The sequence below is a fragment of the Rissa tridactyla genome, chromosome 6, assembly GCF_028500815.1.
Source record: "Rissa tridactyla isolate bRisTri1 chromosome 6, bRisTri1.patW.cur.20221130, whole genome shotgun sequence".
NCBI classification, from domain to species: Eukaryota; Metazoa; Chordata; class Aves; order Charadriiformes; family Laridae; genus Rissa; species Rissa tridactyla.
Genome location: NC_071471.1, coordinates 40,894,885 through 41,039,063, shown reverse-complemented (window position 1 = coordinate 41,039,063; position 144,179 = coordinate 40,894,885). Strand labels below are relative to the sequence as shown.

At 38.7% G+C, this 144,179-nt stretch overlaps 2 protein-coding genes across 3 annotated transcripts in view; both read left to right on the top strand.

Moving 5' to 3' along the window:
- The window catches only part of LOC128911395 (protein NDNF-like), a 7,995-nt gene extending 4,576 nt beyond the window's left edge, over positions 1–3,419 (top strand). Inside the window, exons 3-4 of the mRNA XM_054206211.1 lie at positions 5–138; positions 1,142–3,419. Of these exons, the coding sequence (XP_054062186.1) occupies positions 5–138; positions 1,142–2,493 (1,486 nt within the window). The 3' untranslated portion in view covers positions 2,494–3,419. The remainder of the gene's footprint in view (positions 1–4; positions 139–1,141) is intronic.
- Positions 3,420–29,367: 25,948 nt separating this feature from the next.
- BICC1 (BicC family RNA binding protein 1) lies at positions 29,368–142,993 on the top strand. Of its 2 annotated transcripts, none has more exons than XM_054205597.1 (21): positions 29,368–29,739; positions 67,411–67,457; positions 85,431–85,500; positions 113,819–113,898; positions 115,086–115,244; positions 116,195–116,248; positions 117,166–117,360; positions 118,321–118,572; positions 122,636–122,767; positions 123,852–124,038; positions 125,366–125,524; positions 125,914–126,110; positions 126,411–126,552; positions 127,658–127,814; positions 129,115–129,280; positions 130,657–130,696; positions 131,377–131,531; positions 133,879–134,032; positions 136,005–136,165; positions 138,418–138,517; positions 140,114–142,993. In XM_054205597.1, the coding sequence occupies exons 1-21, from the start codon at positions 29,538–29,540 to the stop codon at positions 140,242–140,244; spliced, it is 2,940 nt and encodes a 979-aa protein (XP_054061572.1). In that variant the 5' UTR covers positions 29,368–29,537; the 3' UTR covers positions 140,245–142,993. The 2 variants fall into 2 exon arrangements, with proteins under 2 accessions (XP_054061572.1, XP_054061574.1); XM_054205599.1 differs by lacking the exon at positions 29,368–29,739 and adding an exon at positions 106,952–107,160 and having other exon boundaries at positions 67,425–67,457.
- The last annotated feature ends 1,186 nt before the right edge of the window (positions 142,994–144,179 follow it).

The following is a 144,179-nucleotide window of genomic DNA, read 5'->3' as shown; positions in this document are numbered from 1 at the left end:
ACAGGTACTACTTTGTTTTGGAGGAAGGCAGAGCCCTTGCACCTTTCACAATAACAGTGACCCCCTGTGACGTTCCCATCGAATGGAGCATACTTGTGCACAAGGCTTCCGCAAGTTTCCTTGGAAAAGCAGCACGAGGTAAGACCTTCAGTCTGCCTAAGCAGAGACAAAGAAAGCCTAAGTTATTCATCAGGAGTTGTGTTACAGGAAATTCCCCACAAGCTTAAACATCTCATGCTTCCCTCTCCTGTAAATTGCCATTGGCTGAAAAGTACATCCCTGTCTCCATGGGTGAAACATGGAGGCCCATGGGATTTTGCCGTCAACTCAAGTAAATCAAGAATTACATGTGGAAAAAGTCTAAATTTAAGGTTAATACTTGGTAACAACCTGGGTCTTGGGGGCTTCACAAGCACAGATGAGCTTCGTAAGCTGTTTGCACTGGACCAAACTTCCCTCTGCTACTTCAGCTTTTTTTCTGTGGCTTTGGCCACTTGAACCAGTCATTTTGCACCCCACAGGGATGCAGAGAAGATTTAGCCATCTATTTTTCTAGGAATACCCATCTATCATGGCAGTGGGCATTATGCTGTCTTTAGCCTAAGAGGAAATTCCATCCTCTTTCATGACTTTTTCAATTAATTTTTCAAAGTAAAATCTGAAAGCTGCCATTAACAAGTTCTTACCTGTCAGGCAGGTACACCTGACTGAGGAGTTCAAATAATGTTCCTTTGAAGTCATAAATTTTCCCTCTTCAGAGGAGACAATGGCACAACACTAAACCAAAGAAAAGTCCTTTCACAGAAAGTATGAGTCTCCTTGAAGTAAAGTACCCAAAGAGACAGCCATTGGAAGGAGAAAATTGTAGGGACATCAGACACGATACAAGTCAAGCTTTTGCAAGTTGTGGTTTTATAATTACAGTCTTTTTGAAAACAATTCCACAACTGCACTGCTAAAATAAAAGCTACTGAAATTTTATTTTAATAAATTGCCGGTAGCAAAAAGTATTTTTAGGTATAGTTATTGTTTTCAGGAAGAAAATAGGATGTTCCCTGACACATGAACAATAAAACGTATGTGATGTGCTTTATTTCACGTCTGTTAGAGCAAAAGTTACAAGTCTGCTTTTTGCCTGCAGGTGATCATGATACACAAGAGGTCTCAAAATCTCAGAAGGCTTCAAGCATGGTGTCCACCATTTTTAACTACAAGGGAAATTCTGTAGAGACTTACATGGGTATGTCTTCTCATTCTGCCCTTTACATGCTAGAGTTCTTATCCACTGAGCGAGACACACACATTACTGTATACTTAACAACTGACACAACATCCGGGCACCTCTATCCAGAGCTTCCAATGGACCCACGCATAGATGTTATCGGCATTGGGCATACAACAGTGACTCTGACCTGGAAACACAGTCCCTCTGTCTTGCAACATAGGGAAAACATCCAGTACTGTCTTCTAGTGAATGAAAAGCACAACTATAAGAGCTTATGTGCTGCTGAGACAGCAATCAGATCCTCTGGAATGAAACTGCCACCTACATTAGCTTTGTCTCTCTCCCCGTACCTTCTTGAACCGCAACAGGTGATGATATTGTCCAACAGTGAATTGAGCATCATCAACAGAGTGAGCAGTGGGGAAGTCAGGCAGATATGCATGGGTACCAAGAACACTTACACAGTGCCCAATCTCAGTCCCAGCACTCAGTATTACTTTGATGTTTTTGTTGTCAATCTCCTCACAAACGCCAGCGCTGCTTACACCGGCACATTTGCAAGAACCCTGGAAGAACCTGAACCTAAGGTGATGGAGCTGAAAGATGGGAAAGTGATTCAGGTTGTCCTGGATGGGAAAAAACAGAAATTCTACAGTCTGCAGTACCAGGCAAGGCACAAGAAAATACAATTCACCTTTCAGTTGTGTCGTGGCCAAGTACGGGTTCACATAACAAAAAATGGTAAAACAGTGGCATCAGAAAACGTCTCAGGGCTGAGGTATTTCTCACTGAAGGGAAAGCTGCTGGACACATATTTGGTGCAGCTGAGGTCCACAGAAGAGACTAACTCTTCTGTGAAAGTACAGGTGTCCCCCCATTTCCACAAGCCCTTATTCCCTCTTCTTCCAGAGAGCTTAAAAATTAAGTCCTTCAGTAAGCTGAGGACCTGCAACTCTGTCACCATTGCCTGGCTAGGAACGCAAGAGGAGAGCAAGTACTGTGTGTACAAGAAAAAGATTGAAGAAGATCAGGTCTGGATGGAACTGCGGAGTGCGGACAGGTGCTCTGGACCTGAATCCCGGCACAAGTCAGAGAAAGTGCTGTGCAAGTATTTCTATGATATAAATCTCCAGCGAGCCGTCACCACAGAGACCATCAAAGGGTTGGATGCAGGGACACTTTACTTGTTTGATGTTTATCTCTTCGGGCCATCCGGCATCCCTGTCAGATATCACAGCAAAGTTGTGAAAACCAGAAAAAGATGTTGAAGGTTTTTAAAGAAATGTTTTGAAGTGAGTGAAGGACCAAAATCTATGCCAATCTATGCCATAGCCTGTGCAATTTAAAATATGCCGACTCACAAAAAAATTATGGAGGAAACATCCTAGTTGTCTAGATCGTTATGCTTATTTTTGCATCTTCTCTCCTGCATTATCATCTAATTTTTCCCTCAGCTGCCTCACTCAGACATCAAAAACAGACTTGTGAAACAAATCCATGCACGTGGAAATAAACCACCCACAACAGCACCCATAAGAAAGAGATTGGTTACCTAAAATGCTTCTGAAATCCAATACCGCAGTGATTGGAAATGCCTCTCAAGAAGTACACATCATTATTTTAAAGTCCCAGAGAGTTTTCCACTTTGTGTAACTCCATCAGATGACAAGGAACTGAGAGACCCCACAAGTAAAGCTGCTCTTGAGAAACTGAACTTCCCCACTGCTTGAACAGGAATGGAGACAAAAGGAAATTTAAAAAAAAAAAAAAAAAGCAGTGGAACTGGTGTAAAGCTCCACACTTTGAGTAAAGCAGGCTGAAATACATCTTCCCTTATTACCTGCATGTTCACTTGGCTTTTATTTCTATAGAGAAACTGTGCTTGGTTAGAAACAGACAAAATTCAGGCCAGGAACTGGCTCTGGATCCAGCTTTTCTGGGGAGTACACAAATACATCGCTGAGCTGCTAGCCAATGAGGAAAGTAGCAAGTAAGGAAACATTGCTGTGGAAAGGAGGTTTTTATCTCTAGTCTCTGATATCAAGCCCATGTCTATCACTGTGTGACTCCTGAGTGTAATATGCTCACTCTTTACGCCCTTAACCCAGCCTATATCAATGAATGAATTGCTTTAGGAAAAATTAAATGTGGTTTTCCTATTAAATACCATGGAGGGAAAATATTTGTAGTAAAAATCCTGACAAACACTTTTTTTTTGTTGTCTTGTTTCCTTGATTACCTTCTTTAGATGACGAGACACAGTATAAAAAAAACTTGAAAAAATTAAAAGTCTTCATAAAAAAAACCCCTTACGCTCAGTTTCAATTATCATCAGAAAATAGTTTGTACATAACTTATTGGCAGGTCTGGAATTTACATATAAAGAGATACAATAGATTCACTGGCCCAGAGGTTGCCAGGGAAACCTTGCCTGCTGTAACTCCTTTTCCGCTACAATTACACTAAGCAAAGATATAAATGATTAATTCCATTACTGTACATTTCAGAAGTTCGCTTGCAATTCAGGGCCATCAAGGTTCTGGTTTACTCTGAGTAACTACTACCTCCAAGCCCACTTGGAGGCACTTGGTAAGGGCTGAATCAATCCACTGTGCGCACAGAGGACGATATGTTTCCTCCTCCAAAGACCTGCCAGCATTGTGCACCCGGTACGGTGCACGCTAGCCATCAGCAGACTCATTAGTCCCAGAAGAATGGTTCTGGCCTTGCATGGAATCAGCTGCACTATCTGGGCTTTGGCGAGGCTTTCCACTCCTGCAGGCGCTATTCCGGATTGAGCAGTGCCACAGCAGGAGCCGTGTGCTCTGTGACCTCCTCCCCGCACTCTGCGAGCCTGCTGGCTAATTACAGGGGCTGGCAGCTGCGCTGCCTTCTTTCCAAGGCAAGCCTTCTCTTCATTTTGCTCCTGCCAAAAATAGTCTGAGCTCAAAGAGCAACAGAGGTCATCTCTACTTGGAAATCTTAATGTTTTCTTCTGCCTTGCTCCTCAATTTCAGGCATTTATATTCTGGATGAACTTCACTTAGATGCCCTACAAATGACTGTAATAACAACCATAATAATAATAGAGGAGGAACAGGAAGATCTGTTTAACCGCAGATACTATATACTCTTAATCCACTGCCCTTCGCCTGTCAGAGCATTAACCCTTGCTTTTGCCCTCTGTACACAAACGCCACAAAAATGTCACTTGGAAGAGTAAGATACATTGGCACCTTGCCTGATACCAGCGCTTCTACTGAAGAATATCTTTCACAGATATTGGCTTTAGGCTTCTCAGCAAAACCTTGGTTTAGGGCTGTAGCCAAGAGGTCTGAGGAAGGGGGAGGAGGGGAGTCTGGGAGAAGGCAGAAAGAGAGCTGAGCGGTCGGGGGGATACATAAGCAAAGGCTTGATGGAGCACTAAGTTAACTGACAGTTAATCAGAATCTGGAGGGAAGGAAGTGCAGGTTTCAAGGTCAGCAGATATTTCAGGGGGACTTGGAGAAGAGCCAAGAGATTCTCCTCCTCCCAGCTCCTCTTCCCTCCACCTCTCCCTGGCCATTGCCACATGGCTGAGGCAGAAACCAGTGGGGAGCTCTGAAGGCCACAACTTACTGCTCCTGCAGCCCAAGCTGTGACACAAGCAGAGCAGTGGCTACTGCTGCTGCCGGGAGGGCTGATGCTAGTCCCTTGCTCACAGGAGGAGCTGCCACCTACACATACCAGTCCCCCCATCAGCACACAGGAGGGAGAGCTTGGCTGTAGAGAGGAACATGCTGTTCTGTCAAAACCCATTGCCTCTAATATAAGCAGAGCAGGCAACCTGCCCTCCAGGTAGCAGCCCACTTTGCTTACGCGTGCAGCCAGCCATGGTCTGTAACACAGAATATTCCAGGAAATATTCCTCTACGTTGATCTTTCCACTGTGATTCTGCCTGTGTGCACCAGACTGCAAACCTGTGTTCAGTTCACTCATGCCCATACCCTGCTTATGCCGTTGGATGCACTGCTTTTTAAGTTGGGTGTCACTTTGCTGACTGCTGTCCTGGGAGTGAAGTGTCAGAGGTTTATCCACAACAAAACCAGAGGTGCTGCGTTACACCATTGCTGCTCTTCCTACCCCTACCAGCTGCTCACGTGTGCAGCTCCCTGTCTTCAGCACTCACAAGCCCTGCTCTTTCAAAGCTGTTTGGCATCTTTCCATCTTCTCTCTCCCTCCCACTTGACTTGTGCTGGCCTACTGCAGTCTGACCATAAGTATTTCCCAAGCCACATTTACCTCTTTTTTCTTCATATTCTCTGCAGTGTTTCTTGCTGAATTTCTAGGGAAGCTCAGTTCCTTCAGTCCAGCCTGTCCTAAGCTGTCATCAGCTCTTCCCATCTGCTCCCCATCCCCGCTGAGTCTGAGTCACATCGGAAGTGCAGACAGACATCTTCACAGAGAACATTTCAAGAGCAATGTTTTGCTTTTGTGGATCACATAAAGTAAGTCTTCAACATCATTACCGGGCCAAAGTATTTTTCCTGGTGTTCACTAGTGGGTCCCAGCTTTTGTGTGCTTCCAGCTATCGTATCTCAAGCCCTGTCACAGCTGAGATCAAAGCCTGGGGCCATGCATCTCTTCCCAGCATTTTTACAGAATTGCTCCCATTGCTAAGCCATCCTTCCACATGGGAAGTGGTGGTCAGAGGTACCAAAACCAGAAAGGTCAAATAATAAGAGAAAATGGGTTTCATATCGTCGTCTCCTTTCCCTGTCAGCTCAGCCTCACAAATCACCACTTGCATTCTGGAACTGAGGTATAGATATCTGAAACAGTGAAATAATAAAGCACAGGTTTCTAAGTTTGCCATTGTGTATATCCGTAAGCCACAAACCAGTACAGCAAGAGGCTCTTCAGCATCACTTTCCAGTATTTCATACAACTACTATTGCTGGAAACTCTGAAACGTAACTTAAGACAGTAATAATTGCTTGTTTAAGTTCTATGCTTTGAAAGACACTGCTACCTAAAACCAGCGTGGAGGTTTCTGACACTGAGTTCAAGGACTGATGACATTTATGAGTTAATATTTAACTGACATTGAGAATCATCTATTTTGTCATTCCTTTTTCCTTCTGTATTTAACAGCCCATTTATTAATTCCCTGTTACTTTGAGTTTCCTAACAAATGTAAATACTCTCCAAAGTGGACCTGGTAGTCTTTTAGAAATTGTTCCCTATCTGCCCACAAATACATTCAGGGATGCATTCACAGCTTTGAGCAAAATGGTTTGTGGGGTTTTTGTTGTTGTTGTTGTTGTTTGGGTTTGTTTTTTTAATTTCATCTTTGTATCTTTGCATGTTTTTTTCTGGCTAATGCCTTCCCACTTGGAAGACTTGCTTCTAGCTTAAGCAACATGTTAAAAATAGTCTTGCTATTTTGGCCCCAGGTGCTGGACTGAAATCTTGCTCACAAATTGCTTTCAAAGCCAGAAATGATGTATTTGTTTACATGTATACACATCACCCCCACTTTGGGCTTCATTACTATTAGTTGTTGGGTTTTAGCGGGTGGAATTTATGAACCATGGACACTGCAGTTAAAAATCCTGGTCACATGTAGCTTTGCACAAGGCTTAAAATCTGATTTTGAGAATCAAATAATATTAGCACTGACAGCAAGTCCAAACCAGTGACCCCAAAATGCCAAAGGCTTTCAGGTGCTGGGAAAGCAACTGAAGCTCTCTGGCATTTAGAGAAAAATGGATGACTTGGCAGCTGAACACTCATTCAGCAATGTAACAAACCCAAGCAAACCAAAATAGATTTAGGATGAATGTGAACAAAAGATGCATGGCTGCTCATCAGTGTTGCCTCTTCCGCACATGCTGAATTGAGAAATCAACAGTGCAGCAAAGTGCAGACAGGTGAATGAGCTTCTCTTGCAAAACAACAGGTATTTCTCAGGCAAGCCTGTCAAGGAATATTGAGAAACAGCATTGTATAAAACAGGTAAATTTACTAGAAGAGGCAAACAATAAGTATGTCACACTCCTGCGTTGCATTCTTCAGCAAAGAAGCGTGACATAACTCGAGGATGAGCCCAGAGGATGCTGGGCTAACAACTGCTGCTGGCCTGCGCTGCTGGCGCTCCAGCAGCCAACACTGCCAGGAGACGGCTGAGCATCCATCCCAGGCAGCACACGAAAGGCCGCGCTGCTGCCAGGCCCGCCAGCACGAGAGGGCACTGTCAGGCCATATGAGAAGCAGGAAGAGCTCACTTGATAAGGCTTATCAGGAGCAAATATTTTGGCAAATTTAACAAGCCAAGCATCTTGCTGATAAGATTATTAAGGCAGAACAGATACAAGAAAAATCCAAGGAGCTTACGTTTTCTTTTCTTTTAGTCTTTGAAGTGTTCCAAGTTTGGGTTTGGTTTTTTTTTTCGGTTTTGTTTAAAATTAAAGGACATAAAAAGTGACAGCTAAGGAACAAAAAAAGACAGGCACTTACTGGAAGGACTGTAACACCACAGTGTTCCCAGTGCCCCTGAGAGGTTCAAGACTGCTATCACTGAAGGGACCAAAGCTCCTATGAAACAGAGAAATACAGCAGTGCCAAGGACAATCACAGATTTGATGAGGTTGAAGTGGGGAGTTCAAACACGATCTGCCCAGCAAATTGTGATCCCAGGCACCCCCGACAACTCTGTCGCTTCTCCTGTAGTGCCCTTGCCCTGAGGGAGGTTCTCTGGAACATTACTTTCCCATCTCACTGACAATACTTGGCAGCGACCTACCTCCCGTCAGAGCTGGGTGTCCCACCATTACTCTGGGACATGGGCAACATTTCCCAATTTATCAGGGGTTGTTCGTCAGTGATTTTTGGTCACTGATTTTGTGGCCTCTGCAAGAGGCTGAGGATTTGCTTACAGGGACTAAGAGCCATCCCTGGAAAACTGTATACCCTGTCCTATACCACTTTTGCTCTGGGAAAAGTTCTCTGCAATGCTGCTCCTTGACCTCAAACTTACGAAAGCATTTGAACAAGTCCCTGGCTGAGAGGAAAGTAGATTGAGGAGATCCGCACCAGAGCATGCTGTTTCTTTTTGCAGGTAGTGGTATCAGTGACACAGGAGAGGCTCCAAGAAGGTGACCTCAAAGCTCAGTTTAAAAGGCTTGTTTCAGACTCCTATGGTAATTTGCTCTGAAAGCAGAACACAGCAAGACAGGAGACCCTCAGAGGCCAGGGTGGGAGCAGAAGAAAAGCATGAAGAATCTGAAGGTAATGAAGTAAAATTTGAGTTTGTTAGAAGCTTCTAAGGAAAGAAAAGGGCCCAGCCTGGATCCACATTTTGCATCTGGCTCCCATTTTTGTAATTTACCTACTACTCAGGAAGCCTTTTTGCCTGGGCAGGGATTCCTCCAGAATGACATTCATTTTCAGCAGGGCTCTGCAGAAGCCCTAATCGAGGCTGCCAGTGGGATACGTCAGTCCTGGCCCTTCCTGCAGCATTTTCCAGGCAACAGCACCACAGCGATAACTGTGATACCAATCACTTTTTCATTCTCTTTCCAGCAAAAGGAAGATTGTGCTTGATTGAGCTTCACTATTGATTCGTTTCTGTCTCCGAGATTCAGTGCCAGTGTGTACACCCACTAAGCCCTTAGTGTTCCTGTAGCTCGTGACTCACACAACGAGGAGAGCTCAGCATGCAGCATATTGTCTGTACCGAGACTGTGACTCTAAGGAAATGCTCAATCTCTGAGTCTCCTTTAGAGCCTCTGAAAATGCCTACACAGAGCACACTCTTAAGATAATGTGCTGTAAGACCTGGATTTCAAATCTAACAGATCAGCTACATAAAAACCCACAAAACCGAAACAGGAACTTGAAGCAAATAGGCAACACCTAGCTCTTCTGCTTTTCATTTTCTTTTGGGAGGCCTAGGTCAAAACCAGCCTGGCAACACTCAAAGCAGTACGGCATGGCTAAGGTAGTACCATTGTTGAGAAAAACATCCAATTTAAAGATAGAAAGTACCAGTGTAGGCCCCTATACTTTCTGTGGAGGCCTGAGGAGCCTGGCAATGGCTTTAAACAGGTTCAATGCATCTCCACTATGAGCTTAGGGCATGATCTGTCTCTTCTAAGGCCACAGACATAATAACTAGAAAGTCTGTCAGCTATTTGAGTGGTTCTCTCAGTTACAGGGGGTGAAGAAAAGCAACTTTCCCGCCATGTCCCAGTGGAGAGTTTCACAGGTGTACCCCTGAGAAGCACAGCTAGCAACTCGATGGTTTCCCAGGCCTCACCAGTGAGGTAAGGAGGATTCAAGGCCACTGAGGATGAGTGCCATCTGGTTGGAAAATTATTTAAAATCAACACTTCTGATTGCAAATAACTGACAACTTTATGATATACTAAGTACATTTGTAAGATGTAGAAGTGGGAATCTGTATCTTCATTTTCATAAAACCTGTGCTGCAAACAACTGTATATGAATTTGTACAGATATCAAGTCATCCCTGAACAATGTGTGCTCTAGGCACTAGTAAGGAAGGGAGCTGGAGTTCTCTCCACACACTCACAAGGCTCCTTAACAAATCCTTGCTTTCAAACCCCATTGAACTTGTCTTGGAAGAAATTAGCCATGAGCACAGACTGGAAAAACTTGCCAAAAAATGTAACTCAGAAGATGTTTCAGAAATGAAAAAAGTACAAAGGAGACTGAAGAGAGTGGATGGGTCAGAGTTGAGTTTCCCATAATTTCAGGAACTAACAAAGCTACCAAGAACACGCACGGCATTGCTGCCTCTCACTGTTTCCAGAATGCTTGCAATATTGTTATAAAATTAGTCCTGTGGGACGAGCAGAACCATTGCTATTCACTGCAGCTGTGCCAAGGGTTCATCATCTCCTAATGCTTCACCCACTGACCCCCTAAAATTAGGGAGTTAATTCCTTACTTCACCTTTTCCCATTCTTGATACATAAAAAGTAGTTGTATGCATGAGCTACGTGGCTTAGCAGTATCTCGATGTCATGATTGGAGACAGTTTCATGATTTTTAAGCATTTGGAATTGGCAGTACCCACGACTATGGATTGTCAGCTGCATATTCGTGAAGGACCATGAGAGCAGGAACAGTTTGCTTATGATGACAATAGAGAGGCCTCTGGATGCTTTACTGTATACAGTGGAAAGTTTTAATTTGGAAGATCCTTTGCCCTTTTTTCATACAGAAGAATCCCAACCAACGAGGGGATGAATATTTAGCACTACTTTCAGCAACCAGTGCCTTTGAGGACAACAATACACCCACTGAGGATTCCTTTCTTTATCTACAACTCAAAGAAGGAAACACAATTTTATTATTGGGTTGGCCTAAAAAAAATTCTGAAGATTTGTATTCAGGCAGTTAGTTTCATAAGTGGGCCAAAACCTCTGGTTTTGTCATGTGGCACAGTCCTCTGAAAGCCAGATTTCCAAAAGCACGTAGTGCCAATTTCTCAGCTTAGACTGAGAACCCACAAATTGGCTAGGCCATCATAAGTGCTTTGCACATATTATCTCCTATTGGGACAAAATCTTTTAAAAATCTGTCCATAACTCAATGAAACCACAACAGTTACATCTGCAAACAATTTGGCCCATAATATTTTCCTCCCTAGTCTTGCTTATACAAAGGAAAAAAAGCTACTTTTATAGCAACTACTTTATCCATGTTCTTCACATGTACTGATGCTCAACTTTCTGAAATACCTGGGAGAAATAAGGTGGTGTTTTTTCCTCCCAGAATAGAATTTAATTAGCTACAAAAGAAAACGGTAACTTCTAACCCCAAAATACAACTATTCTACAGCTAAAAAGCAGACGGTTTCACTTTGAAATTAAACTTCTCTAAAAGTGATATCAGAACTCCTATTCATGCAAATAGTTTTTGTTTGCAAGGGTAGTTATTCTTGAAGAAAGAAATTGAAGATGGAATTGAAATGTGATTCAGAACATGAAAAAACCCACCGTAAATCTATAGTTCAAAACAGGACATCAGAGAGGAAATCAGCAGCTCACATTGTGTTCTGCACAGTTAGCTCTGACTAGAGTAACTGACAATTACATTATTTAATAACCTTTTGAGAAATTGGCAGCAAACCTAATATTTCAGCTATTTGGATAAAACTGTTCCTCGTCTCTAGGGTGTTGCTGTTTACTTGCCTCAAGTCTATTACTTTCATCTTAACCAGGTATTCAGAAAATGCGTGATAGCAGAATTGATCAGTCAAAACATACTGAACATTCTTTTCCAGAGGATTGAGAAATAATTCCTTTAAGTATTTCTTTTGCAACATCCTTTGGCTACACTGTCCCTCCCACTAGCTTCTTATAAGCATAAAGAATTACATCTATTATTGTCCCACTACAGTTTCTTTCTCTACAGGCTTTAGCAAAACTTTCATACACACTTTTACTTCATTTAGAGCCGGAAGTTACTTTCTCCCCCCATAATAATACAGTTCCCCACGCGATCCCCAAGAAAAGTATGTAAATTGTCACAGCAAGGCACAATGACATCCAATGTTAAAATTGTAAATGTGCTTGTGTCCCACTGCTAACGTGTGTTTAAAGGTAAGCAAATGGAGTATGAAAAATAATGGAAATACCAAATCTTAAGTCCATGAGAGGAAGGAAACTATAAAGAATTACCCACCGCCTTCACACAGGAAGGAGCAGATCTATGTCTCTTAAGGTTTACTTTGGGCAGGTAAAGAGACTGGCTTCCAGGCTATAACTCATCTACAAGAACCTGACCTCCTCCAAGTGTCTCACCAGACTTTGCAGCGTTTCTCGATCTGTTTTGGGTTGCAGCCTCTCTCACTTTGTACCATCCCTCAGCTGCTGCAGAGGGTCCCTTCGCACATCCTCCAGCACACTGTCTGCCCTGCAGAGCGCATTAAATGTAGAGCTACCAACTGTGCAAATATCACAACTGCTCTGAAACACTCAGAGGTTATGAAGATGGTGTAAAATGAGTGGCCTTATTGCCACGCATCCATGCTATGTTCCCCACGTTCAGAGAGGCATCCTTCTGCTTGCTGGAAATCACACAGGACCAGCAAATCACAGCATTGTGGCAAGAATTCAGGAAAAAAAATAAGCTAGACACAAACCTAGGATCCTGTCCTGGTTTCAGTTGGGATAGAGTTAATGTTCTTCCTAGTAGCTGCTGTGGTTTAGATTTAGTATGAGAATAATTTTGATAACACATATTGGTTTAGTGGTTGCTAAGTGATGTTTATATTAAGTCAAGGACTTTTTCAGCCTCCCATAGAAGCTGAGAGGGAGCACAGACAGGAGCAGCTGGCCAAAGGAATATTCCATGGCATAGACGTCATGCTCAGTATATAACTAGTGGGTGTCCAGGGGACAGGAATCTGCAATCACTGCTCAGGACAGGCTGGGTAATTGATCACTGGGTGGTAAGAGCAACCATATTGCATCACTTTATTTTGTATATTCTTTTACTATTATTTTCCCTCTTCCATTGCTTCTATTAAGCTGCCTATCTAAACCCATGAGGTTTTGGGTTCCCCCCCTCCCCTTTTTCCTCCCTCTTCTCCCTACCCTGTCAGGGAATGTGGGGGAAAATTGAGTGAACAGCGGCGGGTCCTAGTTGCTGGCTGGGGTTAAACCACAACAGATCCCTATCTGAATTTTGTATTCCCAATAGAATAAGGGTGAACAGCACACTGTGTTTTTCATTTGGCCTTTTACAGAATTATGGGTTATTTTCAGAATGCAGCTTTGATTTCAGTCCTGGTTGGTTTGGTTCAGGCTCATATCCAAACCGTTTAAAAACCAGTTCAGTTCAAACAGTTAAAGGAAGTAGTATAGGGTTTACTGTACTTTTTCCTTTAACAGTGAAATATTTTGACTGGAATCAATTTGAGTCAGGAGCTATATTTTTTTTATTATACATATATTCAGGCCTCAGCACTGATCCTGACGGACCTAAGTGCAATAATAAATGTGGGTACCCACTCTTTATTCTCACTTTAAAGTAATTGAATAATTTTACCACTAGGTGGCACCAGAGAACATTTTAGCATTAATACGAAGGACCACTGGAACTGAAATCTGGAATAGCCTTAAAGCAGATGTAGCGACTAAATGAAAAAAAAAATAGTCATCTTTGCTATGCATATGAGCACTTTAATTACTTGACTCTAAGTGATAGCTTTACACAGCTTATCAGAATGCAAGTTACAGCTAAAGCCATGATTTCTTTATTAGCAAATCTTTTGTATTCTTAATCACACATGACAATTATTTAATGTGAAATTGCCATACAGTTTGATTTAACTGAGATGAATGGCTTTGTAGTGTTTTATTTGTCTTACTGAAAAGACAAATACGGCTCTGCCCAGGCAATTCCAAATGTAGGCTATTAAAAAAGCCCCTTTCAAGAGTCCCTGTGCATATGTGGTACAATTCCAGCTAGGTCTATGAATAATTTACCAGCTAATAAGCTCTTTTCTGTTTATTAAATAATACTCTTAAGAATAGTAAGGCAGGACGTAAGCAGTAGCCATATGTTTCTTCTCAAATTCCAGCTAGACAAATGACCTGAAAATTGCTGTTGCAAGAACTTCTAAAACATATGGCTAAGTACAGGGAATTTGTTAACTTCTTTTGTCAGATCCAAGAGTTTCCAATTATCAACAAAAGATGGCATACCAACCCAATTACTCCTGATATATTCCAGTCAAGACAGATTCCAAGTAACCATAGCTGTGTGGGCGTATGTGGTTTGAAATAACAGGAATCACTGAAAATTTAGTGTAAATAGAAAAAGAAGTAGACTTTCTACATATCACATCCAGACAAATGCGTCCCAGTGTGCTGAATGTGCTTTCAACAGGAAGCAGGAATTTTTAGGCATTCTACCAATGCTGATTTCAAGCCATCATAAACTATTAGAGGTACGTTTACTTTCCAGCACTACAGAAAACTCCTGCAACAGCTTATTTATTTCATTTGTCAGAGTGGGGAAAAAAGACATGTTTCTTACATAAGATAACAAAAATGTACCAAATCATTTTCAATTTTTTTTTATTTATAAATTGCAGATTGCTTTTTAATGCAATATCCTTGTAATGCTGGATAAACACGAGGCTACAATTAACAGACACAACACTGGCACATTGTTGATACATCTGACTAAGCAACTGAGTCCAGTCCCATGTTCTTACTCGCAGGGGCACTCAGACCCAAACTCTGTAAACACAATGTCTTTTCATACCATGCCTTGCCCAAAGAATCTCTAGACATTATACTTCACAGCAAGTTGGAAAAATAAGGATATATTCACAACAATGAACCAGAATTCATAGAACCGCTAAGGAAAAAAACATGAGGAACACATTTGTAAACTAAACAATATTTCATATTCATACTGTAAAATTTATTACATCATCTTAAAAGCTACATAAACTGTCAAGGATTATTCCCACTGTACTATGTCAGTGTGTAAATCCAGGTCAGTGACAGTATGTTCTTCACTAAGTATTTTTCTGGGTTAATTTTTGTTTTAATCACGCATTCATCTTGCAAGGAAGATGAAGGTCCACAGGTCACTTCGTGCTGCATTTCTATTCGAATTCAGCACGTTGAAAGCCACTGCTTTGGTCCTTTATATTTAGCTTCCAGCTACTGCAACTGTTCTGAGGTTTGAGCCATGGGTGGTAGCAAAACATACTAAATGACAATTATTCATAAGCAAGACAATTACTGAGATGCTTGCCTTTTTATCAGTCACAGCCCTGCAGTCACTTCTCAGGCATCCGCCCCCTTGGGTCAAGTCCTTCAATCCCTACCAGAACAGAATTCACTTACTACCCTACAGACCTCTGGCTTTGCTCTAGTGGGATAATGCCTGACTAAAGGCTGCAGGAATATTCCTAATGGGCCACCTGCTGAGGAAAAAGCCTGACAAATCATGCTACTGGTGAAGCGAGGGGAAAAAGCCCCACAAAGTCTGAGAGCCTCCTCATCTTCCTTAAGATTTCCAGTCATACAAGTTGATCATGAGGGACACTGGTACGTTCCAACCAAAGTAAATAAAATTCATAGAAAATGATCCCCCAACTACTTAGACCAGACTAAACATTAAAATAACTGCATGTTTTTAGGAGTATAGACATGCAGTCTTTTCCTATAGCTCAGTTTTCACTTTCATGAAACTGAAAATCACTAATTTAACTAAACCTTCATTTATTGTATAGACTTTAAGAGTAGTACCTGAGCTATTAGTGTAAAAAACAGACATATTTTTTAAAACACAACTCTGGTCTAATTAATGCGTCGTGAGGAAGAAAAAAAAATAGAGTTGAAGAATCACATTTCGTACCTGCCTAAAGTTATCTTTAACTACAGTAGGAAGATTAAAAAGAACCTAAAGATCATTACAAAATTTCCTACCTCCGTGCTATCTGAGTGTAGATGACTGATGTATTTATCACAAACACAAGATAAAAACTAAACTGTTGTTCCTTATCAGAGCAAATAATATCTGGCACTGTTCTTAGGAATTTCCAATATTAACCCACCTGTAAACCAAAGAAAACATTTTCTCATAGTTCAGGAATCACAACGCCATGGCAGCTCATTTGTAAGACATAGGAATGTTGCTTGTGAAACTAGATCTGGTATGAGCACATGGAGGTTTTTTCAATGATTAGCTATTGTTTTATCAGCTCCATGATGCAAAAACATGAGTTTTCACCAGAATGTTAATGGTATCTAGCCAGCAACGCTTCATCATCGCCAGCAGAATATTAGTAGTCAATAGGTTTTCCTAAGTGTCCTTATACATCTTTTTCCCTACTAAAATGTGGAAAAGTATTCAGAACACTGTGCCATGAATCAAAATACCTACCTCTAAGTCAGCAACAATCCACCTGCCAAAACACTAGTCCCACTGCACAATATGCTTCACTTGTCAAACTTGGGCTTTCAGACTTGCATATAGCCAAACACGTATTTTTATCTCCTCCTTTTTGTACTATTAATTTTGTTAGGGATTGTGCTTTCTCCCTGAAGCACATTGTTTCACATGCCGTAGCTTAAAGTATGTGACTCCATTCCAGCAACACACTTAAGCAGACACATTAATAGAATCACATAAGTAAGCCTATTGATTTTGCTGAACCTATTTGTACACATAAAGCCAGGCTTAAGCACCACAGTGACTGACGGCCTTTCTTTATAATCTTATATGTTGTCTAGAATCATCTAGCTATTTTAATTTCAAGAAATGTACGTGCAATCGATCAGCTTTAGCTATTTCAGAATACTTATGTCCATGTTTTTTGCAGTATTTGCTAAACATTGATACTGTGGTACAACAGAGTGCTTACCCCAGTGATCTGAATCCTGCTCACTCCCCCCTCCTGAGGGACAGATTATTACAGGTGAGACTGTTGACTACTACACTCTCAAGAGGGAGTCAAGAAGCCTGTTCTTCTACATCAATGTTCAGCATCACTCCAGTAAGTGGACATCCACCGATAGATTATTTGTCTGTTGTACTGTATTTCTGGACTGTTTCTACATATAAGTGATTCTGCATCTTTCATCTGCTCTCACCTCAAGACCTACACGCCCTTTGCCACTCCAGCATAATTCAGCTTGTTTCACAAAATGAGTTCAGGAAGGGTACAGATTAGTTAAGTGAGCTTCATTTAGTGCACACAGCATCTGTGCAGAAGCCCTCATATTGCAATATTACATCTCAAATGAGAGCCTCCTATCTCCCTGCTTTCTTACATCACTCTCAAACTGTACTGCTCTTCGCTAACTCCACCAGCTCTTTCTTGCACGTGATGGCTGTATGGAAGGGCACCGCTCTTGTTAGCTGGCGTCACTGCTGCACCTCTTAAGATTAATTTGGTTCAATGTCTCAGCCAGTGGTTTTGACTGATATTAAAAGATTTGTTTATTTTAAATACCCCGACAGTCAGATAAGACACACTCAGTCCATTTTAGTATAAAATGCATAACATTCTTAGAGCAAAATGTGCAAAACTCCCACAACTATTTAAGTTAATAATTAAAAGGCCTTCCCCTAGGGTTAACCAAGTCAAGTTAGCGATTCATCACATTTAAAAGTGCACATACTAGGACAAAAAAAGGAATGGAAGACTGTTTAATTATTTTGCATTTCATCCATGCATAGCTCCATATTATAACTGCATACAGAAGTGCAATATGCATCCAGGGAAGTAAAATATTGCTACGTACTTTGGTAGTTGTGACAAAGTGCAGTAAGCCACATACCTTGAAGCCATCCAAGCCTCTCAGTGCCCCTCAGATTGCAATAGAAGACATACCTGCATATCTGAAACTACTCTGGCGACTGCACCAGCTCAAGCACTATGACATTCACTCAGAACACAGGCAGATTTGTATATGTAAAAATACATTTGCAAAGTTACTTGTACTTTATACCTCCTGTATGGTCCATGGTAACTTGTGATGGGTAGTCCTAGACAATCACTACTCCAAACGATGCCTGAAAAGGTTTCGTTTGGATTAATCCCAATGTTGTTCACAGCTTTGCAGAAAAACTAGACTATAGAAGGCAGCAGTAAGTGGAAAAGACATTTCCAGAGGGCACAAGAAGAAATTAGGTTCTTGTTTCCTACTGTAAATATTTAAGTCGACTGCCTAATTCCATCAGTTTTCTGAGAAAATTATTTTTTAATGTACTCACCTACACCAACTAAGTCCAGAAAGACAATAATCCCAGCAGTCTCCAGTTTAGCATTTTTGGAGAGCAGATCTTTCTCTTCCGCTGCCAGAAAATTGCTCAGCAGAAAAACAATGTTAGTGTGGTCAACCTTACAAAAGATGACTATTTACTTGATACCAGCCGATTGTAACATGTAGCTCCAGGGGAGAGACTAGTTGCTGCCTCCATTAGACAATAAACAGTGCTTTCATGCCAAACCTAACTCTGTCCCCATGCCCCCCATCTATAGTAATCAAAGCATTATGCAGAACAAGAGAAAAGAAGCAGCTCCAGTTACCACAGTAGAAGAGCCATGCAAGACATCAGGGACCATCTTTTTAAAAAAAAAAAAAGCCATGAATCACAGTCCTCAGAAAAAAAGTGAGACATAAAAAGAATACAAGAGTGCAGCAACAAATCCAAAATGAGAAAAAAAGTGGGAAACTGGAAAGATAAAGATGATACTAGAACAAATTATTAGTAAGTGATTTTTGAACAAATAGGGCATAGAGCATGGCCAGATTTGTCAACAATATCATAGCTTCAACTAGCAGATGTAGGGTATATTAACAGTAAAATAAGCCTTTAACAAAATTGCGCATAACATCCTTATAAGTAAACTAGAAAATTGTGGTCTGGACTATGTTTCTAGAATAAGAGCATACAACAGTTTGAAATACAAATTCAGAAAAAATCCTCAGTATATGATTCTATTTTCTTATGTGAAATAGACAGAATTAAGGTGGAAGGTCATCAAACCCAACCAAAGCAGGGCCAATTAGATCAGGTTCCTGACAGCCTTGTCCAGTCAAGTTCTGGTACCTCCAAGGATGGAAATCCCACAGTGTCCCTGTGCAACCTGTTCCAATATCTGCCCACCCTTAAGGTGATCATGTTCTAAGATCTGATCAGGACTTTGTGTGCTAACCTGTGTCCACATCCTGTCATCAACTGACTGCTCCTTTAAAAGAAGAAAAAAGAATGGCTATCAATCAGGCAACGGTGCTGTCTGCAGCCACAGTAACACTGAGATTGTGCTGAGGGCAACACCAACTGTTCCAGAAAAATACTGTTAAATTAATTGTTTGTGTTGGGAAATAAATACTAAGTTACTTAAACTATTTTTCAGATGAATGCTATGTCAACATACAACCTTAGTTTATTACAGTGGAAGCCCAGGTTTAGCTTAACTATTTGTAGCTCATTCATGCAGGAAGATAGCAAGCATTCCTACATAATTAGTCTTGCTAGTAATTGTGTTTAGAGGTTTTTAGTTTTGTTTAAGAGCAATACAAACCTTAACCCAGAAATCATCAAAATACAGGGTATTTTGAAAGTAACATTTTACATTTTAAAAATTATATTATCAGCAAATTGAGTGTCAGTTACTTATTAGGCAAACTAAAAAACATGCTTCACAGTACTGCCAAAGAGTATTTGTTACACTAAGGCCTTTGGATCAAATCTTTATCTGTTACATGTGCAAATTAATTTACTCCAACACGTCTGTGTAAAAATGTCCAAGAGCAAAATGTATTCCTTCATGTCCACTGGAGTTCTTGGCCATTTACAGTCACTAACCTGATAAAACACTATTACAGACTTGTTTTAGGAATGTAATTCAGTCATTTCAGTGCTTCCTGTCTCTGCCTCTGTGGGCTAGTAAACTTGACTTCAACAGTTTGGTTACATTAACCTAGCTTTTCTTGCCATTACTATGATGTTTTTCTTTCTTCTGAGTACTGTGAGTCATTTCCTTCAATCTTTGCTGGTTTGGCTGCAGTCTTTAGGATAGTAGGAACTGCCAATGCTCCTCTTCCACTTCTGGTTTTAATTCCACTGTGTGCTAGAACTATTTCTCTATTACATTGGTTTTATCTAAGGTATTTTTGTTGAAATAATTAGATTTTCACCTGATGTAAAATCATCAAAGTTCAGCTGTCAGCATAGCTTCCTTGAAGCCATACAAGTTTACACTTGTTGAGGGTCCAAGCCCTATGTTCTATTACCATTCTGATAATGCTCTTGCAAATGCCTACCTGTTTCCCATGTGTTTAGAAACATGGCTGTACCACTCCATTCCGCCATTCCTCACTTTAGACTGAAGGAATAAAGGGAAAGAAATCTTTAGCCCTAAACATGTAAAGTCTTCTGATGCATTTTGATGGCTCAGGTAGCCAAGTATGTATTCCTAAGCCTCAGTCAGGGAAAAACACACAACAAGAGAAACAAGAATATCAATACATGAAGACTTTGACCTGAACACAAACAATTTTTTTTTATTATTCATCTGTTCCCCTTACTGGATCACACACAGAACTCAAGCCAACCCTTAATAAATAAATCCAGATGGAGAATACAGGTTTCCTGAAAGACACAGCTCAAGATGGTCCAGAAAAGACCAGACAAAGGTGGTTTGCATCCTCTTTGAGCCTCTTGGGCTCAAGACTGTTACCATTACTGAAACGGTTCTTGTTTATAGCGGACTTTAAAAGACCCCATAAAAGTATAAGATACCAAACGGCATTCCACAGTAAGTATCTGCTCCACTAAAGTGCTACACAGATAAAGAAGAGAAAAAAAGATGACTGCTGAGACTACCTTTGTATAAGGCCAATATACGTACCAATAGGGTACTCTGGCCTGTAGTAACCTTCCCACTAGCACCAACAGGAAAGGTACACATTTCTAGTGCCACAGGAGCCAGCTGTAGCTGCAAAGCCAGGCTTGCTCCTCCTCCTGCCCACCATCCCCAACCATTTAGATTATGGCTGCATGGAAGCTACTCTCTTCCCAGACATGGCCCATGTTTAATATGTGCATTAAAATAAACTAGTTTTACCAAAAATTTAATCACGCAATAGGTCCTTGCCTCGTTAGACCAAACACCCCAAAAAAGGAAGAAGTCTTCACCTCTCTGATTCCTAAATTAGATATTTAAATGATCAAATTATACAGCATATAATAAAGCACAAGATCTGAAAGAGAAGAAAACAGGACTGTTCTCATACGTCATTACAATGCAATTTGTACAGCTTGGCTACTGCTTTAGGCTATATTTAACAACTATATTTAACATTCAGAGAGATATTATGCTGAATTTAAAGCAGTAACTATACAAATGGGGCATAGAAAATATTGAAAAACGTTGTCTCCTAAGAAGCCCAACTGTTCTGAATTGTCATAGCCAAACTAAGCTTCTGTAGTGCAATGCAGAAAAAGAAAAGCATGTAAGAGAAAGATTATTCCAACTTTGAGTTTCCTTGTGCTTATGATGAGGCAGTCTCCCTGCCTCTTACCGAGTACTCACATGTCTTCTCATAAGTTTTTTGCTCTCACGGCCAGTTCTGTGTTAAAGTTCATGGACCTTTTGTCTCCCTTCCTTTACCAGAGGTCATATGTTTATTTTGTCTTTGAAAACAGAACAAGAAGTTTTTCAGGAATCATGCAAAACCAAAGACATCAAAGCTACTAAAAGTATTAGGAGAGGAACGAAACTGAATAAAAACCAAGAGAAGGTCTTTTCAAGAGTAGGTTTTTTCCCCCTGCAGTTGTACAATCTGCTCAATTCAACAAAATATTTTAGATAAAACATGTTAAACACATTATTCAGTTTCCAAAGGGAAAGTAAAAATCCTCATATTTTTGTGGTTTGTTTTGATATGACTTTTCACTTCCTATATTTTGTTCAGCTATTTACACATGCATAAAGTAGACTTGAGCATTACTTTGTCAATAAATCATTGGAAATTCTGAAATAGTAGCATTTGCTACTGGAGGAATATGTGACTACACAGAGTGAAGGGTATTGGAGAAACAGCTGCCAGGAGTTCAGACTGCAGCTCATGAGGGTCTCTTTCTTTTTTCTGATACTCAGAAAGCCATGTCACCTTGCACTACTGAAAAGTCTGCTATAAGACTCAGTAGAGCTCCATTAACACTACCTCTGAAATTCCAGTCACAATTGAACAATTTAAGTTTGCAGTATTGACACTTATCATCCCAGGAGCTGGAGTCCTTTTCAGGAATGGAGGACAGCCAGCTGATAAGGGGCTTTCCTACAACAGCAGAGAAGTTCCTCCAGGGAGCAGCAAGGGCAGGGCTGCTCCACAAGGCAGGACAAGCCAGGAGCATAGGACAACAGTGCCCCACCAATCCAGATGCAATTCCACACTATCTCAACAGAGCAGGAAGAACAGGGTGCTCATAACAAGTCCTACCAACTGTCTCAGGCATGGATCAGCGATGAATCATCAAGACCCATCCAGGGTGCCCAAGCAAGAACAGCAGAAACAAGACAGAAAACTACCTACTTACAACACAGACCCAATGTCCAACCAAGCCACACAAGACAAGAGACTGAGCTCTAGCACAGCTCAAACCAGGAACATGTGCTTGGGGCAGAGCTTAAATGGAGCTCCTGGGCCCATGGGTGGAGAGCGTAGGTGGGGCCCCAGGTGAGGCTGGTCAGGGAAATTAAAGCCTATTAGTGCACTCAGAGCCCTGACAGTGCAGGAGTGTGGCTACTGAGGACTCACAGATGAGTAGTTGTGTGGAATAAAAGCAAGCACGTTTTAATTGCTAAACCTATCTACGTGGGGTTTTTACAGAACAGTGACTCACAAAGCGCAAGAAATTTTTAGTGGTGAAATCAAGTATCAGACTTGTATGAGAAAACAAACAAACAAAAAAATCCTCAAATCACATTTTTCTGTTTGATTTCTGGTAGATAACCAAAGGGTGATCTCAGCAGCCTTTACTACTGAAGTGGAAATGTGTGAATTTTACCAGCCATTTTACACAATATGAAAGCCTTGAGTGACCAAGGGTGTTTGTGCAGAGTAAAGGAGAATTTTCCTTCATTGAGGGACTATTATAATAATTTAGTAAATCTTATTTGCTGATACAAATGGAAGAATAGATTTTAAGAACGCGTCATTGTTAAATGCAGTATTTTAGCCATGCAGGATGCTAAGAAAGTACATTACACGTACAAATAATAACAAAACAAAAATGATCACAATATTATTTATAAAGAAGGATGATCCATTTGGAACTTCACTGCAGAAAACACTTTAACATATCTATAATTTTATTTCTATTAATTTAGGAATATAGAGGAAAACTGCTTAATTATATATTTGACTTTCAGTGAAGGATTAACTCCACTCGGTGGTAAAGTTATGTCAGAAATTATTTTAGATTATTTAGATTTAGGTTCCCTCTTTTAGTAAAGACATTCTTTCCTGCCTGCCACTTTTAACTTATTTGAATGAAATAGGAGGGATGTGAAATACCTAAAAATCATGTATGAAGAGTACAGTGGCAAGAGGAGAGTTTCAGGGCGGGAATCATTTTTCTTAACCCGGGAGGACTTTCTCCTGTGGCTTCTAAAGAAGAGAGAGAGAGACAGTCTCTCTTCCTCTTAAGTAAGAAAATAATATGGTTATGAAATCCATGATTTAGTATTTAGATTCTAATTTACTGAAAACATTATGATACAACTTTTCCTAATTTATAAATAAATAATGCAGTCCCTTTGACAGCAATGCAGGATATTACCTGACATGACAAGTTGATTCCCAGTGCGGTGTTCATGTTCTCAGTCTTTTTTGGATCTTCAACTACACTTTAATCCAAGCTATTATTTATTAACTACTCTCATTACAAATTAGGCAATAACAATATATTCCTTCGAATTGGTAATATTTAAATCTCTCTTTACAGTTGATTTCTAATTAGATTTAGAGTGTGAATTTATTACTTTGCTTCTGAGAGCCATGAGAGACAGGTTGCACTCTTGCCAGAAATTGCCACTGCAATTTCCAAGAGTGAAAATTCCTGGATTTCTGAGTCTCGTACATTTGTTTCTAATTCTCCTAATGTTTCAGCAAAGAGAAGGTTCACAAAGTCCATCTGTTGAAAAGTCTTCCAGAGATTAAGATGTTTAACACTGCACGGCTGTAATAAATAACAGTGTATATATAAGGTTATACAGCACATTGAATGTTACCAAATGTTAACACCTTGCGTGTGATCAGTAAGACTTTTAAGCCTAGACTTTTTTAGATCCTCTGGTTTTCTGTCAGGTTCACCAAAGCCGTATTTATTCTCCTGCTCATTCTCACAGCCATTAATGGCTTTCTTTAAAATTCTTTAGTGATGATTGAGGTACCAGAAAACTAGAAAAGGTCAAATATATTGACTCTTTAAAACAGGCAGGAAAGTAACCAAGAAATTTTAGCCTAGTCAGTTTAACTTCAGCTCCCGGAAACATTCTGGGGAAAAAAAGTATCACACAAATTGGAACAGGTAACTAACTTAAGAAGATGATCTATACACAGCCAGTATAGATGTGACAAGAATAAATCCTATCAGACTAATGTGCTGCTATAATAGACCAGGGATGTCTGCAGACAGGGGAGTAGCAGCAGAGGCCATACTTCGGGGCTGGAGTAGGGTTTAAACCCTGTTTCCTGTAACATTCCCATAAAGTATAGCAAAAATTGTCAGTCGATGACATAAAAATGGGTGAATAAGCATCTCCACACAAGAGCAGTACCATTGTTTCACTGTCAAAATGGAAAGATGCATTAAATAGGGTTGTGATACTCCATTCTGGGCCCATATCTGTTCCGTGTTTCATTGATGATCCAGGTGAGGAACTGAAAGTATGCTTCTTAAAGGCATAAAAAATAAAACTGCAAAAGTACAGAATTAGTACAAATAGACTTTAAAAAATCAGGAAAACGGTCTTTAAGAAAAACAGGATGAAATTCAGTAGGGGCAAGACCAGGAGACCATGCTGAGCAAGAGTAATCAAGACCACAAATACACAATGAGGAACCATTAGTTAGACAGTAGTTTTTCAGAAAAGGACTTAGGGATTACAGTATGTCAACGCAAGCCAGTAATGTCATGCCATGGAGACAGGATAAGCACGACACAGAGATGAATGAGCAGGAGTACAGCTTGTGAGACACCTGATAAGATCGTGCAGTTCTGTTCAGCACTGGTAAGGTCTCAGCTGGGGTACTCTCTCCGGTTTTATGCTTTGTATTTAAGGAAGGATGTAGACTACTGTGAAAAGAGTTTGCTGCAGAGCAACAAGAAACACGACCTCTGAGAATGGGCTGAAAGACTTAGGAGTGACCAGCTAAATGAAAAGAACACTTTAGGACTGATCAATGCTTGATAAAAGCCTTCACAAGCATCGAAGGTTGATATAAAATAAAAATAATCTGTTCACCGTGTCCATGGTGGGCAGGACAAGAATTAAAGGCTTTAAGTTGCAGCAAGAATAATTCAGGTTACTTATTAAGGGGAAAAAGTACTTCTTGATGGTAAGTGAAGCACAGGAATTTCCTGGAGAGGTCATGGAGACCTCATCATTAGAAATTGTAAAGAAGTGGATAAACAAGTATTTGTCAGGAACGAACTCAGCATAGTTAGGAGATGAACTAGATGGCCTTTTTGAGATCTCTTTCCATCTTTTTTTATGGTTCAATGATTCAGTATAACTAAGAAGATGTTTCAGAATTTCTCTGCTTTTATGGCTAGAAAAAGGATTCATCTTGGGAATTTCTAGGAGTGGAAAAGTTTTTATAACAGCTGTGGAGGACCTTTTATTTATTTGCTTGTGGAGGACCTTTTATTTATTTGCTGGTGTGCCTCAAGTGCATGGTACTTTAGTACACAGTAGGTCACACTCTATTATTCTGAGAAATTGGAGTTAATGGGGCCTACTTGGGAAAAGTAGACTACATTATGAAAGTCAAAATATGACGGGCTTTTCTGCAAAATAAAAGAATGCAATAAATAATGCCTTTCAAAGCACCCCCGGCATTAATTTTAACCAGTAATAAACTTCTCCTAAACAACTAAACCCAAATTTAGCATTCTCCCTAGAAAAACACTTCTAGATACCACAGATCACATTTAAAGATTCTGTGTCCCTCCTTCTCTTTTCCCACCCTCAATTTGTAGCTTTCTGAGATGGTCTTTTAGTGCATGGCTCCCACCTCAAAAAAAATATAGATGACAGCACTTTGCTTCATAATGGTGTTATGAAGTAAATAAATCTGAGAATAATAAATAAATGCAAGCTCTGGAATACAGACTGTGCTGTGTTAATGATAAGTGACATTGCATCACTCTTCCATTGATAGATAACCTCTACATCTTGCGCTTACGGAGTGAAGCAATACATCAGCTTCATGCTTTGGCAGCAGCCCTAAGGCAGACCTGAAGCCATTTAATGCTGCTCTCTGATTAGTGACTGTCATTTCTCATCCGCAGGCCCAAGGGCAGACCCACTTTCTTCACAGGAGAGATCCTATACCGCTCTCAATTTGTGGGGTTTACATAGTCCCAAAGAGATGTGACTTATTACAGCAGATCAACCAATTCATCAATCTCCTTTAAAATCATAGGATCTACTTCAGCCCAACAAATATTATACAATAGACTTTGCATATAGCCTGAGTGTGAGAATAAAACGCTTCCGTTCAGTTTCGCTTTTTCTGAGATTTGCAGATATTATGTGTGTGTGAGGTGAGGAAAAGAGACCGGGATGAAAAAAGAGAGACAGAATGTAGCAAAATAGACATGGTATGCCAAAATGAGAAAGATCCTGTTATTCTTTTCTCTGATCAAGCTACTGGCCACAGAAAAATGGCCAACATAAATTGTATATGCCAAAGTCAACTTCAGCTGATGTTCATACTAGCCATTTGATCTTTTATCTGCCAACTTCCACCCATTTTCCCCAATTGTATCCACATTTAATATTATTTTAGTCATTAAAAATGTGGTTTTCTACTTAGTTCAAGTTTTCTGCGTAACAGACGTTTTATTCTTCCACTGCAATATACTGGAGAAATAAAATGCCATTCATGCAACAGAAGCGATACTCTACTGAATATATACTACCAATAACTCCTAATCACTAAAGCTGTTTCTTTTTTTGACCATTTATATGGATTTAAATAGGAAATCAGAGAGTTTACTTCTTATTTTTAGTCTAAAACCACACCATGAAAGGGTTATTTTCAGTGATTAAAAACTAAACTGTGTACATCATTATTTTTTAAGAGATCTTTGAATTATAATATTGTTTACAGGCTTGCTGAAAAACAACAACCGCTGAGTTCGGCCCTAGCTAATTGAGAAAGAAAGCTTCTGTGGCTATATTGGAGGAACTGATAAAACGCAAGGAAAGGGACCTCCTACTCTGAGAATCTCTGACTATAAATCTTGCTAGTTTATGAGTGGAAAATACCCAAATAATTGTTTTGCTCAGAGGTGCTAAGCACCTGTAGCTGCTGTGGACTGTAATTGGTGCTGTCGACACTCATAACTTCTGAACATTTGGATTGTGTAACTCAGCCGTCCTGACATCTAGAAGACAGACAACTCCAGGTGGTGCTGATCTGGGGCGAGGCAGCAGACTTTGCTGAATTTCAGGTTGTTTTGATACGGACAACGTTCACTTGCCCATCTGAAAAAAAGAAAAAAAAAAAGTGGTTGATAACTGTAAACTTCTCAACTGGGAAGAAAAAGGCTTTCAGTCTTTCCTCAGACTGCCCTATAGACCTGAAGTATTGCCACGCTACAAGCAAACTATTGAGAGAAATGGAGATTGCTGTGTTTTCATGACATATATTCATATTTTGTTCTATTGTTTTTTACTTTAGCCATTTTATTTCTCACGGTCATGAGAAGTACCAGGATCTTGTGAGGAGTGCCTGCAAACCCCTGGCTAGCATCCACAGAGGCTGAGACCACCAAGAGACTTAAAGACGACTGAATACTAGATGTTTCCTCAAAGAGTGCCTCCCTCCGTGCACACAATGTTCGGTAGAAATGAAACCATGGGTGTTGCAGAATTCACACTGTCATGGCGCTAAGTGGGAAACACGTAAAGATGTAATAAGCCAGAACATGAACCTCTGTAAAAACGACTGCACGTTGCAACTGGGCACAGCACAGTTCCCATCTACCTGGAGTACCAGCGCAACTCCTGACGAATTTTAACATGGTCCTTTCAAGTTGATGTTGACTGTGAGGCGAGTCCACCACCACCTAAGTCAGCTGTGATTTCTGTATGGCTTTCCAGCATGCGCACAGCAACTTGGTTTGGCCATCATAAATACACGGATGCTCTAATGCTGGAGAACACAGAGGACAGAGAGCACTGGGGGTGAGCTGTGATGCTCCCAGGGTGGGATACCTCGAGGGATTCCAGACACGGCGCTGACGGAGAACCTTGTAGCTGACGGCTTTTTCACCAGAAAACACTGATTCATCGAAACAGAAAGCTTTTGTTGGAATGCGTGATGTGCAGCATAACTTTTTTGGTCAGAAAGGACTTCTCAGATTCAGGAGAAGAGTTGGCTGGCACTGCAGAGACCCAAAGTGAGATGGGTGTGTGCGCCTTGCCCTCCCCTACCCGATTTGGGCAGCGATCGGCCTCCCAGGCAGCATGTCCGGCCCCAGGAACAGGGAAAAGCCACAGCCGCAACTGGGCCAGCGTGGCTTTACGGGCCACTAGTGCATTCTTTGGGGCTTAAACCGTTTGTAAAGTGAAACAAACTGGTAAAATCTGGCACTGGGATGCTGGGTGCGGATGAACGCCACGCACCCGCCGCCGGGAAGGTGAGGGATGCCAAGGAACCCGGTTCCCTGCGGTGCCGGGCAGCAGCACCAGGCACTTGGCCTTCCCTGAGGCTTCCTACAGACCAACGGCCGAGCCACAGCCAGGGCCCTGCCTCCTCGCCGTGAGGAGATCCGGCCGCCACGCCGAGACAGCGGCGTTCCCGGCACACGCCTGCAAAACCATGTCTCGCCCGTTTCTCCTGGGCACACAGGCACGTCTCGGGGCGATCGTTTTTAGGCTGGGGGGGGGTGTCCTTTTTCCAGGCCCCCCACCCGGCCCGTCGTGCGCTTCACCCGGCCCCGCGCGATCGCCGCCCGCCCTCCCTCAGGCGGCGGAGGCGGGACGGGGGAAGGGGCGGCGGGCAGCGCGGCACCCCTCACCTCACGGCGCGGCCTGCCCCGAGCGGGGATCGCCCTCCGGGGCGGACGGGGCGGCCACAGAGCCCCGCTGACGGGGACCCCGGCCCTGAGGCTGAGGCGGTGCCGTTGGGGGGCGGCACCTCCCCTCCCCCGGCCCGGCCCTCCCCTCCCTCCTCCCGCCGCGCCGCGCCGCCGCCCCCTGCTCCCGGGCCGCGGCCGGGGATATCCCCGGCCCCTCCCCGGCGGGCCGGCGGCGGCCCAATGGAGGCGGAGATGCTGTGCGGGCTGCGGGCGGGCTGGGGGCGCCGCCGAGCCGCGGACGCCACCGCCGGCCCGGGGACGCGCACACTCGGCAGGGAGCCGGAGGCAGAGGCGGGCGCAGGCGGCGGCGCCGGGGCCGGGACTCTGGCAGGCGGCGGCTGGGATGAGCCGGGGGGGCGGCTGTGGGGGCAGATAGCGTCCCGCGGGGAGGCGGCCGAGTGGGGCTCGGAGCGGCGGCGGGGTCCGCCCGGCAGCGCCATGGCGGCTCAGTGTGACCCGCTGAGCGGGTACCTGCAGCAGCCCCTCTCCGACCCGGGCTCTAACAGCGAGCGCAGCACCGACTCGCCCGTGCCCGGCTCCGAGGAGGACTCGTCCGGCCCGCCGCGGCCCCTGCACAGCCCTGAGTGGGGCGAGGAGCGATTCCGGGTGGACAGGAAGAAACTGGAGGCCATGCTCCAAGGTGAGGGCGGGGAGAGGCGGCGGCGGTCCCCGGGGGGCGCGGGGCGGCGGCGGTGGCGGCCCGGGAGGGGAGGGGGCCACGTCGCCGGCCCGGCGGGGAAGGGGAAGGCAGGACATGGCGGGCTGGGCCGGGGACCCTCCTGTCAGCCCCTCCGGCGCCGCAGAGGGGCGGCCGGGGGCTGGCCAAGGGCTTGGGTCCGGCGAGAGCCCCGCCGGCCGGTCCTGGGCGCCGTCGCGGCCTCCCCCGGCGGGGCTGCGGGGGGAGGAGGCTCCATGTTACCCGCCGGGAGTGGGTGGCGGGGGCACCCCTGGGCCGTCAGAGGCGGCTCTGGGCCGGGCGGCCCCCGGCGTCGCGGGTGGTGTCGGCGGCCGGCCCCACCGGGGCTCCTCCCGCACCGGGAGGCTGTGGCGCTGAAGGTCGAGGTCTCTCAGAAATCCCGCTCGAAAAACATGGTATCCCTGCTGTGGCGGGGCCGTTCAGGCTCTGGGCTTTCGAGGAACAGCCGTGTCGCGGGGAGGGAGCCTCCGCAGCCGGGTGTCCCGGCCGGAGGAGCGGGGACGGCGCCGGCGGAGCTGACAGCGGCGGCCGCTGCCTCAGGACCTGCGCTGCCTTTGGCTCCGCTTTCTTTTTTTTTTTTTCCTTTTTTCCTAACTTAAGTCTACATATTTTGTCCCGGTATGTTTTGAATTATCTCGCTCTCAGTGGAAGTTACGTAGGCAGTTTTTGACAAAATAGCGTAAGAGTAACACTTGCTGGTTTTGTTGCTGAAGAGCAGATAAATAGATTTAAACCGGTTGAGGATGTTGTGGAGTGGGGCGATTCCCCTGGGCTGTTCCCTGCTGTCTGCTCTGAAGAGCCCATGAGAACGGAGGTGAGTTTCAGGTCTTACACGGACAAATCTTAGAGCATGTTTGCATCAACAAGGAAAGAGGATGGTGGTTTCGAGAAACTTACTCTTTCCACTGGGACTACTGTTTTGTAAACACTTAATGTTACACTTACCATGTTAACGCCTGTATTTTACCTGCAGTTTCAAAACAAATAAACCCCTGACAAATATTTCGCTATAGTCCATGTGGTGTGTCAGAGGGAAAGCGTTTCATTGCTTTATTGGAAGCTGTAGGTGCTCACTGCCTGACCATCTCCTGCCTGAGCACCTGCCTCCACCAGCAATGGGAGGCTGTGGGAGCTACCAGAGGGACGGGAGCGGGTGAGTTGGTTTGGTCACTGAAGAGCTGCGGTTTGACTTGGTGACTACAATGATTGGAATTTTTCTAATTGAGATTCTCTCTCCCTGGGGGTGAGTTAATCTTTAATCGGTTAATACTTTAGTGCTAGTAGAAAAATCTCATTATGTAATGCAGTAAAGAGAAAGGAATTCAGAGGAACAGAAATCTCACAAACAGCAACAACTGTTTACGAAGATGTGCTCATCAAAAGTGTCTTAAAACCAAAAACACATGGGTATTGAGAAGAAAAAGTATTTCTGTGTATGAAGTGGTAGGAAAAAGGATCAAAACTTACAAAGTGCTTTAAGAAGACTGAAGGTTGCCCTAAAATTTTCCTCTAGTAGCAAAATAAATTTCCATTATCTCATCCCCCACACAGCCTTTCCCTCTACTGCCTGAGGTAGTAAGCATGCGAGGGTAAACAAAGCTCCTAAGCAGAATCCAAATACTGCATAGGTTGTGTCATCCAGTAGTAACCAGTGTCAAAATGTGAGATCTTTTTTTAGCTTGCTTCTTTTTAAAGTTTTTTTTTTCTTATAAGAGTGTAGTAAAAAGTGTTTGATTGATAGAGTACAGGGAGTAAATGCTGCTTGCTTTTTGATGAGACGTTCCTGTGTGTCCAGTCTAGAATACGAATGCTTCAGGTGATGGTTTGAGGAGTTTTTGCATCATATAGTTATCCTTTTTCTGAAGAAAAGTACCTGTTGGACTGGGTAATGAGTGATTTTGTGTGAAAATCTAAACTTTCTGACTTACTGATAATGAAAACCTGCTTATTAGGAAGCATGAGGCAAGCATAATCATTCTTTCTGTCAGAAAACTGTGAACTATTTGTTAAAAATTATCGCTTTCATTCAGTTTCCTCTCTGTACTTTACAAGTTTTCATCTCATCTCTTGACTTCCTACCACCAGGGTGTCACAAAGCATCATGAAGCCAGTTTTGTAACTGGTACCCATAAATTCGGAGTCAGTTATACTGCTGATCACGAGCTAAAGTTGATTTTATTTTTTAACCTCTTCTCCCCCTCCCCCCCTTTTTTTTGTGGTCATCTTTTGGGATTGGAAACTTTGACTCCCCCTAGTAGGAAAGGAACATTGAAAAGGAAGTAGTGTGCCATCTCCAGCAACTAACTTGGGTTAGACAATTCCTAGGGTCGTGTTTCCTATGGCTTCTAATACTAGGTCCCTCACTGTAAGTTCTTAAAACATGCAAAAAATGGAAGGGGAACATCTTTGTAGTCTAAGTGGTGATGACCGGATTTCCAATTTCCAAAAGTTATCAATTTTTTTGCCTTTTTTTTTTTAAACTCAAGCTGGTGTAAATAGAACTTCTTGTTCGTCTTAAATGCTTAAAGGCTCTTCTTTTGCTTTTACCAGCTGCTAGAGATCATGTTTACAGTTGTGAAAGTTACTTCTTAAATGATTTAAAAACTTATGATTTCTTGTAGTGTTCATCATAGCTTTCTTATATTATGGGAAAGTAAGAGCCATAAAGCCAAGTGAAAACTTGGCTTTAAAGCCAAGTTTGAAACAGCATCTGTTGAAGAAACCTGTCAGGAAATGTTCTCATTCTTGCTCGGGGATCCCTTATTTTTTTGCTGGTCAACATCTGTTGTTTACTGTACTAATGATGAAATGTGAAAAAAAAAAACCAAAACCAAAACAATCAAGGATAGAAAGAAGCTCAGTGTTTGGCTTGGTGCTTCTGTTACATTCTGTGATTGTGTTGCTGAATTTTATATGCATTTCTGACGTGGTTATTCTCATCTTTCCTGCACTTGATGTCTTGTGGTTAGTTTTTTGGGGGACAGCGTTGAGTTCAGCAGACTGTGTGGCCCTTGTGGGAGACTGGGGTACCCTCCTGTCACATGCAGAGTCCACCCCTGGAGTAAGTACTGTAGCAAGACACCGGGTACCTCTTTCAAAAAAAGAATCAATGTAGCCAGTTTGCTACCAGCTGTACCTGAAGCAGAAACCAAATCTGAATTGAGGTGTCAGAAAATATTGATAGATTTGAGTGCTACTGGTATTTTATTTTTTTTCCACTTTGAAAAAATTGTTTTAGCATTTTTGGTGTGTTGAAGTTTGGTTCTGAATAGCCTTAAGATAAATATGTCAAATAGAAGGGAGAGGGAGCTTTTCTGAGAGCTTTGCTTTTTCTGTTCGTAATGTCAGAAAATGCAAAAGCTGTGGTAAAAACCTTGGACATAAGAATAATATTTTCTTGTTGTGCCCAACTATGTTGTATGACTGTTTTATTACTTGCTTATAGATGAGCAGAATAATGTTCCATAAACAAGTCTCAGTCTTTGCAGTGGGATGTAAGCTATCTTATGCTGTGTGTCTTGCATCAGAGTTTGTTGGTGAACAGATCTCTAAACTTTTACTTTTTCCAGAAAGAAAAAATATTTTCTTTATTATTATTATTCTCTATTATTTTTGAATAAACTCATCAGCTATTCTTTTCAGCAGTGACAGAAGATGATATTTTGTAGTAGCCCTGTTAATTATAGCTGTTCCGCACTAAATTCTGGTGAACACTCAGGTGACTTGACACTGTGGAATGATTTAGTGAATGTTTGAGTGCCTGTTACCATAGCAGCTGAGTATTATTACAAAAATGCAAAACACTAAACTTAGAAAAGCTGTCCAGAAAGTATAATCTTAAGGGCTAATGTCATAACCATCAATAGACTTAGACAAGTTGTCCATGCACCTTAAAAAAAAAAAAACCACAACCACCACCGCCATCCAAAACAAAACCAACAAAAAACCCCAACACCACCTTTTTCTCTTGCATGGTGTGTTTTATTCTTGGATACAAACTGTTATGCTGGTCTTCTATTTCAGATAATCCTTTTTCTATGCCATGTTCTTCAACAGACATTGGGGGATTTGATGGGATCCATGTACAGCACATGCTTAAATACTTTGTGACTTTATAGTGCACCAACATACAACAGTATTTGGGTAAAAAAAACAAATCCACGTCATTGTTTTTAAGAAGAATCTGACTCTAGCGGTGGTGTGGGTGCCATATTACATATACCTCTTTCTTTAAAAAAACAGCTATGTGCCTGTTAGAATTCAGCTTTTCTCTGTTCTGTTTTGGGCTTTTTATGCATCATCTTTTGGTTTGGTGACTCTATTGAGTAATTTTTTATTTTGGAATCTAGAGACTTTATGGGTGGTTTTGCGTTTTGTTTTCTTTCATGAGGTAATTCAGCATTTGTCTTGGCTATTGATAAACAAAAACATGAAGAAAAGCATAGGCCTACATGCTCAGGAAGTTCTGAAGAGTACTCGTCACCTCAAGCACCCTGTTTGCTGTTGAGCTCATCTTCCAGAGCAGGTTGTGTTGATACGGAGTGGGGAATCTTGGAAAATAGTAGTGACCTGTGCTGACTGTCATTAGTGCCTTCATATGTTAACTGCAGTAAGTCTGAATTTATAGGAATCATGTCAGTCTTAATTTACATAATGTAGACTTAATTTCTAAAAATAATAAAGGATCACTTACTATTTTTCAGGCTGTAAGGATAAAAGTAATTCAAATTTAGTGTGAACAGTCAGTTCAAGCAGCTCATTTGACTGAGTACCTTTGTGTAGCTCTCCCTGCTGCCATTGCAGTGTTGGGTGAGCTTTCCCCCGTCCTGCTCCCTCAGTTTTGGTGCTCTTTGCCTGTCATGGGGAGTTAGAAAAATGCTTGATTAGTAATTTTTCACCAAAAGAAGCCCTGCTTTTCTTAGAGGGAAGTAAAATAAATACTTAGATAACTTTTTTGCACAATGTAATCCAGGTGAAACTTATTTACTGTAAATCTACTGAAAACCAGTTGTTAATTCCTTTGCCTAAAGGTCACCCTTGAGGCTGTTGCCTGATCCCAAGACTGTACTTATGCAATGCCTAGTTACGATGCCTGGATAACCAATTTATTTTGTTTGCTGATCCATCAGGTGAAACTTGCTGTATTTAAGCAAGTATATTTTCCCTACTTAATGTGTAACTATGTGGGAAAGCATCCTTTTAATACTTTTCTTAAACCTCTCTATTAGTTTGTTTCAACTACAGAGAATGGTAAATTGATGTAAGTGTGACAAGCAACGTTTGGAGGGGATGGGGGGGTAAGAAAAACACTTGTATTTGAATGTACTGAAGAAGATGGAGATGTTTTAGAAAACCTGGCCCTCTGCTGAGACGTTGCTACAAACAGTAGTTTTATTAGAAGCTAGATCCTAAAGACATGAATTAATAGGTTTTGAGCTAGTTAACTGCTTAATAGGCAATTGTAACTTAAATAGACTGGTCCTGACTCTGATGGCTTCTGTGTGGAGATGGCAAGCGCCGTGTTAAATTTATGTTGGGTTTTTATATTTAAATGGCTACGCAAGAATTGCTGCTTCTGGATTTTTTTGTATGTGTATGATGGTGGCAGAATTCTGTATAATAAAACAAAATGTACTGTGATCCTTCAAATAATTAGCGTACCTTGCTTGCAACTGAAGTTAAAAATACTCAGAGTGCTGTTGATTTATATTCCTGTTTAAAGTTCCCCGAGTCCCTGTTGGAGCTTTAAGAGATGTGACGTATGTCATTTCTTTGACCAGATTCTTAGTGAAATATTTTCTCACACTCTTTACTTTACTAGGTTCTAAACACAGTTTCTTTTCCTAGAGGAAGAAAATGTTTTTGCTTTTTTTTTTAAACTAAATTGTGAGATTTCTGTTGGTGGTTTTTATGATTTTTTTTGTTCCTTGAACTGTATCAGCATAACCTGGACAAGGACATAGTTGTGGGGAAACTGGAACTTTTCTAATAGCATTTACATTTGGTGTTTAACTTGCATGTAGCAGAAAGAAAATATTAAAGTTCTTTGTCAGGTTTTCAAATTCCCAAAATGCTGAATAGTCTATTTCTACAAAAATAAATATATGAAATGAATTTGTGTGACTTGTAGTATAAAAATGTTCTTGCATTCCAGTGTTAACAATTGTAATAATACCACTTTCTCAAGTTTCAGTGTTTTTTAAGTAGTACAACGGACTATCATGGTTTGGCATGAACTGCTAAGTTAAGTATTGCTGGCTTGCACATTCCTGTTGGTTATATTGTAATCTTTACCTCCATTGGAAAATATGTCCTATTTTGAGTACTTATTTCAGGCTCTTGGCTTTATGCCTGTCAAACAATGAAACATATTAGTTTCCTTTAATTTCAGACCTCTGTGTTGAAGAATTAATAGCTTTTTAAATTTAATTTTGTCACAGTAGTATCCCTTACTGTGAAGACTCAGTAGTGACTTTCATGAACTTTGAGCATAAAAACTAATATGACTACACATTAGTTGGAGTTCAGATAGCTTATTAATTGTGTGTAGCTGAGGGAATGAGGACTTGATTTAAGGATTTCTTCTTTAAGATGCTACCTGTTAATCAGTGGTAACTTTAAAAATAATTTTGACTTAAGCAACTAAAAGCATTCCTTGAATATATCTGGAACTTTTGTTCATTATCTATTTTTGTTTATGACTAGGCTTTCTTGTCTCTGCTTCAGATCAGTATGACTATTGCATGGGGCAATGTAACCCTTCATGCTTCAGGGCCTTTTATAGCTGATTTATGTAAAGATGTCTACAGTGATATCCTCTTTACTGGAAAAGGAATATGAAATTTAAACAAAAACAGTATTTCCTGTTAAAGGTTCATTGATATTGTGAGGGAAGGTTCATGAGTGACAGCAACCCTCTGACAGGGTGTGTGTGGAGCTATTGGAGTAACTGGAATCTTTATAGAGAACGGAGCTGTATCCTTTCTGCTGTTCTGTCTCTAGCTAATTGTCTGAGGAGTCTGGGTATTCAACAGGTTCTCTCATATTTATACATAACTGTAGTTTTTGGATACTGGGTGGGGTGATACAAGAAGAGATGGGTGTGATGGCTAGGGGGTTTAAAACAAGTGCAGAACAGAGATGACGCTAGGCATCTGAATGGATATGCCGCTTGCTTAGTGGCATAACTACATTCAATTCTGCTGCTGCAAACCATATTTCATGAGGAGAGGTTGATGGGCATGTAGCAACATTGGTCTGTCCTAGTCATTATCCTGGCTGTAGTGTAATAGAAACCAGGGCACAGAAATCGGGAAGGCATGCAGTAGGCATCTGCCTGCGGGATAGTTACAGGAGAAGCTCTCATGCCTTTTCTGGGAGATCCACTTGAGTGGGTACCTCCTTGCAGTGCCTGATGCTAATGTAGGCAGCATGGATATCAGAGAGGTGGAAGTGGAGGTCTGCATGCAGTCACAGGGCTATGATTCTGCTGAGGTTGGAGAGGTGTGGTGAGATAGCTCTTGGGATTGGAGTCCTTCCATGACTGGTTACAGGTTCTCCAGGATGCTGAGGAGGAGGTGTTGCCCTTTTATGTGAGAGAGCAGTGGGGTTCCATGGAGCTCTGCCTTGGGACAGATGATGAGCCAATGGATGACTAGTGCATGGGTCAGGATTATTGGGTAGACCAGTATGGGTGGTGTTATGGGTGTCTGGTACAGACCAACTGATTAGGAAGAAGCAGCAGATGAGGCCTTCTTCAGACAACTGGAAGAAGCCTCATGTGTGCAAGCCTCGGTCTCCATGGAGGACTCTAACCACCCTGCTGTCTACTGGAGGAACAAGCATCAGGGGCACAAGCAATGTAGAAGACTTCTGGAGTGCATTCATGACAACTTCCAAATGTAGGTGATCAAAAAGGCAACAACAGGAGGTGCTCTGCTGGACTTTGTACCCGCAAGCAAGGAAAACCTGGTCAGGGATGTGAAGATGGAAGGCAGCTGTTCAGAGGGACCTTGACAGGCTGGAGAAATTGGCCAACAGCAATGTGATGAAGTTCAACAAAAGGAAACATGAAGTGCAGCACCAGAGGAGGAGTTACCCCATCTACCGTCACAGGTTTGGGCCTGTCAGGCTGGAGAGCAGCATAGCAGAGAAGGACCTGAGGGTCATGATGGACAATCTGATCATGAGCAAGCCCACAGTGTGGCATTGTGACAAAGAAACCCTATAGCATTCTGGGTTGCATGAGAAAGAGTGTTGCCAGCAGGTTGAGGGTGGTGATCCTTGCTTGCTACTCATCCCTGGTGAGACACATCAGGAGTGCTGTGTCCAAACCTGGGTTCCCCAGTACAAGAGAGGCGTAGGCATACTGGAAGAAGCCCAAAAAAGGGCCACAAAGCTATTGAGGGACTGGAGCATCTGACATAGAGGCTGAGAAATCAGGGACTGTTTAGCTTTAATCTTGAGAAGAGACGATACAGGGAAGACTTTATTAATTTTGTATATGTGTGTAAGGGGGTATAAGCAGAGGGAGCCAGACTCTTCTCAGTGGTGCCCAGTGATGGGACAGAAGCAAAATTTCATTTTATGAATTTTCTCCTTTTTCTGAAAAGGAAACAATCCATAAAATCTGGAGACTTGTCAGTTTTGCAGTGTTCAGTGCTGAAGTGAGATCACTAATGTCTCTCTTTTGGAGAGCAAAGTAATCAAAGAATTCGTAACTACAAACCTTAATGTTAATTTTACATTTTAAATTTTTGAGTTAAAATACTAAATCTAATACTGGACTGTAATATTAGAGCATAATATTTATTAATATGTGTTGCGTAAGACTATAACTAAGCCATTTTAGGTAAATGTCTGATCAGATACCAGTATTAAAAATGGCACATTGCAGCCTGAACTGTACTCCAGGGTTGATAAAATTGTGACTGAGAATAGGGGTCAATTTGCCTTCCCCAGAGCAGTGAGAAACATTTGCTGGGGAAAAAAGTGGTCTGTAAATCCCACCTTTAAAAGTCCTGGTAGGATTTAAATATATTTTTTTTTTTTAAAACTTGAGTTATCTTATGCCTGATTATTGATGCTTTTTAGTGTCATATTGGTGAAACTTAACTTGCTACTGTTCCATCAGTATTTTATTTAGGTTGCCTTTGCATTTTTAATCTGTGTTTCTCTTGAATGGGTAGAAAATCACTAATAGCTTTAAAATTTTCATTCTTGTTCTATTTGTTTAATGTGATTAATGCTTTTCTTTAGACACTTACCACTTTATAATTTATGGTGGCTCCTAAATATAGGCTAATCATCATCTTGCAAGTCATTGTTTGCCATTTTACAGCATTTCCAATTTTTTTTGATGTGTGATATGCAGTTTCACAGGCTAGTTGCTGACCACTGGCTTCTTCCTGGGAACTGCTGATTCACAATGAACAGTGAAGATCAAAATGTTGGGGTAGCTGGCATCTTCCTCCTTATGCCTTCTTACTATTTTTATTTTGACCCTTGTATCATCTCTTGTGCCAAGGCTGCATCCTGTCTTATTTCCTTAAATATTTATATATTGATGAAAAAATAAGGAAATATTTTGGATAGCCTGTGTTAAGTGTTGGTGTAGCCAGGGCTTTAAATAAGTGGCACTGAGAACAAGGGACAATGCCCAGCACACTTCCCGTGTCATTTGGTTGCACCAGCCTGAATGATGTTTGGTATGGAGGTGATGCGTGGTGACCCTGCTGTGTGGCTGGTGGCAGCGTGTGTGCACACAAAGATGAGTACGTGCCCTCGGTCTTTTGTGTGCAAGGGCTGGGTCAGGCTAATGTGGGCTCAGCTGCAGCCCCTGCCTGGGGAGGGTGCTGGCACCTGAGTCCCACCACCCTTGGTGGCTGGGACAGGTGGCTGCTGCCAGGGCAGGTCTCAGTGGGCACCTTCTGTGCTTGTCCTCATGAGGGGTGCATGGGTGCTGTGTTTGGGTGCAGACTGCAGTCTTGCCAGGGGTGCTCTGGCCTGTGGGAGCGTGACTGGAGGGTCCCTGGTGGGAGGGGGACTTGCAGCCTGGCTGGGCTAACTGGGACACAGGTCTCCTGCGGCAGTACGTAAAGCACTGCTGCTCTGATGCCTTCAGACAGTTTTTCAACTCATCATCATCTCACACAAGGGTATAATTATCCCTAGTTAGCTCATGTGTGCTTCTTAACTGCTTGGCCTTAAACTGAGGCGTCAGGGCTCACTTACAGGGACTGAATAAACTAGACAGTGGTTCAGTGGCCAAGCAGTGGGAGCAGACTGTGGGCTGGAGTGGCCTCACTGGTTCAAGTGGTGTGGTTCATGGACTCCATGCTGTGCTTTACACTGTGTCCTATCAGCTTTATGTTCTCATTGATAGCACGTTAGCAAGTTGTGAAAACAGGTCTTCCTAATGCAGCTTAGATTGGAGCACAGCCGTGTTATCTCTATCGCTTGGATTCATTGTGTAAACCACAGAAAAACTTGTTGCTCAATGTACCCTTCCTGGAAGTCTCTTCCTTGCACATGTGAGTGAGAACAAACAGGAGATAACTTGGTCTTTAGGCTTCTTTTATTTCAAGTGTGAAGGGTTTTTAAAAAATGTTTATAAATGTATTACTTGTGATGAGAAAAACAGACAATAAAAGGCACGAGATTTCCAGTCATACTGACTGCCTCCCAAATGGCCAGCTGCCAGCAGCTGTGTCTTTTGAATTTGGCATCTTGAGATCAACAGCTTTATAAATGCTGTGGAATAAAGCTACTATTTTTAATGCTTAGGGTTGTTGTGTTGTTTTGTTTTTTGGTTCTTTTTTAAAGTTGCCCAGGTTGATATCTCCTAGAACTTTAAAGATCAGATTTTTGACCCATTTTATCAGAGGCTAAGGACTATTGGAGTACATTGTGATCATTTTTGAGGTCGCTTGCCAGGATGCACACAATCTGCAATCAGTTGAAGATTTTCTTGAAGATGTAGTTAGCAGCTGATAAGTGATATGTATGTATGTAGTCAAATATTTCAGCTGTTACACCGTCTCTAGAGAGGTACAAATGCAGCCTGATAGAAATGTTACTGGACTAGGAGCAATACCCTGCATTGACCTGCCCTGAGACCTCAATTAAATTACTTTTATTTCCTCAACCTGATTTGATGGTTGAACCTTTTCCCAGAGGTAGGAGGCTGGTCAGTGCAGTGCCAGCCGCAACATGGCATCAAATTCCCGGTTCCTATGCAATTCCAGTACTCCCCTGGTGTGTAAAGGTTGCTGTAAACCTTGTGGGAAAAATACTCCTTACATAGAAAACTTGATAAACTTGCATGGAGAATCTCTCAAATATTAAGAAAATAGCGACTTCCCATTCCTCTTTTGGCTTTTGTGCCTGTTGGGAACATGCGTGGATCCAAGTGAAGCGTGAGCCATCCATTTTCCATTTGCTAAGCTTCTGTGCAGGCCAGGCCTGCGAGGCTTTGCGGAGTCTCAGTTCCATTTTCCGCTAAAAATATGTGATATCAGTCAGGTCTGCAAGTATTGTATTCGAGGAAAAATAAGCAGTAATCCTTGTGCTTATATGGTTATTGTGAGGCTTGCAGCATGTAGATGCCGAAGAATTTCTCTGTAATACTTTTATGTGTACTTTTTACCACCCTGTCCTACAGAGAGGATTGTCTTTTTTTTTTGTGGGCCTGCCCAATATTTTATTTAAGAAACTATGGGATGGTCATTTTTTTAAGTCTTTCAGTCATTCTCTAAAGCTTTTTAACTTGTAAAGGTAACTTCTATTTGTTAGAGTTATGGTGCCACAGGATGTTTTTGCTCTAGATGCTTGAATATTATAGAGCTTTTGACAGCAAAAATTATAAATAAAAATAAGTCCCAAGGAAAGGGAAAAAAAAAAACCACAAACAACAAAACAAAAATCATAGAATGGTTTGGATTGTAAGGGACCTTAAAGATCACCTAGTTCCTACCCCCCTGCCATGGGCAGGGACACCTCCTGCTAGACCAGGTTGCTCAAAACCCCATCCAATTTAGCCTTGAACACTTCCGGGGATGGGGCATCCACAACTTCTCTGGGCAACCTGTTCCACTGCCTCACCATCCTCACAGTAAAGAATTTCTTCCTAATATCTTTCAGTTTGAAACTGTTACCCCTTGTCCTATCACTACACTCTGTGATAAAGAGTCCCTCCCCGTCTCTCCTGTAGGTCCCCTTTAGGTACTGGAAGGCTGCTATAAGGTCTCTCCGGAGTCTTCTCTTCTCCAGGCTGAACAACCCCAACTCTCTCAGCCTGTCTTTGTAGGAGAGGCGCTCCAGCCCTCATTGAGACCTCACCTCAGATCATTCAAGTGAAATAAGTATATAGTTTGAATATGGATATAAAAAAAAAAGTTTGGGCTGTGTTATTTCTTGCTTACTTGGTGTGATGAAGTATCTGTAAAAACTAGATTCATTGCCTGTACTAGCAATGAGATGACTAGCAGAACAAAACCAAAATCACATTCTGCTGCTCATGGAACAGATCAGATCATGGGCTTTGTTTGGTTAAACTTCATTCTTGGAAAGGAATTATGCTATATTTCCTTGTGAGGAAAATCAGGATTAAGCCAAGTAAATCTGGCCTGAAAGAAACAGTGTTAATAGATAATTGGAGATAGGCATTGATAGTACTAACAATTTATCCTAGTTTTTTAAAAAAGTGCCATTTCAGTCCTTCTAAACGTATATGATATATACGTGTGTTTTTTTCATAATGTAATGTGCATATACAGTCTGTCTGTTATGTGATCTACCTGTGCTATTGGTATCTTGTTATATAAAGCTTTAAAATTTGTAATTGTATTGATATGCTAAAGTTTCGTGGTAAGGTTACCAAATATTCCAAATTTTTAAATGTATTTTCACCATTCCTTTTTTGTTTATAAAATATTTTTAAATTCTACCTACAGGTGATTCAAACTTTTTCCCGTTTGAAGCTAAGTCTGGTTTTAGGGATCTGTATTGCCACTCTGAATTAGTGGTTTAAGCTAACCTTTAAATTTGCCTTTTTCTCTATTGCCAATAACTTTGTGTGAATGGAGGGCTTTGATTTTATCTATTTTCATTGGCTCTGTTCAGTTCAGACTGTGCCTGCAGTAAATTTATGGCAGCTGAATATATGAGATTGGTAATTTAAGACTAAGCATTTTGAGAAATGTAAAAAATGAAATTCTTAATTCCAAAATAAATATTAGGTGGATTAAGTGATGCATTTTTATGTTATGGAAAGCTTGAACAGATTGATGTCTTCTGAAGATAGTCCCCATGACCTTTATGGTGAGGTAATTGAGTTGCTTGAGGGGAATATAAACTGGGATTCAGCGAACTGTTTGCTCAATTAATTAAACCAGAAGCTGTGTTGTAAGGTAGTTCCTGTGCAGAACATTATACTGTGCTACAGAAGCTATGATGAGTGAAAGGTTAATCACTTGATTAAAAAAAGTGTTTAAAATCCTATCTCTGTGTGTGTAATACATATATTTAAATAATATGTGTATGTAGTTTTATGTAATTCAAATGAAGGATCCATATGCATATCGTCCTTACTGTAACATGGAAATAGTTTGTTTCATCATGATCTACTTTAAAGAATATGAGACTTGGTCTCACTTTTTCTGAATGTGTAAGTGCATCCATAGATAAGAAGTGCTACAGAATGATGAAATATTAAATTGCTTTAAATGGCCTTTGTTTATATGCAGTTAGAGCAGTTAAAATAACATCGATTTAAAGAGTCTGGGTATGGAATACACTTTTAAAATTTTGTTTTATATAGTAGAAAAGAATCTTGGTACCTTTTTTTTTAATAAAACAAACATAAGTGCTGTTTTTTCTTAGTAAATTTACTTCTGGAGTGTGTGTAAAATAGCGGATAAGAGAGAATCTGTTTCTAATCTATTCCATGTGTAGAAACAGTGAATAAATTTGATCAAATCTTTAGTCCTTTATAAGCAATTCCTTTTTGAAATATGAACATACCCTGCAGAATTTTCTTTTCACCCTCTGTGTGGAAGACATTACTGTCATCAGAGTCCAGAATACATGGATTCTCAATATGTGTGAAATTTTTTTAATGTACTAAACAATTGAACATGTAAGGGTGTTTTCTGGGTTGCTTAGCAGCAGTCAGGTTTTTTACTTTAAGTGGCCTTCAGTGACATCTTTAGATTGTTCAGAGATTTGGCAGAAATAAAAAAAGTCATTCCAGTGTTTGAAACATGAGGAATCGTTTAAGCTGTGAAAAAAGGAGAGTCGGCTTATTGTAAAGTTTTGTTTATATTTAAACATTTGCAAAACACTATATTCTGTGTTCTTGTAAATGTTTGGGATAAGTGAGTGCTGGAAGAGTATTTGGTTGGATGTTAAGTATAGGTTTAGGTGACTTACCACCTGAAAGATGCAAACTTTGATTACAGATGAATTGTAAATGAATTCTAGTTGGAAGTGTATTTTTTATATTTATATATAGAGCTAAATATTGTTAGTTTACTAAAACATATACAATATTAAATATACTTTTTTCTTTTATGGGATATCAAATGTATATTTACAGGAATCTTTTAATAGGGTGGGTCTGCAGTATCACTGCAGAGCTGGTGATGGCACTGCCTTCCACTCTGGCTTGAAACAGCCAGCAGAGAATTCCAGACTGGTTTTAGTCTGTGTTAGAGGGTTAAACGCTAGCAGCTTCCTGCTGCAGCTCCCCGCTGACTTAGGATGCTTTTGGTGTCTTTTTTTCCCTTCCATGTTCTTTCTACTTTACACGATTTAAAGAAGTGCTCATCCTCCAAGCGGAGCAGTGGTTGGGTCTGGTGGGAGAGTACCGCTGGACACAGCGAGGCGTGGGAGAAGCAAGTGGCTGAGTTAAAGGAAAGTTTTACATAGCTGCCCCTGCAGGTTAGCCAGACCAGAGTTTTAGTAGAAGGCTGTAAAGGCCAAGTTTTTCAGACGGATAGGAAAGATTTTTAAAGTGGGAAATCTTGGGACCCGAGAGGCAAACGGAGACGTGACTAAGAGGATTATAAAAGTCCAGTAGCTTTGGACATGCACAGGAGAGATCTCCCCGTATGTCACGCGGCGGCCAGATGTACTGTTCTGAGAGGAGCTGCTCTCGGTGCTTCTGTTCAGCTTCTCTTCTGCTCTCTCTGTTCGTACTGTTTTATCAGGGGAGAGGAGGAGAAACCACTCACCAGCTCTGTTCTGCCTCCTTCCAGCAGTGTGATGAAGCAAGATCATCAACGGGAGCACATTTCGGCATTTTTGCAGCTGGTACACAGACTCGGGGCTGTGGCCGCTTTATGTGAGCGAGAGCAGGCTAAGGGCAGGCATGGGGAGCTGGGAACCCACCAGGGCTGGATGAACGTTCATCTTTCTTCCCTCCTCTCCTACCCTGCCCTTTCAGAGGATGTAAAGCACTTACATTTTAGCGTATGCTTTGGTGTAAATACTTTTCTACTTACCTACCCAGGCTTGCCTTCTTTCCACGTGATGTGTTGGGTAGGGAGATCTGGTGGTATGCCAGAGAAGAGCCGCTCCAGTTGATCGGATCTGCTTTACTGGAACGGAGGCAGGAGGCAGTGGTAAGGCAACTGGGACTAGTGCCTTTTCACACTAGTAAAGCAAATTCAGATGCCTCAGTGCATATCGACTTCCATATTAAAGATCTAAACTGGAAGACTATGATATAGAGCTGCTGATTGTGGGTCAGTCATCTTCAGTTTGCAGCATTCTACTCTAAAGAGAAAAGCAACAACCATAAAATAAATTTTGTAATGTCCTAGATAACATTAGAGACTTTAAGATTTTATAGCTGACCAGTTTTGAGTACAGCTGCTTATTCGCTTTGTAAGGTTTTGGTATTGTGCTGTTTCATTGGTCATCTTAATATCTTGGGAATTATTTTAAACTAATTTAGAGAATATACATATTTTCAAGGTAGATCACTACCATCACCTGGTAGCGTCACGGTAATGGTACACTTAGACCTTCTTATTCTGAAACAGTTTAAAGTCCTTAGTATTTAGCATTATGTTGTAATTTATCCTTTCTTATATTGTTTTAAAAATCAAAGGAATAAGAATGCATTCTTAACAACATCTAAGTAATTTTACATTCTGCAAAGGAAGTTTAGCAACAGCAAAAGTTAAAATATTATAGTATCTTCTAATTCTAAAATAGAAAAATCTTTCATTGTGGTCTCTTGTAATTACCAAATGATGTAGCTTTCTCAAACATTCTGCTCTTGGGCTGTATCTCTTTAGTTCAGGTTCAGAAATACAGAGGTAATTTACCACTTTAGGTAGTTCACGAGTTAAACCTTGTTGAATTTTAAGGGATAGTATTGCAATGTCTTTGAGGACAGAAAAAGAGTTGAAGAAGCTTGTTTAGGATGAAGACACTGTTTTTAGGCAAGTTATTATGTAACTTTTGATTTGGTTTTCAGATGTCCTCTAATGACTCTCTAGTACTTTCTTCTGCAAATGACAGTTACTGCCCCGGATAGCCTGCAGGTCCAAACCAATATGTTACTAGCTTCTTTTGCTCAAATGTAGACTGTTTTGTGACTTTCTGCCAGGAACTAGTTAGTTACTGCAACACAGAGGCTGGCAGCCGACTGAGCATCCACACTGGGGATTGGTGCTCGAGCTGGCTCCATGATGCTATTTCTCTAGCAATGTAAGTAGAGTTTTCTTTTCTGGAGAACCACCCCCTAATCTGTGATCAATGCAGGCACAGTTAGAGCTGGGAAACACTTCACTGACAGCTTAGTCAACAGAAGCCGATTTGGTTTTTTTTTCTAAAACAAAATGTTTCTTCTGACACCTTAAATTTGGTGATTATTTTTCAGCAAGTTACAGAAAAGATTTTTATCAATTTCTGCAAATCGGTTTTGCCAAGGTTGTGGGTTCCTAGTAGCCAAACTGTCTCATGATTTCAGGGTAGCAACTTACAGAGATTAAAAGTGTTTTATGGTTAAAGCCATTTGAGCTGTAGCAGGAAACCTGAATTCAACCCAAATCAAAATAAAAGAAAAAAATGCAAACAGGAAATGTTGCTTTTTTTGGCAGTCTTAATAATAATAGCTTATGAACTCTAGAAATGGAATAGGCCATCTAAACTTTCACCTCTGTTAATTCTAGATTTTTTTTTTATTATGTACAATTGAGATTTGTAGAGACTTTCTGACGAGCTTTTTTGACTTTTATTCTGGCCATTGCGATGTTATTTTTTCTTTATGTCAAGACAGCTTTGGGAGCTTTGCTGTGTCTATGGCAAAAGAATAATTTATAAACTTATGTACTTATCCTTGCAGAACAAACTGCTAGTCTCCATACAACTTAATTAGCCCTAATTATATGCACTGCCTCATTGTTTTTAGTAATGTGCCAAAAAAAGCAAACAATAGCCAAATTCTGGTTTAAAGGGAAAGCTGAAATAGTTGAAGTAGCACTGGTAAAAACAGCATGAAGGAAGAAGCTTAAAAGCATAAATAAGTGATAAAGTCATTGTGTGCACAGTAGAAAACACAGTATTGTCATGTTTATCTCAAGAATAGGTGGTAGAAGAAATATTTTTTTCTCAGATAATGGAACTGTGTGAAGATTAGAGCCACATCTGATGCATTGTACTTGTGCTATCACATGTGGCTGATTGTTACACTTCTGTAATATCTTGAGCTCAACAATAAGTAGTACTGATGGTAAGCATTGTCTTTAGACTGTGGCCAAATAAATAAAGTGTGTGTATTGTTTATAATTTTTTGTTTTGTTAGAACCACTGATTTCAGTATTAGGAGACGGTATTCTGAATCTTGGGTTTGCATATCTGTGAGTATATGGACTTAACGGCTTTTTCAACTGTAAAAATAGACTTGACATAAAATCACTTGGAGTTTCTGCTAACTGGGAAAATTCCTATGGATTAATTGTAACTCTAGGAAGACCCAGTTAACTAAAGTCAATAGCAGGAGGCTTTGCTTGATACTTATGTGTGGGTAGGGCTGTTTGCCATTTTTCGGGAGTAGGCATAATGCAGTTGTATGCTGCTTACTCTAAGTGCACACTTCCACTTTAGGGAGGATTTTTCTGAACTTAAAATGCTCATTTTCTCTGGTGTCTATCACATCTGCAATGTGACAGCAGAGCTGAGCATCTGCTCCCCTGCTAGAGTTCTCTCTCGGGTGAGTTATCCTTTATCTGTGCCTTTGTGATTGAAGATTACCGAGTGAAGGCTCCTTTAAGATTTCAAGAGGTAGTTCTTATGCAAATACCTCATGTCTGGAAGTGGAAGTTTCCAGTATGATACATTTGCAAGAAAGCTCTAGTAGCATAATTTACAGTATTATTAACCTTCTTCCTCTTCAAGTGCAGTCTTCTGCAGCCTTGAGATACTGTTTACTCTGCTTAAAGACTCACGAAACATGAACTTTCCAAATATTCAACAGACAAACTAGAGCAGCAAGTCCTCAGTTTTCCCTTTCTGCTTAGTTTTAAAGCTAATCCATCTTAACTGCATGAAGAATGTACTTTTTCTGTTAGCTGGTTTGCACTGCACGAAGCTATAGTTCATGTTGTAGAACATCTTGAAGTCTATATTATTGTAATGAAAGAGGAATGTTAGGAATCTCTTGTGGACAATTTGTTTTTTGCCACAGAGCTTTCTGTATCCTTGCTTTGGATGGCAAAGAGCAAAGACTGTAATTGCTTGTTTAATTTTTCTGTTCCCTAGTAGTAGGCACTTTCTGATGCAAGGGTTCCATCATCTATCCTCCTCTTCCTGTCTTAGGAAAATATCATAGGCTTGGCAATTTTAGGTAAGATAGATATCCTTAAATTTCTTGTTTTCAGAGAGGGTAAAGTTAACTTGCAGAACTTCCCAGAAGTGTAAGTCGGACCCAATATGTGAAAGACTTCCCTTGTGAGGGCTTGATAAATCCTAGAGGAAGTAATAGAGGACTTAAAAATTTCAGATTTTTCTGTGGTTGTGATACTTGCCTGCATGCATTGCAATTTAGCGTTGAAAAATCACGTGGCTTAAAATAATCATCAAAAAGAAAGTGAGACCAAGTTACAGTGTGTGTACCTTTTATGTAAACTTTATACTTTTTAATGGAGGCTTTATATTCCTGCTCTTCATTGTTTATCATTTTCTCATATTATTCTCTTAATACAGACTTTGATGTAGAAAGAAAACCTAAAGCAATTTTTTTCCAGTATTTATTAACTGGATCTCCTTAGGAACTAGAGCAAGGCATTGTTGCAGTTTTTTATTTTATTTTAAATAGGCTACTAACTAATGTTTAGGGGAGACAGAAGGCAAGTATGAGTGCATAAGGAATACTGACCAATCTGTACTCTGTGGTGGTGGTTGCTTTTCACTGAAATACAAACCTGAGATCCCCTTGGCTGTCAAGTGACAAATGTGCCATTGTATTTTTATTCTCCATCAAAAGTGAGTAGTGAAGGCTTGGCTTATTAATTCTGTTGAACATAAAGTGCTCATATCATTCCTTTTTGGCTGAAGATACTACTGATGGCTATTGCAAACAAGCATACAGTAATTTATTTCTCTTTATTGATGGGTAACTTTTCTCCTTCGCAGAAGCCGGGCCCCAGTACATGCTTATGTCTGGGAATGCTGACTTTGAGCTACTTCACCCCACTCTCAAGTGGACTGTATTTCTTTAGGAAGGTTTGCAGTTCAAAGACCCTCGCCTATTTGAAACAAAACTGTTGTTGAACTAGAAATTACACATTCATACAGTGTTCTTGTTTTCCCACATATCAACTACGGATATGGTTATTGTAAATTAAAAAGAATTTATTTGTATAATTGAATTGGAAATTGAATAGGCTCACTTCTTTTTTACGTTGTATAAATCAAATGCAGTTAGGTACTTCCCAGGAGCAAACATAGCCCCGTAAATAAAGGAGTCTTTTTTTTCTCATATGACATACCTTTATCATTCCTACCTAGAATTACTCTCAAGAACAATCCCTTTTAAAAAGTGTTCCCCGATTGTGGCTGTTTGCTGTGCTGCTATTTAAAAGACTTTTGGGTAATATGTTTCCTTTCGGCAGGCTTGATGATATTCAAGTTGATGCTGTAGGCTAGTTATTTCTTGGCCTATTTATCAATACTTATGTATGTATTAAATAAAAGCATGCCTTCCTGTAGTTAAATCTAACGTTATCTGCTGCCATAGCAATCTAATCTTTACATGTTCTTGGACAACGCTTTGTTAACATTTTTTGTCCAAAAACTGGCCATGGTTTTGATTTCATTCACTATCAAGTCCCCAGAGTGACATTATGCTCCTTGATTATAAAATATATCTTAAAAAAAGAAAGAAAAAAAAAGATAAGGCTTTTGCACTATGTCAGCTCAACTTCAACAGTTAGATCTGGATGTGTGCGTTAATTATTTCAGTTAATTATGACTACTGCAAAGGACACAAATTGGCAGGTAACAGGGCAAATAACAAGGTTTTAAAGTAGACTTGATTTTTTTTCTCATTGGTTCACAGACTTTCCTTCCAAATTAGTGAGATTTCCATGTCACTTAGAAAATGAGTGTTTTGTCAAAAGCTTTATGCAGGCATGAAACACATGGACAATATTTATAAAAATGAGATACTTTGCAAGTACAACATGTTGAGAGAAGTTACACAATGTTTAGTCCCTAGTGCTTTACACCGATAGGTGGTAACATCATTCTGCGTTTAGTGGTAAAGAATTACGTTTTTTGTATTTGTCACCCCATGACTTAAAATCTGCTCTAATTTGAAAGGGCTGTAAGCCTTACAATTATTATGCAGCTTATTGTAGGCTGTCTTTAAGTATTTTTCGGAGGAGTAGGGAGGCATGCTACCTGACTAAAGAGGCACTTATCACCATCTTGAGACTCTGTAAGCTTTTTGCATTAGTACTGAATATGCATGCGAAAGAAAATGTAAATATAGGCTTTAAGGTCACTTTTTATGCTAGTAAATGTCATGCTGGGATATGATAAATGCTTGTTATGATGCTCACCATAGTTTCATCATTAATTGAGATGTGCCTTGTGCTCATCAGCAGATCCTTAAAAATGGCAATTCAAAATACTGTCATGTTCCAGGTCACTTATAAATGTGCATTATGATGTACTAAAACTTTCTGCTCCAGATTTTGTTTTGATTAACTTTTTTATTTCTCCTGTGTACAAGTTACTTTATTACTGTGTAAACACTGAAAAAGGATTTGATACTTGACATAATACAGAAGAAAAAAACATATTCACATGAACTTTTACTGAAAGGATCTGAGTTGAATAACACTGAGCAGAAGTGGGAAAAAATTATTCCTGAAAACAGCATTACACCAAATCAGCTGCACTAACATCTTGCTACTTAATACTGGTTTTGTTTGCAAAAATACAGTGTTTCTTGAGCTAAAGCTCCCACACAGGAACTGGAGGCAGAAGTAGGCCAAATATTAGTTCCTTACTCTTTATCATTTGTTTTTCTAGATTTTGGCAAAAATAGCACATTCTTTGTTTTAATTTTTCACTTCCCCACACTTGACATTTTATATCCTCTAAGTTTACAAGTTTCTTTCCAGTTTATTTTGCATGGACTTAAAGGCATTTGGTATTGTATCGGCTCTTCTAAGCAGGACTTTCGTGACTCTTAAAAGTGGAAAAGAGGAACTTTAATTTCAGAAATACTCAAGGTTACTAGATAAATGAGTTGCATAACTCAGAATTACAGTTGTCTAACCACAAAACAATGCTTTCTTGTTTACTTGTGGTCATTAATTTAGCTTAAGCATTTCCTGCGCTGTATCACAAGGCTGTGTAAATGGAGTTTTGTAGAATTTCTCTGGCTTATATGTTTCTTGTAAACAACAGTTTTAGAAAAAGCTTTGTGTCCATAAAAATACAAATTAGCTAGCAGGGATCTAGATACTAGTCTTTGAGATCATACGCTGTAGGCAATGATTTGCTTGCGTGTAAAAAGAGTCTTATGATTTGAGTAACGTATTTTGGGCCTGTTTGTGTAGGCAACATACAAACATTCAGAACAACTCTCCACTTCCTGACTGTTTCTTAAATGACTCAGTTTAAGAAAGTTTGAATAGAAGGTTCACCAGTCCACAAAGGCTGGCTTTTGAATCTTGTTATGCATACTCGTAAGTGATGTTTATTTAGAATTACTCTGCTACCCATATCAGTTTTGCGATACTGGCTTTAACTGCTCAAACGTATTAGAGGTTTTGCTCCTCTGCAGGGTTGCTTCCCCAGTACTGAAAAGTGCAAATGAAGATTTTTCACATCTTGCAAATGTAGCAGTTCAAAGGTGTTGCCAAGACTTTGCAGCCTCTTGGGAGCATGTCATCTACACTATGGCAGGACCTTGCCTCTAGGGGGTGGAAATCACAAGAATCTTATGGCTAATAGATCCGGCTTTCTAAAGACCTGTCTGTTAAGAGGGTTGGGATGGGAGGAGCTTTATATTTCTGTACATCTACCATATAGCCAGAATACCTAATTTGGAAATGAAGAAAAATTGACTTGAGCATGTTTGTGTATATGAAAGCATGTGTGGGGTTTGATGGTTGAGCTATAAAGTTGATGATAATCTTTATTTCTATAGCATGTTCATATCTTCTTATTTTTTCAAGTAGTGCAAAATTTGCATCCTTGACTAATTTTTGTCATCTTGAGATCACCCTAAGCTTGGGAGGAGTCCCCATGTGAAGATGGCTAACAGCCTGGATCAGTGCTTTAAGGTGAATGGGGCAGTGAAAACTTCCCAGCAGTTTTCCACCATCCATATGTAGCCTTAGTGATGTGTGCTTCCAGCATGGCTGTATTTAACTTCAAAAAGAGCTTTGGGATCTTTCTGAGGGACGAATCTCAATAGTGTTGAGCTATTTGAATATATATCATTGTATGCCCTGCCAAATAAGATTTTGGGTTGTTTTTTTTAATCACCTTTGGTTGACTAACTTACTGTCTCTTTCCTTTGACTTTCCATAATCCACAGCATGAACTCAACTTTATAATACTTGAACTATCATGTGTTCTTGGGAGGTACTTGGTTCCAAGGCAATCTGGAGAAACTTGTGGATTTATTAGCACCTAGGACTGTAAAACATTAAACTGAGCAGTTCTCAACAAAATGGTAATGAATACGTTACTTTGTTGCTTGCTTGTGTAGCTTGAAATTCTGCTTTTATATGCCACCCTTACAGTTAGTTTGGCAAGAATACTTCGGTTTTCTGAAACCCCATTTAGTAAACTAAATGCAGTAAGCAACTAGTTAGTTTTTTCCCCAATGAAAAAGATTTATCTTCCTGTCCTTCAGCTCTTCCTTCATTCACTGTAGAGAAAATATGTTGTCATTTTTCTGTAGTTAGTACTGAAAAAAAATAATTAGAAATAGTTGGTGTAAGAACGTAATTGTTGTTCACCTGAAGTTCACAAGGATTTGCTACCACTACCCTGCAAACGTTTTATAGAAGATTTAATTCTAAAAACATGTTGTCAATGAAAAGATACTCTACCAGTGCAAGTGCAGACTTTCTTGTGGAGCTGCATCTTTTTGTCCAGAGGAAGGCTTTCTCCTGGTGCCAATTTAGAGCAATTTTTTTTCTGGATATATGCGTCTGCTATGTCTCAGTCCAGTGTTTATATCTGTAGTGTTGCCTCAGTGAAGAAGCAGGTAGGATTTCCCAAATGGTGTAATTTAACTTAGGAGATAAAACTAATGTAATTGTTTAAATTTTTTTTTTTCTAACTCTCTAAAATCATGATGCTTTTGCTCGTCTTAAGCTAGCTGTCCTCTCTTCTGCTAAACACTCCACAGCACTAAAGTAAAAACTACTAGATTAAGTTTAACAGTTAATACAGTCCATGTCTTCTAACATGGCATGATTTGAGCTGTATGGATGCTAGGCTCCCGGCTGAATTTTACCACTGCAATATAAACCAGTACAGGCTTCTATCTTACTGTAAACTGTATCTAGGAATCCTAATGATACAACACGACATTCTTTCTTCACTCTCTGTGTATGTTTGTATGTTTTTATTTACATGCCAACGCATAAACGGAATTATTTAATGCTTTGGCAGCTGTATATAGCAAGTCTGTTTTTTAATACGGGAACTGTTCATTAGAAAAAAAATCATGTAGATGCTGAAAATGTGGACATAAAAACAGCTGTGAAAATAAAACTTTTTCACCTTTACCAGAAGGGTCTAGACTTCTGTTGTGCTTTGATCTTCTTACCTAAACAATGACTTCATTTCCTTAGTTTCTTAAAAGCAAAAAGGTCGTCTTGTTGTGAGTAAACTTAATTTGGCAAAGTAACTTCTATTGCTGTGTTTTTGTGCTGGTACATAATTTGGATTCCTTGCCTAGCTAATGTATGGGGAAAATGGGTGAAAAATTAGTGCACACTTTGTTGTGATGATACAGAACTCTAAATGTGATGTCTGGGTGAGTTTCTCATTTCCTCTACCCTTTGGGGAGATCCACCCCACACTCTCTTCTTTACACAACTACTTTACAATTTCCACACTGATGCTATTTGCTCTATATTTTGCAATGCCCAGAACTAATTGTATTTATTCCTGAGTGAAACAGATGAACTTGTCATATTCAAATGTGATCTAGATTGTGGTGATATCTAAGAATAAGCCAAACTGGGACAAGCTTTTTTCTGTCTTTAAAGCTGTGAACAGTACAAATTGAGACATACAATGCATTGCTGTAAGTTGGGTCACATGTTAAATGTGATTATTTTTTTTTCCTTCTGTGTTACAAGTATCAGGTTTTGTATTTTCTCCCCTTTTTAGCTAACTAAATTCAATGCCTTGCCCCAGTGCTTATCCATTTACTTATTTAAATCTGTTAATATCTTATGCTTTTTTTGGCTCTTTAAACTTTTTGTCTTTTGCTACTTGTTTATAGCCCGGTTATGCTTTTTCTGAAGTATCTAAGTGGGTTTCCATTTTTTCTGCATGTAAACTTAGACTTCTGGTTTTTTAATTCAGGAGGAGTAAAAGATACAAAAAGGATCTGATTTACCAAATACTCAAAGCAATAGCTGATATCAAGTAATCTCTGCTTAAGTAGTAGTGTCAGTAGTGTTAACACATTATTAATTTTGTATAGAAGAGTGACTCATAATTTCACCCTGAACTGGAAATCAGTTATACTAAATTTAACAGCCCTCTTCTAGAATCCTTCTGTAGTCACATCTCACATCCTAGAATTAGAATGTACTGAAAATAAGACTGAATTGGATTTGATTAATACTTGAAATATCAATGAAGGCATTTTATGCTTCTGTATGAAATGGAAATTTATAGGTTTATTTTATATATATATATATTTGATAATTAATAGAACTTATTTTCATGATGCCAATTGCATGTAGTATAATAGGTACTGAATACTTGATCTGAGTAGAAACTAATTTGTAAGGAGACTGGAGATCTGGGAATGGAATGTGGGAAATAATTTGCATCTGAGGTGATCCATCTATTTTCAAACAAATTAACACAAAACAGAAAAAAACAGACATTCATAATGCTCAGGTTAAGGGAAAAAATGATGCCAAGCAGCCTGGATGTGTGGATTTGGGAGTGTGGCTAGGTGTTACCAGCTGTGTAAGTGTGCAGAAACAGGAGCTCAGGTGCCTAGAAAAGTATTCATAAAATGTGTCCTTCTAAAAACTGAGGCTGTTAGGGTTTTTTTTATTCTGATGGAGACAGAAATAAAAAGAAAGTGTTTTTTGGACAGAAAAAGAGAACTGTTTGTGTTTTGTTCTCCAAATATTCCAATGGCATCCAGGAAGCTGGAGAGTGTGGGGTTGGTGGGTTTTTAGATAAGGAAGAGACCTCATAATTCCAAAATTAAGGTTTTTGTCCTTGTCCGTATGGATTTGCAGAATCTCGTTCAGCATAATGGTTCCAGATACGCACAGTGTCTCACTACTGTTTGAAAAGGCTGTTTTTCCTTGTAGCTCAGTATATAACCTGCATTGCAACAGACTTAAACTGGTTTCCTGTATAAAGCTTTGTCTTTGACTTAATTTTGGCTTCTCTCCTGTAACTCCACATCTGTGAATGACTCATAACAAGCAGGACCATCAGAAAAATACTGTGTACATTTTTATCCAAATCTGTAGGGCTTTTGTTTCTAATTTTTTTACAGCCTTGCTGCATTCTTCCCTCCCATGCAATGAATCATACCGTGTCTGTACGCATACCTGACAGGAAAAGTGGTTGAGCATTGAGAGAAAGTTGAATGCCAAACAAATCGAAAGAATATCCCCAGCCATCAATCTGCTGAGAGCAGAGCTTTTGTATTTGGCAGTTATCCTCTGTCAGCCCCCGGGGCACTTACGATATTATGATTTTCTTTCCCCCTGAAACAGCAAGTTCTGTTAAATGGATACTCTGGCTCGGGGACAGAGTTGGAACTGTTGGGCATTGGCAGAAAGAGAGGTTCTGCTTTCTGGGGCACTCAGGGCTTTTCTTGAGCCCTCGCAGTATCCAGTGACTCAAGAAGGCAGCCCTGCTGAGGAGCTTTTTAGAAAAATGCCAAGCTCTACATCTCTTCTCTTACTCTTACACGACTGTTTTGACTCATCTCCAGACGTGTGACAGCACAGGGGTAGCTCAATCAGCTGTCCTATCCCTTCTGGAGTGCTTACGGTGGCTAGGCTGCAGGGAAGAGGAAAAATCCTAGACCCTAAAAGCCTTTGTCTCCCATCTTTTCCTTCCACACGATATCTTCCTGGGTGAATAACAACAGTTCCCATATCCAGTGTGAGTTAAGTACATGTCAGCTCATACGCTAATAACAAAGAGGGAGTCAACGGAGGTAGGCAAGATGAAAGCGTGGCTGGAATAGCTTAACCCTACCACATTGTTTTGATCTCTTCCCTTGTGTCAGGGACTAAGGATATAGTAATGGAAAATTCAGTTACTGGCATAAATAGCTTTTCATTGCTGTGATGAGAAGTATTTTATAACAGCAGTGGGTCCTATGGGATGGTGGTGAGAGTTTCCTACAGCTACCAGAGCAGCCCTTCTCCAGCTGCCTCCTCTAAAACTACCTCTCTTTGGATCCTGGGTCAAGGGAATTGACATTATCTAGACTGTGTTTCATGTGGGAGAGTGCTCGTGCTGACTTCGTGGCTGGCCGCTGCCTGCTTCTGTCAGCTTTGTGCCTACAAAGGATTTGGAACAAATTAATACAATGTGAAAATTGTTTCTGGCCAGCCTATCATGTTGACCACAGGTTCCCAAATTTCCTGAAAAACTGAAATGCAGAAAGGCCCATTTGAAGGAAAGAAGACAATTAATAACTCCTCAAATAAAATAACAAAAGCCAACCCACCTCCTTTTTCCTCCTCACATTTCAGTAGAGGTGACTCTTCTTGGGATATGACTCAAATTTGCATCTTTCTGGAGGGCAGCTTGGCCAAGGAATGTAGGAAAACTGGGGTCATGGATGCTTTATTCTTATATATTTAGGTACCAAAAATGTTTTACGAACATGAGAATGAATCATTCCCTTCCCTTTTTAGTGTTATATCCCGTACGTTCTCAAAAGATGTTTTTCTCAGAACTGGGTGGAAATACTGGGGTGAGCTAGAGTGCATGAATGTACTTTTAGTATAATGTTTTAATAAGATTTTGCTCATGCTAATAGCCATGGATCTTAATAAAGCTGTCTCATTGTAATTGACAGTGTTTGATAGTTTTGCTTTCTAAAAAGTGATTATCTGTAGCACAGATAGATATTCTTTCTGTCTTAAGAGAAACTAGAAATAGGTTGTTAAACTCGGCTACTGAAATATTTAGATGCTGAAAAGCTCTATTCATCCATTGACTAAAGCAGAGAAAAAATGTTGCTTATGGTTAAAAATTCTGATGATAGTAATCTGTAAATCTCTTAGTGAAAAATTATCAAAAGTTAGGTCTGTTTTTTTGAAAACAAACCTTCACAAGCCAAAGAAAACCTCAGTTTGCCCACATCAAGTATGTTCTCTAACTTTGTATAGTACATCTGGAAATTTAACAGTGTTTTTTAAGTCCTGTTGAGAGAACAAGAAATAATTAAAATTGTAAGTTTTTAGACTCAATTTATGAATGCTTACAGTAATGCCCTAGCCGTTCTTGTTTCAGGAAATTATCCAGTGTCTTTTATGACCAGCAGCCCTCTAGTTGGAATGCCCTGTCTTGAATTCTTTCTTCCTTTGAATTCTTATCTTTCCTACAGCCTTGGCAGCTGGCTACACTTTCTGCATGTATATTATCTTATAATTTTAACCTTTTAGAATACAATTAAAGCACTTACAAACTTGAAATTGAATCTTTGCATTAGCTTGAGACTCCTTATGCTTTAAGGAAAATCTTAAGTGAAGTTGTTTTGGGTTTTTTGTTCAACTTGAGTTGAATTTTTATAAGCTAAGGAATTTCCAACAAGCCCTTTGCTCCCAGAAGCAGGGCCATTGGTTTAATCTCTGTCAGTCTTTTGAAATCAAGAATTCAGGAGAGTTTTTTGAAGAAAAGTGTAGGATATATAGTGACTTCCAAAGAGACTCTTCACTTTTTGCTTTATCAGGTTATGGTTGGGCAGCTGAGTATTCTAAGGGAAAAGAGGCTTTGGTTTCAACCTAGATTTTGACAGTGAGAAATAGGAAGGTGAGCACAGGCTATAGAAATGCTAGCATCGAAACCAAGGAGTTGGTAAAAGTTTGTATGAAGGAAGAGAAAGTTGAAAACTTCATCTAGAAACATCAGCGGTCATATCTATAAGAAACAGAAAAAGTCCTTGAATGCATGTGAAGGATGATGTAGGAATATTTTCCCCAGTATGCTAAAGCACAGAGTAGAAGAATCGATTTGTGCAGTGTTGGGATAGACAGCAAGTAATCGGTTTTGCTTTTTGTCCTCTTACCGATCTATGACTGCAGTTCTACCATAGCAATACTGATGAAGCTGAGAAGAGGAAAGTTTTGTTACTGGGACTTCCATATACAAGGGAAGCGAAGTAATGGAGATGACAGGGTGTTTGGGGCTTTAATAGTGAACAAGTGTCAATTTGAGGCAGCTAATAGAGTAGTCTTAATCAGGTAATACGGTGCTGACAGCTAGTCAGTTTTCCTGGCTTCCTTCTTAGAAGTAGCTGGCAGGAAGCGAAGCATTCACTTCATTATCTTCATTAGAATCCTAAATCTTGTGCCATGCACTCAGCTGTGCTCCATGTCACATAAGGAAGCATTCTGTGGTTGTGTGGATGAGCTAGGCCCATGTGTGCTTTTCAAAGGAGAGCTTTCTAGCAAGGAAAAAGGGGCTCCCAAAGCAACCCCAACTTCTCAGCCTGCTTTCAAGCTGGGACTTGGCTATAAAAAGAAATAAATAAACAGACTTTCTCTATGCAGAGACTTGGCAGACAGCTTTTTCCCCAGAGATAAATTTGTTTTGCAAAATTAGAAAAATCTGTTGTTACATATCTAAAATTTACAGTTGTTATGTATTAGATTATTGGTTCTGGATAGACTTTTATAGTTATGCAACCCTAAAAATATTGATGGGGGAGGGGGGGATTGACAAGGCAAGTAGCCTTCAGTGTAACTCAATTATCTTTTTTCTTTTCTTTTTTTCCCCTGGTGCTATTAGTCGCCAAATCCATGGAATACCTATGGAAACTAGAAGCAAATCTCTAGGAATATTTGTTAAAATCAATGTCATTTTGGTCTTTAGAGTGTATATGGTTTTTTTTTTTCTTGTGTTCTTTTTTAGCAATGTATGCAGAGGTAGTGGAAGTGAGCATAGTTTATTTTAAGCTTTCCGTTTTTCTCTCTGTGTTGTTCTCTTTAATCATCACAAATGATGGATGGGTGAAACTTCGAATTTTTTTTGGTAGGACGGTTTTAGTTATTTGCCAACAATCTTAATTTTAATGTAGTATGCAGGGGGGGAAAAAGGTTATTGAAAAATAAATATCCTAATAAGTGAATGTGCCTATATTGTCTTCATGATTCTGTATCTGAGAGTAAATGTGGACTTAAGGGGGGGAGAATGAAGAGTATCTTACCTGTCTGTGTTTACAAGCATGTTCAGATGACAGAGGCCTTGCTCCAAGAAACCCCATCCACCTGGCAAGTGGTCCAAAAAGACACCATGGACGCTGGACTTCCAGCGGGCTCATAGACACTTTATTTCAACAGCAGGGTAAAGGTATCCTAAACTCAGTCTGTGTTTCACAGAATTAGTTACGTCTGTCAGAAGTTATAGCACATCTGGCCTCTTTATGAATAGCTTAGTAGCTTTGCCTATCAAGTTCCTTCTAACAGAAGGAGATAGAGTGGAACCCACCCAAAAATGTCCAGATATTTAGCAGTCTATTGTCATTTACTGAGCATGCTGAAATTCTTCCAGTTCATCTTTGGCTGCTCTACCAGAGGAATAATGCTCCCATATAAATGTCTTCAGTTTGTATCATGGATATCTTTTTGTCTACATTGTTTTTAAATTATTTTTCCATAACTTCTTAATAAAGGGTGCCACTCTGCTTTTCACCTTCAGTCCAAGAGTCCTTTTGTCACAGAACATGTGGACACTGGGTAATTTTTGTAATATTCTAGATATCATACAGGTCCTGACCTGACACATTTCTCGGCATGGTATATGGACAGGTATAATCTTGCTAGTTTTCTTGGTAACTTGAGTATTTTGAATTTTGTCTCCCTTTGCCCACCCCCCTTTCTGATGCCTCCAGTTGACTTTGTGGCTTTACTCTGACCTGTCTATGGTGAGCATCCTCAAAACCTAAAGGTTGCTTTACATATGAATTTAAGAAAGTTTAAAAGCCTAATTTTTATTCATTGACCCTGGGAAAACTTGGTCTAATATGAAACCACTTGAGACCCTAAAATACTGAGATTAATGATACATGTTAGTGGTTACTTCATGAAATTTATTATAATAAATAATAAAGTGAGAAGAACAAATAATGTTATTGAAAAGCCAATTGAAAAATAATATTCAAGATTGTTTGTTATGTAGCTTTCTTGATTGTTTAGGCCTTGTTACTTTTCTTGCCAGACCCCTTCATTTTACCTGAGTTGTCTCTCTGTCTAACTTCTTAGTTTCTAAGCTGAAAACTAGAAGTGAGACTAGGTTGGTAATTACAAGAAAAATGGAAAATTGTTTTGTTTGGATTTCAACAAATTCAATTTAAGGTCAGACTCTTTAACAATGTGTGCTGTATCTTTTTGTTCATAAAGGCATATTTTCAGCAATCTGGCTTAAGTCTGTGGCCATTGGGGGTGGAATTCTTTATCTTGGCTTTCTATGAGCAAGCTTTCAGATCATGCAATGGTTAGTGTCTGACTGTGCACGGGAAAACACAATCTTTTTGTCAGGTGGTTTCTGGTGCAATGTAAAAAGGTTTTGGTTGAGTTTTTTTGTGTATGATAACTAACAACTTCTGAGAAGTCGCTCAGGTGTTCAGTATCAAGGAGGAATAGCTGTCCATTTCATTTAAAAAATAATAATAAACAACCCGGCTACATAGCTGGCATGTTTCTATGGCAGTTTCATAAGAAATCAAATTTAATTAAAATGAGAACAATCTCAATATAAGTGTTATGAATTCTTTCTCATTAGGTGGATAGAACAAAAAAGGAAAGAAAAGAAAAAATATGCCTTTCAGGTATACTATTCTACAGTTTCTTGAAATTCTGTTAAGTTGATTTGTCTTGCTAAAATTAGAATAATATTAGTTATCTCTCCTGTTAGAGTGTTTTGATGCAAGGAATGATTTTGTTTCATCATACCTGAAACCTGAAGTGCAGAAGATGCTGTTACGTTCTCTTATAAATGGAGTCTTTCAGTGCAGGAGAAGTTTTGATACTAATCAATGTAAAGGCAATTTTGCAAATACATATTACATCATGTTTTCAATAACAGTTTCAAAAGTTTAGAAAATGAGAAACAAAGCCGATATGCGAGATCAACACAAAGTTACAGTAATTCATTTAAACAAGACTTTACTTAATCGGTGTGTCTTGGGTTCAGTGTCTGTAAAATAGGACCTATATTGTAACAATTTTTTTTATAAGTAAAATAACATTTGAAGTAAAAGTTCAAATTCATTTTTCCATGTGAACTTAGAAGAAATTACAATTGGGCTTTTTATGATTAGGTGATTAAGTAGAGAAGCGGTGTACTACTTGGGTGCCATAATAGGTAACACCTGTTTCAACTGTTTTATATTTGTATTGGATGAAACCTCGGCAATCCAATATATCTTGAAAAGCAAAAAACCTAATATAAAATATTTCACGGTATGGAAGAAATTATAATAAACAGAGTATAGCTTAAAATATAAAATGCTTATTATGCACATTTACATAGCCTTTCGTCTGTATTTCTGAAACCAACATTACCATTTTGTGTAAAAAATAATCCTAGTTTTTGTGAAGGTCAGTTAAGTGATTATTCAATACTATAAAATAAATACTGTTTCTAAGAAAACAGTCCTTCCTAAGTAGCAGAGGCTGGCAGAAATCAATCAGTTTCAGTCAGAAGTCAGTACACTGTATTAATTACTATTTGGTTTGTGGCTTCTCTCGAATCTGTGGTGGGGACAGGGACGATTGGAGTCATCTCCTAAGGCGGGTAACTGCCAGGCATGGCTTTCCAGGGCTCATCCGGAAATCTTGTCAAAGCACTGATGCTTTCCTGTTTCTTATTAGAGACACTGTTAAGCAGTTGTCATTGTACACATTTAGTTGAGTTCGAGGAGTACTTTCTTTGACTTGGTAGCGCTTTTGCTGTAAAACGTGCTGCTAGAAAGTTAACTGCTCTTCTACTCGGGTCATGTTTGTGGGGCCTGGTCCTGTTGGCGGAAGTCTGTCATTCTGGAGAAGATGTACAAAAAGATAATTTCATCTGCCGCTGCTTCTTGAAGCTGTGGTTGCCCAGACACCTTCAGCTGGTGTATGCCAGAGCTGCCAGCGAAGTGAGCCCCAAAGGTCTCCTTCCCTCTCCCCTTCCCAGCCAGGTAAGACCAGGGGGTTATTCCAGAAAGTGCTGTGCTTTCTCCCAGGGATAAAGCTGGACTTGGTCCCTGCTGTGGCTGCACAGAAAGCTGTGCTGTCAAACAAGGGAGAGCAGCACAAGATGCAAGTGAGCAGCAAAGGCTTTTTCTTCTGGTTGCTGAAAGCCACCTTAAAAAACAAAAGTCTGCGCGTCTTCCACAAGTAACTACTTGGACTTGTCTTTTAAAGACATTATCACAGCAACTGAGGATAGTGGGGCTCTAGTGACCTGCATCTGGAGGAAGAAAGCTCTAAAACTGGTTTTTAATCATTATTTGAAGTGGAGTTTACCAAGCCATTAAATATCTAAACTGTACTTGTTGACATAGTATTTTCTAGATCACCGTTAGTGCTAGGTATTAATGTCACTTCTTAATGTTGTTTGTTACTGGTATGGTGTTTTGAAATCATTCATTTCATTTACAAAGTTAGAAGATGCAAAACATTGTCTATTAAAATCTGAAAGCTTATTTCAAATTTAATGGGGCTACATGGTGCCTTCCATACGCAGCACAGGTACGGCACTGCCGGCCCCCTCAACCTCCCACAAACAGCTTGTTCTCTTGGGTGTTTGAGAACTTGTAAGTTTACTGCTTTTTTGAAGAAAGCTTGGTTTCATATTAAAATTAATGCTAGTAAGATTACTAAAATAATCTGCCAGGGTACATTTGTCAGATGTAAATTTTCAGAGCTTCTCAATATGATATTTGAAAGATAAGGTTTATTTTTAGAGTTGGGGTTAATACTCAAGATTTCTTTAGAAAGAAGATGAGTTTATGATGTAGTGACCTAGTGGACTTTTTTCCTAAACACAAATTAACACTTGCTTTTATCTCAGTTTATCTGATTTGAGGTGAACCTCAAGGAGTTACTAAACTGCAGCTTGTTCTACTGAACACTGTAAATGGTTTCCACTTTTAATGACTTGTGCATAACTTTCATAACTCTGGAATGGAACTTTTCCCTGAAAAAGATGCTGGTTTTATCGTGTTGTTTGAACAAAATCTGTTTGGCCTTTCAATTATGGAAGGAATGGATAAATTTCCCCTTGTGTTTGGCTATTCTTACTGTTTTCAGAAGTGCTAGAATTGTCTTTGCCTGCTTTGGAGAGGAAGAAAGGCTTTGAGATAGTTTAATGTGGATAGTAAATGTTTTGCATGCATGTTGGAAACTTTCTTAAATATAGGTACTTAGTTTGGAGGTAAACATACGTTAAAATGTATGTAATTGTGGGTAGCATCCCACAATGTATAAACTACCGATGAAACGAAGTTTTTCTTACCTGTAATCTCTTCTTATAGAAATGAGAAAGTAAATTTTAGGAAGCAAGTAAATAAGTAAAATAAGAGTAAACCAATATAATTGGTACAAAGAAGTTACATCAAGAGCAGGGAAGGCAAAAGGAGTAAATAGCTGGAGAACAGCTAACCTAAAAGGAAACATACTATATTGCTTTACACTGTTTATCTTCAAATTTTTAGACATCTTTTCCTTTCATAGTGAAAGATACCATCCTAAGTCTAACTCAGTACTTTTAGCTGCAATTCTGAGCATCTTGCAGTATGTTTTTAATCATGTGAAGAACTGCTTTAAGGTACGGAGATTAGATTTCAGTGTCTCTTCCAAAAAACACTATACAGTCTTCCCTGCCTTTTGGTAGACATTGTGAGTCCTGACAAATGGGTTATCATAAAACATATCCTACATGCTGAAAAGCTATAATGAAGGACCGTGTCTTTATAGGATGGTGTAACAACTAAAACCACTGATTGTGAACTAAAGATGTTTCTAAGGTGCCCTTTGCTCCAACTGCACTATTTTCTATACTGTGTTTGGTGCTTTTTTTCTGTGAACCTAGTTTAGGATATTCTCATTCTCTCTCCTTCCTTACTTTGTCTGTGCTTGTGGGAGTCCATCTGTTGTGCCATACAGTTGTTTGTGGGGCCAAGCTGTAAATCAGGTCACCAGAATGATTCAGATTAAAAATAAACCTACAATAAAAAGCTTGGAATTTGCTTTGTCAGCATTCTGTTTAAATGTCCTGCAGAGCATCATTGCTATTATCTAAGCCATCTCTTGTTTGTATTCAGTTTAGAAATCGTGTATTTGCAGCTGGAACAAAATCTGTTTTCAAAAACTGCAACTTCAGCCTCACATCTGTCATGTTCTCATCTCCAATTTATCTCCTGTGCCCTCTGATTAAAAGCATGTTGGTTCCATGTTTCACTTGAAAGTATGATGGTACTGCTCATTTCCCAAAAGTGTTTTGTAGTTATTCCTGAGTTAATGGAAAACTTGTAAAACAACATGCATCTATGAAGTGGCTGCTGTCAAAAGAAAGTTGTGTTTTTCTGCTAGTATCTGTAGCTTGTAAATCTGAAAAACTGAAATCTTCCCTAATTGTTTTCCTGGCTTCCAGAAAACCTTGTTCTGGTGAAACATGAACCAGTTTACTCTTCTCTGACAGGTGCTTGCGGGTTTTGAGGGCGAGGAGGGTTTGGTTTTCTTCTCAGCCTTGTGGAACTGCGGAGCCTGGAGTTGCTCTGCAGCAGGATGGCAGCTTGATGGGCTTCTCCACTGCCTCCGCTCTGACCACTTCAGTTACATAACATGAACTTCTGACCTGTATTAGATAAAACTGCCCATGGTATTTAAGTGTTGTTATTGATATTTTGAGAAGCCTGTTTCAAATGTAGTGGCATTGCTTCCTCTGGGGTAGAAAAAGTCATCTCATGCCTCTAGCCTGTATCTGCTTGGTTGTGTTTGTTATTAGGTTGTGTTAGCTGAGTTAATGTTAACTTAAGAGTTTGGAATTGCCTGTGTAGTCAGAAGAGCGGGGAGAACTAAGTACCTGAAACAGTTTTGAAGCCAGGGTGATGGGGTGAGCTAGCGGTTTGTTTTGTACATGAGAAACGCAGAAAAATCATGATGACAATGAGTTTCTTCAATAATCCACTACCATTCAGGAAACTTTCTTGCATTTGGTGTTCCGTTTGGAGGCATCCCTTTCTTCAGGGAAAAGGAAATTATCCTCTTCATAATCAGCTTGAGCTACTGTGTTTTCGATTGGTTGCTAGGTCTCAGGTTGCAGCAGAGGTCAGCTACACCATAAGCTATGTACAAACAGTTGTACCATTTTAAGTGCAATCGTTTATATTAACTAAATTTACAATTATGGGTGTAAATAGATGTGGGAGATAATCCAGGTGCTAATCAGTCTTGCTCTTGAAATCACTGAATTAGATGATTCCTTCTTGTCAGCTTCCAAGTTGTGTTCTGCAACCATGTTTTGTTCTGCCACTGTGGCGTTGTCAGCACTGACTTCGAAAATTACTCTGAAGTCTCCGTACTCTGTTTACAGCCTACATGTATTTAGTTATTATTCACTCTTCCTTTTGTTAGTGTTTCCCCTTATGTAAATACGAATGTTCCAGTGTGACCAGGGGGCTGTTTTCCCTGCACATCCTTTCCGAAGCTGGGGTCCTGGGACCCCCCATCCCATGCGTAGTGCCTTGTGCTGGGGCAGCTGATGCTGCAAGCGGTGTGTGTTGGGGGTGAGGAGGAGGGTGGTGTTCTTCGTTGTCCCTTCTCTTCCAAATAGGATTGGTGTGAAGAGTGTTTTCTGGTGGTCTTTCTCTTCACAAAGTCAAGATTTTGACCTTTCAGCTTTAGGTTTCCCAGGCTGAGAGGGCGAAGTCTCTTGGTTTTTCCAGTTGTTACCAAAATGTTCAGATGTGCCTCCGCTGTGTTTCTAGTGGAGGTGTCTGGGGTTGCCTTTTGTTTCTCATCTGCTTTGAATGCAGTAGTTCTTAAGCATTGGCTGGTGGAAATTACCAGCTGCGAAATGTCATTGGATGACAAGCAATTGAGAAAGCAATATTTAACAGCACTAATAAGTGTTTAAGTTTTTGTGGCACTTTCTCAGTCTCAATAAACCAGTAGCTCTATACTGAATTTCAATACAGCAATATTTCAATAGCAGTAGCTCTAATTTCATTTAAATATGAAAAATAGTAGAATAGAGGAAAATTTTTAACATTATTCTGGATTACCGTAATGTTTACTCTTGTTCTGGTTCTAATTTTTAATCTTGATATAGCAGATCTAGTGCTGTCCTAGCTTTCTTTTGATCCTCCTATTGGTAGAATTACATAGCAAGGTATGCAGCATGAATAAATCATTCGACTTGTGCAACCGTATTTACTTTGTAACTAAAATATGTATCAGTATGTTATAGTTCTAGTATGTAAATACAATCATCTGCTTGGACTCCATCCTTAGCAAGTGACTTGAAAAAGGTTGTTCTGAGTATTAGTCAGTTGTTGACAAGTGTTTATTGCATGAGAAAAAATTACCTGGAGTTATAATTTCACAGTAGCATGTACTCATTGCTAATTTTATACATAAACTTGTAAATATTCTCCTGTGTATTTAGTAACCGGATCACACTTTTGTTTTACAGCTGCTGCAGAGGGCAAAGGGAAAAGTGGGGAAGACTTTTTTCAGAAGGTAAGAAAGATACTTTAATTCTGTAGCATCGGTTGACTAGAGCAAAAATTATGCCCGTTGCTCATTCATGTGATCACCTAATTAAACTTAATGCGCAGTTTCCACTGTATTGATTAGACATTTTTAAATGTTTTTGTTACTTAATGTATCTATTAACCATCAGCTGTGCATAGAATGCAATGAGAAATACGTTCTTTGGTTTGTCACTGCCATTCATGCACAACAAATTAATTATTCTTTAACTGAAAACATCAAAATAGGCATTATGAAAGTTTTGCTTAATAGCAGGGGGTTCATCCAGAAGATGTCGTGAGGTGGTCTTAAGGTTTTTATATCTATGGATAAATGCTACATCCTGTTACTGAAAAACTGATGTGAAACTTATTGTGATATCGTTGAAAGCATAAATATTTGGTTGAGAAATGCAAATGCCTTTTAAGAAAGAAATGCACAATCCACAGAGTGATTCAATAAAGTTTGTGGTTAGACAGAGGCACGGAAGGACTGGAAAAAATAGTCCTGCAGCAACTAAACTACAAAGAGAAACATGGTCAAGAGTAATGACTTCGAAATTACTTTTGCAAAGCAACATGTTTGGGTTTGTGGTTTTTTTTCGCCAAGAATAGTGTGTAAAATATTATTTACAAGTTATGTTAATGAAGATCTGCATACTAATAAAAACGCGTCTGCATGCTAATAAAAATGATGAGCTATTTTGTCTTTCTGTACTATGGAGAAGACAGTGTAAATTTTTATCCTGTATACTGAAATGCCTTGAAACTCCTCTGTGACCTGTTGTCCGTTAAACACGTAGTTTGAGTGCTTTCCACATTTTTTCATATTTATGTTCAAAAACATCTCTTTTGAGATTTGAAAGAATGCTTTATCCTGCATGTGGTTGTCAGCTGCTTTGATGGAGGCTGGTAGGGAGGAGTATGTTTAGTGCCGAAATCTTTGTTTTAGAAAGTATTTTATAGGAATGTTCAGATTGTCGTGCTCTTGACTGACAATGAGAGTTACTTTTCTGGGCATGGTGCTTGTGCTTAACCGTCTAATGTTAGTGTGCACAGAGGAGAATGTATCAATAATTCTTTCTTGAGATTTTATCAAAATGCATGGGGTTTTTTACTTGCTGAAACAAAGCTAAGCCACAGCAGCGTATACTTCATTCTATACATCATTCATTTTACAAAAGAGTGTTTTCTCATTTGTATAAATCTGCTTGTAATTCTTGAAGCTGTGGACAAAATATTTCATCTTTGTGGGATTTGACGCTTATGTATTTGACGTGTATTTACTGTAGATATGATGTACCTTACAATTGTGTACTTATTAGTGTAATAGCAAAAAACACTGTTTTGAATTTAATAAGAAAGTGAAATGTGCTCGAACTTCAAGTATGTGAATAACAGTACAGTAGTTATCCATATCGATAACAGATATAGTGGCTATTTTGGCAGTTACTATATTTGTCATGTGTGCATAATTATTATATAGGCACAGTGTGGATGCTGTGATAAGTTAAAGCTGCTTCATTTTGACTGCATTCTTCTTACACTCTCATCAACTCTATAGTTTAGATTACTGAAGTTTCTGAGTACATACACACAATACTACAGCTAATAAAAACAGATGGAAACTATCTTCTTTGCGAGTTTTCTTTTGTTCAAAAAAAATCTTTGGACAGTTGGTCATAGCTTACTCACCGTCTCTGTCTGTGCAATTTCCTTTAATCGGGGTTAAGCTTTTTCCTTTCTCATGTGAAATGAATAAGGCAGAGTTTCTGGAGGTAAAATGAAGGATTCAGGTTGTATAGTAAGGAAGAAAGTGATTTGTAGCATGAGAAACACATTGCAAACTACAGCAAGATGCTTTCAGAAACTTAATATGAATTTGGAGCTAGAGTAAATGCCTTTTTAAAACAGTTTCGAAAATGTGCCTTCAGGGCGTTATTGGCAGGCTTTTGAGTGGCATAGGGATGAGAAGTGCATCACGTAAGAGGCACATCAAGAACTAAGGGTGTAATTTTTATAAGTAATGCCATGTTTAGTATTTTCTGACAAATTCTACTGTGAAGTGTGCCGTGTGAGGTGAAAGAAGTTTTCCTGTGAATGCTGAAACAACGGAAGTAACAAGGCAAAGATTCAAGAAGGCGGTTCTGTACGTCAAGACATGCAGACCAAGACTGGAGGGGAGAGGCAACCAGTACTGGAGGGAGTGAGACAGTGCAGACTTCTTGCAGATGGCTTTGTAAGTGGCTGCTGGGTCTTGCTCGGTGGCTAGTCAGTGGGAGGCAAGGCTCAGTTCTTTATTAGCTTGCCCTTGGGAGGAGCAGAATTTTCTCATATGCTCTCTGAGCTGGACTTGAAGTCAGGGACTCAGCCTAGGTTAAGCAACATAGAATGCTCTAATGAATCTGTCATGCTTTTAAAGAAAGTGAAGTTAATGCAAGGTTTTGGTGCTACGTAGTCTTTTACTGGTCTTCCAACATGTGAGCAAGCAGTAGTACTTTCTTGGATTTTCATAATCAAGCAGACTCTCAGTGGACGTGTACTGTTCCTATCAACTTTCAACTTTTGAAGTTTAATAATAACATCTTAAATGTCAAAATACTATTTCACTGAGTATTTTAGCAGAAACAAACACATGTTCTGCAGTTGCTGGTGGAGTTACAGAAGAAACTCCAGTTCTTGGCTGCAAGGGGCAAATTAAGCTAACACTTCTGCCCTCTCATGGTGGGGAAGATCAAGTGATGAAGTGCCCCTTCCTCTGCTCCTGAATTAAAGTGGAAAGTAGACAAATGTTTTTTTTTGGTAGTGTCACTTTAAAAAAATCTGAAGACTTGAGCATACTTTCTTCTAATATTTCTAAGTTTTACTACTGCTTCAAAGGGGGGAAAACCTAACATAGTCTAATGTGGATTTTTCAAAACCACTGGGAGCTGCTAATAATTTAGCAAGAAATAAGTAAATAATGGGATAGTTTTCTCTCTAGAGCTCTCCGATCTGCAGTTCAGTGACAGGTAATCTTAAATAAACATGGATTGGTTTGCTGTTGTGTTCCATACTATTTATGTAAAAGATCCTTGTGGACCTCTTTCTATATATTCTTGTCCTAATTTATTCCGTGAGAGTAATACTTAATATGAAGTTATTACTTGTTCTTGATCCAAAGCCCATTTTCAGTTGATGGTGGAATTTTTCCACTGAGTTCCATAACATCTGGTTCACGCCTCATAGGCAAGCAAGGCCCTTCCCAGACAAAGCCAGGACATTGTTCCAAGGAACATATAATTTATGTAGCACTATAGATATGCATGGCACTCTTATATAAAATGTAAGAAGGTGGTGGGGGTCTGCCCTGAAGAGTTCATAATCCAGAACAGATGAGGGTCGGCCGTGTGGACAGAGGGGAATTTAGTGCATCATTTCTGTTTGCTTTTATTTCTTCTCTCATCAAGGTTTGGCTTTGTTTTTTTTTTTTCTTAAACACTTGGAAATCCTAGTGCTGATGACAATCTTTCCTTTCTGAAATTTCTCAGAGCAAGAGCGTACGTCAAGCCTTATCATGGGACTGTCAGCAGTATGGTGGGCGGTAGGTGAGGGCTGTGGGTTTAATAGAAGTTGGATGGTGTTCTTGGGCTAACGTGGGACTGCACGTGCAGAAGGCAGTGACTGGAAATGATGCGCACGTGGTGCTCTGCCCAAGTGCTTGACTCCAGGTCAGATGTAAGCTGCTCATTTCAGCATAACTCAGTGTGTATGTGTGTTAGTCATGGGCTTTTGGAGTATTTCTGAAGGGGCTCCTCAGCACCTCCTTCCCTGGCTTTCAAGAGTTTGTTTGCAGAATTTGGTTTCGTGGAAAGCACAATATACTGCCAGCCAGCTGTAACTTGTGGGTTTTATTGTTCCTGAATGTGTGAGATTATTTAGGTTTTGTTGGGGTGGCTTTTTGTTTGTGGGTTTGGGGGGTTTTTTTGTTTGTTTTAATCAAAGAGAAATGGTGTTTGTAGGAATATATTCATTTGCACAGTTGCAGATACTTAGGGGTGTTTAAGATATCACTGGATCTAGGTGAAATGTGTGTTTAAATGCTCGTGCTTCTCTTGACTGCAGACTCTCTTATTCCCTGAAGGGGATGTGGGAAAACATTGCATGTGTGTATCAAAATCTCTTCTGTAATTATTTGGAGCTTAGGAGTGTAAAAGAAGACCAGGCTTTTAATTTTTCATCTTGGTTTCTTTCCTTACATGTAACATGTTTCATCTGTAGCTTCTAAATTTATTAAATGAGTAGCACCTTAAAAGATACTGAGGCCATTTTGGAAGCAATATTTGGTGAAACCATCCTTTAAAACGAGTTGCTCTTCCAGTAAAGATACTGGAAATAGTAGCAGTGAGAGCTTTAAAATAAATAAATTTGCGATTATTTGATGACGTGAAAAATGGATGTATCTAATTGCATCTTTAGTCACCTTTCTGTTAAATTCCTCTTCTGTATGCAGTAGTTATTAATGACTGTACATTAACTTTTACTTGTTTCGGAGGCTGTGGCAGCAAAGGCAGTAAGGAAGCTGCCTCAAGCCCTCTTTGTTTACCTAAGACAGTGAAAGAGCTTGTTTTGCAACCTCCTATATTTTTACTTGTGTGTTTGAAAAACGTTTGTTAGGTTGATCTGGGACAAACCTTGTAACTTTTGCAAAATTCTTATGTGTGAATGTATTGGTACAGTGTTTATGTATATATGAGTATTTTTGCAAGTTTAGATAGTATATACTGATACAAAGAAATTTAACTAATAAAATTACATATTTTTTTATGTCTGCAGTAGGTCAGGCTGGTTGGTCTTCCTTTTTAATCTCTGAATGTGAAACGTGTAGGTAGAGCTTCAAGTGTAAATGGCTTAGGGCATTTTCAGGCATAAAAAAATATTAATCATTGACCCAAGACTAAGATGTCTCGGGCTGATTATTATCCATGTTCAGCAGTAACTTCTGAAGGGCTTTTTATGTGTCTTCATCCATGACTTCTCTTGAACTGCCTATTTGTAATTATAGTTTCCCTAAGGTTACGCTCCCATTTCTGATGGCAACCACTTGGCTGTCGGTTTCTTCCAGTGCTATTTATCTTGCTAGTGAGACATTGTGAGTTCATGGTTATTTATACATTATCATGGGGTTTGTCTCTATTTCAACCACAGGAGCAGTTTTGAACTGCAGAAACTGGTTCCACACCTTCCACTTTTTCTGGGTAGAAATCAGGATCTGCATTAGCATTAAAATAACCTCTTGATGTAGAGTTTGGCTCATAGCATGTGACAAGGATATATTAAGGCCATACGTTTCCACAATGTGCTTGAAATGCCCGGCTGTGCTAGGCTGCGATGGGAACGCTGGCATGCGCTTCTAATTTACATTGAGCTTCCTCTCATTTAGCTTCCCAGGAAGAGGAAGCGACCGCTTAGGGAGCGTGGTATGGATTAGAGTTGAAAGAACATCAGTGGCAGTGAACACTTGCAGGAAATCTTGAGATTGAGCAGTCTGTCTCCTTTTGGCAAAACCCCACCCAGTGGAAAGCAGGAGACTGTTTAGGTTGGATTGGTTTCTCTAAAAAGGTAAATCAAGAATGCTTACTTAACTTTTTGCTTAGTGCAGGCAGAGCTAAGTGGTGGGAAGGCTTCATTCTTGTGGAAAACTGCATTTGTCACGTCTCTAGTATAGCAATCATTCCATTAAGGGAATGGAGTAGTTAGAAGGTTTTTTATTTTTCTTATTTCATCTTTAGTTTCTTCTGTGTTGCTTCTGATATAATGAGGACAGTCTTGAGAGTTTACCTGTAATATGAAAATTCTCTCTGATGGGCCTGATCGTTGGAGTGCCCGTTGCAGGTAGAATTCTTAAAACAGCAACTGTCCTTGCCGAGTTGTTTGTGAATAACTCCCTTGGCCAGAAACAGTGGGGATCTTGATCCTGTAGTATTATATGGAATGACTCTCTACATCGTGGCTTGGAGTTCGGTCTGAGCTCCAAGTGAATCAGAGTGTTTCATGATGAAGTCCCATTTTATGCCACCTTATTGATAGACTTAACTTTTTGTGCACGGTCTCTTGCATTGCAAAGTGACAGAGGAGGAACAGTTTGTCACCACAGTCTCAATGGAGATGCTTAATCCTTTTCAGTCTGAAAATTATATCCTCTCAAAATAGGGGAGGGTCTTCTGTCATCAGAAATGCTTGTATTCTTTTTCTTTCCCTCTGAAAAAATACAAATGAAGAAAGAGGAGGTGAGTATGAGAAAGGTACAAATTAATACTCTACATTGGGTTTGTGATTTGTAGGGAGGAGACTTGCTGCTTTTGGAGGGAAGAGTTGGCTACATACTGGTTTTTCTAATGATGTAGGGGCTTCATTGTGAAGTAATACTTTCTTAGATAAATTTCCTCTTTTTTCTGTTACTTGTGTGGAATTCATTAATGCTGTACACACAGATACATTTACAGCTTATGTTTTTGCATGCTTAGATAATCCGTTTACACTTTTGACTATACTTTATTTTAAATAAATGACTGAATTGCCTGTGACCTCTGAATTACCTGTGAGTCAAGTAAAGGAAGGACTTTAATGTTTCTCCGTAGGTAAGGGCATTTGATCAGTAGTCTTCTCACTTAACTTTGTACTTAATTTACAAATATAGTAAATGAAATTCTGTAAATGTTATTGTTGCAGAAGGTTCACTTAGTGCAGTATTTGGATGCAGCAATAATACTGCAATACTTGCTTGCTTAAACAAGACCCTTGTTTTTAAGAATGATCTTCCCAGTTCATTTTGGGTAAAGTGAAGGTTAGAAAGATGCAGTGTGTTCGTGCATGCATAAGATCTCTCTCCTAAGCTAAAAATGCCTTAATGGAAAAGGAAACAATATAAATTCCAAAGCCATATCCACGTAGGTACTCTTCCCTAATTCTTTCTTTACTGATTTAGAGCGTTTATTTATAGCCTGAAAGTTTGGGTTGTAAAGCTGATGTTGTTTACACTGCTGCCTTTGTTGCCTTTGCAAATAATCTGTTAATTAGTTTTTTGAAGTATTATCATCTGATGCCCACTGATCAAAACTATGAATAAATGACTTCATTGCCTATGAAGTTAATCTCGTCCTCTAATTTTTACCTTCAGTACCTCTTCATCCTGCACATGCTTGCCTTAATTCTTGCTAAAGTCATTAGGAGTAGCTGTGAATACCTAGTGAAGATGGTAAGTTTGTTTAGAGTTCATCTGGGCTAGAACAGAGTCCTTGACAACAAACAGCCTGCTTGCTTCCTTGTGGAAGTCTCAAAGTCTGCTCATGCAGACCACAAAATTATTGGTCTTGAGAAGTTGGAGAAAAGCATGTTAGTATTTTACTTGGTTTGACATGAAGCTATGTAGAAGTATGTGAATGGGAAACAGGAGTGTTTTCCTTCTGTTGCCTTTTTATACCTGGATTTAGGTAAATTGGAAAACTCAGACACTTTAATGTTTTGGATAAAGTTATTTTGGCATTTAATAAAGTTAACTTAAAATAAAAGTCAGTTTAGCAAAGATGGACAAATTATTATGTGAAGATCAAATTCCTGCAGTATTGAAACAAACAACTTGCAGTGGAAGCATGAAAAGTACATGTTTGTTAGTACTGAACCTTACCCATACAGGTTATCCCATAGGATAGTCTGTAAATTAATTTAAATATTACCCTTTTCAAAGACAGGTAAAGTTAGGGGAGATGGACTAGCCCAGTAGTCACATACAGATAGGTTTTTAGAAATGTATCTGTATTTGGGGCTTCTGACAGTTGGAACATAGAATAGGAAAATCAGGTACCTCAACCTACAAGAGACATATTTAACTCATGTCCTTGCACTTGGGAAGGCACTTTTTTCACACTGCTCTGTCCTGTACAGGAACTTACACAGCTGGGGCTACGTGCTTGTCTTCCCTATGCATTATTTTGATGTGTATTTTTAAGTAGTTTTCACTTATATGTAAACTACTAGTACTGACATTCTAAAGTAAGAACAGAAGTATTTTCTGTGTTTTGTAGTTTTAATTCTCACTATGCTGCCGCTCTGCTTAGGAGATGTTTTTTCTGCCACTCAGGAGCACAAACTGCAAACTCTCAATGGTGTTTTAGTGGGGAACATGGGGGTGCCTGGGGGCATCTCCAGCTGTTCCTCCTCAGAAACAGCCATGCACCCTCACCTGCAGAAGGTGTTAATCAATACTGTAGAGTCAGGCAGACGGCGCTGCCTTCTTTTTGCAGTAGCAGTTTTAATGTAACAGTGAATTCTAGTTTTGAATTTCATTTGTAGACCACCCTAGGGGGGGGGAAAACCCAACAGGGCTTGGGATAGGAATCCTTTGCTATACCCCATGTGTAGGCCAGACTTGCAAAAGAGTTATGTAGTTGCACTGAGCTTTGGGCTAAGTCTTGTCACCTTCTCTGTTGTAACTTCTTGCGTGCCCTGTATTTCCTCACCAAACCCAGTTGCCCTTGATGGTGTACCATTGATGTGTTCTGGCTTTGGCATCTCAAGCGCTTACCCTGGCCCCACCAGTTTTAGAGGCTGAATTCACACTGTCGTTTCCTGAGTAACTTTACACAATTCCTTTTTGTGTCTTGTTCTTGCTTCCCATCCTTGTTCTTCCCCTGCTTTCTCCTCCACCCCAACCCCCCAAAAACAACAAACCATTAAATATAATACTCCTTCTGGTTCCAGCTATGCCCATTGCTCTGTTCTTGCTGCCAAAACTCATGTTTGGGGATTAGTCATCCTCTCAGATATTGCTGCTTTACCACTTCTCCATTAGAAGAAGAAATAAGCATCAGCCCATGTAGAATTTTACTTGTATACTGTGGCTTTTCAGCTCTGGTATTTTCCTACTTATATAGAAATTACTTTTTATTTTCACGCAGATGATATTCCATATATCAAATAAACTTTGAGTAAACTTGTTTATACTGCTCTAAATGCATACATACTGAGGGAGCCATGCTACTCTAATACAACTTCTCTGAAAGCAGAAGATGCAAGGCAAACATTTTGTGTCTGTGAAACAAAATATTCAGAGACTGGCAAAACTTGTATGTGTTTGTTCCTAGGCATGCTGAGGTCTGATCTTAAAACTGTCGCATGTCGCTAATTGGCTAATACTGAATTAGATTGTACATGTAATGGTTTCATTTTCTACAACAAAATGCTCATTTGGATGTTAAAATTTTTTAACAAGTGAAATCTGCAATACTGAATCTTGGCTTTTGTGTGAGAGTTAGTAAATTAGATAACTAATCCCTTTGCCCTGATTCTCTTGCTTTGCTAATTACAAGCAGATTTTTGCATCAAAACTGTGACCGTGTTTATGTTGAGCTTATTTTGTCTCTGTGTCTGTTGTCTTAGAAAGAAAAATGTTTTTTGTTGTCAAAATTAAAATAAAATTGCTGATCAGCTGGAACTTTTCAATATTCTGTGCAGAGCCCCAGCTTTCATTATGGTTCTAGAAGCCGTAGTCAGAATGCAAGTTTATGCTTCTTGTGTTCAGTTTGATTTAGAAATACTTGTTGAGTTGCCTGTTCACTTCTTGTGGCTTTTTTTATTGAGTTGAAGCAGTTGGAGCTCTTGTTTTATGAAAACTGGGCATTTTAGCAGAAAGTGTTGGTGTCAAATGCAGATTCTGTGCATTTGTAAATGATGGTGGTGAAGGACCTGTATCTGTCTTAAAATGAGTATTTGTGTCTACTAACAAGCCATTTTACAGGTGTTGCTGAGATTTAGACAGTACTACATCAGTTTTATATTAACCAATTTCACTACTTCTTTACGATTGTTCTAGATGTAAAGGGAAATTAACAGGCACAAAATGAGGATGATGTTTATCTTGTGGTAAGATAAATGTGATCAGACCACTCTATCTCTCATAGTATTTTCAGTTAATACTGAATTTTTTATCCTGAAGAATATTTTGGGTAATATTTGGAAAAGCAAATGCTTAAAAATCTGTGTCAGATGATGGATGGCAATTAGTAAAGTTCCATCATGTTTTGGTTTCCTTTTTGTAAGAAACCTGGCTTTGAAGTGTTTTTGATGCTAAAAGGAAAAAAAATCTGACTTGTTACAGCCTCTGTTTTGTAAAGCTCACTTTGTCATTCAAAACCATACTCACAAAGCTTTTTGCGCTTATTTCATCTTAAGGTTATTCAACCATTATAGTGATTTAACCTCACTGCTTAGGTATTTTCCATTTTATCCTTTAAACGATGTGCTCACTGTGAATAATTAAGCAATTAAAATGTACATTTAGAAGAGCAAGAAGATATGTAGTAGGGTTCAGGAATCGGTTGTGCTGGGAGAAGTGGGGGTGGGTGTTGATGGCAGGAATCTTTATTTCTACTTGCAGAGTTTAGGAGAATATCACCATACTGCTTGCCTTGCTTTCTGCATCCACAGCAGCAACTGCTTCACTGTTTTGAGTCTGCAAAAAGAGTGTTAATCTTTATGACAGTAAAACTCTTGTCTCCATGTTATGGAGAAACGTATTTGTCAAGTTTTGAAAGGCCATTACCATGGTACTACTTTTTCTTTTACTATTGATATTCCTGGATTTAATTTTTTTTCCTCTGCTGTCTTTCACAGTAACTTTCATCTTTGTCTTCTGTAAAATTGATGGAACAAATTTTCCTGAGGATTGGGGGAAAATAATTCTCAGAAAACAGTCTCATTAAAAATGGGGATGGATGCAGTGATGTAGCAAAACAACCAGTCACCTTTCCTTTGGCAACTGTGTGTGAAATATTTCTTGAGTATGAGTTAGCCTCCATAAATTTATCAATCCTATGGTAATCCATAAGGAATTGCTGCGTTTTCTTTAAGCAGATGGAGATGACGGAGATTCGACTTCAAAACAAGATTACCAAACATTTGCTTATAGAATTTCTATTATCATGACCTTTATGTAAATAATATTTTTTTCTCATCCTTTTACATCCTTCCCTGTCCTACCCTCACACATGGGATTTCCTCCTCTGCAGCAATTTTTAACTGTACACATTTACACTGGGAAGCAATTGTTTCTTAGTAATACCTGTTGGGGTTTTCTTCTGGCTCCAGGCACTCTATAGTTCTTCCCTTATGTCAGTGGAGAAAGGGATATTGATTGATGCTTTATTAGAGTGGAGATTAGGGGCCATCCTGAACTTGCAGATGAAATTGGCTCTGAAGTTCCAGATGGTCACGTTGCCAGTAATAATTCTCTAGAGGTGCCCTTATGCTTGCTGCTCCGAGGTGTGCTCATGGAATAGAAATTAATATCCAGTCCCTCCCCAATATCTGCTTGATGGAGAACTCAGTCCTTGTAACTTATTTTTTTTGGGGTGGGAATGGATACTGATGCATCTCAGCCATCTATATCTTGTCTCATTTCAATGTGGTTTTGTTCTTTTTCTAATTCACAGTCGTTTCTCCCTCTTTCCCCATTTACTTTTTCCGTTAACTTGTTCCATTAGCATTGTATCACACGTTTTTCAGTTTTGAACTTTATACTGCTTGGAAAAATCACATCTTATTCGATCATACCTTTTTGTCTTGCTGGAAGATGATTTTGTACTAAGAAATGTGCTCTCTGTGAGATGTGTAATCGCAGGGTTGTGGAAGACTTGAAGAGTGACTCTAAAGGTAATTCAGAATATAATTTTGTCCCTGTCTTGATTGTACACTTTTTGGTAATTTTTTTGTCTGCACACAGAGGCAGTTTCTGAGTAAAATCCAAGATCTGGAAGGATATAACTATTTTTCCCTATAGTGTCATCTTCTTTGCTTTGCCACTTAACCTGATGAATGAGAAAGAGCTGTCTCCAGTACGCCAGACGGAACTGGATCACTTTTTGAAGGGCTAATTAAGTTAGAAGAATCACTTCTTCGTTCCCTCCCCTGCTTCTCATCCACCTCTGTTTTATCTGCCTCAGAGACAATAATGATTTTTATTTTCATGGATATTGTCATCTGTAGGTATTCACCTTAATTTTCTTTTGTATAATTTACCCAGTCATTTCTACAGTTAACTCTAGTGAGATTAACTTTGCGTCCAGCCTTGAGAATGCTAAAGGCAGTTCCTCTTGTTAGGGAAAAGAATTTTTGAAGCTTATTTCTTGGTGCCAAATTAAAATGGAGGTTAGTTGCTTGTATTATCTCCACTTACTGAAATTTTAGGTCGTTGCTTACAATGTATTCTGGATTTTATTGGAGTGTTGTGGGGTTTTTTTAAGCTAAAATACTTCATGCAGGATGTTCAGCTTTGAGTGTTTGTCACCAGGTGCTCAGACAGGATTTGCTGTCTGCTTACAAGAAATGGGGCGTAGTCTCTGAAATATTCCAAGTAGCAAAGGAGTTAGGTGCTCTCTGAGGATTTGCATTGTTTGATAGTTGGAAATAAGGTACTGTTGCAGTATTTCATGTGTTTAAATGTCTAGTGTCGTTGATGTTGTTGATCTAGACCCAGGTGTTTCTGTTTCTATTTAACCTGTAGGGGAAAGCCTAGAAAACTCCTTGAATATAAAAGTTCAGCTGTTCAAAACATGGCATGGACAGATAAATAAACATGGTTGGGCATGGAATTTCCTTGCTTTCTAGAGTTTTTAATAGCATTAAAAATTCAAGGTATCTACAGAACCTAGTATTGTGCATTTAAAAAAAAAATTCTTACATGTTTATCTTAACCTATATTTATCTCTCCTAAAAATATAATTTAAATGTTTTCACAAGGTTTTTAACATCTATGCTTATTCATTGTCTAAGCATTCTACATGTTAAAATGGTGTATATATCTTCTGTTGTATTAAGCAAGGTTAAACGGAGGAAGCTAATTCCTCATACTGAGAGAGGGTTTTTCCATTGATTAAATAACAAACTGGGGTGTTTGGGCAGTTACACTTGCAGTTTTGAGAGTTACTTTTGTCGCTTCAGTTGGAATGAGCTCGTTGGAGCTAAAGTTGAGAAGACCGATTACAGAAACCTGCTGGCAGATGTGGGTCCCTCTCTTGCTCTTTTTTTCCTTTCACTGTGTATAAGAACTGAGGCACAAATGGCTGAGACGCGTGAATCCCAAAGGTGGGAAGATCGGAAATAGATAACTTCATAACAACACTAACTATACAGAACACTACTGTTATTTATTGTGCTTGTTTTAAATGAAGATAGGTCTGTTTGCTACGTTGTTCTTTTTCATCTACTGCCTGTAAAATACTTCCTTGGAATTCTGAAGGGCTCATGGGCTTTTGGGGCGTTTGGGGTTGGTTGTTTTTTGCATTCAGGACATTCCAGTTTCCATCCAAAATCAGCTAAACAAAAAAATACAACGTAAGGAAAAATAACTTCTTACTGTCTTAATGTAAAACTCCCCAAAGTGCTTAAACTATAAATTTTTCAAGCTGGAATATGAGCAAGCCAAAAGCTTTTCCTCCAGCTGCCTTACAGCTAGAGGGTTTTTTTTATTTGCAATGATTTGCAACTAGAGCCAGTTTTTTCAGGGTCAGGGCACAGTCTTATTTGTTTTCTTGGTATCTTCCAGTATCTTATGTCATCTTCTGTATGTTCTCCACTGAGAATATCTTACATATTTTTGGCTAACGTAAACACCACAATTTCCCTTGGGGAAAGGAGATGTAGATAAATTATTTCTTAGGTTCTCGCATTTTGAGAAGCAGCAGCATGAGATTATTTACTATGTGATTAAATCTTGCTGCCAAATGTGCCTGCTCCTTCTTTTGGTCAGTTGATCCCTCAGGGTGAGGAGAGCACTGATTAGTATAAACCCTATGACTTATATTATGTGAAAAGAAGAGAAGCCTAAGCAGAGGTGCTGTTCTGCATTCTAGATGATCATGAACTCTCATTCGCTCATCCCTAGGCTGAACTTCCTCTATATGTTTTGTAATAAAAGTATTTATACAATTGAAATACATGTATATATCTACATCACTTGTAAAGTGAGTTCCTCTTTCTGTTTTGCTCATTTGAGAGCAGTACTACTGTTTGCAGGGTGTGTGGCATAACACTGAGTTTTCACTAATAGAACTATTCCATTGCAACATGCAGTTGAGGGTTTTATAGAATGATTCCAAATTTGTTTCAGGAAAAAAAAATAAAATCCTGGCGCTTAAAACTGCCTGGGTTAGAATGGTAAAACAGAACTAAAAGTCAATGCAGCAGCGATCTACGCTACGCAGGGTTTACTGTCGCACAGTTTCCAATATCGTGTTTACCTTCAAGTTTAACAGATGTAGTGAAAACTCAGTTTCTTGTTTTCTAGAGTTTTGTGACGCTGTTACAATAAATACAATACATAATAAAATAAATACAATAAATAGTTTAAAAAGTAAGCAATATAGTTTAAACTCTTCTTAAGGGTTCTTACGGAAGCCCTGATTTCTCAAAAATAAACCCAGAAGTTACTTTCCATTGCAAACCTTTTTAGGCTGTTAAAATTATCAAATTGTTTTACAGGCAAGATAAATTATTTTCACTGGCGAGAAAATGAGTGCTGCAGCAAAAACTTTTTTTTCCTATATAATGTGTGGTTTTCAAAATTGTGGAAAAGATGATTATTGCAATCAGCTTGGAAGTGATGATAAATTTTACTGCTTGGAGTTGAAAGCCAGCACATACTCTGGGCATTTTTATACTTCAATACATACACTTCACTTAAATGCATCTACACTTGTGGTTTTTTTTTTTTTTGCCTAACTGCCTAAGACAAGAGATAAACTTTCTGTTTGTAGTGACCAAACTGAGTGTCTTTTTGCTCTAGTGTAGTAATTTTTAGCATTGCGTTCTCCAAAGAGCTTAAGGATATTAGCTGGCCAAATCTCAGTGGCTGGCAGTCAGACTTCTTTTCCTTTGAAGATCTCATATGCGTCTTTCTGGTATGTCCCCAGAATGTGTGCATCTCTGAACTTGTGGGGCTTTCATTTTGTTTTGGTTTAGCACAAGAAATGGGGAGGATTTAATTTCTTTGAGACAAAAAGTCTCCAAACTTTATTGTGAGGGTAAAGAACTGATGGGATGTTAACACTTGTCTTGAATGATACTCATTCTCTGCTCTTCTGTCTCCTCTCTTGTGGTTCCTTTTATGTTGGATCTTCTTTAACTCAGTCCCGCACCGTTCTTTGTTTTAGCATCTCCCTTCTCCTTTTAGCTAATGCCTTCCTGTTTTCTGTGTATTTCATCGCCTGTTGCACAATTGAGACTAATCCTGGCCCAAAGCCCTCTATCAGACACAAGTGAATTCTTTAAAATAGCTTTTTTCACATCTGGATTGGAAAATTGTGAAAAGTATGTGTATGTTACTGATAGAATTTCACCCTCCTGGAAATGTCTTATTTCAGCTGTAACTTATTATCCAATAGTTGCTGAAACCAAAACTATAGTATAATGAAGTCTGGCTGACACTTTCAGTTTTTCCACATGGTGTACTAATCTGGAAGTTGTTGTGGTGTCCTAGGGATTTGGATAGAGAAGATAAGAATTAAGACTTGTTAGAGAAGTCTGCCTTCGTTCTGAATTACACTATTATGGAAAACTTATTGGTATTGTAGCTGTTTTCTTAATGCATTAATTCTCTTCTTGGAAGTGGCTTTGTTAATTACTTTGGAATTTGATTTATTTTATTATTGCTTATGCTTGTTGCAGATGACTAGAAGTACCAAAATGTACTGTTTGCTTAACCTCCCCATCTCTAGCTGCCCCCACCAATTTTGGCAAGTTGACTTTTTTGGATCATGTTTGCTTTTTGTGCATTATAATTCATGTTTGTATCAGCAATCAAAAGAGCAATTTATTTTTTTGTCCTTCTGTGGAAATTGAGCAAATATGCTTTAAAAAAGAGGAACCAGATCCTGAGAATTGCCATTTAAAGAACTCTCTCCTTTTCCTTTCCTACCTCTTTCCCACTTACAGCAGTGAAGTATTGTTTCAGTTCTTCTGAGCTAGTGTTTTTTTCTAGTTTACAGCCTAAGTTTACAGTCCGCACTTGTTTACTTCTTTCCATCATATGTATTAAATAATCTCTCTAATACTTATTACCCCCCCTTTCTGGCAGAAGTATTTTTACATAGATTCTCTAACTAATTAAATAGTGTGACCCAGCAGATCAAGGGAAGTGCTTATTTCTCTCCACTGAGCTACTGTGAGGCTGCATGTGGAGCATTTTGTCCAGTTATGTCTGGCTCAGCCCAAGAAAGACCCTGACAAGCAGGAGGGACTCCACTGGATGATCACCAGGTTGAGCAGTTGATGTACTTAAAGAAGCTGAGAGCTTGGTTTGTTCAGCATGGAGGAGGTGAGGTAAAAGAGGGATCTAGTAGTAGTCTTCCGCTACCCTATGGGTGATTAGACTGAGTCAGGCTCCTCCTAAAAGTGCACAGGTAACAATGGCCAAGGGTTGAGCAAAGGAAAAATCAACCAGATAAGAGAAAATAAGTTCTCAGTAAAAATGGCCATGCACTGGAATAAGTGTGCATAGAGGCTGTGGAATCTCCTTCCTTGGAGGTAAAGAGAGGTTGGTGGGCAAGGCCCTGACAGCAACCTGACCTAGCTTTGCAGTTGGCCCTGTTGTGAGCATGAGGTTGGACTTAAATGACTTCCAGAGTCCCTTTATTCCAAATTTGTTCTGTGATTCTAGGAGCCCTTCTAATTAACATTAGTCAAGCTGAGCAAACTGATTGCTCTTAATCTCTTTTATAATATGTTACTGAAATTTTCAATGGAGTGAGGACCCAATGGAGTGAGGACCTTTTGTACAGCTTGTTGCTGTACAAAATCTTGTCCATGTGTGAGCAGAACTGGCCAATTTGTTCCAGGTGAAAACTCATCAGGGGCTTCTATAATCAACATCTCTATTAAAAAATGTCTTGCCTGATGCAGCCCAGCATGATATTAAATAGATATGCTTTTCTTGGCATCCTACAACCATGTTGTTGTGGACTAATATGGGCAGATCTTTCTCATTTCTTCTTATGATGATGAGATACTCTTTTCTTACTTACAATGATTGGATACTCTCATCTCAAGTGTGATGACAGGTATGATCTCATACTTATTGATGAGATTTCAGTATAAGAGAAGTTCTTTAGTCTCAGTAGACGTGTCCAACACTTCTTAGAACTGAATTTCAATTCATATATATGTCTTCAGTGTCATTCAATTCCTTCTCCTGTATTACTACTAAATGTTAGTGATGCACTGTAACTCTGTGCTGGTATTAAATTTCAGTATAATATGCCTATGGCTAATGGACTTTTTCACTAAAACAAAGACAGCAACAGAATGAGAGTCTACATCGAGCAAAATGACTTCATGGATTTCAAAGTTTAAGTGTGCTTGTGTTTAGGGATGTAATAAATGCTGTCAAATCTCTACTCTGAACTGCTAAACCAAGAAGTAAAATTTCTGAAGTCTGGATAGGCTTACAATGAAGAGTTGCTTTCAGGTAAAGGTGAGGCAAAAAAATACCCCAACCTGTGAAGGCAAACCAATGTATCTTTACTTATAGGGACTCAAAAGGACTTAATTTAAACCTGATGTGCTTAGCTTAGAAGCCATTGTAAGATAACTAAAGTAGTATTTTTATTGAATTGCAAAATTTTGATACTCCCTCCTAGATGGACCTAGAGCACGGTGTAGCTAGTAGTGGTCATTTGAACTTCATGGAAACTATTGAGCGTCTTGGTTTGCTCTTTGGATTTCTTTTGAATGACCAGAACTCAACTCCACCTATCACCAGACAAAAATTCTTCTCAAGAAAACCAGAAAAGTTGTTAATGACTTGTGCTATTTACAAGTAACGGTAGTCAACAGATTTTAAAATGGCAAATGTCATCTTTTCAAAAAATGTACTTTTGACTTTGTAGGAGAACAATAAAAAGTTAATTTTTCATAAATGCTTTTTTAACAGATTATGGAAGAAACAAATACACAGATTGCTTGGCCATCAAAGCTGAAGATTGGAGCAAAATCGAAAAAAGGTATTTTGTTTTATTCTTTTTATGGGGTGGGATTAGCTGTTATAGCTAATATAGGTGTTTGAGGTACAAACCCATTTTAAGTATTTAGTACTTCTGCCAAGTATTTTGCTGTCAATACTATTGTACTTACTGTCTTTGGCATGTGTGGTTTCTTCTGTAGAACTCTGCATCTAATCTGAACAGTTTCCTTATTTTACAGCAGGCAAAGCCAGTTAGTCTTTCTGGTAACACTGTAGATTAGTGGGTGTTCTGTGGGGTTTTTTTGTTTGTTTTTATAGAGTACAAAGAAAGATGTGTGTTGGTCAAGCCCAGTTAGAACAATACATCCTCATTGTGTCACCGACAGAGGCAGTCTGCATGCTTTTTGGGTTTCTTTAAGAAACTGAAGGAGAGCTGTTTCTTAGGAATGGCTAGTGTTATGTGTTTTAAATTATGGTTCTTCTGGAAGTACAGCCTATTAATGTGAACCAAGTTATACAATCTGGAACGTGTCTTTTTGAAATAAGCCTTCTAGTTTTGTTCTTAAAGAATCATAGCTGTGACTGAATGAAAGTAATACTTAATTCTTCTTCTGCAGGGAAAATGAAATTGGGAGTGATTTTTAACATTGCATGTATTTCTGTTCAGGCTGATACATATTAAACCTAAGAAAGTGGAGTTCAAATAATTTCTCTGTACATTATATTTCAAATGTATAGGTGGAGATGTGGGCTAAAAACCTTTGTAAATGAAGGAGGTCTCATGGGAAGAAAAATCCCTTTAGAAAGGTGCAGGAATAATAACACTTTTATGGTGTAAAGTGAGATTCAGTCTCTGAGGTACTTTCCCACATGGTATTGAAGTACAAATTGATTTAACTTTTTTGTCTGCTTGCATGGAAAATGTCTCTCACTTGAGAGGGGAAAAATGGGGAAGGAATTCAGACTAGAAAAAATGCAAGTGTCGTGTATGTATATATTCATATGTGGAGCTAGTGTTTATAGTAATGCGAGAGTGACAAAGTCTCTGTGCAAACCTGGGCTCTGCCTGTGCTGTTCTGCATCCTTTCTGCTGGAGGGGCTGTGCATTGATACACAGCTAAAGCTCCTCAGGAAACTGAGGCAGGAGAGTTTGTTTTCCTTTTGAGGGGAGAAGAGAAAAGAAATAAAGCAATACCTGCCCTTGTTTTCTTTCAAATCTAAATAAGCCTAGTTCTGAAGATGAAAAGCATGAATGAAAAGCTGTGAAAAGAGGGATATGAGGTGGCTGCTGGGATTCTGGATTGGTACTTAAAGATGCAGCTTTATATGTAGATTAATTTAACCTCTTTATTAGTGATCTCAAAGAGAAGATAGTGTTAGATTTGTGGTGAAGCTCTATCAGTATATGGAATTAATTTGAATACCAGGGGAAATAAAACAGCTAAAAGTTATAAGCTGATAATAAAATTAAAAATTGAGGGGAGGGAACGCATAATACAGCTGGGCATACTGAGTGCAGCTGCAGTGGGAACAATTATCCTGGAAAGTCTTTATGCCAAAAGAAACTTTAGATAGTGATGGGCCACAAACTATGCATTTTAGCAATATATGCTATACTATGAAAAAATGTTTTAAATGCCTGTGGATTGCAGGGTGGCTCTGGAGTTAAGACTCACTCTCTGGCTAGCTTTGCTCTGGGAAGTTGGTGTGTATATATACACCTAAGTAAGTAAATTACAGTGTGTGTGCTAAGAACCCCTTAACCTAGAGGTTCCTATTACTTTTGAAATAAACTGTAGTTTATATTTTCTGTTAACACTTGATATCAATTGTTTGCAATTCAGTAACTTTCCATTTGCAGCTACAGCAGCTGTTTATATAGGGAAAACATTCTAAGTATTTAACATACTCTAGCTTCACTTAATGACATTTTGTGATTGAGAGGAGAGCCTGCAACAAATAACTGGCCGCCTCTCTGGGGACTGCTTGAAGTCAGAACATGCTATCTTTCCCTGTCTCCTTGGCTGGGAACCCAGTGCCTGATAAGCAGTCATTCAGGGAGGGAGTAGCAGTTATGGATGGACAGACTTTACCCTACACTTTACCCTATCAGCATCAAGTGATACCAGATTTTTCATATCATTTTCCAGTATAACTTTCCTGCAGTTTCAGTAGCTTCACGTTTTGTGGATGTATGCTGGGGCCTCTGGTTGTTCGCAGCCTTCCTCCCAAAATGTGAGGGGGGGAAAAAACATCATTAGGAAGACACCTCTATCTGTGCTGCTGTTTCTGTCATGTTCTGTCTCATGGAACATTTAAGGCTTAATGTAGTGGTGTTCTCACTACTGTTGCCGGTTTTTAAGTTGAGATCGATACTAAATCAATAAGGACAGAATACATATTTTCTTTCTAAAACATGCATAGGTATTGAAACCTGCAGATAAGGTGTGCATAATAATCTTCACATCCTTGCTGAACACCTTAAGTTCTGTACAGGACCCACAATCTTTTTGTGTTCTTATGGAAAAAAAACTTACTGTGAAGCAAAAGCAATAAGAGTAGATGACCTGCAAGTTGTTAAATTGTTTCTTTTCTGTGTTATTTGGAATACAACTTTTAAATTGATGATCACAAAATACTATATATCGAGTATCATAATGGTAATTCATTAACTCAAACTCGAATTGCAGAAAAATAATGTCTGGATTTCGCATATGCAGAATTTTTAAAATTTGCTAATTAAAATTTGTTGTTCAATATGACATTGCTAGAATACCTCTTTGCAAAAGCTAGAATTAAAAAATCAATTATCAACTCTCAACAGTTTCATAAAGAGCGAAACAGGAATCTCCTGGCCTTAAAGAACACCAGATGCTGCAGTCTTACTCTAGTGATGAGGGTTAAAGTATTTTGCAATACATGTTTAGAAGACACACAAACAGATATAAATCTTCCAGTAGCATCTTTAAGCAAGCCATTTGATTTGTTTGGGTGGACAAAGAGATCCTGTAACATTAAGGCTTCAGAGAAGGAAGTGAAACAATTTAAAGCACTTCTGTAATGACTGATTCCTGTGCAGCAGCAATGAAATAATGGGTGCTGGCATGGTATGCCCTGCTTGGCACGGGTGCTGAAGAGTTCAGGGCATACCAAAACCGCAGGTTCTGGAGGTTTCAGATCTTCCGTTGTCTATTGAATTAAAGATCAAACTGAGAGACAGTGACTTTTCTATCTATTCCCCTTTTGCTCTCAACATACTCTTTCACTCTGTTATGGTTACTGTTCCTTAGGAATGCTATTAATTGTCTTTAAATGATTTATTCAGTGGTATAAAAGTTTAGAGTAGATAGCCAAATCTTAAATGGTCAGATACTGTAATTCCACAAACACTTTCAAAGCAGGCGTGAGCTAACATTTTTTTTCGCTCTCCCTTCTCAAGTTACTGTCCTGCTCTCCTCTTCTTGTTCATCCCTTTGTGCTGTGCTGTCACTCGTGCTTATGTTGTCACATAGGGGACCAGGTTGGCTTAAAACTAACCATGGATAATCTTTACTATTGGATATGCGGGTGTTTTGTGCATTTGCTAGCTGTTTTAACCCAAACTGTACCCTCAGTCTGCTTCCCCATACAGTTGTCTGAGTCTGTAACGTTTAATGCATTGGGAGCAGGTGAACGTCATGTTATTCAGCAGCAGTGCTTCTTGAGGGTAATTTAAATTGCTCTTTAGGAACATTAGGATATATGTGAGTTTAGATTTCACTCATATTCCTGTCTGTCTGTCCTTCTTTTAATTATTTCCCCCCTCTATGCAGGTGCGTGCCTTTGTATGTCAACAGCCATAAAGAAGTTATGGGGATGTGCATGTGCTCAGAATGCAGACAGCCTTGAAATAGCATTTGGGTAACAACCAGCATAAGAATCATTTCAGCTCCTGGAAACTTAATGGCTCTAGGCAGGAATTCATTCAGAGACTTGGAGCAGGGAAAATAGTGGGAGATTAAAAAAGGTGGTAAGGGGAAATGCAAAGTAAATTGAGTTTACCGAGCAGGAATAACTCCGGAGTCTTTTTAACTGTTCACTTTAAAAATGGGCTGCTTTTCCTGAACTTCTGTTGCTCTTTTTTCTTTCTCCCTGTTCTTCCCATATTTTCATTCCTCTTCATCTTTCTCCATATTACAATATCCAGCTTTTCTTGATCTCTGTTTATTGAAGTTACCCACTCATTTATTTTCTTTCTTTCATGAGCTGCTCTTATTTCATTTCATCTGTTCTTTTATTTGCTGTTTCTGGTTTTGGGGGTTGTTGGGTTATTGTTTTTTGCTTTCTGTTTGTTTTTCTGTTTCTCCCCCTCGTATTACTGATTCATTTTAAGTTGTTTAAGAAAAAAAAAATCCAGTCTATGTTCTATTTGAGTGGGGGTTTTTTTCCTCACCTGATTTTTCTTTTTACTTATTCTTTCATCTCCCGTTTCAAAAATCAAGCTTCAGTAACTCTTTTTTTTTAAATTTAAACTAGTATCTATTATCAAAACGTTTACTACATGCTATTTTTCATTAGCATATCTCAAAGGCAAGGCAAGCACATAGCGTATCAAGTTGATACCTAAGGAGAATGGCAAGAAGGGAGGAAACAGTGGCACTGAAGACATTAGAAGGAATGCAGCAATAATTAGCAGTGGGCAGTACTGGCATTCATTGCCTGAAAACTTGGTTTCACACTTTTTCCTTAAGCTTTGCCTTTCGCAAGCTATCTTGCAAGCAGAGTTCAGTATTTCCTTCTTTGCATCTTAAGCTGCAGAGACAGCGTGGAAAATAAAGTTAGCAAATGTGATACCATATTTAAGGCAAATAACTGTACTGAGAGACTTCAACCAAATTAGTTAAATATTGCTCCCATCTATTTGAATTTTGTTTAGACACAAGGGAAGAGCTTTGGGTGTTTCAAAAGGCATTATGATAAAAGCTAGAAACTGACATTTTTGTTAAAACAGAAATGTCACTACATGGCAAACTTAAGGCCAAACTTGCATGTAAGTTACTGCCTTAGATATCAAGAGTAAGTTAAAATGTAATCTCTATTTATTGCTTCAGACCTTTAAATCAACTTTCAGTTGTTTCCCAATGTTGCAATAAAAGCTGAAGTTTACATTTTGAGAGGAAGAAGGGAGGGAAAGAAGATGTGGCATCAGGCTGTGGAGCCTTACGAATGTGTGCATATACAGTGCTGGGTTATTTACTCTTTTGGCTTAGATTTTCTGATAGAACTCCAGTCTGATTTTATTCTTGTCAGATAGTGTTGGTTTTTTCTCTTTAGAAATACTGAATTTTCTCCGTTTTGTTTGTCAACAAAATCTTTTAAAAGAGTGAAAACTGCTTTTGATGCTAAATCTTCTATACTAAAATATAGATGGAGAAGTGGTTAACATAAGGGCCCGTCAGCATTGTACTTGCCAGTTTTTAGTGTCCCATGTGCAGACACCTTCCTAACTTACACGCGTGTTCCATGGAGAGATTACATCATTTCTTAAGCATCATTTTGTAAAACAAACTAATCGCTGACCGTTATGCAATATTGCTTTCAGTATTGGAACTGAACTGAATCCTACATTTGTACAATACTTTTGTTCCAATCTGTTAATGGGTGCGAGTAAGACACTGTCAGTCGTCATATTCAAACCCACTATTTCATGATGAAATGTCAGTGAGAAATGGAAGAGTTAATAAGCCTGTGCAGCATCATTCTGTAGGAGTTAATGTGAGCTTTAACCAGCATAATAACCTCTTCTAGTGTGTCTGGAGGTCTCTGGATTCTCCCTCCTCCAAAACAAAATCCCAACCGAGAACCACAACCCCCAAAACCCCACCAAATCAAAACACTGCTAAGCAAAGCAATGAACGTGATGAGGCAGCAGTTGAGAAACTCGGAGTACAGTGAAAAGTGTCTGTGTGGCATAAAGTGATCTGGGACCTTCACTTTAGGGGATTCTATCTTTTCGCATTGATGATATTTTTGTAAAAAATGCAAAGTTTAGAGAAATTAGTAGATTTCTCTGCTTTCAATTGTTGCTGGAATACTAAAAGGATTTGAATATACGCTCCTAAACTTTAAGTTACATACTTAATCTTTTCCTAAATAGCAGGTGGCTTGGTGTACTCCAGGGGCTGGCATGTTTGCAAAGTGCAGTTACATAATCTGAAGTTTTCCCCAAGAAATTGGCAAAGTCTGAGTTTGGTCAAACAAGCATAAAATAACTACAAATGACCTCACAGTTTAGGCTATTGACTTCTTTGTCTTATATAACTCTTTAAATTGAACTCTGTTTCCAGCAGTTTGGGATCTACAAGACTTAAGACCCTGCGGTTCGAATATATGATGCGATGCTGTGTATGTACATGTGTGTATATGCATATAGAACAATGATAGTTAGGATTGCTTTGTTTTTAAGTCTGCAGTGTTTTCCTCTTCTCAGGCTTTACATATACACATTATTCCTACTTAATATAGTTGTAGCCATAACACGGCTTTTTATTTGTCTGTTTTCTGAAATGACTTCATTATTCTGGGCTGAAGAGAGGTTAGTTTCTTTTTTCCTTTTTCACGATGCGTATATATTATACCTGCTTTGAGTTTTGTTTTAATTTTGTTGAAAAGTAATTTGGAACTAGTTGTATTGTGGAAAAGCTACAGTTGTTGGGAATACAGCATCTATTAATTACCCTTGTTGAGCTTGGAGATTTTTACCTTCTCATTTTGATTGTGGGCAGGAGGATGGTGTTTCTTGTTTGTCTGGCTCTTTGGATTAAAAAAAAATAAAATCTGACCCAAGAAACCAAAACCCAACCAACAGAAAAGCAAACAAACCCCACAACCTCCCCACAATCCAAAACCCAGTATGGGGCTATGAAAATCCATTGCTTTAAATAGCAAGAGCTCTATTATAACAAATCCTGTTTGGTGCTCTCAATAATGGTTACATTCTGTACAATATCCTAAGACCATTTCTAAAAGTGTTCCTAGAAGTGAATGGTAAGGAGGAATTGCTTGGTTTGTTTTTGATTTTTTGGGGGGTTTTTTGTTTGTTTGTTGGGGTTTTTTTGTTTTTTGGGGTGTTTTTTTAATTCATCTACATATATAAAACTAGCATTTCAAAAAAACAACCAGATAAAAATGTCTAGCCTGTTTTGGTACCCTGTTAAACTCAAGAGTTGATCACTGTCAGGCTAGTGTGGTTGTGGATGAACCTCTTTGCTGTTTATACAATGTAGTGAGGGAGTGTAATATCAGCTTTTTTATATTTGAATTACTGAATTCTTCACAGAGAAGATCAGTGTAGTCTGGAAAGTTAAAATAAAGGTATATGCACACCTTCATATACATATATGTATACACATACATATATGTGTGTGTATATGTATATATAATATGGAGGAGAATAAGCAACTCTCTTCTGTGAGTATGGGCACTGAGGTTAAGAGTATTCTCATGCTTCCTTATATAGATTTAGATAGTTTATGGCCTCAACCTGAACATAGAAATGTTTCAAATCAATTGGTTTTTATTGTATACAGTCTGCTTGGCAAATGGAGACTTAAGTCTTGGGGCAGGAGGAAGGAGAATTTACATCTGCGTGTAAACTAGAGTTACTGTATCAGTGCGTGGGGCTTTTGTGGTTGGTTTTTTTTTTTTCCTTCAAAAGAAATTCAAGGTTGTATGTTTCATTGATGGTTTAAGTTGCATGAAAACACTTTCTTACAAAGGCTAAATTCCTTAATTACGCTTGATTGATCTTAATTCTTTGAATATAAAAGCGAATCCTGCTGCTTTTTTAAAGAATATGCCCATGTAAATTCTGTGTTAAAAGTCTTCATGTGCATAAGTTCTAAAAGTCCTCCTGTAACTTCATTCACTTCTAAAATGACAGTCTCTTCGTTCATAACCCTATATAACCTCTGAACCTGCCTAAAAATGATCTGGTGAATAATGGGAAACAAAGCTTAATGTGCTGAAATTGCTTCTATGCTTGCCAGTACGAATCTGTGTAGTTAATTTATCAGCCTTTAAGCTTAAGAAAAATACTCTTTACTGTAAAAGGAGATCATGGTTTGTGTTTCTGTAAATGCAATAGTGCATTGAGTTTTATTTTGCATGTCGGTCTTAAATGCTAAGCCAGCCCCGCCTGAGAAGGTCACACGGCATTGTAGGACTACAGATACTTCAGACTTGTTAATGAAACAAGTAATGTTTACAACAATGTAACAGTAATTTTTCATAGTTTTGGTCAACTTTCGTTCTTGACCAACTTTCATCTCTCTGTGTGCTGTTCCCTGTTAAATAACTGTAGCTTCTGCTGTTCTCACAAAAAAACCCTCAAAACAAATAGAGTGGCAGAGAGTAAACACAGGATATAATCAATTAATTTTCCTACCTTAAATTCAGTGCTATGAGTAGCCACTTAATTGGCTTAGAGCCTTAAGCTTGACTTAAAAAAAAAAAAAAAAAAAAAAAAAAAGAAAAGGAGGGGAAAAAATAAATTAATCGTGCCCTTGGAGATCTGCAGTGGAGCTTTTGGACAAAGTAGCTTCTAATCCACTCGGGTGCTTCTGAAATTTTTGCTGTCCTGCAAGGCTGTACCCTAACTCTGATAGGAGCTGAACATGTATGGAGAGATGTCCACTTCTGAACAACCACAGCCTGTTCTAAGCCTCTGAAGTGCTTAGATGCTCAAGTGCTTAAAAGCAAAGGTAACTTTTGTATTTGTTCATGATCAAGTTTTAATTTCTGTTGTCACGACATTGATTTCAGTGCAGATGAATGGAAACACAGGTTCAAATTGCCCAGTCTGCTTCTTAGAAAGAAAATAACGTGCTGTACACCAGCTGGAACTCTGCCAGCAACTCTATCGTTGCTGCCAATCTGAGGACTGGTTTAGGCTCTGGTGGTGCTGTTGGGTGCCTTCCCTTGTTCGTGTGGATCACCACCTTTACAGGGCAAGGGGAATAGTCCCCTGTCAATAACCAATGTGGTAAGGTGGTCAGAGGTGACGATTTGATGACTCTGTGCTGTAGGAACCTGTTCCCCGAGGAGAGGGGCTCTCCTCCTGGTTACTTGAAGTTCACCAAAAAGGTGCTGCAGGATGAGCTTTTGAAGTTACTCCATGTGTCTTTCCCGTCTGTGAGTGGAAACGGAATCCCAATGCATAAATTTGAGATAACTTCATATAATAGCAGTAGGCACAATAGTTTTTGATCACCAGATCCCTAGGACAGCCTTATTCTGTATGTTGTGAATAATGATAAAGATGCACTGGGTTGTGCGTATTCCAAGTACTTCTTAAGGGAAGACCAGTAACTACTTTTGCTAGAAATGAAATCGGGGAGGCAGAACTGTTTTCACAGCTGCCAAACAGCGCAGTTGTGGTCTTATCTCTCTAGCCTTACTGCATGCTTGAGGTCTGCCCCTCTGGCTCCATAGCTACCTGCTAGGCAGCTGGGTCCTCCAGCCTGGCATGCCCCGGTGTCAAACCCGCTGACTGAGAGGGCATTCGGGACTGCTGGTTTATTGGGGCCTGTGCGCTTTTGTCAGTGGAATTTTTCTTAAAGCTATTTGGTTTTGGTTCCCAAGGTATAAAGTCATATGTCTGACTTTATACCAGCTCAGTAAAGGTTTTCTTAAAAACCTTGGCATTTAAATGCCTCTTCCTTGTTGGTGCCCATGACAACACAATGGTTGGTTTGGGTATTCTGTGTCAGCTCTCTATGTGTGGAGCAAAATTCCTTTGCAGCTTTTATTTGACCTCACTAAAAACAAGAAAAAAAGATTCATCCTGTTATGCAATTGTCCAGCTGATAACTGTGTATATAAGTAGAGGGTTTTTTAAATTACACTCATACACAGGAATTCTGCAGCAGTATGTTTCTGCATATTGAAGGTAGTCGTGTCAGGAGGTAAAGGATGCTCTGATGTGTTTTTGAAAATGCTAACAAGATTTGAGGGGAGGAAAAAAGATTATTTCTTATATCTGCAGCTGCTTCACAAAATAAAACTTCAGTCAGATCTATACATGATCTGGGAAACTGCAAGTTTTTTCTGTTCCTTAGAATGGCATTAAACTTAGTTGTGTGCTTGACCTTTCTACAGTAAAACTAATGCTGTTTTGCATTTCCCCAGAGGTAAAAATGGATTAACTTGATAAATGGGGCTTTTTAAAAATCATGCAACTTGGGTGAAATACAACTGAACAGCTACATAATCTGAAATGCAGAGTACTTTAGTTCTGAAAGTTCTTTATAAAATGGAGAAGTACTTGCTTAATTATGCCTTTCTCTAATTATAGAATCTTGCTGGATTATAGAATTATAGAATTATGCTGGTTTGTAATTTGTGTGTTCTGAATTGCTTAAAATTGTTTTCTTTGATTTGATCTTGCTCTGATGTAAATCAAATCGGTGTTTTCAGAAGAAATAAGATTACAAAAATTCAGTGATAGTCTGCATCATTGGTGACGATCATCAGAATACAGAAAATGTTTGTTGGATAATTTCTGTCAATCAATTAACTATTTTAGTCTGTCAGACTTGGGGAGGCTGCAGTCAATCATCTGCTTGTAATGCTACATGGTATCTGCTTGTTAACTATTACCATTCATTAATACTCTTTTCCTTTTGAGAAGGGATTATTCATACTCTTTAGTATTTTTCATAAGAGAAGATAAACTCATGGTGTCAAATGTCAGTGGAAGCCCACAGTATGTGTTTGTTTTGTTTTTCAGCATGTAGTTTTTTCAGGGATTGGTTGGAGAAGTGTTGAGAAAAGGGAAGCGTCATGTTTCAGATTTTTTAAACTCCTGTTTCCATGTGTTTAAATTGTGATGTTTCAGAAGGTTTTCAGGGGTGCTGAGGAGTTCTTCGTGCCAATCTAATGCATTATTGTATGCAAACGTTTGACGCTAATACGAAAAACTTCTTGTAAGCCTAGCTGAAGATGCTAATTTAAACACATCAGGTATGCATTAGGCATTGGTCAGTGAATGGTAATGATGTGTTAGATTAGTAAACATGATTCAAATTTTTGTTTTGATTTGTCACAAAAATGGCTTGAGTGGAGGAGGCCAGGGCCCTAAAACAGCTTTCAGAAGCATGGAGAAAGTAGCACGCACAGCAGAAATCCACTTAAGGATCTTGTCACAGTTTTAAAGAAATAAAATAATCATATGCCCACCAGTATTACTGGGGGGAACACTGCATTTTATACTCTGAAGTGATAATAGCTATATACTCATATTCTATAGCTGGCTAAATATTTTTATAGTCTTTTCAGTTTCTTTATACTGTACTTCTGTAACTGCCACACAAAGACCAATCTTCCCCAAAGCAAGCCTGTGCCTCCCATGATGCTCCAGCCTCTTCTGCTGATGGTAGCACTTGCAGGTAGGGCTGGCTACTGCATTGCCCTCTTCAAGCTTCTGCAACTCCTATAAACACTCTAGAATTACAACGGAAGTGATTATCGTCCTTTTTCTGCAAATCTCTTTGCATTATAAGTGAAATTCTGATTATTTTTTTTAAATCGCTTTGGTTTCAAACTTTCTTTATAGTGTGCATTCTAAATATAGACTGAGTCTGTGCCAAAGACCAAGTGCGAACATACGAAACCATCATTGATAGAAAGTCTCTTTAATGACTTCCTCTGGAAACTATAATTTGAATCATATGATTTTTCTGGAGTAGCAGTAGGAGGGCATATCTGAAAAATAACTATAATATGGTTTTCAGAATTTTAAGCTTTTCATCTGTACAAACTTAACTTTGTGTAAACTGTGCTAGTCATTTTATTCCTTGATTATTTGGCAAGACTAACATTTCCTGTAAACCAAGTCAGATCTACAGAGCAAAAAAAATCCAGGGCATTAAATAGTGTTCTTGTGATTACTAACCACACACCCCCCACCCCCTGATTTTTAGCAGTTACAAAATAATTGTTTTTTATGGTAAATGCTTGTCGAGAGCCCCGGTAGCCTGTAACTTTGGCTGCGTGGCAGCAGTTGAAGCTGCTGAATTGGTATAGTTTAACTAGTGAGACTGGTACTGTCCATCAGTGTTGATCAACCAAGGCTAGTCGATGATGACTATTGGCAACGTATGCTCCCTTTATTAACTCCTGTGAAAGGGAAAGGCAAATGGATCTCTCGTTAATGGGAGGAAAGCTGTGGGAAAGTAAAAAGTTGGGAATGAAGTGGAATGGAGGAAGCGGGAGACACAGAGAGGAAATGAGACTGATGAAGCGACTGACAGTTGTTGGAAAGAGGTAGATGTGAGTCAGCAAAGACGTGGCAGGAAGCATAAGGTTATAGTGGGAATCTTAAAGAAATGAGGCTTTTGAAAGAGTAGAATAGTAAAGAGTCAATGATGAAGATGCTATAAAGATAATGAGAAAACAGGTCTAAGGTAGAAAGAGGAAGATTGGTGGGGGAAGGACCGGGTAAAAATGTATATACCAAGAAGTGGAGAGGAGGATTACAGTCCAGCTTTCATAAGCGTCTGGCATGGACTTCCCATACATATCCTAGTCTTGGAAATGAGATCAGACACAATTCTGAAGGTTCTACTTGATGAATATCCTGGGGAAAAGCTGGTAAACACCACTATATTGATGCAGACTTTCATTACTGTCCTAGACCAGTGATTAAATACCTAACATGTCACTATTCTCATATCTGATATCTGTCTGCTACTTCCATAAAGATGTAATTTAGTTGACTGCAATTTCTATTTGTTAGACACTTAACAGATGTCTTGTCTTGCATCAAAACATATGTATGACTTAAAATACTGGGAACGCAAAGCATTAATTTCTAGTCCATGGGAGTTGAGGATATTGGCACATTCTGCTAAAAATCACAAAACAGAATTAGAATGTGTGCAAGTAAAACAAGACGGCAATAAAAAGGATTAAATTTGAGTGCAACTGTCATCCAGCTTATTAGATTTGTGTCCAGTGCGATGTCAAATAGCATAAACTGCTTAAGGTTTCGCAATGCTGGAGGAGAATAATAGTCAAGAAAGTAAGCTGAGAAAATACAGGGCTTCAAGAAAATGAAAGATGTTTTGTGGGACTTGCTTAAAATATTACAGTGCCAAACAGTTGCCACCAAGATTTTTAGCAGTAAATTTAGTAGTTATACTAAGCTATACATGTGCAAAATATGTTCCTGTGTATATTTCTTATCTCCCGTTTCTATTGTAATGGAGGGCAGTGAGAAGTTAATCTCAGCTTCGTTTTCCTGCCTCTGTGGGTGCTGTTATGTGGAGAATCACAAATATGAATCAATTTGCTTATAGATATATATTTGGTCACTTCAAAGATAACCAAACTTTCAGAATGAGCATACACTTTCTGGGAGGGGGGGAAAAAAACACTGAACATGACTGATTAGTTGTAGTATTTATTGTTTTCTGCTTGCAGGAGATTTGCCTGAAATCTAAGGAGATACAGTGACTTCCCATCCTTAAAATGATAGAAACGTAGCATCTTTCCTTCTGTTAGATATTTTGATGTATTCTCTCGTACTGGGCAGTGTTTTCATTGGTCATTAATTGATGGGATAATATGTATTTATAAAATTTGCAACCGGCATCAAGTTGACACAGAACGTAGTTCACACTCAAAACAAATTGAAGAAATGATGCAAAATGAGGAACAACCCAATAATGGTAACTCAACCCAGGCTGCTTGGAGAAGAAAGATCAGGTGCATGGTATTGAAGGAAGGGTTTTAAAGGTCATTATGTACCACAGATTAAACAGGAACTGGAGTGTGATGTTATATCCCAGAATAAAGCAAATGGGAATGTATATTCAGGCTTATTGTTTGTAAATAACAGAAATACTTATTTCGTGCAACTTAGTACTGCTGTGTTTTCACCAGTGAAATCATACCAGTTGCCAGTGCTGATCTTCAGAGTTTGGACAATTTGAAGACAATCCAGGGGAAAGCAAAGGAGATGCTTTGAAACAAGAATTAGGAAGAGTTTAAAAAAAATGTAATGTTATCTATAAAGAAAAGAACAATGAAGGCTATGAGGGAATAGGAAAATGGTGATTGTTATCAGTGTCTACTTAGAGCAGGATTAAAAGCAAACGTTTCTGTCATAGAGACTTCCCTTGGATTTTAGGGAGGACAAGGATAGATAATTAGTGTAATAAGTTGCATACCAGTGGTGATATTTCAGGACACATTAAATAACTGTCAACAGTGCTGTGGTATACCAGATCCTGCCACAAGAGATGGCTTAAATGACCACCTGGAGTATTTCAGTCCTTCACTTCAGAGACTTTTTTAGAAAGAGCGGATCCTGATTTAGATGCTTACTGAAGGATGCTGCAAGATGGAATCCATGTAGAACAGCCATGACAGCGCACATCTGACATCTGTGCACTGGGGAGGGGAGCAGAGTTTTAGATTCTGTATGTAAGTAAGTGAAGATGGAGTTTGTTCTGGAGTGAGGGGCTTAGAAGAAAAATAACCCCCCAAAAAATACTATAGAAAAGGCCACTTGTAGCATGAATTACTGGGAAAATGCAGGACAAAAGAGATAATAAGGTATATAAGCTTATGACAAAACGTATTGTGCTTTTAATTAGCTGAGTCGTCATATTAAAAAAAATACTCCTTTGTGTAAATAACAAAGCAGCCCAAAGGAAGAAGTTGTCAAGAAGTAAGAGCTTCTTGGCAATCAGCTTCACCCCCAATGACAGACAGGGTTTTTTATTTTTTTTTTTTGCTTCTTCCTCTTTTGTCATTTTAGTAAATAAAACTTGAACCACAGTCATTGGTGACTTCAGCAGTAGCTGAAAATGAATGCCTGGTAACTTCTATTTGAGTGCCTAAATTTAGGTTCCTAAATTGGTATGTGCCAGCAGTATCCTTGGCTGTTCTGCTCTCACCTGCTGGCGGGGAGCAGAGAGCTGGGCTGAGAGCGGCTGCTGGGGGGCCGTTCCTCGCCGGTAAGACTGCAGAATATTTTGGCTTTTGTTAAGTTCCTGTCACTTTTCTTGCCACGGCCCCAACCATGTGAAGTTGTAATATTTCACAATGAGTATTCTGCCATTAGTGCCTTGGTGTTTAAAACCAAGGGGTGGTTATTGTGCTGTCCCAGCCGGTTTTGCTAGTGGGTGGCAGGTCACCCAGATTTGTGGTGTCTTTTGAACCAAGGCTGTTACTTGCAGTGGCTCAGCCCTGCCTCCCCTGGCCTTTTGCTGCCTTACTCGGTGGAGAAAAGCCGGTCAGGTACAGAGCGGATGTTTGGAGCAGTTCAGTGAGTGGCTATAAAGAGGCATATGAGGGCTCTGCGTGTCTGTGCTTCACCACCCGCAGAAGCAGAGGAGAAGGCAGCTGTAGGACCCGCAGCTCTGGCTTGTGCTGAGTTGGAAGGGCTGGCGCTGAAACTGCTGTGAGAGGATGGAGAGTCTGCTTTTTAAAGCTCCCACGCCTCTCCTAAAGGAGGTGGGACTCCAGAGGGTTGGATGTACTCATCCAACCTCATTGGGACTTCTGGGAGACAGAGGGTTTGTATTTATGCCACTGAAGAGTTTTGGTCTGAAAATGTTGCAAATCTCTACTTCCTGCTATTAAAGTGGACTTTTTCCTCACTCTTGCTGACCTTCTTTAGTTGCCAGTGGCTTAATCACAGCTTTTTTTTTTTTCTGGTATGGGCAGGCTACAGTTTTATCTAGACAGTGAGGTATGTAAAATCATAGCTGCTAATTAAAATATTGACATAATCCTGTGCCCTGCAGTGACATCCAGGAGTTAAACTGCCATGGTAGCGTATGAGGAGGGCCAAGTGATATTTTTGAGTTTTTCTCAAGCAGTGTCTTTGTTTTCTAAGTCCTGTTCTTGCAAATAACTTTTGGAGTGACTCTTACTCCTGGTAGTAGTAGTAACCAAAAACAAGTGTTTGCAAAAATTCTTGGTTTAATTCTGGTTGAAATGTGTCATAGTAAAATCAGTTGAAGGCAACTTTTTCACTATGGCATAAATTTTTGTTGATTGAATTATCAATTCTTTACTCTTTTTGCTATGCTTATGAGCTAGAATTTGACTTCGTGACTTTTCTACACTTAATGGAAAATTTGTCTTCTCCCACAAATATTTAGACAGCTAAACTGTGGGGACAATTTTCATCTGTCTTATGTTGTTTGTCCACAGCTGTTGCTCTGCATTATCCTGGTTTATTTTGATGGGACATGACAGATTTGTAGGAGATGCTGGAAAGGGGCTGGTTTTCTTGTTGGTTTTTTTTTTGCTATAGAGAAACAATTAGTGGAAAACTAATACTGGAAATCTTTTTTACTTCAAACTGTGAATATGGAACTCGAAACAAAGATGACTTCTGAGTTTCTCAGCATCTCACTGCTGCCCATTTTCTAAGCAGGCATATTCTCTACCTGAAGGCCCAACTTTCATATCCCTCACTATAGAATCATAGAATCTTCATGGTTGGAAAGGACCTTTGAGATCACCGAGTCCAACCATACACACACCAACTAGGCTATCTTCTAGCCTAGTTTTTCTATAATTTGCCAAGACTGAAAATATTTGCATATTTTGCAATCTGAAATACATGCACGCACACAAAATATCCAGTCTCTTTTCCATGAGTGGCTGCTCTCCTTGGGCTGAGATATAAAGCTGGAAAAGTTCAGCTGCTTTCTGTGTTGATGATGTTTGGCTTGTGAATACATCGAGGAAAAGAATCTTTGTAGTTTTAATAGTTTTCCGAGTATGCACATTAGGTAGTGCTGCTAAGCTTCCTAATTAACCTACAGGCTACCTGCTGCAGATTTTTTAACTATTGCTTATCTTAACACAACTTTGTAAACACTAAATTTTTTTCTGTAATGTGTTGCTAAGGCAATCAATACGTAATTGACTTAAAGATTTAAAGCAAGTCTCTTGCTGACATTGTGTTTATTGTTTGGAATTCCAGATTAATTACAGCATGTATTGCAGTTGCTGTATTATGAGCTACATCTGCTTTTTGTTAACTTTCTCTGTAAATGAGAAACTGTCAGTGCATACTGCTTCTCGTATTCTGAAGGAAAAAAATCCCCAAACCTTATAATTGTGTACTTTAAAAATTAAAGAACCGTTTTGTTTAGATCACAAGTTCATTTATGTCTTTTGTTTCTGGAGGAGCTGACCCAAGCAGAGATGAGTCCTCCCTGTTTTGCAATAAATAAACGAACAGAAAGACTGTCCCAGGCCGTTCAAAACTTGGCCGCGGGAGTTCATGTTGATTCCCTCCGATCGGAGCAGTTAGACACGCACAAATCCACAGCATCCCTTGTGCCAGCAGCTGCCAGCAAATGCTTCATTTACTGGAGTTATTTAAACGAGCCTCCAGATTGCTACCATTTCAGAAATGAGCTGGATCAATTAATTCTTCCCCCTTTGCATGCAGTGTAGGTGACAACTGAGAAAGCTTTTAAAGAAGGTCATGTTTGCTTGAGACTTTCATCTTGTTTGTGGCTAGCTTGTCCATTCTTCTGTGCTTGGGGTCTGTGTGCCCACAGCAATGAATGCTGCTTCTACACCAAAATATAAAATCATGTGTTTGTATCAGCTCAGAGAAAAACACAATATGTTTCTGGTCACATTTCTGGATGATTTAAGGAAACAAATTCTAAGCAGCCAGCAGGTGGACATGGTACTTGAAGTAAATTTACAGTAGAGTGATTTGAACTGCGTTCATTCCTGTAAGAAGAGTAGGAACGAAGTTTGGGGCTTTTCTAGTTTTGATTAGGGCTTGCTGTACTTGCTGTAAATTTGCTTACACTCAGGCAGATAAGGGAGAGCCAAGATACAAACACAGTTGTAATATGAAGGGAATTATCAAGGGGCTTGACATCCAGTGACAGTGCTTGGCAGTAACTGTAGTAAAAACTGAAATTTCAAGCTCTGGAATGTAGTAATATAAACTCTTATCATAATTAAATTACTTCAATACAAATTTGTCATGATCTTTCAGTGAAAACTGGAATTAGCTGACGTATTGTTTTTAGATTTTTAGGAGGTTGTAGCCATTAGTGGATACCTTGCAATGCACTCCATACTGCATTTACATGTAAACTAGGGACTGACATGGTCTTCTGCTCTGTGGTCCCCATCCTTCTACTTAAACTCTATCTTGGGGCACCAAAAAAGCAATTTATCAGAATGTCTGCTGAAATTCTTGTGGCACAGATGCTCAACAGGCCATTAATTCTTCTAGACGTGATTTTTGCTATTGGTCTAACACTGGAGAGAGATGGACAGAAAAGATGCAGAGAAAATTAACCTGAGAACAGCTCAGGGGTGATTTCCTGATTTAAAAGGCAACAACTTGACATCTTTCACGTTGTGGTTTTTTTTTTAAGCATATCACAAAATTACTCTTGCAGAGAATAATGTGGGTAGAATCACGTTTACTTGCTATGAACCCCTCTCTGAAAAGAAAAGCAGAAGCTTTTAAGTTGGTCAGTGGTCTTCAGGAGATGAAGGTTCACTTTCCAGATCAGGTGCAAACTGCCTGTCATTCTGCAGAAAATAATTTCATATCTGTGAATAAAAATAACCTTTTAATGTAAGATATGCAACTCTTACAGTGCCAAATGAATATTATTGTGCTCAAAGCCAAGAAATGGTAGATTATTTTATGATTAAAATCTGTAATTCAGTATTCACATAAAAAAATAGCTTGTATAAAAGCATCCTGAAGTTTTCAGAAGTCATAAGTAATTTCCACTAGATGAATAATTTTTTTTTTTAAGTGCATCACAAATGGATTTAGAAGAAAGATGGAAACACTTCTTCCCGTATCTGTCTATTTGCTTTTTCTTCCTGGAGATTACAGCTGGCACAGCAGTGATGTGTGGAAAAAGCTATTACACTGCCATGCTGGCTGTAAAACAAAAATTATAAATAAATAAATCTTGTCAATGAATGGTAGAAACTAGTTGATAGGTCGTAGCAATTTTGAGTCACATTTTATGCACTGTATATTATCATAACTTCAAAATATGTATTGATATCTAACACTAACATCTAAATTTCGAACCCAAGATGTAGAAATGTAATCTATGTGACAATGAATGATCTAACTTTCTGTATCAAAAAGAAAATGACTGCCGCCTTTATGGCTTCAAAAAAGAGTTAAGGAGGTTTTTCTTCTGTACTATTTATCTATTGTAAGCAATGTTATTTTTATTTGGTAGATGAAAAGACAAGATAGGCCATGAAGGTGATCTGCTTGCACTTGAGTTCTCTTTCATAAGAGACTACTAAGGCATTAAATCAGTATTAGACTGTGGGCTGTTAGACTGGAGTTTTACTGGGTTGTCAGCACTGTAAGAAAACCTCGGTGTTGTGCGGCTGTGAGTCCTTATTATGCCTGTGTCCATCTGAGTGCCAACACACCCAGGTAGCTGATGCAGGTATGTCATGTACGAAGATTTGTGAGCAATAAGCCAATTACTCTCCTAAATACACAGGTACTGTAAATAATGTATGTTCAAAATGAGTAATGAAAGGTCTGTTAGAGTCTAAACTCAATCTCTAAAAATAGTTCACTATAATGCAAATAGTAAAACCATCTAATGGGGCTTTTTCTGCTTGGTGTTTGCAATATTTGCTGAAATCTTACTGTTGATAATGCAGTGGCCAGAAACATCTCTCTACTATCTGCCGGTTGGTGATATATAACCATTCATATTCCCTGATTGCAGCTCTTCCTGCTGTTGGGCTTCTGGCCTCAGCAGGCACCCGTGTGTGTTTTGCCTTGGCTCACAGCCCTCCTCTTCCAGCTTCTGAGCTACCTGTTGCTGTGCCCCCAGGATTGGCTCATCGGGACCTGCCTGTGGTCTCCTGCTCTTGCAGAGGCTGTTTGCTCGTGGGGATCTCCTCACTGGGGGGCTCTGCTCCTCTGTGGGGTGTTACATCTTTGCACTGTGTCCATTGCCCTTCAGATCTTTACTTAGCAGCTGATTAAGTGCTTGTTGTCGTGCATTTATACCCCCTATGTTTGGGTTGGGGTGGGCAGCTCTGAAGTACCCTCTGAAAGGCAAATACACTCACAATGCATGATCTGACTGTGCCTCACTGTAACTTGAAGTAAGAATCATTTTCATGTACTGCATGTAGCTCTTGCTATTTGGTTAGCTCTCAAGAAGACTGTACAGATGTTTCTTTATTGGACTTTTCATTTTTCTCTTCATTTAAAAAAAAACCAAAAAACACAAAACAAAACAGAAACAAAAGTCCCCAGACAAAACAAAACACCTGTTTGCCATGTTCATCAGGCACACTGTTGAAATAAGAACCTCTAAAAATACAGTAATTCAGGAAAAAAGGGAAACTTTTCTGGGCAGAATCCATTTCACTCTGTAGAAGCGTGATACTAAAGCAGAGAAAGTAATAGAGTATTTGTAATTGTAACCAAAAATACTATGTTTAGCTGTCTTTGGCTTTAGTCACCGGGTGTCTGGTGTCCTATCAAGAACCAGCTGTTTCCGTCTTTCTGAGAACATTTCATTTCATACCGGTTCTCAAGGGGACAGTTCTGTTTGTCCTGTTCGCTCAGGTCTATCTAGCACAGTAGTCTCTGCTGAAGACTAGCTGCACCCTCCTGTTCCAACCACACAATTAATACTGTCCAATGGCTGTGTAAAAATTGACTCACACAGTGAAACGCAGTCAGTGAAAGCAGTAAGACATTAAAAGGCAAAGCAGTAATGGGGAAGCATGCAGATGCAAAGTAAGCGTAGTTGGATTTGGATGTGGGAGAATTTGCAAAGGAGGTTGAGCCTGAGGCGTGCATTTAGGGTCGTGAGTCAGATGTTATGATGCTTTTTATTTAGCAAAACACAGCCACGATGACTCTTTTGCAAATGTGTGTGTAAGAAACTAAAATTATCTTGAGGCTTATGCATCAAAATTGTAACCTTGAATATGAGTCTGTGTGCAGTGAAGATATAATGGTGTTATTTTTGATAGGAATGTTGGGTTTTTTAAGACCTCTATTAAGTTGATCTTATAACACTGTAGCTTTTTCCTTCCCTTTATTTCTTATTTTCTTTCCCAGGCTTTGTGGTTCTGTGTTTGTGCTTTGAGGTACAATGGCAACAGACATTTAAGTAATGAACTGTGAATTCATTGGTTCCATGCTGAAAAAAATCAGACTTAACAGACTTCATGTCCTGCTGAGAGATTGCCTTGCTCTGGGTGGCTGCTTAGGCTAAAGGCTGAAGAGCAAATGCCCAAGAAGTAGCAGAATTGCAGCATGGCATGTGCCTTTTAGTGTCTGGATGCATTTATAAAATGTCTCTAATGACCTTTTTTAGAAAAAGCAAAATAATGAATTTAAGCTAATTATGGTGGTAAGAAACTGAAATTGTGTAACTGAAATGGAGACTCTGGGAGATTACAATTAATTCATTCTTGTTTCTTCTTTCCAGGTTTTCTTCTTCTCCACCTTGGCCTTCCCCTTCTCCCTTCAAATCCGGTCACTTTTCTATTTAAATTGCTATATGTTCTGTTACCTCTTCCTTGTCTTGCCTCTTTGCTTATGCTTTAAGAGAAGTCTTTTCAACTTCTTTTCCTCTGTCACTGGGTCCGAAATCCAGTCATCAATAGTTTATTTCTCCAAAAATAATAAGTTGTACAGGTAATCTTTTTTTTTTAAAGCTTATCTGATGTTTTGGGGTAATTTTCACTTAATTCTGGGCATTCCGAACATTGATTTTTGGTGTTCTGCGGGGATGTTTCAGTGCTGCTAAGAGACCCGAATGTGGGATTCGGCTATGATTCGATGTAGAAGTAAACCTCATTTCATTTCTTTTCATTTTTGAGGCTACGTCAAGCAGATATCTCAGTATCTCACTTTAAGTTGCCGTTTTACCTAAGGTAGCCTGTTAAAGGTTTTAAAATTATTTTGAACTACACTATGAAATCTTTGAGGAACAAGACTCTGTTCTCTGCTCTACCAGGTGTTGCACAGCATTTCTTCTGTTGTGTGTGTAAAGTCAATGTTTTACTCAGTCTCTGCTTCGTGAATATCTGTGTATGTGTGTCTGTGTATGTATGTGTATGTATATGTGTATTTTATAAATGGTGGAGAGAAGTAAGGAGGGGCTAGTAGGCTTCACCATCATACAGTTGTTACAGTGCAGGATTGAAAAGCAATGCTCTGATATTTAATGCTCCTCAGGTGACTACGTAATAGCAAGCAAAATGTAAAAAGAGCGAAGGGTTACATGTAAACTGTTTGAGGTTCCTTTTCATATTCTCAGTAGAAGAGAAGTTCTTCAAAAGATGGTTTGGGGTTAGATGCCAGTAAGGGGGAAAGTTAAGAGTCAAAAAGTTCTGAGAAGACAGAGACTTTCAAATGTGTGCACACATATAGGCAGTGGCTCTAGCTCTTCCCAAGGACATTTCGTAATCAGCTGTTTGTCCACAACAAACAGATCCCCTAGAATGCCCAGAGCCTCGGGATACGTCTACTCCGAAGACACTACTAATTGCTTGCAGCCCGTGTTTTGGGCTAGTTAGCTAGTTGAAATCCAGTTCATAGATGATGCAGTCTAATTTAAACTACCAAAAAAAAAATACAAACCAAACCCAAGCCAAAAAGCCCTGTGTCGTTGAGGGATATGTCCGAGGATATATAGGAGTCTGCAGTAGGCAGTGGCCCATTGCATTCTGCCTTAATGCGTGACTATTTTTTTTTTCCTCCTGTGGTTTGGATGCTGAGAGGTGCAGTAAGTGCACTGAGGTGCATTGGAGAGAGGGTGCGAATTCTTTTAAACTGATAAGCCAACAGCAAGAAGTGCCCAAGTGACAAATTTCCTTTCTTACTCAAATGAGTTACTTTGCATATGCCCTTAATCATGAGTATTTGCTGCATGCTTTTAGCCTTAATGTTTCTTCTCCATGGGAATAGATTGAGCCTGTTTCAAGTCTATCTTGGCTATCATCAATCCATCTAGTTTGTTCAGTGAATATCCACTCCAATGACTGTACACACAATAACTCCTAATTTATTTAAAAGCATTAAATAAATTGTTTCAATTCAATTATCCCTTTTGCCATACTAATAGTGAGTCCTACTTCACCTTTTTGATTAATTCACTTGTTTTATAGACCTCTTTTCATTGAAGGGTGAATAATAATAATGTACTTGCTCTTCCAGTTGAGGACATACCAACTTAGATCTCTTCATTTGGCTTTCTCTCTTTATTTTAACTTCTCATATAGCTTAGTGTGGTTTTGCTAGTAATTTTGAGGCAGATATTTCCATAACTTGTCCTTAAAAATGCTGCGTCTCTTTTGTCTTTGTTTTTCCTTGTATGGCTCAAGTTCAGTAATACTCGTGGGCTATTCAGATCCTAAGCAGCTACTTATTAAGAATGACTGTCATCTGCCCTGGTGTTGCCCAGTTGTCTAGCTATTTTTAGACTAGTGGCATTTCTGTAACTTAAGTAAAGTCCCTTCATCCTGTAAACAAGCTAGATGCATAGCTGTGGTCTGAAGAGCTTGCCCAGACATTAAATGTAACGTCTGATTTGCAGGAGAGCTCTACACAGTTCAATGTCTAATTATTTGAAATACTTCTTGCCTGACAAAAGTTACAGTGCAGATGCGTTTGCCCTGGCACAAACGTATTTTTGCTTGGAGGAATTTTATTTTGTTTACTGAAATGCTGCACACAATAGTAGCAAAAGGCTGGAGGGTTGCTGGTATAGCTGTGGACAAAGACCGAGGAGGTAGAAACTCTGCCAAAGTGTGGAGTGAGGAATTTGAGGATAGGAGCAATTAAAGGCCACTTCAAGACAGGAGTCTGGCAAAACGAAGACTGTTGAGAAAAATTTCCAGCATTTAATGTTGTGTAACTTCAGCTTTCTATTTTGTGTAAATATTCCCCCATTCTTGAGAAGGCGGGGGGGAGAATCTGTTAAATTTAATTTTATCTTTCTCATTATTAGGGAAAAAGACACTGCCCGTCAAAATTGATTAAAAGATAGATTACTATACATATACATTTGTGTGTATATTTTGCAAGATACTGATCACGTCACTTCTTATGAGTCAAAATCTCCCAGTTTCTGAAACTACACTTGTATTAAGGGCATTAGAGCCTTATACTCTTCTAGCACGCAGACTTCTTCTGAAGCCTTTGTTCTGTGTTTGCAAATAGTTTGTAAAGCTTTGGTGTCTCATTTCTTCATTCATGGTAAGCATCTGTTCCTTGCCCTAGCTCTAGTTTTATTTAAAGTATACTTCCAGTTGTGTTCGAAAGCTTTTTAAAAAAAAAAAAAAGCAGCAGGCGAATGGGATTTTTTCCCAGTAAAAATAGGTACAAAACCCAGTGTTCCTCAGGGATGGAGTATGGCGTAACATCTTGGTGATCTGATCCAGTTGTCACCTGGACAAAACTGGCGTTGTTACGGCCTCAGTCTCAGCAAGAGCCATTTCTGTTGGAATCAGTTGGCCTTGTTCAATGGGTGGCCTGGCTCCAGGTAAGGCTGTGTGCAGGCGCTGTGGTCAGTCGGCTCAGCCTAGATACGGACTGGAGGGTGATTTTATGCTTGTCTGTACCGATGGTACTATACATACATTACACCTGCTGTACCTTTATGCCTGACAATGCTCTTCAGGCTTTTAAGAGTGACATTTGTCTTGTTTTGGACTTTGTCTGTTGAGAATGCGTTGCTACAGTCCCACCTTGAAGGTATTTCAAATGTTAAGTGTAGAGCTTTAGCCAACATAACTTTTTGTCTTAGTACTAAGGCAAGGTAGTAAATTTTTTTCTACATTAAAAAATGTAACTGTAAATCCATGGAATAAATAGTTGCACCAGGAAAATAGATGATAGGGAAAAATTCTATGGTCAGCCTAGTCTGGTGTAAATACAATAGCAAACAGACGTCACTTGTCATACACAAGTACTGAACACCCTCAGTTTGTGGTGCCAAGAAGTAAAAAAATTTCTGGAACCATTTTTAATGTATTTGGCTCCATATTGGTGGCAACAGCTTCAGAAAACATTTAGAAAGCTTATGTCAACTGTTTTAATTACTTCCTTGTATTGATGCACAAAGACCTTACGTGGTCATTTCATTCCTACTTGGATAGAAATCCTGAAAACAATTGTCAGATACTATGCAGTTTCAGCCTTTTCCACAAAATAGTTGAGATTAACCAGAAAGCTGGAACTGGAGGTAAATGCTGATTCCATTAGTGACAGGTTTTCTCTATTGTGCAGACAGTCGTTTGAGGTCAAATGCAGCCTGATCTGTGCTGGGCTTCCAAGAAGTTTGGGAGAAGCTTTTGCCTTTTGATTATCTTCTGGTAAATCTGTCTATGGCATAGTGTTACAAAACAGAAACAGAAAGTTCTTTAATTTGAAAAGAAATAATTTAGCCAGGAAAAAAAACCAGGCAGCTTCTCTAGCTCATTTTTCTTAATGATTGGTCAAATTAGAGTATTTAGGGTTGGGCTCAGAAAAAGAGTTGTTACAATGATAGGTGATTTGATTGTCATATATGGACCTTCACTGGAAGACCCTGCTGAAGACTAAGGGTTCTTTAATGTTGGTGGCAGGGGGAAAGGTAGAACAAGACCCAGTGAGCCTAAGCATCACAATCGGGCACAAATCTGGGAGGCGGAAACTGATGAACCATTAGAGCAAACAATTTTCCACTTTTCTCCATTTTCCAGAGCAACTGCGATGCAAATAAGCTAACTGATTCCATAGAGAAGTATAATTAAGAAACATGAGGGTCTGTAATATACAGAAAATCAGATTATATGATCTAATTGCTTCTCTGAATTTTTAAGTAATTCCTGAATTTCTCTCTTTGTTCCTTGATTCAGTATTATTTGGGTGCCTGTTGCTTTTTCTACCTCATTTCAAGGGACTTTCAACCTCTGTTAGTTGCAAGTAACTCTTCTCCTGCAAGATTTTGGTGTAGATGTCGTATTTAGATTGTGCTTCCTTGAAGGAAAGTGAGCAAAGGAAGAATTCTCAAAGGAAGAATTTTGTTAACTTAAAAACAAGTTGCTTCATATCCATTACCAACCACTGTGTCATTGAGAAGTCAAACAAGGAGAGGGTATTTAAGACCAATTTTGAAAGATTTCATAGCATATTTTAGAATTGTCACTAGCATCAGTGAATTCTTTTGCTTTGTGGATTCTTCTTTCCTTTTGTTTTTGGGTTTTTTTCCCCTTCTAAAAAGAACAAAGAAAGGTTGAATGTAGAAATACAGAATTTTTTTGCTGAAGCTGTCAGTATCAACAAAAAGAGTCCAGCTGAGATGAGAAACGGAAAAAATAGGTATTCTAAAATGTACTTTCACCCATGGCTAAACAAATAGTATTACGGAGTAACAGTACTTATCTTTGGTATTAATAGGATGCCAGGCTTGATTTCAGATATTTTTCATACTTGTGACCAAATGTGTATTAAACTAAATGTTTACAAATATGTGAAAATCAGCCCCAAAGTGGGGGTGGTCTGGTCTTGTGTTTTTGCTGGTTGCCTCTAAAGAGCACTCGGAGCACACACAGTGTGCTAGAATCTGCTTCTGGGAATTTCTGCCTGCGACATCCACTTCAAATATCATTCACAGCTTAAACACATTAGAACCACATGGCTTACTGTCAACTTAAAAAAAGAAAAGAAAAATTGCCCTTAAGACTGTTTTGGTGGGATTTTTTTTTTTCACTTTGCTCCATTGTGAAAAGGCTGAAGCAGCAGATTTTTTGGAGCTTCTGTAGATTCTATGTGCATACCATGTTTTTGCAACTACAGTTTTTCCATTTTTAAAAATGAAATATATCTGTTTCTCAGAACTCAAAATGCTGCATTTTTCTTGACTTTCATGAAACTTGGCAGTGATTCCTGTGTTCCTTCAGTGTTTCTGTATCCCCAGATGAATGTGCTCAGAACTTCCCAGTGGTAAAGACTAGAGGCTTTTCGTTGTTGGAAGGAAAAGAGTATCCAGGCATGGCTTTAAGCAGTTTCAATTTTCAATTGAATACAACAGGTTTACAATCTAAAGTTGTATTATTTGGCATTTCTTGAGCAGTGAAATGATTTCAATTATTGAGATGATGGGAAAGGCAGATACGTTGTGTTACGGCTCTGTTTGCTCCTGCCATTGAGAATATATATACTCTTACATACCCTAAGGTCTATGTATCTGTCTAGCATAATGAATTCGATTAATTCATTAGCCAGGAGAGGGTTTAGATTTATTTTTTTGAGAACAGTTCATCCCATCACAGGAGAAAAAGCACTGTTATACTGCAAAAGGGCAGAGGACTCAAGACCTGGGGAAAGAGAAATAGGCATCACCTGCAAAATCATATCCTGGTTTCTAATACTTAGAAATTTGGCTGTCGGTTGGGGGTTTTTTTGGTTGTTTTAATTTAACCTCTATTTAATGTTTTGACAGTAATTTTGCATTGTGGCACTTCATGCTTCTGGACACCAGGTGGTGCTCCTAAACTAGCTAATGTATAATTTTCACACTTTTTTTTTCTTGAGTAATTGCTACTTGATTTAGTTCCAAAGTCAGTTCTGTACTTTCCGACCAGGTGTGTATTCCAGGATGCAGAACTGTACCTCATAGCTCAGCACAATGGTCTGAAAATGGTAGCATAAACTGAAGTGTGATGTAGAATCAATATGTTAGCTCTCAATGGGCAAAATCTGCCATCAGCTGGTGTTCCTCCTAGGTATGTAGCTTAGTAGCAAATATTAATTCATATACTTAACACTTTACTAAATCAAATCTCTGAAGTGTCATTTAAATTTGATTGGATAACTTCCATCAGAAAACCTCTGTTGGAGGCACCTTCATTGCCAGGTTAAAACTGCAAAGGCTAGCTCTAGAGACTAATTCAATATAATGAAACGATGATGGGTGTGGGTTGGAGTTTGGGGATTTTTCGTAGACGTTGTCTGTGTTAAGCTTGAGTAAGGCTGTCAGAAAGCTTTTAGTTGTCCTCTGTTAATGTTTGTTTGAGAAGACATGGTGGCTTAGCTACGTAATTGCATTGCAGACAACATCTGTGATGTGCATTTGGTATTTGATTTCCATTTATTTTAAGTTGTGTTTAATAAACTCATCTGGTAATCCTAATCATGGGGCTGAAGGGATGGAACAACACGTTTGTTTTTTAGTTGAATCCCAAAGGTTGGTGGCACAGTTTATCGCTGAACTATAAATAACGGATTCAAATTTACTTAAGCAGTGGGGAAAGTTTTGATAGATATTTTACTGTATTTTTCTTACAAGTCTTTATTTCTTTTATAGACCCCCATATTAAAGTCTCTGGAAAAAAGGAAAATGTTAAAGAAGCGAAAGAGAAAATCATGTCTGTCTTGGACACAAAAGTAAGAAAGAGCTTATTTAGAATGACACCTTAACCCCTAATTTTGTGGTGACATTGATCCTTTAAATGGGCTGATTTAAACAGAAGGTGTTTATGGATGCTTTGAAGCAAAGCCTCCAATATGTTCTTTCTGCATGTTGATATTTGGAGTATACACAAATATTTAAACATGATACAAGAAAATACTTGCTTAAAACACTTTTTCCATATCTGAAATATATAGAAATAATATTTCCAGGCATATGGCTAAAAACATAGATGGTTTGTTCATTGGATTGGGGTTTTTAATTTAAAATCTGAAATACGGCTTCACTGCAAACAATAGATTATGCAGCCACTTCAGCGAACCTAAAATTTTGTTTCTGTTTGAAATTCAATTTTAGGAGCATTTATGCAGTGCTATTTTTAGCTGTTACTGCATTCTTGTACTCTGAAACATTAGAACCAGAATTTCTAAAACATCAAGATTTTGGCTGGAGTCTTGTATGTTCATCAGATATTTTTTTTCATCCAATAGCAAATCTTTTGGGGCAGTGTGTGTGGCTTCTGCGTAGCTGCACGCCAGCTTTTGGATTCTCTAAACAGATGTACAAAAGGAACACTCCAGTGATAAGCGCCATTTTTTTGAACAGCTATTATCAACGTTATTATGGACTGTTAACAATATAGTTTTTAAGAACAGCTGTAGGCAGCATTTATGTATTTTAAAAATTGATGTACTAGAAAAAATCAGTATGTTAAAGGAGGAAAAAACCGCTTATTTTAGCTTCCGTGGCTTTGATTTGCCAAAGTCTCTATCATATGATCCTTTCAGACTAGAGAGGGGTGTGTAACTACAGTTGAAAGAACACAGAATTAAAATAAATTAGAATGGCTTGCAATAGCACTCTTAAGTCACAATTGATAAAAATTAGGGTGTGTTTTAAAAGCCTTAGATGTTTTTTGAAGATGCATCTTTGGGGTACCTATTTCCATGTTATTTCCTTATTGGAAAGAAAATGTGAATGGTTTAGCATCTAACTGTGATCCATATTAAAAACATGTTACTTGAGTAGAAGTTAAGCCTGTTAAGCCATGGCGAAAAATACTTTGGAAATACAATTTTGAATGTGATTCTTCAATTTACATTACTTTAAAATACTGAAGTTCTGCTGTGAACAAATCTAATCATGGGTGCTTGATTTCCAGAGCAATCGGGTAACCTTGAAGATGGATGTTTCGCATACAGAACATTCTCATGTGATAGGTAAAGGTGGCAATAATATTAAAAAGGTGATGGAGGAAACAGGATGCCATATCCATTTTCCAGACTCAAATAGGAATAATCAAGCAGAGAAAAGCAATCAAGTAAGTACTGTTTAATATTAACTCATTTAGCTGTAATTCCTGAGAGTATAAAGCATTTCTAAATTTCTTTTGTCAGTTTGGGTTTTTTGGGGATGGTGAGTTCGTGTTCAGGGAAATAGATTTTGCTATTTACACTATGTAGAAAGCACGGGACTTCCTAAGTTAGCAAATCTTAAAGAACAGATGGAAACAATTTGTGATGGCTCATGAATCACTTCAATTTTTTTTTTTTAAACTAAAATTACTTCAAGCATACAGAAGTCAACAACTTAATGTGAATGGTACAGAAGCAGTATGAAAAGCACTGCTTTTGTCAATTTTTTTTCCTGTTCAACACCTGCTTTATTTAGCATATTGATTAATTTCTTCGTGCTTTTGGTTTATGGTGTAACTTAGTCGAAAAACTAAACTTGGTGAATAGCTATCAAAAATGAATGTCCTATTGTAAAAGTTCAATTTTATAAGAATAAGTCATTGAACCTGTATTGTACATCTTTTGTAATGCTAATATTACTGGAATGTTCACTTTAAAGTCTTTCATCACTGGATTTAGAATTCCCTCTTGTGCATCCTAGTGGCTGTTGAGCAAAATACAGTAATCTCAAAATGTTCAGAAAAACCTACTGGTGTTGAATATTAGCATTGAGCACATGTGTACAGTAGTAATTCCGTTATTTGGTCCAAACAACTGTGTGTTTGATATATCAATTTTTTGCTAGTTGCTTAAGCCTATGTAACCTAGGATGCTGTAATATTCATAGATTATTTTTTAACCTGGTTTGAGTTTTTAGCTACTGTTTAGAGAACATTTAAGATGCCACCAGGTGTGAAATAAGTGTTGATTTTTTAAATTATTTTTTTTAAAAAAGGGAACACAGGTATCTGAATAACTTTTCCAATGCCTTCTTTGAAAATGTGATGTTATATTTTCTATATTCTTGCTCTTCTAGGTGTCTATTGCAGGACAGCCAGCCGGAGTGGAGTCTGCAAGAGTTAGAATTCGGGTAATAGTCTATTTGAGTATAGTGTTCCCTTGAAAATACCTGAAGGAGGGTGGGGGGGAAATCATAGTTTTGAGAACCCTAGGTGTGTCTGGCTCTGTCAGTGCTTCACATTCTGGCCAAATTTTTAACTAGCCCAAGGTGGACCTTGAACACAAAGTCTACAGTATAAGCAAGATGTAAAGTATCCCATACTGTGCTTAAAACTGCATCTTAACTTACTCTCCACAGCTGGCCTGTAGAAGTTGAGGCATCCTGTGTGAATCTATGCCTTAGGAAAAGCAATTGCTGCCTTTTTAATTTTAACCATTTTCATGAATGATTTGTGCAAATAAGTTGGTGGAATTCAGTTCCATTCTCCACTCCTAGAACTTTTCTGTCCTTACCTTCTAGTTTTGATTTGTATGTGCATTATAATAAATTATGAAATCTCTTTCGCAGTTGTTGGAGTCAGGTATGTCACTTACATAAACTTGGTCTCGGCAGTAATGAAAGAAGCTGATGTTTACGTAGCTTTGTAGCGGACTTCAGAGCTCCAATTAATCCCTGACAGAAAAGAGACTTCTCTAGGAAGTTTTACAAATACTAACCAGTTTGTAGGTCTGCGTGGCTAAGTACGGGGAAATTACCTGGCTTTATTGTTGCTGCATAGTTGCAAAAGATCCTGCTATTTGGGGGGGTGGGGGGACAAACAAAAAAGCCTATGCAAAACAAATAATTCTCGTGTCCTTGGAAAAAATCAGTGCCTCCTTCCAACTGAAGATATGATAATATTTTTTTATCAATGAACCCTGGACAGAGGACATATTATGTCAATTTAGTCATCACTGACCAATATGTTATGATTCAGTAATAAACCCGTAGTAGTTTCAGTGGCTGTGATTGTGCTTTTCAATATTTGCTCTTCAATGTTGTTGTAGGAGCTGCTTCCACTGGTACTGATGTTTGAATTGCCTATTGCTGGAATTCTCCAACCAATCCCAGATCCTAACTCTCCCACAATTCAGCATATATGTCAGACGTATAATATTTCAGTTTCCTTTAAACAACGCTCTCGAATGTATGGTGCTACAGTCATTGTCAGAGGGTCACAAAATAACACTAGTGCTGTGAAGGTAATGTGTCGTCTTAAGTAGGTTTCTGCATGTCATAAATATATTAATAATTTAGATACTTAAGAACTATATTAATTTTATATCCTGCTTCATCAGTACGTGTTGTTATTGTATAATCACTTTTGGAGCCTGAGCGTTTGGGTTTTTTTAAACTTTTACAGGTGAGGTGTAAAAATGCGTAGAAAATAGTTTTAAGTTTAGGATTTAGCATTGTTTATGCTAAGCTTTTAATTTCATCTCTTGCACACCTGTTTGGGTTTCCAGCAATTCTGGAATATGTGCTAATCTTACCTATCTTTTTATTAACCCCCTCCACATCTTCCTTTACCCCCTCAAAAAGAAAACCAACCACAAAAAACACGCCCACCCCCCCCGATATGAATTCTTCATGCTTTCATCTTTTCAATGTGTGCTCAAATGCATAACCTTGAAAATTGCCCTGAGAGTCAATAAAACTGTTCTTGCGAAACCAGGACTGGGAGATGTGAATTTGACGGTCAAGTAAAGGAATTGCCTTGGGCCTATTTATCTTAATAAAATAAAAATGTTTCCTTGTTATCAGCTGGCAGTGAGACAGATTGATATGGTCTCAGATGGGTGTATCTCAAGCCAGTCAGAATATCTTAGGCCAAAATTGCAAGACGAATTTTGCAAGTATATCTACCCAAACAAATATCTGTCGACTTTCTTATTGCTGTACGTGGGCACAGAATGTCTATTGGGACCAAACCATTCAGCATTGTCTTACTGCCTTCTACAAGGGCAATTAAACGCTGCATTTGGCCATAAAATGGGAATAATAGGTAGCGTTTAGTCAGTCTGTTACCTGTAAGAAATCAATCAGGTTTTTAATCAAAACATCTTGAATGTGGAATGTATGACAAATAAGGAAACAGCCTGAAATGTTGTTTTGTATGCCTGTGAGTGCCGTTTCACCTGTTTCTTGCGTTTCCCCCACAGGAAGGAACAGCCATGCTTTTAGAACACCTAGCTGGGAGCCTGGCCTCTGCAATCCCTGTGAGCACCCAACTCGACATTGCAGCACAGCATCATCTCTTTATGATGGGTCGAAATGGCAGTAACATCAAACATATCATGCAGAGGACCGGTGCTCAGATCCACTTCCCTGACCCTAGTAACCCACAGAAAAAATCCACTGTCTACCTCCAGGGCACAATTGAGTCTGTCTGTCTTGCCAGGCAATATCTCATGGTAAATACTTTCAGCGAAACTTGCTTGAAAAAAATGCCGCATTATAGAAATATGCTCATTCTGCATGTATTTATGGGTCAAATGAAGTTAGAGAAGAAGGATTACTACTCACATAGCAAAAAGCTGTTTCAGTTGAGTGTTCTGTTTTTGTCGTGAGTGTTTGTAGTTACCTAAAATATTTGTAATCTCTGGTGTCACGATTTGAAAAATGACCTTCATAATATAAATGCAACATAAGCAATTTAAATTTACAGTAACAATATGTTTCTAAGTAGAAGTCAGTTTTTTGGAGGGGTTTTTTGTTGGGTGGTGGTGGTTTTTGCCAACCTGCCTTTTCCATGTTTGTCAGGCGAGTAGTTTTGGGGGCAAGTGGCAGGAATTTCTTAGTTCCTATGCAGGCAAGTTTTCAAGGAAACTGGGGAACCATAGGAAATAATTACTCATTCTGCAGTCTTACATTCTTTCTAGTACTGTAGCCTCAGTACTATAAAGCCTTTTATAAAAATAGCTCTAGTGATAAATATTATTATTATTTGTACAGATTTTTGTTATATTGGTCATTAAGCTTCACAGGAGCCTTTAGGAGTTGTTGTAGTAACAATGTTTGTACATGTATGTTTATACATATGGATATTTATGAACAACACATGGGAAGATTGGACTCAAAGCCAATTCAAAGCTGTTATTAGGAGAAACCATGATACCATTAAATTCCAAAAGTCCACGTCTCGTGCATTGCACTGTGCCTTACTGCATAGTGGAAAACAAAACCATGATGCCTATCTGTTTATACAGTTGTATTCATGATTACTATATTCTAGGATATTATTGTCTGTAAATACTTAGAGATAGCCTTATTCTATGTTTCTTATTCTACCAAGCTGGTGAGGGGTCTGGAGACCAAGCAATATGAGGAAAGGCTGAGGCAACTGGGCATGTTTAGCTTGGAGAAGAGGAGGCTGAGGGGAGACCTCATTGCCCTCTACAACTACCTGAAAAGAAGGTTGTAGAGAGATGGGTGTTAGCCTCTTCTCCCAAGTGAATAATGACAGGACCAGAGGCACTGGAACAGCCTGCCCAGGGAGGTGGTTGAGTCACCATCCCTAGAGGTATTTAAGAAATGTGTAGACTTGGCGCTTCAGGGCATGCTCTAGTGGCAGGGATTGTAGGGGGGGTTTTTTGTGTGTGTATGGTTGGACTCGGTGATCTCAAAGGTCCTTTCCAACCATGAAGATTCTATGATTCTATGTATTTCCTTGGTGAGGTTTAAGTAGTACTTTTTTGGACGTTCATGAAGTAGAAGGAAATGTAGATAAGCTACGGTATGAACATCAAAGTATGCCTTTACTCTCAAAATTTAGAATTATACGAGGGCCGTTTTTTTTTTTTTAAATATTGAAGCTTGATTTAATTCCAAGCACATCAGTACAACTTAGTATCCTACATTACATCTGCGATATCACCCTTTAAGAACTGAACTGACCAGGAGACTTGGTCTGTTTCAACTCACAGGCATTACATGCCCTGAAACTGTTGTTTCCAGTTTTGTAGATAAAACAAGTATTAAAAACAAATTTTGCAAAGCAGGAATATATCTTTTTAAACAATAAAAATTTGAAAAGCTGAGGGAAGAAATAGCTAACCAGATAACGACTTATCTGTGATTCCGAACTTTGTAAAAGTAGTGTTTTTCAGCTTCAGATAAAAGCACTTAAATTTGCCAGCCATGCCGATACCTACATACAGCTAGACAGCTGCAGCCAGTCGCAGCTTCCTTTGACATAAACTTCACTTGTCTTGTTTTATTCTTGGGCATTGTTCGGTGGGATGAGATTTCTGTGGTGGGGAGTCACCCTGGTCACCGTTGTTGTTGCCTCCTGCCAGCTCCTCTCGTTCAGTCAGGATAACACCCGATGCTGCTGCACAGCTGGGCGGCACAAGTGTCCTATGGAATTGGAGAGGTGATTTAAAAATAGTGATGTGATCGCTGCAGAGCTCCTAGGAATAACTGTCTAGAAGCATCTGAACATAAGACCAGGAAAAGAAATACCGTAATGTTTTTCTGAGCTACTAAATTGTTGTGATCTGTAATTCTCATCAGAGACTAAATTTGAGGCAGAGTTTACAATATCAACAGAAAATGCAATGCAGTGCATAGGTACCTTACAGTAAGACATAAGTAACGCGTTGGCGCCATCTTTAAAAATTGTTTAGCAGCATGTCTAAATGGAAACTTCAATATCAACTCATAATTAATTTTATTGAGAAGGCTTTGAATTCTGTGGTGTGTAAGTTGTGAATATCCCTTATCTCTGACAAGCATTGCAAGTCCCAGTTTCTAATCATCAGCATATTTATTGCTTGCAGGAATATACTCAGCATGGTGGTTAAGACAATACTCGTAGTGATGAGGGCAAATTGTAAAAGGAAGAAAGAATACCCAGTGATTTAAAATTCAGATACTTTTTACCCCTAAGCAAGAGGGGTTTGGAGTCTTGTTTAAAATGTTTTTGATCTGTCTTCCCCTTATTCCAAACCCTTTGATTTCATCTGTATTTTGATCATCACTAAAAAATACTGACGCTTTCAGTTAGTTTTGCATATAATAATGAAGACTGTACTGTATTTAATTACAGAAGACAATACTGACAACTTAGTTTTGTTCACTCCCTGTCAAAGAACATTACTTGGTTCTGTTCCTCTCCCATCATCATGTAGATGCTCTAAACGTACAATAACAAAACAGTAGTGTAAAAACTGAGCCTTTTAATATGCTTATAAAGCCTGACATTTCAAATTTGAAGTTTCTGGTTTTCCTGTTAACTTTTAGTTGTATTTTCATTCAGCAGACTTTTGGTGAGACCTTCTGATATTACTTTTGTTAGCTTTTTAACAAAACATCTGGAACTTCCAAGTATAAAATGCTCTCAGCAGTTCTGTTACCGTAAAATCCTTGATTATTGATTTCGGGTGGTTTTAAATAGACTTTATTCATAATTGTTCTTTTCAGACAAGTTAACTTACTGGAATTAAGCTGTGTGTTGGTCTTCCTGAAGTGAAAATAGTTAAGATGTCTTGCTTTCGTTTTCTTTAAGTTAAAATTACTTTGGGAAGTACGGTGTAGCTATAGGTGGTACTGTGGAGAAGTGCTATTTAATTACAGAACGATACTGAACTAGTGATCTGAAGAACAAATATACCAATTTGCTGCTTTTCATTCTGAAGCAAAAGCAGCAAACGGACTAAAGACCACTTTCTTGAATGTATCTTACTGGGGCTTTTTTCCTGATACATATGATACTATGTTTACTTTATTGTGAATCTAAAGTCACAAAATAGTAGTATTTGGTTTTCACTGACTTTGTACCATCTATTTTTATTATTTTGAGAAGTAGCAATCTAATAATGTCTAGATATCCTGTGAACATTGAGGTTTTTGTTATATTTTGGGGGGTTGGACTTTTTTAGGGGTGCTTGCTTTTTTTTTACTTAAAGTTTTAGTATTGAAAGTGTTTAGAGATGTCATCCATATTGCAGGAAAATACTTATCTAACTGGTCTAGGACAGGGGAAGAGAAAGGTAAAAGTTAAGACTTAGGCAATGGTGTCTTGCAAAGAATGTTTTTTCAGAATTGTTTCCTTATCTTAAACCTAGTTTAATGTGAGTCATTTGAGTATGTAAGAGCCCTGCTATCAGTTCGTGACAATATTTTCTTCTGATTTAGTAGGTAATAGTGGTTTCTGAATATGAATCTCTGGACACACCTCTAAGTCTGTATAAATAGCTAATGCGGGGTGCATGTGTGCTGATTGGAATGGCAAATATTCAACAAATCATTTCACCCGTATACCACCAAACTGTTCAGAAGTCCAGGGTAAAAAGATTCCCCTCTATTCTTGCATACAAGACTTTACTTAAAACTTCATCCTTGCTATTTTTTTCTGAGTTTATTGTATCATGGTGTATATGTGTTACAACCTCTATATTTCAGTTTATTGCTGACATTTTCATGGGGAAAGGGTAGGCTATAAGTTTTACAAATTGTTGCATCTTGTCTTTTCAGGGTTGCCTTCCACTTGTGCTCATGTTTGATATGAAGGAAGAAATTGAAGTAGAACCACAGTTTATAACACAGCTAATGGAGCAGTTAGATGTCTTCATAAGCATTAAGCCGAAGCCAAAGCAACCAAGCAAGGTTGGTGAATAGCTAATATATTCTTTTCAGGCTTTCATGACAACTTTTCAGAGCTGATGAGTTGACATGTCTGCTCCTCCTCCCGGCTTAATGGATCATAAACTTGTAAAAGGCATATATATTTTTTCTGCTTGAAATATCAATTTAAATGTTACAACAGCTCTCCTCTATAGTAATTTTACTTTTTCATTAAATATTTGACAATACAGAGATTAGCTTTTGTGTGGAAGATACTGATTAAAGAAATCGACTATGAGGAGATAAATTGTATCTGACTAGAACTACTCTTGATTTGTTTTTAAAGAAATTACTCTGAAATTGCAGCTCCCCCACATAACTGCAGTGTTCTTTAGCAATCAGAATTACAAACAAAACCAAAAAAAAAAAAAAACAACCACCACCTGAATAATATGACTATGAGAAAAGTCTGACTGTTCTACACAAGATGTTGGAAGGAACCACAAAAAAACAGAATTACAAAATACCTCTCATGGGAGATGTTCATTAAATGACGGTTACGTTATGTCAATCAATAAGTAAGCTTCCCTGTGTAGGGATATATAAAATCAATGCAAAGAAACATTGTGTAGAGACTGTACAAGAAACAAATAATGTGTTTTATCATTTAATTTTCCAGGTATTTGTTACTTTATTCTCAGACAGCTATGAATTTATTAGCCGAATTAAATATGAACAACTTTTTTGTCCACTTCAAGGTTATAGACCTGTGATAAAAGACAAGATTTTAATTATTGATTCACTTCTCTAGATCTCAGGGCACTTAAGATTTATATACCAAATAGCACCAAGGTACAATACTAATTGTTTTTCTTAGAAAGGACTTTCATCATTCTCCTTGTCAAGTGCACACAAAAGTCCCTAAATTTACCATAAAGGCCACTGAATTTGAGTAGTTGCTAATGGACGTTCTCTCCTGCTGTCTCACACTACTATGTTACTGATCGCCATGAGGGAGTATTAAGAGTTGTGTGTGTTGCAGATCCATGTTACATAGTTGTGTTACTCATTGGTTTTCCTTTTTTTGTTGTGTTTTTTTTGTTGTTGTTGTTTTCTTTCCCTACAGTCTGTGATTGTAAAAAGTGTTGAACGAAATGCCTTAAATATGTATGAGGCACGGAAATGTCTCTTGGGACTTGAAAGTAGTGGAGTTACCATAGCATCAAATCCCTCTACTGTCTCGTGCCCTGTTGGTCTGTCTTGTCCTGGTTTGGATATCTTGTCCTCAGCAGGACTAGGACTCACCGGGCTTGGTATGCATTCTATTCTATATATATATTTATATATATTTTTTTTATAGCTATATATTTGTTTGAAACTTAATTCACTTGTACTAGAAAAAAAGGACCAGATGTGTGTTTTGCATAAGGAATCATGTTAAAGTATTAGAGAATTCCAAAAGCATCTGGCCTTTCTAGGGCTTGTTGTAAAACTTCCTCCAAGGCTTTCATAATCAGCCGTGTGACTCATCTCTGTACAAAATCCTCCAGAAGCTTGAAAAACTCTCAGCTGAAAGTGACAGGGAGGGAAATACAGGTGAAGCAGGACACTGCTTTTACAGCCTTCAGAAGAATCTCTTTCAAATTAAATGTCTCAGGCTGTCCTGAATTCGGGTACCATCAACAGTACCATGAAAGTTAACGTAGCTAACGTCACGTTTCAGTTCTGGCTGTATCTCACTGTGCTACTACTTTAGATCTTACTTATCAATATGAAATTTAGGACAGAAATGTGTAAGCTTTCTGTCAATGTAATTTTATAGAAGCAGCACATATTCCAGACTGGAATTACCATTTTATATTCAAGCTCTGCAAATACCCTATTATCAGAAATGCATAGAAAACCAAGCAGTCCCAGAAGAATTTAGGGACAGATCTTGACGCTGGTTTTTCAATCTCTGAGTTCTCACCTAACCACCATGTTCCATTGTGACCTGCCATGCAGGAGTGCTGTGTAGTTCCATGTCAGATGCTTTCTTGGGGGTCACATGGGCACAAATGTGCACTTTTTAGAATGTAGTGATGAACTGCTTTGTGAATGCTCTTACACGAAGAGCTCGTTTGAGGGAATGCTTTGGGAATAAGGAGCGCACCGAGGGGATGGTTTGCAGTCAATACTGAAGATGCAAAAAGGAACTGAATAGTTCTTAGTGTGGAAGTAGTGGTTTGTTCATGTGAGCTTTGAGGAAAAGGTTATCATCTGAAATGAAAGTAAGGTTGCTTTCTTGTTCTCTAAGTGATGCTTCTTTGAAACAAACTGATGAAAGCAACGAAGGGGATAGAAGGGGATGGTGGGGCTGAGAAGCAGCCAGTGCAGCCTCTTTTTGTTCTGGCAATAGTTGGAGTCCAGTAGAAGGACATAAGAGATGCTACAATTCTTCTTGGATATATCATTCACAGTTTAAGAATGCTTCTCTCAATGTGTTCTCTGCCTGAAATTAACAGCAGGTTTAATGTTAAAATTTGTTTTCAAAATACATGCTGCTGTGGTTTAGTGGGTTTTGTTTATTTTTAACTGGTACTTTTGTAAAAATGCTTTCCTGTTAAGTTTTAAATATTCATTTGTATAATTGTTTTGTAGGCCTTTTAGGTCCAACAGCCCTGTCAGTCAACACCTCAACTGCTCCAAATTCTCTGTTGAATGCCCTGAATAGCTCTGTGAGTCCCTTACAGAGTCCAAGTTCAGGCACTCCTAGTCCCACGTTATGGGCGACATCTCTGGCTAACACAAATGCCACAGGTCGGTAGAATTTAAATGTAAATTAAATGACTTGTGCAACAGTAAGTTGTGAGAATGACAATTGAAAAGTCCAGAATCATTCATTCTTTAGAGCCTTCATAATTCTTAAGTTTATCTTAACACAGATTAATAAACATCCAAATTTGAAGTTGCAATTTAATGTAAACTTATGACACTGCTGTCACATGCAATGTTTTGATCTGTTTTATATAGGAAACTGTTAACTTACAAAGTAATGGTTAGATAAAGTGTTACGTTTTTCGCATGCAATTCCAATGGAAACTTGTTTAGTGATGTATCAAAGCCACACAGAGATTTATATAAAGTGCTGTAGTACGTGAGAAAGTTAAATGAGAAACTTATCAGAACATGACCAAATTTTGTTCCAGGTTTTTCTGCTATTCCACACCTAATGATACCATCTACTGCTCAAGCAACTCTAACTAGTATTCTGTTGTCTGGAGTACCTAGTTATAGCCAGAACACTCCATCTCCACCACCAGGCTTGACTCCTGTTGAAGTCCATGTCAATGGCATGCAATCGGAGAGTAAAAAAGGCGCACCTTCTTTAAATGGTCATGTAAAGGTAAGTGACATGATCTCTGGAGAGCCAGATCTGTTTGTAATAAACTTCTAAGAAGAGCTGAAAGAGAAAACTAGCACTAGCTACACTAGTAAGTTCTTAAAGCTTCTAGGTTTAGAAATAGAACTGTGGTGTTTTCAAAATATGACTTAAAGATAGAAAAATGGAACATTCAAGCATATTGTTCTCCTATATTAGGAATGAATTTCTTGTTCTCTTGCGCAGATACAAAAGGGAAATTCTTTCAATATTTCCTTAAGCATAACAATCACTTCAGTGATTTTTTTCTGACAATCATTTCAGACCTCAAATATCAACTATGCTGCACTGTCTGCCACATCGCTAGGAGAAAATGTGTTGAGCACAAACCACAGTGATCCAGTAAGGCAAACAAGTGCTCATGGTGCCTCAGAACAAGTAGCTGCCAAGTCAAATAGTGCAGAAGGTAAAGTTTTGACATTTTATTCTTTTGTCTGGTAGCGTTTGTGCAGTCTATGTACAGTTCATGAAACAAAAATGTAAATATATTGCCTGTGCATTGGTTTTGCAGCTATGGTGAAGGAAAACATTGCTGGATCTCCCAGATTTGTTGTCAAAGAAAGTAAATAGAAGTTGTAGTATCTGAGATGTACTGTTAGTAGAGAGACCTTAAGTCAACATAAATGCGCTTGTAACATTTGATTTATTCCTGAAGAGCAGAGGGAAATAACCTATGAAAATTTTAGTGTATTTTACAGCAGCTTAATTTCATTGCTTTAAACAATCTGTGGTGGTTTAAATGATGTTGTATTTTTGCTTTTTAATGAAAGGAAATAATTAATGCTTTTGAGAAGGTTATTGCAGAAAATTATGTGTAAATCAAACCTAGATGACACTGTCAAACAGAACTTATTTACGTGTTTTGTAACAACATTTCAGTTATGCTGCCTTTTAGGAGCTAAAGGAACTAATGAACTGTTCCCATCATTCTTGGAGGGAGGGAAAACCAGTTGTACTTCCAACTTGAGAAAATACTTGTAAAGGCCTTGTTTACCTTGCAAATACTGGTCAACAAGGAGATGCTCTTTTATTAAGGGTGGTGGTCATTTGAAATGCTGATTTGAATAAAAGGTACATTGCCCAATTAACGTGATAAATATTTGTAAAAACACATTCTAAAGATATTTGAACATTAATTTGGGGACCTTTTATTCCAGCAAAAGTTATCTAAGTGCCTGTCAAGGTTTATTAAAACTACATATAAGATCAGATTTGTTTGAAATAAACTAGTCATTTCTGATTGTCAGTCTTCAGATTTAATATTACTCAAAATAATGTTTTACAAAAAGAAAATACTTACATGTGTCTACTATATATGTGAATACTAACACCTTTTTTGTGCGTTCAAACTTATATTTCTGACTTCTTAAACTTCATCAAGTTGTTATCCCTGAAGACCAGAATAATTCTGTAAGGAGGAAGAGCAGGTTTTGTTCTATGTTTGCTGCTCTTTCAGTAAGTTCACTAGAATATAAGAGAGTTTTTGTTTAACTATTCTATTGGTCTTGTAGGTTGCAATGATGCTTTTGTAGAAGTGGGCATGCCAAGAAGTCCATCCCATTCAGCAAATACCAGTGATCTGAAGCAGATGATGAGCTCTTCCAAACAGGCCTGTGCTAAGAGACAAACAGTCGAATTACTGCAAGGCACCAAAAACTCTCATTTACAGTAAGTTAAATGTGCTAATACAGGTCAATGGAACTTTTGCTATGCAAAAGAGCTGATTTAAATTGGTCTTGATTTTTTTTAATCACATTGGGCATTAATATACCCCCCAGTTTGTCTGATAATTGCAAACTTTGAATGCTTTTTGTATATCCTAACTATTTTTCTTTGGTTTGAAAAAAAAATAAATGCCTTTCCCACAAAAGAGCGGCGGTTTTCTTCAGAGTAACTTTCATTACCTATTTCTAAAATATATATATTTCTGCACTTTCCTTTTTTTTACTGATTGCTTTGAGAACAATTCCTAACTGACAGCCTTTTTCCTTTTGTGTGTACTTGAGGCTGTTCCCTGCTTAGAAACACGATATTCAGGGCATAACAGCATGTTCTCAAACACTTGTCTCAATGATTTTTTTGTTTGGTTGTATTTTTTTAAAGAGCCAGCAGTAGGAAAGGCTCTTTTGAGTCATAATACATTTTGGCAACACAGGTTTTGTGCTTAACGCAATGTTTTGTCCAATGTAATTTAAGTAATGTTTTCACTCTTCCTCTTGGGAACTGTTTATCATCACTCTTTTGAGATGCATATTTTCTCTTACCTAATTTATTTACACTGTGAAAGCTGTAATATGTATTTCATTAATTCTGCTCTCATAGTTTAGAAATCCAAGGATTCCTCTCATCAGACTGAGTTTTTTGTATGTTACTCAGTTGTTTGTATCTCTTGTTATTTTGTTGAGGATATAGTGCTCACAGTTTTAGGGCATTTTTCTGAGATAGTCTACAGCATCTGAAACATAGTCACTTTGCTTTGAAGTGAGAGTTTATACTCTTCTAGTAGGCATAACATGTGGCTGACTTCATTAAGATGTGCTTTGGCATGCAGGACTGCAATTACTGAAGCTTTAAAAGCAAGTAGGACCCATGTTAACTTTTTTATTCCTCGTTATGCATCTCTTTTTATCCTACTCCTACCAGTCTCTTAGAACTGGCCTGAGCAAGGCTAAATGTGTAGGGATTGCACATGATAATTCCAGATACCAGGCAGCTCAAATCTGAGTCTATAAACCAGCCTCATCCTTGGTAACATAGGAAGCGGCAATACACGCTTGCTTTCACTGACAGAGAAACAGGTAAAGAAAAGCTGAGACTTTGGAAATATTGCTCAAAATGCTGTTTGTGTGCTGGCATTTCTTGAATCTTGTTGCCAAACTTCTCAGGGTGAAGCTCAATTATCAAAATTGCATTGAATATTCAGTGCTTGTGAAAAAGACCAGAGTTAATCCTGACTTTGCTCCTGCAGTACTGCAGAGAGGCTGCTCTCGGATGCAGAGCTAAGCGCTTCTGAAAGCCCCATGGCTGATAAAAAGGCTCCTGGAAGTGAACGGGCAGCAGAGCGAGCAGCAGCTGCCCAGCAGAACTCTGAGAGAGCACGTCTAGCTCCGCAGCCGTCGTATGTAAATATGCAGGTATGTTTCCCTCAGTGAATCCTAATCTACTGCAAAATTTGATAATTGCAAAATGAAATTATCCTGGAATGCAAAAGTGACTCTTCACCAGCAGGCTGACTTGCCATTACCATTTCAGTAAAAGCATTCCCCAGCAAAGTGATTAACTCTTTCAACTAAAGACTGGGTTGTCAACTTAAAGTCTTGAAGACACAAAAGCCCTTATGCTTCTGCTGAATAAGAAAAATTTAAGTACAGAATAAATTGCACGATTATATTAGTCTACACAAGCATCATTGGTGTGTTAAAACGCAAAATAATCTTTTGTCGTTACTTTGAGAGAATTATATACACAAGACATTTTACAACTTTTCATAACCATTGTCAACACAATTTTTTTCTATAGCTTCAGTTTCATGTACAGGGGGATTTACTGGAGTAACTACACAGGGTTTGCTTTACAAACATGGATCTGTACATATCCTCATTCTGTTTTTCTTGTACTGCTCCTACTTGTTAACTACAGCCTACTACTATACTATAAACTACTTCCATGTTAGTACAAGTCTCCCCAAAGAGAGAGACCCCTTTGACAAGAGTCACACAGTAGGAACAGAGTAGTTTTCAGTATAGATCTGTAAGTGCAGCCATAACTAGACTGCATGGAGTAGTGGAACAAGATTAGAGGTTAGCGTTTTGCGGCCCTTTCCCGTATCAGAGCTCTAGTTATGAAAGTAATAAGTAATGAATGTAACATTTCAGGCTAAATACTGCATTTCTGTAGTTTTATGTGTATGTTTAGACTTGCTAATCTGTAATACAAAGAAGTGTAACTTATTAACTATTTAAACTTCAAATCTTCCATTGTCATAGGTAGTGCAAATGCAAGTATCTTATATGCTCTCAAAACTTCGGTTCTTTTCCTTTCAGAAGATGAGTGAGTGCTTGGAGAAGAACTACACTTGAACAAAGATTACTAAAAATAGCTGTGGTGCCTAGATTTGCTGTCGAAGATACATGTTATCATTTTTGTACTGTTACGGAATGTTTTAAATGCTAAGAACAGATGATTAAGGAAGAGAAGCTATGTTTGAAATAATGTTACCTTAAAAAAAATTTAAAGAAAAATACTGCCTAAATAGTTTGTAAATACTGCTGCAGCCTCACTCAAATGGATGTCAGATAGCTATATTTAATCTTTGTTATCTATGTTTGAATGCGTTAAGTAACTAAGGCTCTAACTGGACTACTGTCAAATTATTGTGCAGTACTTCAGGTTTCTCCTAGATGTATTCACTGGCCACTTTCAAAACCTTTGTTTTGACAAAGAGCTGAGTACTGGAATGACGTTTAGTTTGAATGGCAATTAATCTCTCTTCTGCATGTTTAATTTTTAGGCATTTGACTATGAACAGAAGAAGCTACTAGCAACCAAAGGTATGTGGATAAACAGTGACTTCTGAAAAGTTTGTTATACATGGCTGAAAGAATTTTCTGAAGTTTCCATTTTGTAATTTGATTTTAATCGAATTCAAAGCTGCTGATGAAACATTTCTATATTGGTTTTTCATGTTCCAAAAATTTCTTAATACCAACATAGCGTAAAATACAGTATAAATAACATGCAGATGGGATATGCTCTGTGTGAGTATATCCATATGCAAATGATCCGTGTTGTTTTCAGAGACCTCACAGCTGTAATACTTGATGTTTTTTGGATGCAAATTAATTTTAAGATATTTGTCACATTGGCAAGGTTGTACCTTTTTTCAGGGATAGATTATGTTATAAAATTGATAAGGGACTTAGTCATATCTTCGACCCTGTTAAAAATAAGCCCCTGTTAGAAATACCCCCACACCAAAAGAAAACCAGAAACTCTTCTTTTTGAAACAGATACGATTCTTTTGGCTTCCTTGCAGCCCTATGGGGTTTAACTATCTTCTGACAGAGTAAATTGCCTTAAGGAAGGGTAGGATTCAAGCTGTGTAGCAAGTGGAAGTGTTTAGAATTTGCCATTTTGTGGGCTGAAGTCTATGAGTACATGACTTCAAGGTTATCATCTCAGTACCTTTACTAAGGTTGAGATTTACTGATTTTTCTATGTTTTTTTTCAGCTATGTTAAAGAAGCCAGTAGTAACAGAAGTGAGAACTCCAACAAATACGTGGAGTGGTTTGGGATTCTCTAAATCTATGCCTGCAGAAACTATCAAGGAACTAAGAAGAGCAAATCATGTATCATACAAGCCATCTATGACAACTACGTATGAGGTATTAAAAAACTGTACTGTAATTGAAGTTTTAATTCTAGTGAATGATACAGTTGTTTCTCTTGAGAAATGCCTATAACTTTTGTAAAAAGAAGTCTTGCAGATAAGATTTTTAGCTTTCCTCTTAGGGTTCTAAATATTTTTTTATTGTGAAAAATGTTTCTTACGTAAATATTAAGGCATATGGAGTACATTGAGCCCAACACACAAAGTTGTATCTGCTGTATAAATCTTCTAGCTTTATAGAAGTCTGCTCCTGAAAATATATTTGTTTAAAGAAACTTAAAACAACTTATGGGACCAAACATCTCATTAGTTGTAGACAAGTGGTAGAAATTTTGTAACCTAATTAAAACAATACGTATATAACACATAAACTATATAATGTGAATCACTGCATGGTGGAGCAGAATATTAAAAGAAGAAATGGCTGCAGCTCATCTTATCTTCTGTTGACAAAGCTGTAGCACTGGAAAATCTTGCTCTATTTGCATTAGTCACTGGGCCCAGAAATTTCCCAGGGAGAAGGCAGCCATAGGGTCCAGCAAGTCTCTTCAGAGTCCCACCATGGGAATCTTGCAGAGAATTTATGTTCCTTTCTTTTCAAAGGAATTCTGAAGTTGCTTTTTAGTGTGTTTCCTTGCTGTAATCTTTTCCAGCTTCCACAGAGACACCTTTTTCTTTATTTCTGTCAACTTGTAAGTGTTATGTTTCTTCAGGACTAGGATTTCATACGGCTTTTCTCTAGGATATACCTATCTTTTAATGCAAAAGAAATATTCAACCATGTGGTGTTCCCCACATGACATGAATTTTTTGTCATTTAACCTACATGTAATGGGTTTGGGTAGGCATAATGAGCTTGCAGTAGTAACTAGGGGGAGAGACAAAGCTACAACCAAAATCTGTGAATTTTTGTTTTTACATACTTTTCTATACTGGTTGAGCTGGGGTGGGGTTTTCCCCCAAACTGCTGCTAAAAGTCTCTGAGGAGGCATGTAATTCTAACCAAGAACACTGTATCTTAGTCACTCGGAGTCTGCACATGTGCAAACCACAGGCTTAGCTCTTTCCAGTGAAATGACAGTGTGTTAGGACTCCTGTTTCCATTGTTTGGTATTTGTGGAAACATCGGGGGAGGCTAAAAATCTTGGATTCTTTGTATCTTTCTTCTACTTAGCAGTCTTCATCATTGGTATGAGAGGCAGTACCACCACAATTCCTCTGTACACATGCACATTTGATGAGTCATGTGCTGAAGTCTTTGAGGAGACATAATAATGGTGTTAATAGTCTAATGTCTGGGTAAAATAAGCTTACCAAACATATTTCATCTTCACTGTGGTATTTTACTGTGCATTCAGTTTTCCAAAAACATTGAGTGACATCTTTTTTTACTTCACAACTCTTAGCCATCGCTATTATGTAGTGTAATATAGAAGCCATGTCTCTTCTTGCTTTTCTGTAAGACTTGTAAGTCAATTTCTGCCTTTCTTCATTTGTTGAGTCATACTAACCATAGCTTACACCTTTGTGATTTTGCCAATGACAAGGAGCTCTTGCCTTTTTTCCTTCAGTGGTGTCAGTTTTCATGAATAGTAAAGATTGCTGCCTCCTAAGTTGGTTTTCAATTGGAATTTGATGCACACATATAGAATTAAATTGTTCATTTGGTTCCACAATTTTTAGTTCATGTAAGTGTGCAATATCAATAACGTCCATCTTTTTGGGTACATCCCTGCTCACTTCCATAGTTAACCGCTGCTTTCAGGGAGTGCTGTTGCCATATTTTAGAACATTCTGACCCACAGTGATGAGAGTTGATAATTAGTACTTTACAGGAATAGGAAAATCTATTTTAAAAATAAATAAATAAAATCTGCAAATTCACAAACCATTGCAGAGTTGTTTTTGCTGTATTGTATACCATATTGTTGTCAAGTGTTGTGTACTTTATCAGCTTATCTTCAGCTAGATGTTCTTTCTCTTCTCTTCCCTGTGAAGGGATATAGTCAATAGGCTGCTTTGTCTAGAATTCGTGCGGGAATTTGATACTGTGGAACATTTTGGAAACAAACTTGGAACTACTCAGCAATTTATTTTGAAGTATGGTCTTTAAATAACTTCTCTTAAAATCAGTAAACTGCATATGTTTTAAGCACACCTGCTGGTTTTGTCTGGTTTGCAATTATTTGATTATTGATCAGCTGCCAAAATAACGTTTGCAAGCATTAAAAGCTGATTGTTTTTTTTTTTTTTTTATTTTAAACTGAGCTGCTTCAAAGAAAACATCGGAGTTAAAATGAAACTTCTGTTTTCTGCCCAAACCTACTTTTTTTGATTTGCAGGGTTCGTCGATGTCTCTCTCACGGTCCAACAGTCGGGAGCACCTGGGAAGTGGCAGTGAATCTGATAACTGGAGAGACCGTAATGGGCTTGGACCTGCAGCTCATGAGTTTGTCTCCTCAATTGGCAGCCCCAAACGGAAACAAAATAAATCAGGTTAATAATGTCATAAGATAAGATTATTTAAAAAAAAAAAACATATTGATGTCAATGAATATTTATTTTCATATAAATGTTTCCTGTCATCAATAGGGATTTAAATAACCGGCACCTGTAAAGTAGACTTACTTTACAGATTGAAAAGCGAAAGCATATGCAAGATTGTGTAACGTGATATACAAATAATGGCCCACGAGGAAGACTTTTAAGGAAATCTTTTAAATACAAGACATTCTTGCTGAAAGCTCTTTGCTGTACTGAAGGTGTACTGAAAACAGACCTATATAAAAGCTTATTTCTATACTACCATTGTTCTGCTCTGTTATTGATGCAACAACAGCAGCTTTATTGGGCTGTTTGCTCGCTGGTGGAGAAGTCTGATCTGATCTTGAATTTTAAAGCATGATTCTCTTTATGCCAATAAAATAAGAATGTCCATATGTTTGGCATGACCTAGAACATGATTTTAAACACTGGTTTCTGTGGATACAGGCTGTAAGTTTTGTAATCCCTTTTTAAGCAAGGTTTAAAACTTAAAAATGAAAATTTTACTTAAGTTGAGCTCTTTGAAACTTAATTTCATTTTTTAAATAACTTAATATATGCCTTTCTGAAAGAGCGAAAAATGGAGGCAGATAATCCTGGTCCATACAAATTTCTTCATTGACACAATTGCATAGTAGTGTTGAATTTCTTCTTTGTTTTTAAGATAAAGCTTCCTGACTGCACCTGTAAGAAGTATTTCTTAATATTCAGTTTTCAGTACATTACCTTGCATCATCTGCCCCGAGTGTGTAGGATCATAAATTTGTTTGGGTATTTTTAGTGTTATCTTACTCTGATAGTGAAGAAATTGAGGCACCACAAGTCAACTTAGTTACTGCTTCATTTGTCAAAGTTATAGTTCATATTTTCAACACTGAATGGCTTGCTCTATTTTAAAACTCTTTTCCAAAATGGAGCTGAGGTTGATAGAAAACTCTGTAAATCCAATCCCAAATGTTTCTAACTAGTCTGTGCCCAGAAAATAAGAAATGTAGCATAGCCAGTTGTGAAAAATGGCGGTTTTCACATCCTCTTGGCATTCTATAGTGGAGGCCATAGCGTAAGTCTCTGCGGCAATCTTAATTTTACTCATCTGGGAAAGTATCCTCTGGCTCTTATGCATTCACTGTTATTCTTCCCTGTGTCTGTAACAAGGAGGGGATCCCTCACAATGGCCCCACTGACACAACTGCCTGATGCACTCCCTGGGAGCTCCCAGCTCCTCCATGCTCCCAACATGAGGAAAAATAATTATGAACTATGTGGTGACATACTATCAGTATACACATGCAGAGGAAAGGGATTGCACTGCTAAATCCGTTTTCTCAGGTTTTTTTAAGAACCTCACCCTGGAAAGTTTTTTTGAAAGATATACCTTTTAGGAATGTAATTGAAAATTGCATAGGGAGTGTATTTCCACTTTTAGTCTCTTACGAAACTATTGCATTTATTTTTTGTCTGTATTGTGCTAAAATAATAGCCAAATCATGTGGCTACTAGGTAGTTCCATTACAAGGAACAGCTCCATCATGGTTTTCTCACCATTCAGACCAAAAAGAGCTGGTTGCATTTGTATGCAATGATGTTTCCTGAAATATTCACTGGAGAAAAGAGGAGAGGGCTTAAGAGGAGGAAAAGCAGCTGAGTCTTGCAGCAGTTTCCCCTGTATGAGTTCCTGACTCATATCCATGTGGCAGTTCGCACAAGGTGTTTTTATTCTTTCTATTGAAAACAAACACTGGAACTTAATTAACAAAAAATTTGCTTTATGGTGTTCATTCTCTCAGACCACCGAGTGGCTTTTTCTCTGAATAATAAAGATTTTAATATTTTAATTTAATGACTTAATTGAATACAATGTTGATATGACAGAAAACTGTGTGCATCTGCGATGTGACTAAAAAGTGCCCTTCTTCCCTTTCAGCTGAACACTATCTCAGCAGCAGCAATTACATGGACTGCATTTCCTCGCTGACCGGGAGCAACGGCTGTAACTTGAACAGTTTGTTTAAAGGATCTGATCTGCCTGAGCTGTTCAGCAAACTTGGTTTGGGCAAATACACAGATGTATTCCAACAGCAAGAGGTTAGTATTCCTTTGAAAGACACCTTTGTGTTTGTAGCGTGTTTTCCAGCAGTAGTTGCTCTGTCTCTTGACCAAAGCCACTGAGAAGTCTCACTTTAATGGGATTTTTCATGACCTGTTCTTTCAAAGCTGTGTCATACATCTTCCAATTTCCAGATAGCCAGCGTGGACGTGAGTACTATTCTGTCCCACACCGTTGATTTATACTTAACAAAGAATTAAATTAGGTTGGGGTTTTTTCACTCAAAGTTTAAACCTGGCTCCTACTTGTAAACTAGGATGATAATGAGAATTTAATAGCTTTCGGTCAACTTCATGCATGGGTTATGGAAATCTAACCTGCATTCAGTATTAAGGTCTGATGCTGGGGTCACATATATTCATCTCTCGACTCTCCCCCTGTGTGCCAGTTGACTTCCTTTGATCCACTCCCCACAGGGAGATACAGTCAGTTATCCCTCTGAGCTTTCCACCTCCAAACCAACTAAACTCAGTTTAGTCCAAGTGGTAGCATTTCTTACCCATAGCATAATATATAGGTAGAGTAAACTTGGTTATCTGCAGATAGTTTATTCTGGCAACAGATTTAACTGTGTCGCAAAAGTACGGTGAGCCCAGCTGCAAGACTTAGTGGCTTTGACATAGAGCCCCTGAGCTTGTCGTGAATGCACCGTAGTTGTATGTGGGAAGTTGTGTGTGTCACACTGCTGGAACAATGTGTACTAGGGAGCAAAACAGATGTCTGTGTGGGTTGTGTCAGTACCTCATGTGGTAGAGGGGAAGGACCACAGTTGGGTTTGGCACCTTGCTGTGTTCTGGACCCATACGTCTGCTTCACATCTTTATCAGCAGTGAGGTCTGCACCAGTTGCTGGTCTCGGATTTGCACCTGCATGTTTTCTCATAACGGACCACACAAATTGGGGTTTTGCACAGCTTGCCATGTCATTAAGAAAACCGTGGATGTGTTCATGAAGAACAAACTCCAAGAGGACCTTCCGTTCATGTTGCACGGGTTGCTCTGGTGTGCCAATGTTTAGCTTCAGATTTGCTTCCATGAGAGGAAAACCGTGCACAGCAGGGGCACATGGAAGTGCATACTACACTACTCCAAGGGTGGACATGAGGCAAATTTGTTCCTTCTGTGCACTGTGTGTCTCGTATAGGGGCTCACAGAATCATCGTGAGTTCTGAAGTGTATTGCTGCTGTCTCAGTCTGGGGGCAGCTGGATCTGGTGCATTTCCTGGCAGCATTTCTTACCTCTCTTTTCATGCTGCTTAAGTGCTGTGGGGGAATCTTATTCCTGTGCAGTGTTGTACAAAAGTGCTAAGGAACTGGCTGCACCTGAGATAACAAACTGGTTTTGGATTGCAAAGCACTGGCAGGTATGGGATGGACACCACCATGGATTTGCTTGCAACCAGTCTGAAAGTGTCAAGGCCAGTCCTCAATCTCAGCAACTAAATCCAGCTGTGCTTCAATTAATTGTGTCTATAGTTCCTCAGGTTTATCTCCTCTGTACTCCCCTGCATGTTCCATAATACTCATATTATCCAGTCATTAATCCTTTCCTATTATCTTAGCCACTCTCCTATGTGGCTGTGTTGGTTTCCAACACTAAAGATGGCTTTTTTTTTTTTGACAGGTGGGTTTTGGTTTTGTTTTTTATCACCTCAAGAGTTGCTGATTAGGTGTGAGATGAGCCAGGTAGTTTGGCCAGGTGAAAACTAAAAAAATTTTCCATTACCTTGCGGTGAATTGCATTGGGAGCAAAAACCCCACAAAGGTGCATGGTTGCGCACACATTGGAATGCTATGAAATACTCAGTGTTTTAACTCAAATGCCTCACCGGTAGTTGGGCAATCATCCACTGCTCACCTACTATAGTCTGAAACATATCTACAGACATACGTGGCTGTTCCCAAGTACATTGTAGCGATTGTGGCAAATACTCAATCTCAAGAGTAACAAATAAATAAGGTGAATTGATCTTCTGTGCTTTTCTCAAACTGCTCGCTTTTTAGTTTCTCCATATCTGTCAGACATGCGGAGTAGCAAATTGGGCAACTGTGTGAAGAAGCCATTGGAAAGCAACGATTGCTGTTTACATGCAAAGAGTAGGTTGGCAGAGTAACTGTAAAATGCAGTAGGAAAAAAAAATATTGTGAAGCTATTCTTAATCCCATTCATGGCTTAATACTTTTGGGAAGGGACTTGTTTTGCATAATTTTCCTATTTCTTTTTTCTCTAGATTGATCTGCAGACATTCCTTACTCTTACTGATCAAGACTTGAAAGAGTTAGGAATTACCACTTTTGGTGCCAGAAGAAAAATGCTGCTTGCAATCTCAGGTAAATAACACAGATTATCATTTGTTGATTTTTTAAGTATTGTTTGTATTCTCACTTGAGTGTTGTATTTATAGTTGACAAAGGATCTTGGAAAGACTGAAAATTAAGGATCTAGTCCACAGAGGTCATATTGGCTCGCCTGTCATCAGAAGGCACTTAAACCCAGGCTTTATAGAGCTTTCATGCTACTGAATAAGATTTCAGTTGCATAGTCCTGTGTCCACTTGTAAAGTTGGAGTTTGGTAGAAAGTTTGTTTCACAGCAGACTGTGAACTTTGTTTTATGCCCCAAAACTCTGGGTCCCAGAAATTCTGGGATTACAGGCTCTGTGGAGTCTGAACAACCCTACTTACTGGTTGGAACTGACATTTTCAGGCTTTTGCTTCCCTGTCCTCCACTTTATTGATTAGCAGAGTAGTCATCCTATTGGGAAAAACTGCCTGGTGTTGGGGGGCGCTTTGTTTTGGTTTTTTTATTTGGGGTGGTTTTTGTTTGGTGGGTTTTTTTGGGTTTGGTGGTTTGTGTTTTTTTTCCAAGGCCAGTTGTTTCTGGAAACAGTGTAAGTTTGAAAAGAAACACGTAACTCTTAGTTGGAATTTTTCGAACCCACTTTAATAGGTCATCTTGTACCCTACATGCAGAAAGATGAAGGACAAATACCATTTCTTACAATGTGTTGTAGTATGTAATGCCTAACTAGATTTTTTCTAATTGTAATAAATAGCATGACATTACATATTGCACTGTCTAGGCAATGAATCTGTATCAGAGGAATAGTTTCCTCCAGGTGTTTCATTGTAACACTAGGTCACTTTTCTCCCAGTTGCATCTCTTCTACTGATGCCATTAGTGAATGTTTTTTCTGAATTTAAAATGGTGGCATAAAGAGGGTGAAAATGCAATGTACTTAGTTCAATAGCAGTCATGAAAATCTATGTAATCTTTCAGTGATTTGTATCTATCATGGAGTTTGTTTACAAGAATAGAAAAGTGGGGAAGGGAAAAACATTTTGGATAAACATTTGCTAATATAAGCTTAGGGTGCATGTTTGAATGAGAGGTGAGCATCTGTTTTGTTTTTTGTTTTTTAAGTCCTTATTAAAATATTGCTTTGATGTTGTGTTTAAAATTAAGAATTGTGCCTTGAGAAATGATCGAGTTGCCAATAAGCTTTTCTGTCATCTCAGTTTACGTTGCATGGTTGTGCGGCAGCTGTACATCTTGTGTGCCTGTACCTTCAGGAAGATTGCAGCCTTTGAGTATTATAACAAAACCTCTTTTAAGTGTTTCAGCTATGTCAATTTGATCTAAATCAATATTGCAAAATATTATCTACTGCACACTGTAGCAGTGCCATTTAAGAACTGCACCAAATAGATGCCTGCATCCCAAGCAGCTTCTCTGAGTTCTAAGCTGGCACTCTTACTATCCTGTTGAACCATTAAATTGAATGAGTACCTCACACACATTTTCAGTTCATACTGTTCCATCTAAAATATTTAGGTTGCTTAAATAGAATTTTTGCTTTTGTTTTAGGTCAAAATATTAAAATTAATTTCTGATGAGACATGGTTTTTTTGTGTGTGACCTTTACAGAACTGAATAAAAACCGAAGAAAGCTCTTTGACCCATCAAACATACGTGCCTCATTCCTGGAAGGTGGAGCCAGTGGAAGACTGCCGCGTCAGTATCATTCGGACATTGCTAGTGTCAGCGGTCGCTGGTAGCAGTAAGTTGAGGCTCAAAAAGTCAGCTGTAAAGATGGACATGGCAATCCTGTGGACAGCCTTCACTGCACACCACCCTCTGCACTTTGGGAGTTTGGGTGTCAAGGACCAAAGCATTTTGTCTGCACGATACTGTGCCAAAAAAAAACCACACATTTTGTCCATTGTCTTTCAAAACACCAAATGTGGGTTACGTTTTACTCGTGTAGATTGGACAGAACTTGCAATAATAATAATAATATAGGGTTCTTTGTTTAGTATTTTATTACCTATAACTATAATGTATGCACTGAATTTTTACTTTGTTGAATGAAGGAAAAATGAAGAGCTGGGATGCCAGAGAGCATAGATTTTGGTTTTATCAAGATGGATTTTTCTGGTACTGCTTAAAATAATTATTGAGGTCTTTCTGCACTTTACATGTTCTGATTTCTTGTCCTGTGGAAACTTATTTCTGTCTTTCATTTCCATATCAATTTTTGTATTGGCACTAATCAAATTTTTTCCAGGTGTTTCTGCATTAAGTCACATCTCACTATAATGGTACTAGAAACTGGTTCTTATGCAGATTCCCCCCTCTCTCTGTCTCCCCGGTAGTTATCTGAAAAGATTGTTCCAAAATCAAGCCACTTGTTAGTGGACCAGTCCTACTACACTCTTATGAAGCAGTCTCATGCTGCTTGCAATAATATTCACTCACTGTAACAGATGCAATGAAAGACCAAAATGGACCTTGCAATATTAACCCTTTGCAGTGATCATATTTAACTGCTGCCTGTTACGCTAAAACTGTTTTTAATGGTTGTCACAAAGCAAAGGGCTATTTTTAGTACCCTGCCACTAAAGGACACTTATTTATATCAGACTTTTATTTTTAGATTCTATACACCTACAATACGTAACAGATTAAACCAATCTACTGCAGATTTATGGTAGAGAATGAAAGGCATTCATCAAACTAGAGCTCTGGGCTGTCAGTTTGATTAAACAGACAACTAATCTAATTTGACAAGACAGCACTGTTGCCATTTAATAAATGACGCATATTACTTACATGACTATGCATGCAGCAATTAAGTGACCTACTTAAAATAGGTGTAATAGCATCTGTTTTGTTCAATCTAGATTTGTAATTGTCAGCTGCAGAAGTGTTTAAAACTCTGGAGATGAACTATTTCTGAAACAAGTTATGTTCAACAGAAAGAGTCCATATTATAAGTGGCTAGAGCTAACTATTGCATTCTTATACTGTGAAAGTCCAAATAATTTGGCAATATTGTTCCTCTGTCTTTACAGATGTCTTGTTATGGGTTTATGAAGGGTTCTGGTAATGAAGGAATTCATAAAGTGCCTCTTTCTGCAATGCAATATGAAGTTTCCAAGCATTAATTTGTTGAAAAGCATTCCCATAAGAAATATTGTGAATTACCTCTACTGTAATGTATTATTTATGTTCAGTGTACAAGCCTTTTGAGATGGACATAAACCACTGTCAAGTGCTCTTAAAAGAAGGCATTAGAATAACATTTACAGTAGTTGGTTTTTATGCAAAAATGGGTGAGAGATAGTTTTGACACTTTCCATGGATAATTCTTTTAAGGTGAGAATACAAAATGATGTATAGAGAAATTTGCACACACAAAGGGAATTTAAAGAATCTATTTCTTGAGGGCATAGATGATCAAGCAATAATACAAAGTCTTGTGGTTAGCAAAAAATAACTGCTCAGTACTCATTTCAGCCATATCTACTTAATGGTGTATAGCTGGGTGACTTCCCCCATAGATGCTTCCTCTGGTTTTAAAATTGTACTAGAGATCTGAATGGATAAAACCGCATCTTGAATGCACACAGTTGTTCACGTCAAAGTTACTGTGCTCAAATGCCAGAAGTCGATATCCACATAACTATGAGATATTGCTGTGTACGTGTGTTACATGGGCAAGAGCAACTTCATGGAAACCCTCGTGGAATCCACAACTTCTCATTCTAAAGCTACTTACACTTGTCCTTACTTCTAAGCATGTAGGCAGTTCCATTCACACGGACTACTTACGTGCTTACAGATAAGCTGTCATTTAAATGTTTGCATTTGCAAGACCAGTGTTTGCAAATCAAATTGTATTCAGTCATGTTAATTTCATAAAATATTTTTAATTAAATAAATGTTCAGGAACACTTTGTACAGAATTTTCTGCAACCCCTTCTTGCTTATTTTGCCTAAACTTAAAAGCATCAAAAACCCTTTACACTCTTAGATTTATTTTTTTGTGTTTTGTAAGTACATAGTATGTATCTAGACAGTACTATACTCAGAAACTGATTTTATTACAGTATTAAGTTGATGTGGTCTTTTGCTGAGCAGTGCTTATATCATCTACACCAAAGTGAAGAATTTCCCATTAACATTTCAATAGGGCTTCACACAAAAAAAGAACACACTGGAAGAAAAAAATTTCTCACTTATTTTGATTCCACAAAGGGAATATGACAGTACAGTGTACCGTATTGTTAGTGTTATATTATGCACAAATATTTGACTTGCTACATAAAAATGTTAGTTTTAAATCTGTGCCTTAATAGTGACCAGTTATCTGTAAATATAGAGCAGATACAGATTGTATTTTTGCGGGTTGTGTCCTTTTAGTGATTTTTTTTTTTAAATAAAAGATGAAATTAAAACATTAAAAATGGGAATTTTCAAAACTAATCAATGTTGCATAAAATAAATTTATATAACTCCCTTGTATTCTTATTGGTTAATGAAATATTTTTTATATAGACCCAGTTCCAGGGATGCTTGCTTGTTAATAAAATATAAAAAGCAGTATATCTGACATAATGGCAACATGTTTCTTTCACATGCTAATGCTCCGTGTGTTTTACTATTCTTTTTATATCACATACAGTGTGTTTGTCTGGCTTTTAAATGAGAATGCTTTTTTTGAGATACCTCTCCTTAAAAATGAATATGACAGGAGTTAAATTATCTCAGGTTTAATTCATAGCCGTTTTTAACGGTTTGGCTTACGTGAGTTTTATTTTTTTCTTTGGTCTTCCCGTTTTAATGACTCTGTATGTTTTGGTGTGGTTAGCAGGACAGTTGCATGTACTTTTTCATGATGGTCATTATACTATCACTTCTAGTGTAAAAGTGGAAAAAAACTGGGATTCTTTATTTGGAATGCTGGCCATGCAACCAGTCAGAATCTAGTGAGAGACATAGCTTTCACACTGAGGTAATATGTACATAATGTTACATCAGGCTTGTCTGTTTTCTTACACGTAATGATACAAGTTTAATATTACTTACCTCACTCAGTGCATTCAGCCGCTTCATTATTCCAGCCTAATGTGTTTCTTTTGTTAACTATTTCATATGCACGGGTCTCCACTTAAATTACAGTATTCCTGGCTCATTGACCTCTTGAAAAAAATCTTAAGTTATTTTTCTGAATGCCTCTGGGAATTGCAGATGTGGGAACAAGTCTGGGAAGGGGACAGATCAACAAACTCTTCTGTTGAGGACAACTGAAGGGTATGGTGCTGAGTACCGACTCACAAGGCGTTGGCATAAACTGTGTGGAAATTGCACAACACGTGTGATGCCTGAGCAATAGTGAACTTAGAGGTCTGAAACAAGATCATTTCCTTTGTGGACCATTTATTTGAGAATATGGCTTCTAATGGACCACCATGTGGCTTCAGTCAGCAGATTGGTAAAGTTGGTGTGGGCAAGAGGAGGACCGGTGATGGACTGTCAGAAGCTAGATGGCCGCTATCCTTGCGGTGTGAGCAGTGTTCCCAGCAGTTGGCTTGGTGCAGCTTGAACAGGATTGCTCCCTGAACAAAGAGGCTTCACTGCCCAGAAACTCATCATCTCTCTCTGCTACCAGTCAGAAGAGCAAGACTGGTGACTTCCAGTCCAAAGAGGA

Excerpts from the sequence above, each read along its gene's own strand:
- BICC1 (XM_054205597.1), top strand. The coding sequence starts at position 29,538 with ATGGCGGCTCAGTGTGACCCGCTGAGCGGGTACCTGCAGCAGCCCCTC. Across the intron at positions 29,740-67,410 it reads ACTGGAGGCCATGCTCCAAG|CTGCTGCAGAGGGCAAAGGG; the intron begins GTGAGGGCGGGG and ends TTTGTTTTACAG. Across the intron at positions 131,532-133,878 it reads CTATGACAACTACGTATGAG|GGTTCGTCGATGTCTCTCTC; the intron begins GTATTAAAAAAC and ends TTTGATTTGCAG.